This window comes from Pipistrellus kuhlii, unplaced genomic scaffold (assembly GCF_014108245.1).
Source record: "Pipistrellus kuhlii isolate mPipKuh1 unplaced genomic scaffold, mPipKuh1.p scaffold_m20_p_4, whole genome shotgun sequence".
NCBI classification, from domain to species: Eukaryota; Metazoa; Chordata; class Mammalia; order Chiroptera; family Vespertilionidae; genus Pipistrellus; species Pipistrellus kuhlii.
This window is the reverse complement of record NW_023425540.1, coordinates 60,235,246-60,354,019: the sequence shown is the minus strand read 5'-3', so window position 1 is coordinate 60,354,019 and position 118,774 is coordinate 60,235,246. Positions and strand designations below refer to the sequence as shown.

The 118,774-nt window shown below is 38.6% G+C and overlaps 2 protein-coding genes and 1 long non-coding RNA gene across 12 annotated transcripts; all 3 read left to right on the top strand.

Annotated features, from left to right (window-relative positions):
• Positions 1-1,478: 1,478 nt before the first annotated feature.
• Positions 1,479-54,278, top strand: PGGT1B (protein geranylgeranyltransferase type I subunit beta). 4 transcript variants are annotated; one of them, XM_036409465.2, is made up of 9 exons: positions 1,479-1,725; positions 10,394-10,512; positions 14,878-14,945; positions 17,223-17,374; positions 20,775-20,907; positions 23,474-23,519; positions 34,253-34,437; positions 37,098-37,206; positions 53,926-54,278. In XM_036409465.2, the coding sequence occupies exons 1-9, from the start codon at positions 1,586-1,588 to the stop codon at positions 54,198-54,200; spliced, it is 1,227 nt and encodes a 408-aa protein (XP_036265358.1). In that variant the 5' UTR covers positions 1,479-1,585; the 3' UTR covers positions 54,201-54,278. The 4 variants fall into 4 exon arrangements, with proteins under 4 accessions (XP_036265358.1, XP_045427808.1, XP_045427807.1 ...); XM_045571852.1 differs by lacking the exons at positions 23,474-23,519; positions 53,926-54,278 and adding exons at positions 23,597-23,693; positions 48,599-53,078; XM_045571851.1 differs by lacking the exons at positions 23,474-23,519; positions 53,926-54,278 and adding exons at positions 23,597-23,693; positions 41,528-43,044 and having other exon boundaries at positions 1,501-1,725.
• A 4,773-nt stretch (positions 54,279-59,051) lies between these two features.
• On the top strand, positions 59,052-61,976 carry LOC123651237. The gene is made up of 2 exons (XR_006739804.1): positions 59,052-59,670; positions 61,939-61,976. It is a non-coding gene; the product is annotated as an uncharacterized LOC123651237 (long non-coding RNA).
• Positions 61,977-70,754: 8,778 nt separating this feature from the next.
• On the top strand, positions 70,755-109,223 carry TRIM36 (tripartite motif containing 36). Of its 7 annotated transcripts, none has more exons than XM_036409954.2 (12): positions 70,755-70,890; positions 81,863-82,097; positions 86,452-86,481; positions 89,847-89,867; positions 90,650-90,975; positions 93,100-93,246; positions 94,359-94,454; positions 97,127-97,380; positions 98,099-98,223; positions 102,459-102,749; positions 105,729-106,026; positions 107,861-109,223. In XM_036409954.2, exons 1-12 carry the CDS (start codon positions 70,828-70,830, stop codon positions 108,210-108,212), a joined length of 2,238 nt encoding a protein of 745 aa, XP_036265847.1. In that variant the 5' UTR covers positions 70,755-70,827; the 3' UTR covers positions 108,213-109,223. The 7 variants fall into 7 exon arrangements, with proteins under 7 accessions (XP_036265847.1, XP_036265849.1, XP_045427806.1 ...); XM_036409958.2 differs by lacking the exon at positions 70,755-70,890 and adding an exon at positions 79,366-79,657; XM_036409956.2 differs by lacking the exon at positions 86,452-86,481.
• Positions 109,224-118,774: the final 9,551 nt, after the last annotated feature.

Genomic DNA, 118,774 nt, shown 5'->3' with positions numbered 1-118,774 from the left:
ATACTTTGAAGACTTGAGCTATTTATACTTCTTTAATTTTCTAACAAAGCTATAAATTAAAATTATACCCAAACTTCTATTAGCTCAATTGATTATAAGACAAAACAAAACATAGCTAATAAAGTTGAGTGGCATTCTATGTGGGGGTTATATTCTGTCATGGATATGTCAGAAACCTTATATGATCAAAATCACTCATGAAAAGCCTTTTGTTTACCTAGAAGTATATAATATTACTTCTCACTGAGCCCATCCTAGAAATATTTCCTCCTGATTTGGATCAGATTGCTGAGAATCAGATGAAATATTTGGCTTCCTTTTAAGGGCCAGTTTGAAGAGGATTATCTTTCAGAGCATATATAGAGTATGCATAGTTGATTCTGGTAAGTTAAATGTATTTTATATGACTACACTTTGAACATCTTCAGATATTGTGTGTGTGTGTGTGTGTGTGTGTGTGTGTGTGTGTAATAATGTAGTGAAAACTCTCTAGATAGGGCATACCTGAAGGGCAAGGATTATGGACTCCATAATTGTAGAGAAGCACCAAGGACAGCCCTCTGCTTATACCCAGCCATTTGTTACTGCTGTATTTGCTGACATTCAGCAAATCTGTAAATAGTAGGCACTTTGGGTTGGTGAATAAGTATGAGATAACTCCAGCCCACATGATACACATTTTAAGAAATAAATTTTCTAACAAAGCTAATAAAAATTATACCCAAACTTCTATTAGCTCAATTGATTATAAAACAAAACAATCTAGTTTCAAGCCTGACCCTAGGGTGGGTTTCTTTTTCTTTCAGTATTTCATTATGAAATTTTAAAGAGAAATGCTGAAGCAACTTAAATCCCTTTTTTGGGGGGGGGGGCGGGGGGAGCATGTGATTTCACTTTTAGTATATGGGTAGTTGGAGAATAGATGGAGCTTACTTGCTGTTGCAAATTGATAAAACAGTGATGCTGAAGTCAAAACATTGATTCAAGCAGAGATTAAAACCTTAAAACTTGTAAAAGAAAAATGCAAGCAGTCATATGTGTGAGTATATGTTGTGCATGCATATTGCATTTAGATATATTTAAACGTGATTTCTGATATTCTCGAGAACTGGGAACGACTCAACTTTTGTAGTGTCAGTAATCACTTAAACATTTGTTTATATCCATAGATTGAACTGTAGGTTTAGTTAACATATCCATTCAGCTTAAAACTGTGGCCTCCCCCGCAAAATGAATCTGTTGGAAAATTTATACCGAGCCATTGCTGTTTTCATATATTCCATCCCCATGACCTTTGGGGCCTGATTTCCTCAAAGCACACTTGGACCTACTGACATTGCGCTTCAAAGTACTAGTTTGTGGGCCGCACTTTACAAGGCTTGCGAGGTGTTTCCGAAGCTTTGGGGTTTGGGCTAGGAAAGCTTGAGTGGTGCTCTACCTAGGAAGGAACCCGGCGATAAAACGCGGGGCCCGACTTCCCAGTGACTGTGTCTTCAGCAAACGCACCCGGTCCAGCTCCTCGGGATCCCTTCGCGCCGCCCGCCAACTGCTTCCGGGTCACGGCGGGCGTCGCTTCCGCAGCAGCATGGCGGCCGCGGAGGACGGGCAGCCGGCGGGGGACTGCGAAGGAGAGCGGCTGGATTTCCTGCGGGACCGGCACGTGCGGTTCTTCCAGCGCTGCCTCCAGGTTCTGCCGGAGCGCTATTCTTCGCTGGAGACCAGCAGGTAACTGGCGGCCACCGCCGGCAGGGCCGGCCCGGGGTCCGGGGTCCGGGGTCCGGGGTCCGAGCCCCGGCGGAACGGCTCCGGAGGGGCTGCGCCGCCGCCCACCTGGCCCTGCCCCGCGCCTCCTCTCCCCTCTCCGCTGGCCGGGGGTCACTCTCTTTCCCCCGAGCTACGGGGGAGGGTTTGGGGGAGCTGGACGTCCAGGGCTTTGGCAATCTCCAGTTTCCGCCCATTTTCACTTCCCGGCCATTCACCCCGTCAACTCTGAGCTTTTTCACTCCGTCCTCCCGGCCTCGTTACTTTTCGGGTATAAAAGGAAAAAGGAAAAGCGTTTGTCATTATATTTTAGGTAAACAGCATCTCCTGTGGTTCCCTTTCCTAATTCATTGGCTCTTTTTTTTTCTTCTTTTTTTTTCTTTTTTTTTTAACCGAGGTGGCATTGGTTAATGACATTCTACACATTTCAGGTGTTTAGGTTAGGATTATAATTCGATATCTGTAAATGCTGTTGGGTGTCCATCACGAAAAGTCTGTTTCCATCGTTTACCACGTATGGGACTCATTAACTCATAACTGAGTGACCGTCTTGTGTTTGGTGTACAGGAGCAGCAGAGAGCCTCTAAGGTGTGAATGGAAATTCACTTTCCAGGAACTGCGAATCCAATGACAGGAGGAGATTGGCGAAGGAGGTGCAGTGTTGCTTGAAGCAGCCTGGAGAAGCGTGTTTGCAATGAGAGTGTGATCTGGCAGAGGCTGAGAAACTCTGAATTAGTCATTCAGAGTAAAAGTCTGGGGATGAGAAGAACGGAAGGCGGAGGCAGTCTTTGCTCTCATCGCCGTTTTGAAGTGAGGCTCCAAAGCTGCCTGAGACTGGGTGGGAAGAGCAGGTTGTTTTGCTCTGGTCTCTCTCCACACTTTCTGAACTCTGAGTCTTTACTGTATTTTGAACACTGCCTGACTGGGTCAGTTTTGGAAGTTTTATAGATTACTTCTGCATACTGCTCAGGAAACATTTATGTTGGTTGCTGGAATACTGCTGACTAAGATAAACTAGCAGTTTATCAATAGAGTTCTGTGCAATCCGTGTAGGTAGGATTCATGGGAGCTAATTGAAAGGGCAGGTCCCCAATCCAGATTTCTTTAGAGATGCCTTCTCTAAACACCCTTTCCAAAAGGCACCACTTCCAATCACCACCCAAAATTATATATTTATTGGCTTATTTGCTTAATATATTTTTCATACTGGATTGTAAACTTCATGAAGGCAGGGTCTTTGTCTATCTTGTTTATTTCTTTAAAACTAGCGTTACCCTGTCCAGTATGGTGGTGGCCATTAGCCACATTTGACTATTTAAATTTGAATTAATTAAAATTAAATTAAATTTAAAATTCAATTCTGTTTACAGTAGCCACTGTAGTTCAAATGCACAGTCACCACATTGGCAATGGCTTTTGCTCCTATTCCAGTAGTTCTGTCATCTCAGAAAATCTTATTGGATAGCATTGTACTGGGACATTGAGCAGTTTTGGGCACATGAGAAGCATTAAATGTTTATTGAATAATGTGAGCTGAGCTCTGAAAGATGAACAGATTCTTGTTCAAAAAGAGTAAAGCGTTATTTATATTCCTTTCTCTATCCATCAGTATGGATTGACTAGCAGAGCCCATGCCTAGACTTAATTATATCACTTATATAATATCATTAACCAATGTTACTTCAATAAGTTTAATTTTTTTTATAAGAGTTCCAAAATTGTATGGTATAGGATGTTAAATACATATTTTTAAAAGTATATTTCTTTATTGATTTCAAAGAGGAAGGGAGAGGGAGAGACAGGAACATCAATGATGAGAGAGAATCATTGATCGGCTGCCTCCTAAACGCCCCCTACTGGGGATCAAACCCTCAACCTGGGCATGTGCCCCAGCCCGGAATTAAACCTGGGACCCTTCAGTCCACAGACTGCCGCTCTATCCACTAAACCAGTGTTTTTCAACCTTTTTTGGGCAAAGGCACACTTGTTTCATGAAAAAAATCACGAGGCACACCACCATTAGAAAATGTTAAAAAATTTAACTCTGTGCCTATATTGACTATATATAAAGTAATTCTCTTGAATAGGAATCAAATAAACACAAAGAAAGTATTTTATAATTACTTTATTATGAAATATTAAGTAAACAAAATAGTGAAAAATTATAAAATTCTTGTCTTGTCTGCACCTACGGCACACCAGGCAACATCTCGCGGCACACTAGTGTGCTGCGGAACAGCGGTTGAAAAATGCTGCACTAAACCAAACCTGCCAGGGCTTAAGAAATATTTTGATAAGCACATTTATGTCTTATTGGGATTAATTTTATGTGAATTCATAGCAATTGGATAAAAAAAAAATCTTCCATCCTATTTTGACTGTTGAACTTTGTAGCTATTATTATAGGTCTGTGGTTGATTTTTAAAATGAAGGTGCGTTTGATTGGTTTACCCTTTAAAATTTCAGCATGGACAAAACCACATAGACTAATGCATATTGACAGTAAATTGTGTAATCTTGGTCACAATATAAGTAAAACAGTAAAAAATGTTTAATACTGATTTAATAATTTAGAATCTACACCAGGCATTACATATTAGATAATAGATATATAATATCATGGTACATTACATTAGTTAAGAGATATTAATTATATATATTTATGCCTTGTGTTTGTCACTTGAGTAGAATTTTTAAAAATAATTTTTGGTTTATGATGCCTCAATTAATAATACATTTCAGATAATCTGTACAACCCTGGCAGGTGTGGCTCAGTTGATTGGGTGTCCCCGTGCACTGAAACGTTGCTGGTTTTAGGCAGCCGATGTTTCTCTCTCCCTCCCTTTCTCTAAAACTCAATAAAAATATATTTTTTTAAAACATAATCTGTACATATCAGTTTTTGTAGTGATTTTTAAAAAAAGTTTTCAGTTTTTCTGTTTCCTGATTTATAGTCTTAGTTTAGCATTAAGTCCTTTTGTGGTGTATGTGATTCATGTTGACTGTAAGATACCTGTGAAGCCCTGACTGGTTTGGCTCAGTGGATAGAGTGTTGGCCTGTGAACTGAAGGGTCCCAGGTTCGATTCCAGTCAAGGGCATGTACCTTGGTTTCGGGCACATCCCCAGTAGGGGGTGTGCAGGAGGCAGCTGATCGATGTTTCTCTCTAACCTTTTTTCTTCCTCTCTGTAAAAAATCAATAAAATATATATATATTTTTAAAAAGATACTTGTGAAGAAGCTCCAATCTTTTAAGCAAAGGTGATTGGTCACAAAATTTCTACTGATACTAGAGTTTTAAGATAAAACTGTGTGGTGACAAAGATGTTATTCTTATCCAGTATTGCAGTTCAATTCCACAGACATTTATTGAGTGCCTGTGTTTGCATAGGTATGGGTATATGGTAGTAAACCCATGATTCAGGTGTTCCTGTGTTCATTACTTTTTACTGATAGATATGAAATAGTTTACTCTAAAGAAGGCTAATATTGGACCTAGACATTTAGATTCTTATTTTCTGACCCACCATTTTGTCAGAATTGTTTCATTTCCCTGTTTCCTTTGGTCTAACATATAAGACTAAATAATTTTTACTTTTCCAATAACAATTGCTCTATGAAAATTCAAATGTATAGTGTTTGTTGTTTCACCTGAGGTTTTTCTTATATTAGCTTCTGAAAAGTACAATAGTTACTAGTCAACTCAAATGGATATTAAATCTTGGATTGTGAGCTTTGTTCTTAAGCTTGTAAATTTTGAGATCTTTTGGAGACATCATTTATGCTCCACTGGTTAAGCGATTTAATGTAATGACAAAAAAATGCTACTTTTTCATTCATGTAAGATATACCTTTTATATGTATTGTTCAGTGTAGAAGAGGCAGAAAGACTTGGCTTGTTTTGGTTTTTCAGACTACATACTCAGTTCAATTTTAGGGGAAAGAATGAATAGAGAAAAGTCCTCCAGAGAAATAATAAAATAAAAATAACCTCATTGGCCCGATTTTAGGTACTCACATGACAAGATTACCTCTCTGTATACCTGCAACAAGGCAAGTTGCACAGCAATCTAGTATATTCCAAGTAGCAGTCATCTGGTCAACATAAAATCCTGCATTATTTCTCCCAGAGGCCCACAGCCTAAAATTCCTTTCTATTTCCTGTGGCCTGTTTAATTTTCTTCCTCAGAGTTTTAGGACTACTTGAGAACTCTGGCATGGTCAGAAAAGGAATACTTTCCTAATCTATCTTCGGGCAAGGCCCAGATGACTTCTTGGTCCTGTCTGCCAGCCACTGCTGAGCACTTCATTTTACAAACATAAGCTTTGCTCTGTAGCTGTTAATTTTATAAACCATAGTCTCAACTGCTATGAATTGAAAATGCTGGACATTTAGAAGCCTTTAATGATTAAGTATGCAAAATTTTAAAATAGGGTAGCACCGGATGACTGATTTCTGGTATTTGTCTTCATATCTGGGAGCAAGTAAAATGAAAAACAGATCATTCAGGTAACACTTATAAACAGATAACAGTATGACTTTAAATCAGGGTTTCTCAACCTCAGCATGTTGACTTTTTTGACCAAATACTTACTTACTTACTTACTTATTTTTAATCCTCATGTGAGGACATGCTCATTGATTTTTAAAGAGAGGGGAAAGGGAAGGAGAGGGGAGGGGAGACAGACAGACAGACATGGGTGTGAAAGAGAAATATTCCTAAAGGTGCCTGACTGAGGACTAGGGACCAAACCTGCAATCTAGGTTTGTGCTCTGATCAGGAATGGATCCCGAGGCCCAAGACCTTTCAGTGTACTGTATGACACTCCTATCAAACTGAGCCACACCAGCCAGGGCTCCACCAGCCGCCTTTTTCTTTTTCTTTTTTCTTTTTAATTTTAAGAAATAGTTCTATATTTATTGACTTCAGAAAGGAAGGCAGAGATAAAAGCAACAATGATGAGAGAGAGTCCTTGACTGGCTGCCTCTTGCACACCCCTCAGTGGGGTTTGAGCCGGCAACTCGTGAATGTACCCTGACCTGGAATTGACTCATGACCATCTGGTTCATAGGTCAAAGCTCAATGACTGAGGCGTGCCAGGCGGGCAATTTTATTAATTTTTGAAGAGAGAAGGGTGAGGGAGAAAAACACAATGCAAGAGTGCAACATAGAACACCTATTTCCTGCACACCCTATTCTGGGAAGCTAGCCCACAACCCAGGGACACGCCAAGCAATTCGACTGGCAACCCTTCTGTACATGGGACCACACCCAAACAACTGAACCACAACATCCATGGTGGTGTATTCACTTTAGACCACAATGTGCTAATCTTTGTAAATTTAAACATTCAAATACTCAGTGAGTCAGATTATGCACTCACTTTTTGACAAAAGTAAATAAAACCTATCTATATAAAAATTATACAGGAATGTTGACACCAACTTTATTAGAAATAACCAAATATTTATAAAAATGGATAAGCTATTGGTGATATATTCAAAGGTAAGAATATTAGGAAAAACAGATGAGTTACTAATATATCTTTAATGAAACTCCAAGTATTTATGAAACACCAGATATTTCTTTATTTAATGAGGTTGACCAGTAAACCATATGACATTTAGCAGAATCCTTGGCCTTTACCTACCGGATGCCAGTAGCATCTCCCCTATTTGTGAGAACCAAAAATCTTCGGAATGTCCCCTGGGGGGTAATATTGCTGCCAGTGGAGAACCTCAGCTATTGGGAAGCCTGGCTGCACATTAGACTCCCCTGGGAAGGTGTTTTGTTTTGTTTTAAATACCAAGTTCCCAATTTTCTCCCAGAATTTCCTTTTTTTTTTTTAATTAATATATTTTATTGATTTTTCAGAGAGGAAGAGAGAGGGATAGAGAGTTAGAAACATCGATGAGAATCATCGATCAGCTGCCTCTTGCACACCCCCTACTGGGGATGCGCCCGCAACCAAGGCACATGCCCTTGACCGCAATCGAACCTGGGACCTTTCAGTCTTCAGGCCGACACTCTATCTACTGAGCCAAACCGGTCCCGGCTCTCCCAGATTTCTAATTTTACTGTCATAGAGTAGGGCCCAGGCCTCTCTAGGTTTGTTTGTGGTGTTTTCGTTGCTTGTTTTTAAACTGATAGTAATATACAGACAGATTTGAGAAACACCCCCGTGGAGGACACCACACTGTCGTCAGTTTTAATCGGTTATATAGCATTGAAATCTTAAGCAAGTTACTTTAATTCTTTGAACTTCATTATCTTGTGCTAGAAATTTTAAGAGATAGACTGTATTATTTCTCAGTTTCTTAACTGAGTAAAGAATACCAGCATATTTTAATAGCTCTTTCGATATGTTTTCTTCGTATGTAATTTTTACTAATTGGGAGATATTTATTCAGTCTCAACAGGTTATCAACAATCTCATGTTGTTCTCCATTTTTATTTCTGTCTTTTGCTTTTTTCTATAATAATGCTTTAATAAGCTAAATTATTAGATGCTTAATTTTATCTGATTGTGATCATTTACTTTCTGGATTGTAGTAAAACTGAAAACCTTGTAAGAGCTCTCCAGGAGGGCTAGAAGTAGTATTGCAGGTCTTTCATTTGTTAGTTAATTCAATAGATATTTGAGTTCATATCAGGAATGAGGCAGAACTTACCTCATGAAATATACTTATTACCAAGAGCAGTGATTTTCAAACTTGACTACTGCTAGGTAGAAGTTTTCCTTAAGTCCATAGTACCATTTTGTTTTAGAGAAGAGCTGTTCCCTTTGGGAGAAAGGTTGCCAACCCAAATCTGGAGAAAAGACCTATAACAGGAAACAGGAAAATGATTGTAGTCATTGATACTCCTATACCTTTGAAACAGAAAATACCAATAATAGTATCTTCCATTTATTGAGTGCTTGCTTATGGTAAGCACAGTAACTATGTGAGGTGTAACAATAATTTACAGATAAGGACTTAGAAAGATTTAGAAAAGGTTAGGTAACCTGCCCAGGTTATACATGGCTATAAATTGGCAAACCTAGAATTTGAAGCTACGAAATCTGAGCTATAAATTACAGCTTTCCATATGAAGGTGTTCCATTTCCCTCTAAATAGATTAAATATCCTGATCTTAACCAGATAAATCACCTTCCTAATTAAGGTGAATCTGAGTGGGTTGTTAGAATTAAATTCAGATAGTGTATGAGAAATTTCTAGCTCAGTGTCTAATATGCAATAATCTCAATAATGTAAGTTCCCCAAAATTTATTGTTCTTAAGTGTACCAATATCTTTTTAGTGTTAGTTTTTGCACTTAAGCTTTTATTGGGATTAAGTTCATCTTTGGTTTATCCCCCCCATTATATAATAGATGCCAGCTTTTTCAACCAAGGATCAGAGAGAACATTACAATCTAAAAAAAAAAGTGATTATTTTCTCGTTTCTTCTCAAGTTGGTAATACCATTCTAGATAATACCATTCTAGAGACATAGGAAAGAAGTATATATACAATAGGTTCCTTAGGCATTAAGGCTTAATTCTCTTTTAGAATCTCTGTTAACAAGGTTACAGAATGACTCAAGTGGCTCTGTTATAAGATTTTAGACCAGATAGATAATTTGGAGTACTAATTTATCCATATTAGTCATAGGAATTACTAGAATATGGGAATGGCCATACTCAATCAAACAGCATTGTAGAATGCATCTCAGCGTGAAAGGAATTATATATGACAAGCTCTTTATGTGAAAAGCAATCACTAAGATAGTGTTTTTATATGAAAGCATAAGGTTTAGGTTTCTGATTTTTTTTTTAAATATATTTTATTGATTTTTTACAGAGAGGAGGAGAGAGGGATAGAGAGCTAGAAACGTCGATGGGTGAGAAACATCGACCAGCTGCCCCCACCGGGGATGTGCCCGCAACCAATGCACATGCCCTTGATCGGAATCGAACCCGGGACCCTTCAGTCCGCAGACGGACGCTCCACCACTGAGCAAAACCGGTTTTGGCAGGTTTCTGATTTAGTACACAATCTTGGAATGAGTGCTGTCTTATAGTTTTTCATTCCATCAAAGAATGATCTCTTTTGGAGAATGAATTTGAAATGCATTTGTATTTTTTAAAGTGTTCTTTCCAAAATTCATTATAAGTTTTTTCTAAGAGGTCCCATTATTTGTAAACAAATTTGAATAAAAATTGACTTATTTTAATATTTTTTAAGATTTAAGCAGCAGCGATAAGCATACATAATTACTTTTGGCAAATTAGTGAAAATTGAGATTTTTTTATCTTTTTCCAGGCTTTTGACTTTATTTGTATTGAACAAGTGTGGGAAATTCTTTTTTTAAGTCTACTTTTAGCCTTCAGGTTACTAATATACTAGCTTCAATAAATTCAGATGAATGGGATTAGTTTTTAACCCCAAAATGTCTTTTTTTTAAATTGAAGCAAAGGTTTGATTGATATTACTAAATTATGAGAATATATTGAGTTTATTTTTACTTTTGCAAGATGGGAGTTTTGTTTAAATTATTGGAAAATTAGAATGAATTTATTATGTGTTTGAATCAGAAAGACTTCAGTGGTTCCCTAGTAAAGATGGAATCTTACATTTTTTTTCTTTTAGGTTGACAATTGCATTTTTTGCACTCTCTGGGCTGGATATGTTGGATTCCTTAGATGTGGTGAACAAAGATGAAATAATAGAGTGGATTTACTCCCTGCAGGTCCTTCCCACAGAAGACAGTGAGTGAGTTTTTAGCATTTTATTTTTAATGTGTCTAGTTGTACCTGGCATTACATGTGTTGTTGGATTAGCATATTGTCATATTTATTCATAAACTATTAATATATTTTATTCATCTATGTTTTTATTGTAATGCAACACTCTATTCTGTTCAAGTATAACACTTAACAAGTCTAATATTTACTCTTTTGGGGAATAATTTAAAGTTGTCTGGGGTTAATAGATTCCACATTCATGACTGTTTGTTGATTATTTGTATTTGATATTGGCAAAAATAATGCTGTCCATTATTTAATATTTTATAATTTTTGAAAGAATTGTCAAATACTTTATTAAATTTGATCTGCCTGTCCCAAAGTGGAAAATGAGAGGCGAGTGATTAACCAGTTAATTGCCACGATATTTTGAATTTAATTTTAAAAGGTCCACTGCTTTCGTCTATAGATGCTTATGGTGTACAAATGGTTGAGAGACCTGCCCAGAGGCCACATGCATCTTAAGTAGTAGAGCCAGCATGAAATCCAGGCTTCTGACTCAGAGTCCCAATGCTGCTTTGAATTGTATGTATAAATATATATTCCGCCATGTATGGCACTCAAGTACATTGTGAATAATTAATCAGAATTAACCCTGACCTTCCACTTAACTCCAGAGATGTAGTGGTATCCTAGTAATTTGTGTGTGGTCAGACCATTGGAGCCTTGGGACCCTTCTTGTTAACCTGTACAAGTATTTAGGAAACACAAGGGATCAGGCTGGGAATTGTGTGCTTTTTCTGATCAGGGGCACAACAAGAGAATTTTAAGCTAGTATAGAGCAAGGGATATTATAGTCAATCGTTTTACAAATGAGGATATTAAGCTCCAGAGAGATTAGTCATTTGTCCACAATGTATATAATGATTCTTTACCCAAGGAGTTAAGGCTAGAGACAAAATTACAATACAGTTTTCTGTTTTCTAGTCCTTTGTTATTTTTATTATTGATATATGTCCATTAATAGATCTCATAAAATATTATGATTAAGTGTTTGGGAATGTAGATAAGGTGGTTTAATATTAAAAGGTAAATTGCTTAATGATTTTTTTTTTTAGTACCCTGTTTCCCCAAAAATAAGACAGTGTCTTATATTAATTTTTTTCTCCCAAAATTGCACTAGGTCTTATTTTCAGGGGATGTCTTATCTTTCCATGCACTAGGTCTTATTTTCGGAGGATGTCTTATTTTCGGGGAAACACGTTAGGTTTTTCAGTCAGATTGTTGTCTTTTATTTTTTTTAATCCTCACCCAAGGATATTTTCCCATTGATTTTTTAAAGAGAATGGAAGGGCGGGTAAAGGCAAAGAGAGAGAAACATCGATGTGAGAAATACACTTCAGTTGATTGCCTTTCGGACGTAATTGAGCCTGCAACTGAGATATGTGCCCTAGACTGGAATCCAACATAGGACCCTTCAGTCTGAGGGCTGATGCTCTATCCACTGAGCCAAAATGGCCAGAACAGATTGTTGCCTTTTAAAAATAATATGCTTAAAATGTAAATATAATTTCCTGTGGCTAACTCGAGTATGTTGCAAGTTTAAAAAATTGTAGAGCACCTTTTTGGAAGCACTGTGATTAAGGGTTTGTTGCAAAGATCCCACAGAGGTTGGTTTATCGTCCCAATTGTCCCTAATCATAACGTCTGATGGGCCAAACCACAAATCTTCTCATGGTCCAACTGTAATTCTAAATTCTCAATTTACTATTTTGTGGATGAAACACTGTTAAATCTCTAATTTCTATGAAAGAAAGTATTTAATTGGTTTAGGTCCAATTCTAAAACTAATCTGTGAAATTTAGAAAATAGATATTTACAAGAACATTTTTAAGCTATTGAATATTACATTTGCCTTGTCCGTGTCTCTCTTGACATCCTGAAAAAGATTATATAAGGCAGTGGTTCTCAACCTTTTTAATGCCGCGACCCTTTAATACAGTTCCTCACGTTGTGGTGACCCCCAACCATAAAATTATTTTTTTTAATATATTTTATTGATTTTTTACAGAGAGGAAGAGAGAGGGACAGAGAGTTAGAAACATCAATGAGAGAGAATCATCGATCAGCTGCCTCCTGTATAGGAATCTCTTTCATGGCCCGCATGGAAAGAGTTTCAACTCAGGGTTCAGGTTCTGGAGAAGGGCCGCACACAAATGAAGAGACTTGAGACTTGAAGAAATTCAACTTGGTGATATGAGGGGCCAGGCGGTAGTCCAACTCTAGTGGGAGAACTACTACCTGCTCTGGCCCTGCCATCCCCTTTTATTAAGGGTTTGGGGAAAACGTAAACAGAAATTTACATGTAGCCATTAGGCAGGAAATAACAGAAGCTCTCACGGGACAAACAAGGTGGAGGCTGCTTCAGCTAACAATATCTCAACTAAAGGTTAGAGCAATTACTAAGGTTGTTGACTAGCCTTCCTGGCTTCCTGTCAACATCTCTTTTAGTTAAACTGATTTGTTTTCCAGCACTCCTGCACACCCCCTACTGGGGATGTGCCCGCAACCAAGGCACATGCTCCCGACCGGAATTGAACCTGGGACCTTTCAGTCCTCAGGCCAACGCTCTATCCACTGAGCCAAACCGGTTTCGGCCATAAAATTATTTTTGTTGCTACTTCATAACTGTAATTTTGCTACTGTTAATGAATCTTAATATAAATATCTGTGTTTACAGCAGCAATTCTCAACAGGTTGAGAACCGCTAGCAGGGTTGCCTAAGACCATCGGAAAATATAGATATTTACATTACAATTAACAGTAGAAAAATTACAGTTATGAAGTAGCAACAAAAATAATTTTATGGTTGGAGGTCACCACAACGTGAGGAGCTGTATTAAAGGGTCATGGCATTAGAAAGGTTGAGAATCACTGGTATAAGGTGTGTCCTTTTACTAGGAAACTTCATGTTTCTTAAGACCTATGAAGAATTATTTCTATAGTCATAAAATATGTGTCAAATTTTACATAAAAATTGCCATACTCTTCACTTGAATTCTCTTTGCTTAGTGCAAAAACCTAACTTTTAAAATAAGGATTAGAAAGTTAGAAAAATGTCCAAATCACTTTTGAATTATATTTAAGTGGCATGACCACCATTAATAGTATCATGGGATTGTTTTTTTCTTTTTTTATATGATTGTCCAGGCCCAATTCTCAGAGCTTTGATGTGGGCTTGGGTTTGGACCTAAGAAGCATCTATTTTTTTAAAACTATACAATTGATTCTTTTAGGCAGCCAGACAGACCTTTCATTTTGCTTTGCTACTACCAAAGAGGAACACTAGGTGGTGCCATTTAGTCTCCAAAAAATTTTAAACTATGCCCTATGCATTCAGTTGTAAATTTGGAATAAATGGGAAGTTTATACTTAACATTTTCTTAGTAACAAAAAAGGACCTAGTATCCTAACTTGCCATCATCCAGTGTCTATATTGTTTATTCTCTTCTGGGCTTTGCTGATAAATATCATTGGTTTGATTATAAGCATAATGCACATAGTTTTATATTTTCTCTTGGCATTATACATTTCTCCATGTTGCTACATAGTTATCCCTAATTATTACTTTAATAGGAGTATAGTATTCCTTTGAGTATTTACAGTCTGCTATCTTTGACCTGTCCAACAATCCCTGTGTGATGCACAGTAAGAATGGAGAACCACTGATTTGGTGATCCTACATTATGGTAGAACCATAAAGTCAAATTAGTTTATTTTGTTACATGGAATATATCATAAAAATCCAGATTACTTCAGAAAGTGAAATTGGGTAGATGGAAAGAAGCAGCAGCAAGAATGGAATGTGTACATGAATGTAATGTGTATATGTGAGCTTATGTGTGAGTATGTAGAGAGATGTGTTATTATAGATGTATTAATAGAGAATATAAGTGTCTAGCTATCGACTGTAAGGAAAAACAATCCCTGTATTTGTGTGCCTGCACCTGAAAGACAATTATGCTACAAAACCAGCTCCTGCCTGATGATTGGGAAAAACGTAAAGTTTTGCTATTAAACTCCATAATAAATGCCAACAGTACGTCAAGCATTGTAAAGACACTACATTTGGAGTCTTTAAAAAAAACAAAAAGTTATAAACCAGTAAAATGTAAAACTTTTGAGTGTATTTATTCTAAATTTTCCCCCTTATAATACTGCAGCAAGTGTTTCTGTGCACAAGATGTATCATTACTGGATTGAAGGAGGTGTGAGTATTTTATGGGTCCTTATATAATGGCAAGCCTTTCTTTGTTGTTTTTTGAACTGGTTTAGCATCTGTACAAAATTAAAGAATACTTCAAATAAGCCTAAGTTTTTATTTTCTAGGGTCAAATCTAAATCGCTGTGGTTTCCGAGGCTCTTCATACTTGGGTATTCCATTCAATCCATCAAAGGTCAGTTCTGTTTGGGGAGATTTTAGTGAGAAAGAATACTAAGCCAGGATACAGAAAGAACCAAGCTTCCCAGTTTCAATATGGCTGAAAACTATCTAATCCTAAATAATAGAAGGGCAAATTGACCCGAACAGTGGAACAACAAGAATGACCGCTCAACCAGTCACTATGAGGCATACTGACCACCTCTTTGTGCCTCCCCTTTTCCCCACCCCGGGCCGGCAGGCTTCCATCACCCGGTGGCAATTGGGGAACTGAGGGTGTGTGGCAAGGAACATGTGCGGTGCCAGGCCAAGGCCCCCACCCCACCAGTTGACCCACGAACAGAGGGCAACTCGTGGCAGGGGTGGGGCTGGCGACTGCTGACCTCTTGGTCTCTCCCCCCCAGCTGGCAGGCTCCAATCTGCCCCTGGCAAACGGGGAACTGGGAGTGGAAGGTAGGGGGCGGGCCGGCTGCTGGGGAAGATGGCCCTAGTCACAGGCCAGGCCTAGGGACTGTACCTGAACACGAATTTTGTGGGCTGGTCCTCTAGTCCTATATGATAAAAGGCTAATATGCAGATCGACTGAAAAGTGAAACAACCAGTCGCTATGACATGCACTGACCAACAGGGGGCAGATGCTCAATGCAGGAGCTGCTCCTGGTGGTTAGTGTGCTCCCACAGGAGAAACAGGCATAAGCCGTCAGTCAAGACATCCCCCGAGGGCTCCCAGACTACAAGAGGGTACTGGCCATGCTGAGGGACTCCCCTCCCCCAAGTGCACAAATTTCGTGCACTGGGCCTCTAGTAATGTATATTATGAACTGAACTCTTTTTCTTTTTAAAATATATTTTATTGAGCCCTAACCAGTTTGGCTCAGTGGATAGAGCATTGGCCTGTGGACTGAAGGGTCCCAGGTTTGATTCTGGTCAAGGGCATGTACCTTGGTTGTGAACACATCCCCAGTAGGGGGTGTGAAGGAGGCAGCTGATCGATGTTTCTCTCTCATCGATGTTTCTTACTCTCTATCCCTCTCCCTTCCTCTCTGTAAAAAATTAATAAAATTTATTTTTTTAAAATAAATATATTTTATTGATTTCAGAGAGGATGGGAGAGGGAGATAGAGATAGAGACATCAGTGATGAGAGAGAATCATTGATCTGCCTCCTGCACGTTCCACACTGTGGATCGAACCCACAACCCAGGCATGTGCCCTGGACCAGAATTGAACCTAGGACTTTTCAGTCCACAGGCTGACACTCTATCCATTAAGCAAACCAACGAGGGCATGAATTGAATTCTTTAAGGGAAAACTATGCCCACCGTATTTACTGGAAGAATGTACAATACATAAACACTGAGATTCCTGTTGTCAGAAAAATTTTGTGTCTCTTACTATTTTGTGTCTGTGTTAATTATTGATTCCCTGGAGAAAATGAAAATAAAGCACTCAAGTGCTGGATACTTGCTCATGAACTTGTATCTGTAGAGAATGATTTTATATTTAGTTCTCATTTTTTAGTAATAAAAGAAAAACTCTTACTAAGGCAGTAATTAAAGACCTAAGTTGTGATGAATTTGTTGACCTTTATGGCAATAGGCAAAATATCTTCAACATTATACCCATAGGCTTTGGTACCAGCACATGCAGGTGTAGAAAGCAGTGAGTCCTAACAAAGTGAGAAACTTTTTTTTCTTCAAAGAAGCAGAACCAGCACAAGCTTTATAGATGTTTCATCTGTGCACAAAATACCAATATTTTTCTACAGTAGGAAACATAGCAAACATAATTTTGTCAAAAGAGGTTTCACAAAATAGAAACTGTTTTCTTGTTTATATAACGATTACAAGCTAATATCTGGCTACACTGAGTATTCTAAGGTTTATAACCAGTTGCAATCTGAAGGTAAATGGCATGCTACTAGTTTTGCTATCATCTGCTTCAAAATTTTTTTGAGGAAATAGCAGTGATTTTGGAGAAGATGACATGATTTGATAAGAAACACTACTTCAACTTTTTTTCTCTGCATTTGGCCTTACACCAGCTTGCCTATGTCACAGTGATGAATTTGCCAAGGTGTCTCCAACCATGTGTGCCCATTGCTTTTAGCAGGGAATCTAAAAACAAAAGGATTCATAAACTGAACATATATAAAATTGATGTTTGCTTTTCTCAGTCAGATGTCTACACAACTTAGTATAGACAACATTTTAATTTTACCTGTTTACTGAAATTGTTTAATAAAATAAGTTTTTATTTCATTTTACTAATTAACATATTCATTTTTAATTCAGAATCCTGGAATAGCTCATCCTTATGACAGTGGCCACATAGCAATGACATACACTGGACTTTCATGCTTAGTTATTCTTGGAGACAATCTAAGCCGAGTAAATAAAGAAGCTTGCTTAGCAGGCTTGAGAGCTCTTCAGCTGGAAGATGGAAGGTATGGGTCATTCTTACCTTTTTTTTTTTTTTTTTTTTTAAGAAAAGTATTTTGAAACTAAAAATGAATGTAATACTATACTAGAACTTTATAGTTTATCACAAATTATTATTAGTCTGAACTTTTATTCCTTAAGACATAGTGATAGGAGGAGAAAGGGATAAGCATTGGATATTCTAGTGTAGGTAGTTTTCTTGACATTTTTAAAGGATAGGAAAAGAAGTTAATGAGTTCATTAATATTTGTTGGTTCGTGTGGTGTATCTAACTAAAGAAGAATTTTCCTAGAGTTTTATGGTGAAATTTTTTTAACCCCAGGAAGTGATAAAGCAGTGGCTATACTATCTAAAGAAAAGACTTTGCAAACAATTTCTTTTTTTTTTTTTTCCAGTGCAAAAGCTTATTAACATTTTTTTTTTTAATCTTTATTGTTCAGATTATTACAAATGTGATCCTCTTCCCCCCCTCAATTGCTCCCCTTCACCAGGTTCCCACCCCACCCTCTGTCCTTTCCCCATCCCCCATTGTCCTCATCCATAGGTGCACAGTTTTTGTTCAGTCTCTTCCCGCACCCCCACTCCCCTTTTCCCTGAGAATCGTCAGTCCACTCCCCTTCCATACCTCTGATTCTATTATATTCACCAGTTAATATTGTTCATCAGATTTTTAAATTCCCTTGGTTTTTAGATTCACTTGTTGATAGCTACGTATTTGTTGATCATAATTTTTTATCTTTATCTTCTTCCTCTTCCTAAATAACCTCCTTCAGCAATTCATATAATTCTGGTTTGGTGGTGATGAACTCTTTTAGCTTTTTTTTATTTGTGAAGCTCTTTATGTGTCCTTTGATTCTGAGTGATAGCTTTGCTGGGTAGATTATTTTTGGCTGTAGATTCTTATTATTCATCACCTTGAATATTTCTTGCCATTCCCATCTGGCCTGCATGGTTTCTGTTGAGAAATCAGCTGACAGTCTTATGGGTGCTCCTTTATAGGTCACTACCTGCTTTTCTCTTGCTGCTTTTAATATTCTCTCTTTGTCTTTTGCTCTTGGAATTTTAATTATGATATGTCTTGGTGTGGTCCTCCTTGGATTCCTTTTGTTTGGAGTTCTGCGGGCTTCCTGGACTTGTAAGTCTATTTCTTTCCCCAGGTGGGGGAAGTTTTCTGTCACTATTTCTTCTAGTACTCTTTCGGTATCTTGCTCTCTCTCTTCTGGAATCCCCATAATTCTGATGTTGGTTCGCTTGAAATTGTCCCAGAGGTTTCTTACACTATCTTCAACTTTCTGGATTCTCTTATCTTCTCCCTTCTGCAGAGGAGTGTCCTCTGGCTCTTTGTATTCTAAATCTTTGTCTTGATTCTTGCGATCTTCCAGTCTGTTTTTAGGACTTTGTATAATATTTTTTATTTCAGACAATGTTTTCTTCATTTCTTGTTGATCCCTTATTATTTCTAGTTGCTCCCTTTTCATATCCTCATAGGTCTCATTTATTTTATCGGCCTTTTTTAGGATATTGTTGAATAACCTTATAACTGTAGTTTTGAACTCAATGTCCAATCTTTTCTTTTCCTCCATCTCCTTCCTTTGTGTCCTTCTTCTTGTCTGCATTTTAGTTCTTTCCCTGATTTGATGGAATAGCTTTGTGTGCTAGGTGTTCTGGTAGAGCCCAGTAGCACAGCCTTCCCAGTTACCTGCAGTGGACAGTCTTGGTGTAGCCCTTTGTGGGCTGTGTGTGCAGTCTTGTTGTTAAGCCTTGCTATTGTTGGTATCACTGGGAAGCGTTGATCTCCAAGCCAATTGGCTGTGAGGATCAGCAGTGTCTCAGCTAGGAGGGTTTCCGTACTCTGCTTGAATAGGGCGGGGTCTCGGGGTGGCGCAGACAATCTTTGGTTCCCTGTCAGTCTCGCCTTAGAAAAGTCCTGAATCTCTCCCAGAGGCTGGCTTTCTCTAAGGAGGGACTTGCAGGAATCCAAAGCTTGTCTGCGCCTTTACCAAAGAGGTGCGCGCACGCCTGCAACCAATCTTCCAAAACTCTCCGCAAACAATTTCTGCTATGTTGTTATTTCTCTGTCCCTTCTACTATTATCCCTATTTTCCTGTCAGTATTTTTAAAATGCTGTTCTTGATGAGGGGAAAATTAATGTCAACATATAACAAATTTACATTAGTTGGAAATACTATAATACTAAACATGTATCTCATTAGGTACATGTGGCTAATTTCTCAATACTTTTGCATAGTCTGTTTACTGCTACCTTATCCTTATCTATCTATCTATCTATCTATCTATCTATACACACACACACACGCACACACACACACACACCATATTTTCCGGCGTATAAGACGACTTTTGAAACAAAAAAAAGTCAACCGAAAATTGGGGGCAAAAGACCAAATTTGCACAAAAATTACCTGCAGATCTTGACGGCAAAGTAAGTCTTTTCTTTGAAGTGGGGGGTAGCCTTATACAGCGAATATAGGCCTAAACCTATGTTTTAACTGCAAAATTAGGGGGGCGTCTTATATGCCGGAAAATGCGGTATATAAAAGCCTAAGCAACAGTTCGACCATCCGACAGGTAGTTATGATGTGCAATGACCACCAGGGGGCAGACACTCAGTGCAGGAGCTGCCAAGCTGTGTTGACTTGGCAGCTGTGGTTCTCACGAACCAGAGAGGAGGGAGCCTGATTCCGGAGTGCATCACCTGAGAACCGCCCTCTCGCAATCCAGGACTCCTCGGGGAATGTTGGAGAGCTGGTTTCAGCCCTGTCTTCACAAGCCAGGCTAAGGGACCCCACTGGTGCACAAATCCATGCACTGGGCCTCTAATTTATAAATAAAGGAAGAGATAAGAGACAGGCGACTACCTCTTTAAAACTAATTAAGTAGGTTAAAATGCCATAATCAACAAACTAATTACTGATTATATATAGTAGTATATATACCGTAGTTAGAAGAAATTCTGCATGGTAAAACTTGGGTTTGAGAATTTCTTACTACCCAATAATTTCCATGTTTTACCTGCTACTTTCCCTCCCCCTCCCACCCCCATCCCCCCATTAATTCTCTACCATAGTGTGCCATAGCTGTTTCTGCCTGAGAGCAACTTACTCTGACTGGTGGCATCTGGGAGGAGTAACTGTGGTAGTATGTAAAACTACCCAGAAATCAGAACTTTGGAGTAATGATTTAGAGATAGATCTATATTCAAGTTAATAGACCTATAATTTATTGAACAATGCAAGTAGTATGTGGTTTTTAAATCTGTTTTTAGATTTTTAAATCCTATTTGTGTTAGATTTTTCTGTGAAAAAAAGATGTGAAGTAGGTGCAAATAAATAAATAGAATTATTGTACAATGTTAATAGTAAATCATATTGTTACTATTTCCAGTTTTTGTGCAGTACCTGAAGGCAGTGAAAATGACATGCGATTTATATACTGTGCTTCCTGTATTTGCTATATGCTCAACAATTGGTCTGGCATGGATATGAAAAAAGCCATCAACTATATTAGAAGAAGTATGGTGAGTTATGTGACTAAATTTACTTTTTAAAATATGTTTTCATTAATTAGAGAGAGAAGGAAGATAGAAAGAGAAATATTGATGAGAGAGAAACATCAGTTGGCTGCCTCCTGCACACCTCCTACTGGTGATTGAACCCACAACACAGGTATGTGCCTGACTGAGTATCAAACTGTGGACCTCTTGGTGCATGGGATGACACTCAACCAACTGAACCAGTAAGAATTTGGAAATAAGAGTAATAAGATTGGTTTTTGGGTATGTCAACAAGCAATAATGGTTATGCTAAGAGGCAAATGAGTCAGTCTGTAGTGAGTTTCTTTCTGGGCCAATAGTTCTTTTGAGTCCCAATTTCAATGTCAAACAGTTCCTTATGTGTACATGTCAGCAATAATATTTCAGTTCTGGATGGTGGACAAATAGTGGTAATGCAGGTCCAACCCTCTCTGGTTTGGTCCTGGGCAACCTGCAGTGACGCACAGCTGCTAACTGCTAGTATGGCAAGGCGTCATCAGCGTCTCCCATCTCTGGACTATTTCTCTTCTGTCTTATGGCTGAAGCAGTTCTGTCAATTCCTCTCTGTTGCAGGAATCCACATGGTCTTGGAGTTGTTTTCTGAAAATATACAAACATATTCTAGACCAAAAATTAATAAAGGAATCTTTTCTATAAATTTAACTTGTGATCCTTTTTCATTTTTTGCCCTAACAATTTTCCTTTGGCTTGTTTTGACACCATGTGTGTTTTTCATGGGTGTCTTGCTGTTAGCATTACGAGAATGGAAGGAAAAGGGAGAGAAAGAGAGAAACATCCATGTGAGAGAGATACATGGATTGATTGACTCCTGAATGCACCCTAACTGGGGCCAGAGATCAAACCTGCCCTTGACTGGTATCGAACCTGTTACCCTTCAGTCCCTAGGCTAACGTTCTAACCACTGAGCAACAGGCCACGATAATACTGAGTGGTCTTAATAATTTTGGGGGGAAATTACAATTGTTCTGTGACCTTTGCAATTTTTTTCAAAACATTAAAAACACTCCTGTCAGTTATAGATGTATAGAGAATTTTTTAATGGTAAAGCCAATATTTATTTAGTACAATGAAATTTAAAATATTAGCAAGATTGAGAATTAAAGTGTTTTCTTGGTAAAAAAAAATTTATCAAGAATAGCTTGGACAGTGCTTTGCTTCTTATATAAGTTACAGTGTAGAGCAAGCATCTTTTCTGTCTTGGTAAATAATCATACTTCTTTATAAGTTTGCATCAACTTCCAACATTTTATCTCTTGCATTTTCATTATATGCAATGAATCTCTGTGTACCTCTCAGAGTTCCTTCTATGTGAAGTTTCTTGCCAGCATCACTTTTCTAGAATATCTTCATTCTTTTCAACCCAACTGCTTTGTTCATCCTTGTAGATATTTTGCCTTTACTTAGTTCTGACTGTAGCACTGTCAGCATTTCCAAGATCAGCTGTTCCTTCTATAACTCTATGTTTGATCTCAGTTTCACTTCCAGTGTTTATGCTTTTCATTTCTTTACTGCACTTGCATCTTTGGTGGACACTATCATACCTCTTTTTATAAATTGTCATGTGGGTTTATCACTAAGAGACATTTGCTGTATCTGCATGAACTAAATAACATGTGCAATGGCAAATTACTGACAGATTTTGAAAAGGGTAATATGATTGGTCACTTGTCATGCATATCTATTACTTATGTAGTGATTTGTGGATTGAGGAACTAGCAGCAAGTTTGTATTTTATGCAATTGATCGTACTTAATGTATAAGTGGTTACTGGAATTTTAGTCATATTGTGTTATTTAAGCCATGAAATCTTGAGTTTGTGCATATTGGAACTGTGCAAAGCAAGGACTGCCTGTATTTTGCACTTAGGTAGACTCTCTTTCAGGTAGTGAGTTTAGATCAGTCTCAGACTTGCCACTATCTCCCCTCCTCTCACTTCCTCACTGTTTTTCAGATTGCCCTTGCTCTCTGCAAAGGTGTCAGGAGTGGGAGAGATGACTTGGTAGGATTTGAGGTTCCTTTTTCTATAGATACGTAATTTGAAGCTTGAACATGTCTTCAAAACAGAAACTTAGCTTTGCTAATGTTTTATTTTTATATAGTTGTATTGTTTTGATTTTGTGGGATATAGGGAGATTAAATTTTAGGCAGGCACCATTATCCTAAGCTATCTAAAAGCCTCAAAATAGTTTCATTTTGTGTTTATAATGATTTTTTAGTATAAAATCTAAATTTTTCTTAAACTCATGTATTCTTGCAAGTGGGAGAGGAATAAGAGTTGGGTGTTTTTATTGAGTAGAAATTGTATATGTGGGTGCCATCTTTGAATAATCTATTTTCAGAATGTGCCTAATGTATGCATTTAGTAATTTGGTGTTGTTAGTAAGACAAAAGCAGGCACTTGAAAATGCCTACATCTATTCTATGTGGGAAAGAATGCATATTTTGGAAGATATAAAGGAGAGAAAAAATAGCATGACAACTTATTTATTATTATTTCCCTATTAAACCAAATAATGTTTTTCTTTTTCAGTCCTATGACAATGGGTTGGCACAGGGAGCTGGACTTGAATCTCATGGTAAGGCATCTTAAAATAAATGAACATGTATTTTCTTTTGTTTCTTCAAATAACATCATGGTATCTTCAACATGGAGGACCTCAGAAGTTTGTCTCAGCCCTTGGTGCAGCCTGACCGTCTTCCTTCCTCCTTCTTTCTTTTGACACTGTTGTGCCAGTTTGAACCTCTTCTAGGTCAGTAATCATTTATAAATTACTCAGACCAGAATTTTCCTGAAAATATTTTGGGGTGATTTTTTAAGATACTGTTTTAAAAAATAGCAAGTTTTCTTCTTTGGCATAACACTAGAAGAGTAGATGCAGGCTATTAAACATGAATCAGTAAATTTGTGAAGAAATGAAAGATTTTTATTTATACTTTCTTTAATATAATTATCTTAAGTCATAGTCATAAAATATTTTGCTTCATAACACATGTTCAATATTTACACTATAAAATTTCTCCTTCCACATTTTTTCCTACTTTTGGCAGAACCAGAATAGAGTGATAATAGTCACTTAGTTTGTCAGCACATCAGTAGTCAACTTTTTCAGATTGAGTATTTCCACGTAGAAGTAAACAAGTTTCCATGGTCCTTTTTAAAAAAGAAAGAGGCTAAATCAAGCAGACTCCTTGCTTCCTCTTCATCACGGCAGTTATTTTTGTATTCACCTGTTGTGTCCGTCCTCTACCAGCGGTATCCCTGACCCCAGCCATATGATCTTGGCTCCTCAATTAGTACCTTTGAGGGCTTCCTCATCAACAAAGTAGAGATAATTGTCTTTTTATTTTGTTATTAAGACTATAGGCGGTAAAGTGGGTTGTAAACTATAAAATATGTATAAAATATTTTTTTTAAATATATTCCTCGATCCCATATCCTTGTACTTTCCCTGGAACCTTGTTCTATCAGGTATCTTTTCACTCTCTCACATCTTTACTCTCTCTTTTGATGTTGGCATTTGTAGTGTGTGTCACTAGAACTATATAGAAGATTGTCTTGGATTTTCCTCTGAGGCCACATTGTAGTTAGGACACCATAATTCTTGTGTGTGCCTGAGTCTATATGAGATTGGCAGTGGGGCCAGCTGGCAGTAGCAATTATGTCACTGGTCATCACTATTTAGTAAGGAAGGATGTACTTGTAGCCCAAATAGGAAATCTGGCATTTATAAGAAATTCCTAAAAAGATACGGCCTGGTAACGATTATTATAAAGGTTGTTAATGGGCACTCCAGCTGAGGAGACACCTTACCAGTATAGGAGACCGGTGGGACAGACACTGGTCCCAAGAAATTGGGATTATGTTCTGTGGGATGTGAAACAGAGAGGGGTTCTGTCAGGAAAAAAATCTTGCTGAGTCACACAAGTAGTGATTTTGAGTCAGTATGATTTGCCTAGGATTGTACCCAGCAAGATCATCAGTGATGGACTGTGACTCATGCCAAAAAGTTTACATTCTTCTTCTAGCTCTAATTTCACCATGGTAGGTTTGAGGCCTAAAGCCCTCGAGGAGCGCTTCCTAATCAGAGTGCTGCAGCACCACAAGTGGGTTCTTGGTGTGCCACGTTATTGCTCTGTTAGCCTTTGTGGCAGCCAAGAAGAGCTGGGTGTCTAGAGCCCCTGGTAAGATGGCCTTTGGCCAGGAGCACACTCCTCAGGACACCTCAGGATGTCCTACAAATAGCAGATACTCTTGTTCCTTTTGTGCTCTGAAGTTAGATAGGATGAAAAGTACTATTCTAGAGGTCTGTGGTATAAGATGAGAAGTATTAATCTTCCCGGTCTCATTTTATCACTATCTACAGAGGTAAGTAAAACCTCTTCCTAAATAGTAGTCCTGCAATTTGGTCTCCCTGCAGTCATTGTATACTCTCTTTTTCTCCATTCTATTGTGTGTGTTTTTTTTGTTTTGTTTTTTCCAAATTATAAGGGAAAGTTTATTTAGAAAAAGACAGGTGTAGAAGTGAGACAGCTGGGCTTCGTAGGCTCAGGAAACAAGTTACAGAGGTAGAAGACAAGCCCTCGGCGCTTAGAGAGAAAGGCGAAGGTAACGCCTGGGGAAAGGAGGGGAAACAGAAAGGTGTGGGTGTGCTCCGGAGAGGGAGAGGGAGCTCTCTCTGTTGTTAATCTTTTTAGAATGGTGGTCCAAATAACTATTTGCCTTTCTACAAAAATGGCTTGTTCTTCAATTTTCTGTATGAGACTTCAGCAACTTAGGAAGTTTCTCTTTTAGTTATGAGTGGTCTTTATTTCAGATCTAGTGTCTCTCATTCCTTATCTTTATTGAAGCATTTGAAGCTATTAACCTCTCCCCCTTCTTTCTTGAAATATCACATTCTTTTTGTCCCACTTCCTGACAAGTTGTTTCTGGCTCCTTCACCATTTTGTTTCTTCTGATCTCTTTACCTTAGCCCCACTTTCTTCTTGCTGAATCTCAGGGTTCTTGTACATGCTGTGTTTTTTACAGATTTCTCCAACCCCAGCCTTAGCATTCACCGGGTTTTGTTTCACATCCTTTAGGTTTGTGTTTATATGATATTTTTGGATAAGCCCCCTGTTTACGGTAAAATTGCAAACTACCAACATACCGCCTATTTAGAATCACATACCAACCCCATATTCATACCCTATGCCTTTTTCTGGCTTTTTCTGCATGTCACTTTTTTATATTTTAGCTATTTATTCACTGTCTTCTCATATAATGTAAGTCTTATGAGAACAGAGATTTGGGCCTGTACTATTCACTATTGTATCCTCACACCTATAACATGTGTGGCACACAGTTGAATGAACCAACAGATGGTTGTTTATCAATCATCCCTGTGTTGATGGCATCCAAACTATTTTTCAAAACATATGCTATTGCTTCTGAGCTGCATACCCCCGTTCTGTCTCTTCAGCATCCCAAACTGCACATGTTTAAACTAACATTCCTCTCCTCTTCTTCCTCCCAAGCCTGTCCTTGTTATTCGGGAATGTGGAAATGCTACTACTAGAGAAGCCAGAAATCCAGAATGTTGAGTGTGTAATCTGTTCTGTCATTATTTTTTTGTAATTTGCTAGTCATACCAGTTGTCCCACATAAGTTACCAGAGTTACTAGTTTATGATCTTTGGCCTATAAACTAAAAGGAAAATAATTTTTTTAAAATATATTTTATTGGCCGAAACCGGTTTGGCTCAGTGGTAGAGCATCTGTCTGTGGACTGCAGGGTCCCAGGTTCGATTCTGGTCAAGGGCGTGTACCTTGGTTGTGGGCACATCCCCGGTGGGGGGGGGTGCAAGAGGCAGCTGGTCAATGATTCTCTCTCATCAACGTTTCTAGCTCTCTATCCCTCTCCCTTCCTCTCTGTAAAAAAATCAATATATACATATATATATATATATATATTTTTTTTTTTTTTTTATTTTTTTTTTTTTTACAGAGAGGAAGGGAGAGGGATAGAGATAGAAGGGTCCCAGGTTCGATTCCGGTCAAGGGCATGTACCTTGGTTGCGGGCATATCCCCAGTAGGGGGTGTGCAAGAGGCAGCTGATCGATGATTCTCTCTCATTGATGTTTCTAACTCTCCATCCCTCTCCCTTCCTCTCTGTACAAAATCAATAAAATATATTTAAAAAAGAAAAAAGAAAAAGAAAAAGAAACATCCATGAGAGAGAAACATCGATCGGCTGCCTCCTGCACACTCCCCACTAGAAATGTGCCTACAACCAATGTACACGCCCTTGACCAGAATTGAACCTGGGACCCTTGAGTCCTCAGGCCGACATTCTGTCTGCTGAACCAAACCGATTTCGACAGGAAAATAATTTTTTGTTGTTGTTGTTAACTGTACACTATGCCAGCTACCATTTAGTATAATTTAATCCTGACACCAGCCCTCTGAGAGTAGTCATCTTTGTATTAGATTCAGAAAAGCAAAACCCTATGGATATGAAAGAATAAGGTTTTATTATAAGAATAATATTTTCCATCACTGTAGAAGAAGACTGAGTATTAAGGTCCTAAAAGGAGTAGTTGATGGATTGGAGAAAAGTCACTGACAAGCCCTCCTGAAGCACTGGCACAGGTGTGCAAGCAAGACCTTGCAGGGGAATCTGGGAAGCCAGGCACATCCAGCTGCAGAGTGTGACTGTGGGGAGGGAGTCTGTGGAGGGCTGTTGCTCCTGCATCTGTTTATGTGCCTGGTATCACAAGGACAAGAAGTAAGAAAAACTTGGATTCCTAGTATATAGAGAATAAGGGTCAAGCAGGAATCTGCCAGCACTTCTCTGCTTTTGTCTCCTTCCGCCCCTAAACAACCAGGGCACAGGCTGCTGCTTCACTTCCATCTTACAAATCTTACAGATTTTCTCTAACTTCAAGCCATACAGGAAGTCCTAGCGCAGCTAAGTTATTACAGTACAAAACCACCACAATAATTATTGCCATTTTACTCAGAGAATTTATTATAGGCTGTAAAGAGAATGTATTCTCCAGTGCTCCTTCATGCCTCTTCACCTCTGGACTTTGCTAGTACTCTTATTTATTTATTTGTTTGTTTGTTTATGCCCGAAATGCTTCCCTTCCACCTGCTCTTTCTTAATTCCCTTCAGAGTTTACCCATCTTTCTATGCCCGATTCCAGTGTCACATTTTCTGAAAACCTTTCATCATCTGGTGTCATTCATCCACCTCCATCCCCCAATCCCTGAGCAGTTTCTCCCTTATCTATATTTCTATAATACTTGGTTCATACCATTTTCATGGTACTTACCTCAGTTTATTTTATCTTCTCTGCTAAATTGTAAGCTGACCATGTCTTATTCATGTCTTACTCCATATGTGCTTGTATATCGTAGTTGTTAAGTAAGTACTTAATGAATAGCTTACCCAGTATTTCACTCTGCATCTTAAAGCAAAAAAGGCTGAATTTGTGCTATGTACTTAATAATCAAGTTTCTTCATGGACTTTTCTTCCTAATTCTGCAATCTAAATGTTATTTAATACACTGTTGTTTTGTTTTATTAATTCATCTGCTCTTCTCCAATTACTGCTTAGCCTGGAGCCCATTTGTCATGAAAGCTAAACAGGCACGTTATATATACCCTTCTAGACCATGATCATGTAATGATTCTATTTACCTTAGTGATTCTCTTATAATAGCTCAGTGCTGGTGTTTGGAACGAATTGGATTTACATGATTTGCTAGGATTAAAACTATTTTTTTCTCTCTCAGGATGAATAATATAAACGTAAAAGTTCAGACAAATTAATTTGATTCCATGATTTTTAAAAAATATCTCTACTCTTAATCCAGAAGAGAAGTAGTAAACTCTCTTTGGCTTAATTTCATCTAAGCACTCAACTTCTTTGAATTTACCTCACTGAACCCTTTTCATGTGATATTGAAGTGTAAAATGGTGTACTTCTTTATGCAACTATTAAGCTTTCAACTTAAATTATACACTTCAGAGTACATAGATTCTTTCAGATAATTTGGTATATACAAATAGATACTAAGTGAATGTTTAAGATTGAGCTGTAAAACCTTATGGGAACAATAAGTTAACTTATAACTGTGTTACACTTTTAAAATATTGGTAAATCATAGCGTAAAAACTAGAGTCAGGAACACCTTTAGCCTGCACCTGGAAGAACTTAAGAGAAGGTTGTTATTAGGTCTAGTAATAATTAATGTCGTTTTCTAATACTTTTTTAAATCGAATTTATTTAAATAATACAACAAAATTTAATCAACAATATAGTTGCCGTTGTTTTCTACTACCTGTGCCCAACGCTCAGGAAGCATTTTAATCCCTCTGTTGTAAAATTCTTGTGATTTTGATGCAAAAAATTTGGTCAATGCATTTTTGAGGCATTCTTCATTATTAAATTTTTTTCCAAGAAGAAAGTTTTGCAAAGAACGAAACAAATGGTAATCAGAAGGGGCAATATCAGGAGAATATGCAGGTTGAGGGAGAACTTCCCATTCCAACTGGCGCAGTTTTTCAACAGTGATTCTTGCAGTATGCGGTCATGCGTTATCGTGGTGAAGAATTACGCCCTTCCGATTAATCAGCGCGGGTTCTTTTTCTCTTAAAGCTTGGGCTAACCTTTCCAATTGGGCACTATACACTGCACTTGTAATGGTTTGGTTAGATGGTAAAAGTTCATAATGAAGAATTCCTTTAAAATTCCACCAAACACACAACATCACTTTTTTCGCCTGCAAGTCAGGTTTTGGCGTGGGCTGCGGAGCCTCATTTTTGTCCAACCATTGAGGCCGCCTTTTCGAATTAACATACAGCACCCATTCTTCATCTCCGGTAACAATTTGCTTTAAAAACAGCAAACGGTTTTGACGAGAGAGGAGCGAACTGCAAATTGTGACTCTTTGATTACGGTTGTTGTCGGTCAACTCATGAGGAACCCATTTTCCAAACTTTTGGACTTTGCCAAGTGCACGCAATTGATTGGAAATTGTTTTTTGTGAACAATTTAAAGTTGTCGCAAGCTCTTGTTGGGTAATTTGAGGATTTTGCACCAAAAGAGCTTGAAGAGCTTCTTGATCAAAATTGGACACACGGCCTCGACCACTCTTGTCATCTAACGAAAAATTTCCCTCGCGAAATTTCTCAAACCAACGCTGGCATTTTCTGGCGCTAACTGCATCTTGACCAAGAGCACTACAGATGTTTTTTGCAGCCTCACTTGCTTTTCTTCCTAATTGGAACTCGTAAAGCATGCAGTGCCAAATATGCTCTTCATCCGCCATCTTCTTAGCCCTAGTTTTGCAACAAAAACCAAACCAAACACAAACTTTTTCAAGCAAAACTTGTTAATTGCACTTCACACGTTCTGTAGATACCACATGTTTGAAGGTTATGGCAATACAAGTCAACGCCAAGCAAGATTTTAAACGAATGTTTAAAACGACATTAATTATTTAAAACGACATTAATTATTACTAGACCCGATTAAAGAGAATCTCTACGGTCCCTTCTTGTGATTTTTTTATGATTGAGATATTGTGCATTCATTAATTATTTATACAACTGAAACATATCGCTTAGGTGGCAAACTTTCAGCAATTTCAGGTGGGAATATTTCTCTTATTTGTGTGTGCCTCAATATTTTTACTTTTATAGCCTCTGATAAGGAAGGTTATTTACATACCTTCTTCAACCAAGGCATAATAAACATAATTTAACCTTTTCTTGAGAAATTCAGATCATTACCATGAGAAGCATTCCTTGTATTGTACTTTAATATAATAATATAAAGTAATATTACATTATTAGCAGAAGAACATAGCACTGATTCAGTCATTTTTGGGTTTCCTTTTTTTAAGCTAGTGGGGATCATTGATCTAATCTACGGTAATCCTATTTAACCCTCAGAAGATAATTCTATTTGAGTTCTGTACCTGCTATTTTATAATATTTCTTAATTTACTTATTGTCAAGTTGTTATTGTGTTTCTTTTTGTTTTTATGTCTAACATAAGGCTCTAAATCCATGTTTTTAGAACTATTTTTTTTTTTTTTTGGAATTTTGTGAAACAAGAATCTCTTAGGGGTAAATTTTGGTAAATGAATTTTAGCTTAAAGTATGAACTTTGTAATTACTGTTTTTCACTACTCAAAACCCAAACTTCAGACATTAATATTTTCAAAATCTGGTGATTTGAACAAAGTAAAGATTATTTTCACTTTGAATTGTGCTGTTTTGCTTTAAGAGTCCTAACAGAGTAATTTGTATAGTAGCAGTTAAATTTTTCATTTTATCTTTCCATAGTTTTAAGGACAATGTGCTATTAGTATGTTTAGTCTATATAAATATATATATATATATATAAATGGCTAATATGCTATGTGTCTCTCCGCCCGTCCAACTGGTCACTGACACGCACTGACCACCAGGGGGGCAGACACTCAACCCAGGAGCTGCTGTGGCACACGCTGGCCATTTACAGAGAAACAACACAGTCCTGAGCAACACTTGGCTTCCCCAAGTGGGACACAGGTCCCACCACCACCTCAGAGCAACAGCCCACCAAATTGCAACCAACTCTGCCATGACCCCAGGCGCAAAATGTGGCCCACAGCCCAGCCCAACCCAGAAACTGTCACTGGGGGTGCCGGGTAATGACATCATGTAGCAACACCTGGCTAGTCTCCCTACCGACTAGCCTCCTTGGAGTTTCTTCAGTCCAGGAATATGACTTGCTTTATAGCCAGGTGCAAGTATTTTACACTTTAACCAAATGTCTGTAAAGAGTTTTTCCGTGCCTCCTCTCATTTGATCCTCACGAGTCCTGAAGTAAGTAGATAGGAGACTTGGTAGAATCCTATTTCCTTTTCATTAGCTGGAAAACAGAGATTTAGAAAGTTTAGAAACTTGACCCGACTGAAAAAAAGTAAGTAATGGTGGACCTTGAAAATCATTTCAGGCTTTCTCACTGCGCAAAATATAGTCCAACACTGTTGCAGTTAAATATTTTACCCTTTGATCTCCCTGCATGATCTACAATAACAATCTACTTCGTGTTGATATTTACTGCTGTGTTGCTGACAATTACCTGAAAGAGAAGTTGGTGTGCTTCACTGGGATGGAAAATGTTTAGCTATGTCAGAAAGCAGTTCTAATTAAGCAAGTTTATTCTATATCTATAAAAGGCTAAGTTGACTTTCACATGTGTGATACATCTAAAGCTCTCACTGGCGTCAGTCACACGCACATGTTTTGATATGTCATTGTCCATCGTGAATTTGGTTGACATTTGTATTATAGAGAAAGGGTGAGTAGCAGTATTAAAATATTCTAATTAATTTCCTTTCAATGTGCATGAATCCATGCACTAGGTGGCTTCATTTTATGTGGCTAAAATCAAGATGTCACCAGGGCTAGTTACTTCTGGAGGCTCCAGGGAAGAACCTGTTCTTACATCTCCCAGCTTCTGGTAGTGCTATTATAATACCCAAAGTCATTGCCAGATTTTTATGAAAGAAAAATTGAAAGTAGTGGGTTATTGAAGAGGAAATAAGATTGAGAGTTGCTTCCTAGAAATTATTCTAAAAGATTATGATGATTTTCACTTTTCTGTTTTAATTCACTTAGGACTAACATAGATCACCCAGCTAATTGGGGAAAATTCTAAAGATTAAATACTTTTTACTTACAGTAATCCATTTGATGCGATAGATGCCTTAAGTTTTCTACAGGGAATGCTCACTTTCCCAGAGAACACATCCAAGATTTATAACACCAAAAGGGAAATTACAGGATGAGGAATATTAGGAACTATTATCTATTTAAATAGCTGAAATAAAAATTACTAACTGAAGTTGTAATAAATTGGAAATACAAGGATTTTTAAATTGTTTGGAGTTGATAAATAGTGCCCATGGAAAGTATTGTTTCTTCATGAAATAATACTGATTTTTCATTTTCTTTTTTCTTTTTCTTTTTAAATATATTTTATTGATTTTTTACAGAGAGGAAGGGAGAGATATAGAGAGCTAGAAATGTCGATGAGAGAGAAACATCGACCAGCTGCCTCCTGCACATCCCCTACTGGGGATGTGCCCATAGCCCAGGTACATGCCCTTGACCGGAATCGAACCTGGGACCTTTCAGTTTGCAGACCAACGCTCTACCACTGAGCCAAACCGGTTTTGGCTGATTTTTCATTTTCTGAAAAATCTTTATGAGCATACTTGTTTCCTATTGCAGCTGTAACATTTTACTGCAAACTTAGGGGGGATGGGAGACAACAAAAATGTATTCTCTTACAGTTCTGGAAGCCAGAAGTCTGAACTTCATTTTATGTGGCTAAAATCAAGATGTCACCAGGGCTAGTTACTTCTGGAGGCTCCAGGGAAGAACCTGTTCTTACATCTCCCAGCTTCTGGTGGCTGCCAACATTCCTTGATTTATTGCTACATCTCTCCAGGCTCTGCTTCCACAGTCACATTGCCTCCTCTTTCTGGAGTTTAATCTCCCTCTGCTCTTGAATGGGTATATTTAGAGCCCAACTAGAAGACCCAGAATAGTCTCCCCATATCAAAATCCTGAACTTAATCACATTTGCAAAGTCCTTTTTGCCATATAAAGTAACATGCACACGTTGCAGGGATTAGGACCTGGATATCATTGAGGGGCACTATTCAGTCTACTGTAGTGAGTATGGATACTCATTGTGATCTACTTCCAGCTACAGCTTTCTTCTCCCCTGCCCATACACACACTCCCTTGCTCAAACTTTCTTCCTTAAATTTCTTTAGCCGACTAGGTATTACATCTGCATACCAGCTTCTAGCTTGTTTATATTATATCTTAAAATTAGATGTAGCTTGAGGCAGATAAAACCTCAATTCATAAGTAATACACTGTCTTTAAGGGAATTAAAATAAGACTCAACTGGTAGAATCCTAGATAGGGAATAGTAGTCTGTCCTATATTTTAGTTTCAGCTCTGCCATTAACCATGTAACTTTGAACAGGTTTTTTAGTCTCCCTAAGACTTACTTGTTTTCATAAGTAAAATATTTCTTACAGCTTTAAATTATTTTAAATTTTATTTCATCAAATAATATTGAAGGCTTCAGTGTTTAATGGCTATTTAAAATTATAATTGTCTTGAATTTTAATGACTTTTATTTCACTATTTTCTAGAATTATTTAACCACTTTTTCCTCCGGCCATTTTATATTATTTTCCTAGGCATCTGTTTTGAAGTATAAAGAACTATGTGGTTTTGATTAACAGGAGGCTCAACTTTTTGTGGCATTGCATCACTGTGTCTCATGGGTAAACTAGAAGAAGTTTTTTCAGAAAAAGAATTGAACAGGATAAAGAGATGGTGTATAATGAGGCAACAAAATGGTTATCATGGAAGACCGAATAAGCCTGTAGACACCTGTTATTCTTTTTGGGTGGGAGCAACTCTAAAGGTAAGAGAAACAGTAAAAATGAGAAACCTATACTCTCTGTTAATATTAGCTGTGTTTAGAGGGTTTGGTCTTTGTGCTATTCATTAAATATTGTTAGGTTTAGGCTACTGAGTGTTTTCTGTTTCTCTGGCAAAGCCGGTGTCTATATTTCTTTTTTATAGAATTCAGTTATCTGTTGTACTACTTGAAAATTTCCATTTTTACAAAATTCAAGTGGCCCAGGTAAAAAAGTAAGTATAAAAAAACTTATTACTGGAACTGATCGGTAGTCCATCTAAGGCATGGATCTGTCTAAACACACCAGTAAAGAATTTATAGGAAGATATTAATCCTAAAAGATAAACCAGGGTCATTTCTTTAAAAATTATTTAAGGTTTTCTATTTTTGTTTATTTATGTAAACCATCTGCAGTGTATTGATTGGTATGTTTCCCCCCATCTGTACAACATTTTGATACACCTAATTCCATAAGGTAATTAGCTACTACCTATAGGTTTTCTCTTTTTTAAATTCACCTAGTTATGATATTCTAGAATCTAACAAAAGTCTATATTCATCTTCTACATAGTTTCCTAATTTTTTTCTCTTAGACAAAAATGTATACATATGGTTGAAGTATAATAAATTCAAAAAACAGAATGATTTAAAATGAAGGCAAGAGCCCCCTACCTCTCTCCTGTACCATTTTTAATTTTTTTTTTAATTATAGAAAATTTCAACATATTCAAAAGTAGAGGGAATAATTTGACAGAAATGTTTCCAGCATCAGGATCCTAAACAGTTTTTCCTTATATTCTACTAGAGGCCCGGTTCATGAAATTCATGTGTGTGGTGTGGGGGAGTCCCTCAGCCCAGCCTGCACCCTCTCCATTCTGGGACCCCTCAGGGGATGTACCTCTCACAATCCAGGACTGTTGGCTCCCAACCATTCGCCTGCCTAATTGCCCCTAACTGCTTCTGCCTGCCAGCCTAATCACCCCTTAACCACTCCCCTGCCAGCCTGATTGATGCCTAACTGCTCCCCTGCCGACAGATTACTCCCAACTGCTCTCCCCTGCTGGCCTGGTCCCCCCAACTGCCCTCTCCTGCTGGCCTGGTCACCCCTATCTGCCCTTCCCTGCAGGCTTGGTTGCCCCCAACTGCCCTTCCCCGCAGTCCTGGTCCCCCCCAACTGCCCTCCCTTCCCTACAGGCCTGGTCACCCCCAACTGCCCTTCCCTGAAGGCCTGATTGCCCCCACCTGCCCTCCCCTGCAGGTTTTGTCATCCACAACTGCTCTCCCCTGCTGGCCTGATCACACACAAGTGCCCTCCCCTGCAAACCATCCTGTGATAGCCATCTTGTGACCACATGGAGGTGGCCATCTTGTATGAGGGTGTATTGGTCAATTTGCATATTACCTCTATTATATAAAGATTAAATCAAAATGAATAAGTTTTTTATTTTTAAGAAATAATGTCTTTTTATTGATCACTTAGACCCCTCATGCCCCTCGTGAGTCATTAATATACTTTCAGTTGCTTTGTGTCTTTCAGAAATGTTTTAAACTCTCTTGCCTATTGCTTACCATTGCTTCTCATTGCACTTTGATTTATCCTTTTTTTAAAAAAATATATTTTATTGATTTTTTTACAGAGAGGAAGAGAAGGATAGAGAGTTAGAAACATTGATGAGAGAGAAACATCGATCAGCTGCCCCCCCGCACACCCCTCACCGGGGATGTGCTGCAACCAAGGCACATGCCCCTGACTGGAATTGAACCTGGGACCCGTCAGTCCACAGACCGATGCTCTGTTCACTGAGCCAAATCGGTTTCGGCTGATTTATCTTTTCTACTTAATGACAACTTAAGAGAGAGAATAAATAATACATGTTATAAATCTTTAAACTACATAATTTTTAGGCAAAAATTATATTTGTCTCAATTATATTTTATTTTTCCTAATTAAAGATCTATAATATTTTTACTATTCTCAAAACTGTCTCTAGCATTTGGTTAATAAAGTTTTGTTACTCTTTTATGAAATATTTTTAGTTCTAGTTACTACCATTTGTAACTTAATAGTAGCTTTAAAGCTTATCATAAGAGTTAAAATATGGCCGAAACCGGTTTGGCTCAGTGGATAGAGCATCGGCCTGCAGACTGAAGAGTCCCGGGTTCGATTCCGGTCAAGGGCATGTACATTGGTTGCGGGCACATCCCCGGTGGAGGGTGTGCAGGATGCAGCTGGTCGATGTTTCTCTCTCATCGACGTTTCTAGCTCTCTATCACTCTCCCTTCTTCTCTGTGGAAAATCAATAAAATATATTTTTTTTAAAAAGTTAAAATATGGTAGATAAAATTGTACTTTTTTAAATGACTAAAGAAGTTGAACAGAATTGTACTTTTTTAAATGACTAAAGAAGTTGAACCATGCCCACTTAACCAAGAGGTTAAGTGGGCATGGTTCAAAAGAAGGAAACATTGAATGGGTCAAGAAATCAGGAGAGTACATTTGGTACGATAATATAAAAGATAATGTGGTTGACTGCTTTTAAGTGCTCAAGCCCCACAGAGGTTTGCTCTGAGAGCCTTAGCTTGAGAAAAGCGTATTTAAATTATATAGATCTGAAAATGGTCAATATGAAAGTTTTAAATTTATATTTGTCTTGTCGTTGCAGCTTCTGAAAATTTTTCAATATACTAACTTTGAGAAAAATAGAAATTACATCTTATCAACTCAAGATCGCCTTGTAGGGGGATTTGCCAAGTGGCCAGATAGTCATCCAGGTAATTTATTTTTTTGTATGAATCCAGAACTTTCCTTTTGTTTATTTCTTAACTAAACCTTCAAGCATCTTCGTCAGAAAGGACATATAGGAAATTTAGCCTTAGTTGTAAACTTACATTAAATAATATGTTTTTTAAAAGGTAAGGAAATTGTTTTAAGTTTAGGGATGATTTAGGATCTTGGGGGTATAAAGGAAGGGTTTGATTATCAAGATATATTGGTATAGTTTACATTATTTTCTAAATATTTTACTTAGCAATGTTTTATTTCATTTGAGGCAGTAAGGCAGGTAGTCTAAATAAGCCCTGTCCAAATTACAGAATCATTTGTAATCTTTAGGTTATTAGCTATCAATTGAGCTACATAGAATAAATTATTCTTAATCTAAAAGGAGGAACCCATTCAAAAATTATTTAATCAGAAGTCTCAAATCCTGAATACAGGTTCCCTCACTGACCAGACTTTTCTTACCTGAATTTTGGCAGATTAAGTTTCTTCTTTAGATGAATACTTTGCTGTGTTAACTCTTACTATCTAAAACTCAGGTCCTACCCAGTTTGGCTCAGTGGATAGAGTGTCAGCCTGGGAACTGAAAGGTCCCAGGTTTGATTCCAGTCAAGGGCATGTACCTTGGTTGCAGGCACATCCCCAGTGGGAGGTGTGCAGGAGGCAGCTAATGGATATTTCTCTCTCATGGATGTTTCTAACTCTCTCTCTCTCTCCCTTCCTCACTATAAAAAAAAATCAATAAGATATATTTAAAACTAAGAAGCCAATAAATTCAGAGAGTATGATAATCTATGTGCTTTCCAAACTCAGGAATGTTATAGATGTGAAGAGTAAAAGATTCTTGAATTTTATAAGTACTTTTAAGTGGGTTTTTTCAAAATATTAAAAACTGTATTAATATTTCTTCAGAATATGTTGATATTTCCGATATTTTCCAAACCTTATTATACGCTGTGTACTCTTACTATGAAACTGCTTGCTCAGCCCTAACTGGTTTGGCTCAGTGGTTAGTGCGTCAGCCTTCAGACTAAAGGGTCTCAGTTTCAATTCTGGTCAAGGTCATGTACCAATGTACCAATTGGTTTTGGGTGCATCCCCTGTAGGGGGTGTGCAGGAGGCAGCTGCTCGGTGTTTCTTTCTCATTGATGTTTCTAACTCTCTATCCCTCTCCCTTCCTGTCTGTAAAAAATCAATAAAGCCTCTAGCCTTGTCCCCCTCATATTGACACCTTGTGTGTATGTACGTGTGTTTAAAGAAGAGGAGAGGGGGCCAAAGCTTTTTTCAGTCTCTCAAAAGGATCTCTGATGTAAAAAAAAAAAAAGTTGAAAACCTCTACTCTAAACTCTTCTATTAAATCTATTTTTAAAATTCAAAGACTTTCTTAGCACTCATTCAGTTCTTTGGCATGGCACACAGGCCCTCCTGGGATTTGGCTCCTCTTCCACCTCTAGCGTCATTCTTCAGGCTACTGCCTGCTCCCCCGCCCCCCTCCCCCCCACTTATGTTATTACCTCCAGCAAAATGAACCTATTCACAGCTTCAAAAAAAAAATCACTTTGAGAATTCGTTAAAAATAATTCAGAACACTGACATTTATAATAAGCAAGTTGAAAAATTATTAGCTATAAATATATGAAACTAGATTCAAGAAATGATTGTTTTGCAGCATTGTAATAGAATTATGGTTTTTATTGTTAGCCTAGAGCCTCTTCAGTTCATTTATTATTGCACTGCTATTGTCTAACATGTACTTGAATCAAAATATAAATGGGGGCTCATAAAATTATATTTTTGTACCTGAAATGAGCAGGAATATATCCTTGACATCCATACTTGTATTTTCATGCAAAATATTCTCCTTTAGAAAAAAATGTACAATGCTTTTAATTTCTAAAGCAAAATGACATTTTTAAAGTTTTGGTATTATAACACATAGCTATAGATATGTTAGAAAAGGGACTCAAGAAAACAATTATTTTGGTCTTGATGCCATTTTTTTCAGCTAGTGCATGGTACTATTTTAACAAAATGGAAATAGGGAAATGATAATCTCTTAGAAAGCATTTCTTGTATAAGCATACTTTGAATACATTTGAGTATTTATAATAGCTTTTTAAAGAGAAAATACTTGAAGCTTTTTTCTTGCAAGATCAATTTCTGCAACATTTGTGTGAATACTTCAATGTAATACCTTTTACGGATATGTGACATTATCTTCAGAGCCTGTACACTACAGAGCATAGAAAGTCTTCATATGATAAATTGGACTTATGTGGATAGACCTGAGACTTTTTCTAGAGCTTTTATAAAAATTATTTTAACAGGTCTTTAAAATTATCTTATTATTGGTTCTGATAAATCTAATAACCAATTTGACAAGGAGATTTTATGTACATTTATAGTGGAAACGAGAAAGTAATGTATTTATAATGTATTCTAAATGCTTGAATACTAAGATTTTTTTTTTACTATTTGAGGTTTGAAACAATTAACTGCTGGTTCACTGGATTTTACAAGAATACTTTTGAAGAAAAAAAAACGTGTTTGTACATTAACTGTGAAGTATAAGGCCCAATTTTAGGTTATTCTTTTTTTATTTTTTTTTAATATATTTTATTGATTTTGTACAGAGAAGAAGGGAGAGAGATAGAGAGCTAGAAACATCGATGAGAGAGAGTCATCGATCAGCTGCCTCTTGCACACCCCCTACTGGGGATGTGCCCGCAACCAAGGTACATGCCCTTGACCGGAATCGAACCCAGGTCCCCTCAGTCCCCAAGCCATCTCTCTATCCATTGAGCCAAACCGGTCTCGGCAAGGTTATTCTGGATGTATTTTATTTCTCTTTCTATTGCATTCTTTTCTGGGAAAATTTTCTATTATCTAGATCACATGTGTCAAACACAAGGCCCGCGGGCCAAATCCGTCCCGCCAGGCCTTGCAATGTGGCCCGAACCGCGCTGTCAATCACTGCACTCCGCTGCGTTTCCATCACAATGACAGTTTATGACTGTTCAGTAAACCATTCGGCCTGCGATTTAGGCTGGATTTTAGATTTTGGCCCCTTCTCTGATTGAGTTCGACACCCCTAATCTAGATAGTAAAAGTTAATGTTGCTCTGTGTCTTTAGTAATTTTAGAATAACTTCAAAGTACATTCTAACATATAATAGTACAGGGAATATACAAAAATAAAATTTATGGTTTGAAAATTAGAGGGAAATGATCCAGAAGAAACCTAAGCATTCTGTAAAATGACAAAGAAGGGCATTAACATGTGCCTCCATTAGTGAAATAACTTTTTCACAAATAAGATTGAGTAAGCACAACTATTTACCATTCTTATCTAAGTAAAACTTATTCTTTAATTCTTTGACAAAGTTTGACTTGGTAAGATGTTTTGAACTTTAATAGCTCTTGAGGTCTTAAATGATGGCCAAATCAAAAATAGAAAGGAAAAAAAAAATAGAAAGAAAAAAGAATACTGCTACAAAATCTATTTTTTGTAGTGTTCCCATAACTGCAGAGCTCTGAGCTCTTTAGAAGTCCCTATAAGGCTCTCAGGCAGGCAACAGCCATGTGACTTCAGTGGCCACTTTAATAGAAGAGGGTTGCTGACCCCTGAAAGATGGAAACTAGTGAGAACAGTGTAGAAGAATTGTTATGGTATGAAATCTCACATTATTATAGCCAAATAGAATGTAAGCTTGCTTTTATTTTCAGGTCAGATATTTTTAGAATGACTGACAGTACCCTATTTTGGAAAATTAAATATGGTACAACATTCCAGAATGGGTTATTTTGCTTAAGTGCCTTTCTTTTAACACACCGTTAGGATAATATGTAGCTTGGGTGCCATCAGAAATAAAACTTAGAGGGGAGGGGTGCTACTACCTAGGTTCAGGGATTTGTTTATTTTCATTTTTAAGAAAATATTTTCCTGTTATGATAATAGAGTTAAAGCCTCTTGTTTCCATATTCTAGAGTAAGTAAAGGGGATACCCCACTACAGTAGAAGACTTTTACTAGTATATTACTGCTACTTTTCCTTTTTGTCCTTTAGTCACTTCTTCAGCTAGGAACTATTTTCCTTTGTTAATATTATTGTCTTGAATAAAATATCAGATTTTGATCATCTGGGTTTTTAAACATTGGTGTCTGAGACTTTGTGAAAGCAAATACAAAACTATAGAATTTTTTTGTTTCGAAAACTATAGAATTTTAATGTAGTGATGGGCTGATATGTAGCTAAAGTATTTTGTAGCATGTACAAATTAGAATGCCTATTGTGACAAAAATGCCTCATTTTCAGATGCTTTGCATGCATACTTTGGAATTTGTGGCCTGTCTCTAATGGAGGAAAGTGGAATTTGTACAGTTCATCCTGCCCTGAATGTAAGCACACGGACTTCTGAACGCCTTCGAGATCTCCATCAGAGCTGGGAAACCAAGGACTCTAAGCCGTGCTCAGAGAATGTACACATCTCCACATGACTGACTTTCAACTGGGAGGGTGGGGGGATTTGTAGCATAACTGTAGCTCAAGGTTAAAAGCCATGTATAACCAAGTGTGCTCTTTTTTTAAGAAGTAGAATCTTACAATCAAATCTTGTGCTGGTGTCACTTTGGAATATGGTCTTGAGCCACTATTTGTAATGGGTTTCAAGAAAATCTTTGAAGTTTGAACCACAATGGACTCTGTTATGGTTCTTAAATGTTTATATTGTATTTCTAAGAACTTCTTTGAGGAAAATTAACTGTGTGTATGTAGGTTATCTTTTTTAAAACTCTTCAGTACAAATTATATATCATATAAAATAGAAATCTACAAGTTTACTGTTCACATAGCATTGATAATCTTTGGATGAACACTTAGTGATCATTTTAAAAGCTTGACTGCTGATGGTAGAAAATTGCTTTAAGAATTAAGTATCTGGGATTATTCTTTGAAAACAATCGATCCCATAATTTTTAAAAAGAAGAATGATTTATTTTGTCTCATTCATAAGTGTGTGCCAATTAAACTTGTGTGGGCTATACCAGTATATAAGTGAAATTAACCTCATAGCAAGAATGAATAGGCTTAACTAATACAATAATTTTTGTAAAGGGAGATTGTTTTAAGAAGACTATTATGTACCTGAGGGAAAATTAGTTTAACTATGTGATAGTGAATGGAAAGTTTTGTGCTGTGCAGATCATTTATCCAGAAGTTTTTGGGGTGAATTAACAGTTATGTTTTACTTTAATCTCAAATTATTAGTTCCTGTTTTTTTTCTTTATGGTTAGAAAACAGTATTATCTGGAAGAAAAGACATTTAGTAGTTTTGCTTCTTTTTCTGAGATATGTGATATAATTTATCCTAGTACTTTTATAACAGTTATTTTTAGCCACTGGATTTTATTTTTAGTTTATTGTCCTATGCTTTAGCTTTTTAATTTCAAAGTGATAATTTTCTAATTTTTTTCAAATTTAATTAAAAAATAGGACTGATCAAGTAAATTAAATGGTTTAGCTCCATATGTGGCCATTTATGTTTTCATATTTTCAGGTAAGTTGGAGGGAAATGTACTATTTAGGGGTTAAAGACGGGGGGTTGGCTTTGTTCTCTTTGTTTTGTTTATTTTGTGAACTTGCTAATTGTAAAGGAGGTAGTATAAAAATTCATCTGGTCAATAATAAGTTACTCAGTAAATCACATCAATCACTATTGCTTGATGACTTTCAAAGATATGAAACTAGTACTGAAATGGAAAAGGAAAACACTTCACTTAAGGGCTGGATTTAAGTTAAAATCGTGGTGATAATAAATGTTGAATTATTTGTTCTCCAAGTATCAGTATAAAAACTAAATTACTAGTATCACTATTTAGGTATTGTAACATTTAACATTTTATTTTATTTCCTAAATTGGAGGGGAAATAGCCTTAAATAATGGTTTTTCTCAAATAAAGGGGAAGCTAGTATATACTTGAAAAAAATAATCATGTGTTATTGATATGGACAGTTTGTTGTTTTTGTTTTTTTTTTAAAATATATTTTGTTGATTTTTTACAGAGAGGAATAGAGAGTTAGAAACACGAAGAGAGAGAAACATTGACCAGCTGCCTCCTGCACACCCCTTACTGGGGATGTGCCCATAGCCAGTGTGCATGTCCTTGACCGGAATTGAACCTGGGACCCTTCACTCTGCAGACCGACGCTCTAGCTGCTGAGCTGGCTTCGGCTGATATGGATAGTTTTAAACTATAGTTTGCCAGAGTAAATTTTTTTTTACATTAGAAATAAAATCAATTTTCTGATGATGTGAAAAACATAAGTTTAACTACAGATGTCATTCTTCCTTGAATTCCTTCTGATTAAATTCAGGCATTTTAAGATATTCACTTCTCAAACTACATCATCATTTAGCCATCGGAGTTAAAATAACATATGTAATGGCTTTAGAACTATATGCAAAGCCCAAACTGTTTTTCCTGAATCATCATTAGTCGTTGGAAGGTGGGAAAGTTAGTAACAGTAAGTGTATTCATAAATGAAAGAGAATGCCAAGGTAAAATATTTCATAAAAGTTTTGTGAAATATTTTCTGACGCCTTATACAATTTAATACCATAAAATTATAGAATATAATAAGATTCTAATTTATACTTGCGAGGGGCCTTCTTGTAAAAATCTATGGCCTGGCTGGTGTGGCTCAGTGGGTGAGCGTCAACCCATGCCCCTGGAAGTTGCTGGTTCTATTGCTAGTCAGATCACATGGCCCATTGTAGGCTCGATCCCCAGCAGGGGGTGTGCAGGAGGCAGCCCATTGATTTCCCTCTTCCCTCAGTCTCTAAAATCAATAAAAACATCTTTTTTAAAAAAGTTATCTATAAAAATGGAAAAGAACTATGAACCAGTGATTGTCATGTTCCACAGCAGCATACTGCCCAAAAAATACTAGACTAGTGTGAATTGTGGAGAAACTAATCCTAACTTTCTCTAAATAGTTATTTACAAGAAAAGTATTTATTAGATAAATTATAAGTAATATTTTACATATATACTTTGTTTTTTAGCAATGGTGATAGAATGAGAAGAGAAATATGAGCTCCAAAGCCTCAACTATTCCTAATGCTGCATCCCCACCTCTAATCTCTAATATGGTATATTCTCTCTCTCTCTCTCTCTCTCTCTCTCTCTCGCTCTCGCTCTCGCTCTCGCTCTCGCTCTCGCTCTCGCTCTCGCTCTCTTTCTCTCTCTCTCTCTCTCTCTCTTTCACTCTCTCTCTTTTAATATGGTTTTTTTTTTTTTTTTGGAGATAATAGAAGCTTTGTTTTGAGCATCTCTTAAAAACAAGATTAATCAGGTCATACAATACAGTTCAACCTATTTATCATCTAGTGTTTTAGATTTGATCTGTAATTTGTGTACATTTTCATTAGATGTTTAAACAGTTACTTGTAAATATTTAAATTCAAATAGAAGTTCTGCTGGCAGTGGTGCATAGTTTGAAAACACTAGACTTGATAGAATGAGTCAGTTTGGTAAAGAGGTCCTCTGGAGTCAGATGATGGGCTTACATCCCAGATCTGCCAGTGCAGCAGTGAGGTTAGACCCTAACTTCCCCACTGATAAAATTGGGGAGGGGGCGATAGCTAACTCATACGGTTGTTTGAAGATGAAATGAGATCATGCATATAAAGTACTTAGCATAGTAACTGAAATACAGAATATCCCCTATTACAATTTCTGTTATAACTACCATAAAATTATTAAAACCTCTTTTCTGCAATAGAGCTCTCAGTTTAAACTCAGAGAAAATGATGGCAGCAGTATAATATTTTAATCTCCCATATGAATACATTATAACTAGGATAGCCACAGACCCTATTCTACAAAACTAAAGGATAAAGTTTCCCCATGAATGTGAATATCCAAGTAAGTGAGAACAATCACTGCCCAACATGGTCTCAATATCTGTGTGAATGGAAGGCAGGCAGCTGGTTTCTGACAGTCTTTTTTTTTTTTTTTTTTTAATTTATTGATTTTGTACAGAGAGGAAGGGAGAGAGGGAGTTAGAAACATCGATGAGAGTCATCGATCAGCTGCCTCTTGCACACCCCCTACTGGGGATATGCCCGCAACCAACGTACATGCCTTTGACCGGAATCGAACCCGGGACCCTTCAGTCCCCAAGCCGACGCTCTATCCATTGAGCCAAACCGGTCTTGGCTGGTTTCTGACAGTCTTAAGAACAGAACTATAACATTGCCCACAGTTTCTCACTAGAAGGTGCAGTGGGCCAATCCGAGAACAGAAGCTGAAACTAGGAGGGGTTCTACAAGTCCCCAATTTCAGCAATGCAGTAAGATGTAATGATTGTGCTAGAACGGTCTGGAGCCTATCCTATGTAGCACTTAAAAATAATGAGACAGCCCTAACCGGTTTGGCTCAGTGGATAGAGCATTGGCCTGCGGACTAAGGGTCCCAGGTTCAATTCTGGTCAAGGGAATGGACCTTGGTTGTGGGCATATCCCCAGTTTGGGGGTGTGCAGGAGGCAGCTGATCGATGTTTCTCTCTCATCAATGTTTCTTAACTCTATCCCTCTCCCTTTCTGTAAAAAAATCAATAAAATATATTTTTTTAAAAAGTAGTGAGACAGCATCAATTGTTTGCCTCCCATATTCACCCCTAGGGATCTAGCACTGAGGAAAAACAACTAGAATTAGAACCCAAATTGGACAGAATAAGGACAATAGGACAAAGGGAAGAGATTCTAGTCTAGGTAAATATTGGGAAGAAAGGCCTATATAGACCCATATAATCTTTTAAATCACTTTGTAAAAATGAAAAGGGAATGTTAGGACCATGGATCTAAAAAAAAACAAAAAACATTACCCTCCCTTCTAAAAGTTCAGAAAAACTTTTTTTTTCTAAATGAGCAGCCAAAAAGGATTACAATCAAACCCCATTGAGAGTTATAAGAAGCAGACCAATATCTCCATAGACCCAGTGGTCGGCAAACTACGGCTCTTGTTGATCCACATGCGGCTCTTTGGCCCCTTGAGTGTGGCTCTTCCATACGGTCTGGGCAAGTCTAGTTTTAAAAAGTGGCGTTAGACCTGGGCATATGCTCTGACTGGGAATCAAACTGTGACCTGGTTTATAGGCAAATGCTCAACCACTGAGCTATGCTGGCTGGGTGATTTATATTTTTCTAATAATTTCCTAGGATAAATTCCTAGAAGTAGAATTTCTGGGTCATAGACTATGTCCATTTTGAAGGATTAGTGGTACAATTTAGCAAAGTGCCCTTTACAATAATGGTAGCAAGTATTCTCCCACTAATCCTGTAGGATGGCTCATTTTCCCACGTTCTCGCTGTCACTGGATATGATTGTTATATATGTTTAACAGTCTGTTGGCTGAGAAATTGTAGGTCTTTTTAAAAATTGTCTTATCTGATATATATAATAAGGATGTATTTTCTTCTTTTTTTAATTGAACAACTATAGAAATGTAAATTCTTCATCATAGTATTTTAAATGTTGCTATTGTACTTTTTCAACATAAAAGACATATTTTCCTTTTAAAAAAAAAAAGTGGCGTTAGAAAAAGTTTAACAAATTTGGCTCTCAAAAGAAATTTCAATCGTACTGTTAATATTTGGCTCTTTTGGCTGAGTTTTGCAGACCACTGCCATAGACAATTGAAGGCACACCAGAAAGACATCACCATGAGACTGATGAAAACTTAATATTTCTTATTTAAATGTTTTTAAGTTTTTTATTTCTTAATTCTTACCCAAGGATATGATTTTTTTTTTTTTTTTTTTTTTTTTTTTTTTTTTTTTTAGCAAGAGATGGGTAGGGAGAGAGAGAGAGAGCAGGAGAAACATTGATGTAAGGGAGAAGCATCAATTATTTCCCTCCCATATTTGCCCCAACCAGGGATTAAACACAAAACTTAGGCATGTACCCTGACTGGGAATCGTACCTGCCACCTTTTGGTGTTTAGAACAATTCTCCATCTGAGCAATACCAGCCAGGGTAAACCTAATATATTTTTAAAGCAATTATAACAGGAAATATGTAGCATTTAGAACTATATCAATAAAAATTGGGAAAGCTGAAAATTAAGCTACCAAGTCTTAAAAAATGAGGAAAAAGGCCAAAAGAAAGTGGAAGGAAATAATTAGTAAAAAGTGGAGAAAAGGGGAGAGAGAGTAACAAAGACAAACCACCAGCTACCCTACTTAAAGAAAAAAGGGGGGAAACAAAAATTAAAATGACATAGAGATAACCATAAATGGAAAATTTCAAAATTATAAGACCACTTTGAATAATTGCATATAATAAATTAGGAGAAAAAAAACTTTTTTTAGAAAAATGCAAATTGCCAAAATTTACCCTAGTAAGATACAAAAATTCAGAACAAACTATTACCATAGAAGAAACATAGTTAAAGGATTCCTTACCAAAAAAGCATCAGTCCCAGATTGTTTTAAGATTTCTACCAAATTTGTAAGATACTCAATGTTTAAATAATTCCAGAAACTGGAAAAAGAATGTTGAACCTCAAAATGCCAAAAAAAAAAAACAACAAAAAACAAAAAAACTTCCAAATTCATTTTATAAAGTGAATGTAATGGCATTTTCTCTAAAGCCTGACAAAGAGAAAATTATAGATTCTCAGGAATATTGCAAAATTTTAATCTATTTGCAAACAATCCACTAGCACTTTCAAAAAGTAATAAATCATGACTACGTTGAGTTTATTACAGTAATGCCAGGAAAATTCAATATTAGACAATCCATTAATATTTCTATTTAAAAAGTTAATGAGAATAATCCAGGAAGGGTATTTGAGTACTCATTCATGTTAAATATAGTTAGGTAGAAACTGATGGTAATTCATTAACATTGTACCTCTGCCCAAAAACCAGCATCTTAATGTTGAAACAAAAGAGGCTTTCCAACTCAAGTCAGGAACAAGGCCCACTATCTCCTCTACTACTTAACATTGGGTTGGAGTTTTAGCTAATGAAGTTTGGGAAGGAAGAGGTGAAACTATTTGCAGATATGATTTTCTATCTGGGAAACCTGAGGAATTTGTAGAAACACTCTGAGAACTTAGTAAAGTATCAGTTTATTAACAGAAATATCAGTAGCCTTCACAAGACAAAAAAAGAGTACAAACCCTGATTCCATTTAAGTGAAGTTCAAAATAGGAAAAACTTACCTATGGTGTCAGAAATCAGCGCCCACTTGCAGTCACTACCTCCCTCCCCAAAGGTAAGCACTACCCTGAGGTAATCGCCAATTAGTTTTATCTGGTTTTGAACTTGATATAAAAGGATTCATAACATATACATTTTTTTTCAACTGTCCTCTTTAGCTCAACAAGGACTGGAAGAGTACAAGGAAGCTTCTCTGGTGCTGGTAATATTCAATTTATGATCCAGGTGCTGGTTCCTAGGTGCATTCACTTTATGAATATGAAGCTGTCCACTTATGATTTATGCGCTTTTCCATATGTATAATCATAGTTCTGTAAAATGTTTACTAAGAAGAATAAAGGACTACACACACACACACACACACAAACCTAAATTAGTTAGGAAATATATTTGTAGAGAATTTACCTTTTATGATTTCAAAAAAGAAATGTGTAAACTTAAGACATGTCCAAAACCTATGAGGAAAGCATAAAAATAAAACACTTAAAAATTGTCTTGAACAAAATGAAAAGATTAAACCATGTTTTTAGGGAAGACTCAACATCAAAACATGTTTTCCCCTTAGGTTAATTTATAAATTTAAGCTATCTCAATGAAAATTACCATAGTTTTTTTGTTGTTGTTTGTTTGGGTTTTATTTAGAGAACATATGAGAGTAACTATGAAAGTGGAAAAAAATAAAGGGAACTAGCCCTACCAGACATTAAAACATACTCTTAAATCCTCCCAATATTACATACATACATAACCAAATACACACATATATGAGATATGCTAGATATCTTGTACTATAACTTTACATTCATCAATATATTATGAATGTCTTTCACTATCCATACTGTGCTTTAAATGGTTGCATAATATCTCATTGCATAAATGTACCAATTGGTGCTTTGTTTTACCCAATTATAAAAATATTGCTATAAGATCTTTGAAAGTATATTGCTGCCTACATGTAATTATTTAAGCTACATTTATAGCTGTGGAGTTGCTGAGGCAAATAATACACACGTTATAAATTTTTGATAGCTTTTGCCACACTGCTTTCTAAGGTTGTACTGGTAGTACTTTGATACAGATTTTAAATGTGATCAGAAAGTCTTAAAATTCACTGGAAGAAGTATGAGTTTAGGCTCAAAGCCAATTTCCCTCATTTAATCTTAGATGAGCAAGTCAAGGGGTTGGTAGAGCTATAAAAAGTCTCTAAGAAATGAAGGAAAATAATCATTTTGACAAAGTATATATAAGTAGCTTGCTCTAGAATGTTAATGGACTTTTACCTTGCCATCTGAATTTAAGCAGTTGAGTACCATGCTAGAATTCGGTGCTACAAAATGTTTTTTTCTGCTGTAGGGTATACTATAGAAAATGATTCAGTGGTTAAATTATAGAAATATGCATGTAAGAATAATTGTTTAGGCAATACCTTTTTTTTCTTTTATAACTGATACTTATTTTAAAAATAAGGCTCAGTGGATAGAGCGTCAGCCTGGGGACTAAAGGGTCCCAGGTTCAACTCTGGTCAAGGCATGGCATGTACCTTGGTTGTGAGCACATCCCCAGTAGGAGGCATGCTATATTTCTCATCTTAAGGCTACTTCCAACTTACAAATGTTGCTGTGAAGATCATATGTTTTTCTGTGGCTTTCCTAAAAAGAAATTTCTGGATTAAATAATGTATACTTTAAAAGTATTGGTAATAACTGTTAAATTGCCACCCAAAACCAGTATAGCTTTTCAGAAACTCATCAATAGGATTTCCTCAGAAAGAGGAATGGAGAGGGAGAGAGAGAGAAAATCAGTAATGAAAGAGAGTCATTGATCTGCTGCCTCCTGCAAGATCTCTGCTGGGGACCAATCCCACAGCCCAGTTATGTGCCCTAACTGGGAATCGAACTGTGATCTGGTCCCTGGGTATATGCTCAACCACTGAGCCACACCTGCCAAACCAACAGGATATTAAAGTACCTCATATCTCCTGCAACACTGGATTTTAACAATCTTAAAATTGTTCCCTTCTGCATGAAAAGAAGAAAAGTATTCATTTGTTGATAAACAGCATTTGTAGAAAACAAATCTAAGTGTTGGGGGAGTTTTATTTTTTATGTGTTACATCAATGAATGCTAATTGGGCTGTGTCTGAGATAGTGAAATCAAAATAATGTTTTTATTTTTATATATATATATATTTTTACTAATTTCAGAGAGGAAGGGAGAGAGAAGGAGAGATAGGAATATCAGTGGTGAGAAAAGCATTGATCTGCTGCCTCCTGCACAACCCACACTGGGGATCGAGCTGGCAAGTGGGCATGTGCCCTGACCTGGAATGGAACTGTGATCTGGTTCGTAGGTCAAGGCTCAAGCACAGAGCCATGCCAGCCAGACAAAATCATGTCTTTATTAATATAGAATTAGCACAATAGTTTTCAAAGTGTGGCCTGCAGACAGGAGCAGTGGCATCACCTGGAAACTTTCAGAAATGCAAACTCTCAGGTCTCACCTTGGACCTACTGAATGAGAGACTCTGGGGCAGGGGCCAGCTATCTGTTTATTAAGCCCTCCAAGTGGCTTTGGTACACACTCAAAATCTGAGGACCAATCACTGATTTAGAAAAAGCAGCTTGGGCAGGAGAGACCAGAGAGAACCCCATAAATGTTAAATGGGGGTGTTAGTTAACAGTAAGCTCAGTATGATTCAACGATGTGATCTTTACTCCTGCCCAAAATAACTAATATGATATCAGTCTATGGTAATAAATGCTCAAATATGCAAAGAGAATATTAAATTTATTTTCTCTGATGGACCCAATCTTCATTTGCCTGTATTTTTTACTGTCAAGGGGCAGAGCTGGGAGTGGCGGCATTTACATTGGTCAACTAACAATTTCAGTCTTTTAATATCAGTATTTTGTTTTTTCCTCCTGCTCCTTGTGTTCTGGGTATTGGTGGAAGCCTCTGTTGCAGGTTACTGCTCCAGTTTGATTCCGGGGCTGGTAACTATGGAGGTGTCTGCTGCTGGTCTACTTGGGCCTTTTGAGGTGTGCTACCTGCCGTTGGCCTCTGGTTGCACAGTCCCAGTACTATGGCCTCTGCCCTGATGTTAGGCCTCCAGCAATCTACCTGACCTTAGCAACTCCATGTCTACACCCCTCAGCCCCCTGAACCCACACACTTCCTTGGCATATAGAGAAACCCCTAGCTGTTAATGTCTAAGGCACTGTCTCCATTTCATAAACCTCCACTCCAATGCTGCTGAGCCTCCCTGGATGTAGAAGACAAGCTGACACGCCCAGGACTGCTGCCCTTCTAAGCAATGCCTGGAGAAGCAGGTCACAAGGACCATCTCACCACGTGTCTACATGTTTGAGAGCTACAAATCAAACCAGAAAATTATGTTCTATTGTCATAGGTTGGCAAATATACCAAATAGCAGATCATACCAAATCATTGTGAATAGCACAGCCCGTAATTAACTTCACGTTCCAGCCCCGGCCATGAGTTGGCAGTGACCACTGCTGGGCAGGAGGGAAGTGGACAAAGGGAAAAGATTTCTTGCTGGCTTGCCCTTCTGGCTCCCTGCAATCACTGGGAATATCCACGGAATAAACATCCCCTTTCCCTTGGAGGGAGAGAGGAAGGGGGTGGTCCTTTCATCCCCACTAGATCTCTCTCTACCCACCTGTACCCCATCCCTCTGATCACAAGATTTCTCTTTATTCCACACAGTCTGAGTCAGGTGATCTTTGCTCACAACACATGCTCAGCCTCCACATCCAACATCACTCAAGCACCTCAAAGGAGCCTGAGGTTCAAAGGCCAGGTTCAAACTTAGAAATCTTGTCCTCCTTAGAGCTCCCCGCCCAAGGCCAGGCTCTTTCCCACCCTAGGCACTGTCACACACTGTGAGGAACTCCCTCTAACTCCCACAAACAGCTGTTGGATCTTCACACCTTGTACGGTCCAAAGGGGAGCCAGGGGAGAGCCCCACGCAGGCTCTGGAAGTGGGTTCAGGTAAGACTGCCATGGTCTTTGGTGTGTGAGGCATGCTCTCCAAGGGGCCCCACCAACTCCGCATCTCCTGGGGAGCACTGGAATGGGGTCCTCTAGAGTTCTGGCAGGCCACCAGCCCCTCTGCTCTTAGGTTTTTCATGCCAGTCTGGACTTTGATACTCAGCAATTTTACTATGGATTAGAAATTAAATAATTATTTTAAATTTCGTGATAATGGTTTGTGTTGTATAAAAATATTTTAGAGATGCATTCAGAATTTGGATCGTCAAATTCAGAGCTTTGCTTTAAAAACATTATAGTGAAACTCACCTCCAAAACTTTCTATTCAGAAGATAGGAATCTTGTTGTTTTAGGCTCCATGGGAATTTCTGACGAAAAGCCAGGTTTGGGGATCACTTTTTTAAAAAACTCAAAAGGTCCCTTCTTACATGAGAGAACATGATCTTAAGGTGACTTCAGGCTGGTTAATGAATTTCTCATAAAAATAGTAGGTGAGAGCCACATCTTTAGGAGGCAATTAAGTTTCTAGCAAAAAAAAAATATATATATATATATTTTATTTTATTTTTAATTTTTTTTTTCCGGGGTGGTTCATCAGTAATTGGAAGCCTGGGGATTTGAGAGAGAGAGAGAAAATAAAAGTTGGCTCCATGTTAATTGACTTCTTAGCATATTGAAAATATTTCTATTTTATCTCAGCATCCCTCATAGATGAAATCTAAAAGTGTAGGAAGAATTACTAAATTTAAAGCCTCTTAATATCTAAGTAGACAAACGAGTTTCAGGAAGCACTGCTTCTAAGTTTTTTCAATGTTTTACTGCCTACTAGGAGGGGAGGAACACAGATTACAGAATGTAGAGCTCCAAAATTGTCCCAGCTTTCGCCTCTATAATAGGCATGTACTAACATTACTTTAATGTCTAAATGAGCTCATAGCGCTTACTCCACCTTTTTAAAATGAGGTTTTACCTAAGTCATAGGAGATTGCAAACTATTGTAGCTAATAACTGTTGAATGTTTAATACTCTATGTATTTATGGGAGGCACCATAACTTCTGTGCTTATAAATATGTAATAATATAATGGAAGTTACCCATTAAAATTTTAATATTGAATAAAGGGTATATCTGTAATGTGCTTGCCCCCAGAGTTCTATGATGGTATATTTGGGGAGGAGAGAGAAGTTGGTGGGAGGGTTATCAGTGAAGATGCTTGACTATTAAAATGAAATGCTTTTCCCTCCATTTCCCTTTTATTTTGCAATGTTACATCTCATTTCAGTTATGTTTCACTGTTGTCTGAGAAGAGGGCAGATTTGTCAACTGAGAACACAGCTACAAAATATTCTGATTTATGGGGAACTCTTCTATTTCAAAGATTTATTTCCTTATTAACTGAGTCTGGGTAACTTAGCAACCTGGCTTTAAACACAGGAGACCTAATGATTTTCATTTTTTCCCCTTAAATACACAGTTCAAGAAGAATTTCAGACTAGATGCCCTATGTGGAAAGTGATTGTCACTACCCAAACAAGTGCCTCAAGTACCACACTTTTAAACCATATTCTGTTAAACAGGATAAAAGAAGGTCTCCCTGTCACACCCAACCCCTCATTCCCTAGTCCTCTGCAGGAGCAACAAGTGTGGGCAGTTTGTTTCCTAAAAATGGACTTGAAGATACAACTCCATATGTGTGAGTATGTTTATAACCATACACTTACATATAATAGTGACCCAAAGACCAACTGACTCTGCAAAAATTCAATTTTCATTCTTTTGACATAGCCTGGCATTTTTCTATTTCAGATATCTAGTACCAATTATTAGGAAAAATTGCAAATTTAATCATCTTCATTATATTTGAGAAAGGGCTGAGGGAGCTAATAAAATAATTTATAGAACCATAGAAATAATTAAACAATAATAACTAGAAGGTCACAGAACAAGATTCTTATTTTTTAATTCCACCATTCCTCAGTTGCCACTGCATTGCAAGTCTCATGGGGACCATTAGAGTTTAGGAGAAAGACAGCAAAGATAACATGCCTGAGGAAGGAAGTGGGGAAAGGTTCAGGGGTACTCAAGAGAGAACATGCAGAGGGTCCTTTATCTTTAGGATTTTTATCTGTTTTCTAAAAGTGGGAATTTTATGGGAGATCTCAGGAATATCTTAGTAGCATATTCATCAGCTTTCCCCAGTGTGTGTCCTTTAATATGCTGATTCATCAAAATGAGCATGTAGCTGGTTAGGGTCATTTTCTGGTAAGTTTTACCTTCAAAGAATGTCATCAAAGAGGGACCGGGACCAAGGTGAGTCTGTCTCCATAGGGTCCAAATGTATAAACTATTTGCTCCTAAGTAAGACCTTGCAATTTATTACCTGGCTGTGCATTGCTCTGCTGACTTATTCTCTGGCTGTAAATTGCTTGTCTGTTTAACTATTTGTCTCCATTCTACTCACCAAGGAACTTTCCTAGCTTCTTACTATCCTACCTCAGTGCTGGGAAAGGTGAGCAAACAGGGCTCCCCACCTAGCTAAGTCCCATTCTGATGATTTCTAGCAAGCCATTCCCTCAGCCAGATCCCATTACTGTATGACACAGGAATCATAAAATGTGCCGCCTGGGTCAGTAGAAATAGTAACAACTGATGTGTTCCTATCTCTAAGATGCCCGGAGCTCTTCAGAAGAGAGGACGGGCTGTTTGGTTTGGTTCAGAGTTTGTATAACTGAGAGGACATATATCAGCCAGCCCAGTAGAATCTCGCAAATATGAAAGGACTTGGCTACATTGCCCATGTTTTTATAACCAACTTTATTTTACAGATTTACAGAATAATTGCAAAGATAGGACAGAGAGTTCCCAAATGCTCAGCATCCAGTTTCCCCTATTAACACCTTGCATTAGTATTGTACATATGTTATAATTAATTAATATTAATGCATGATTAACTATATTCAGATTTCCTTAGGTTTTACCTGGTGTCCTTTTTCTGCTCCAGGACCCCATCCAGGGACCACACCACCTTCGTCATCATGTCTCCTCTTGGCTGTGACAGTCTCTCCAACTTTCCTTCTTGATGACGGACAGTTTTGAGGGGTACTGGCCAGGTGTTTTGTAGAACATCTCTCAAATGGGGTTTGTCTGATATGTTACTCATTATTAGAATGGGATTATGGGTTTTGGCAAGGAAGATAAAAGTAGAGTGCATTTTTATACCTTTCTACGTTTTAAAAATTCCATGTCAGTTTCTCTCTATCTCCTCCAATCTCCAAACTCATTTTTATACTGATAGTGCCTGTTAGGATGAAGAAAATGGAGCTTCATTCTGGTACGTATTACCGGAAGTCATTCTTTTTATTTTATTTTATTTCTTATTGATTAAGGTATTACATATGTGTCTATATCCCCCTAATTGGATATCACTAGTGGGAATGGACTCCTCAGAGAGAATTTCCCGGGATGAGTTACTTAGAGCCACAGACTTGATAGCGAGTGAATTGGTAAGAGAGCCCAAGCAGAGGCAACAAGTCTGGCATAGAAAATAGAACCATCCTGGCAGCTGACCTAGAAGAAGACACTGCCTGTGGGGTTTTCTTTTTTTTTCTCCCTATTCTGGTTTTTTTTTTTTTTCCTTTATTTATTGATTAAATTATTACTTATGTGTCCTTATCCCTCCATTGCCTCCCATAATATCCCCCTCTTATGCCCTCACACCCCTCGTGTCTGTGTCCGTTAGTTATGCTTACCTGGTATATGCATGCATGCAAGTCCTCTGGTTGATCTCCTGAAGGATTTTCTAATCCTTTGTGAGTAATGAAAGACTGGAATGTGGAATAACAAGTGATAATAATATGGCCACAATCAAAGGCACCTGATCAAAGAAACACCCACGCCTTGTCAGTGGAGTAAAGGCAGGAAGTGAAGAGTTTATGAATATGTCAGGTATCAGATGGTGACTAAGATTGAAATGGAGCTAATCCTGGATGTATCCTGAAGTTAAATCCTAAGGCTCAGAAGGCTTCTAAATAAGCTAACTGACAAAACAAGTGTTCTGGGAAAAATCAGGAAATCTTAAACAAACAAACAAACAAAGCCTTTCTTGCCATCCGTATGCACCTGCTGGCAGATGGAGAAGGCAGATGCTTAGAGTTTCTCAGGAGCGTGTCTGAGTTATACTTCCTCGTGTCTTCTCCCATACAGTTTAAACTTGGAATCATGTTCAGAGAGCAATTAGCCAGGGCCATGAAATGGAACCATGCCCACTGGCCCTTAATGGAACAGTGAACTTGGACTCTGGCCACTCAGCCAGTCAGCTACTGACCTGTCAACACAAATAAGCTTCAACATTCACCTTCATTTTAGAGCTCTGGTAAGGACTAGAGGAATTTTGTTATCTGAACACTATTGGTAATCTGTAAAGTGCTTTTCATTGAGAAGTATTGTCACTGTTCTGTTAAGCTCTTTGCCCAGGTCTCTGTTTCTGAAAAATGTGACAGCCCTAGCTGGTTTGGCTCAGTGGATAGAGCATCTGCCTGTGGACTGAAGGTCCTGGGTTGGATTCCAGTCAAGGACACATGCCTAGATTTTGGGCTTGATCCCCAGTAGGGGTCATGCAAGAGGCAGCCGATCAATGATTCTCTCTCATCATTGATGTTTCTCTCTCTCTCTCTCCCTCTCCCTTCTTTTCTGAAATCAATAAAAATATATTTTAAAAAATAAAAAGAATGTGACAAAAAAGGATGTGGTGATTTCTCTTCATTTACCCTTTTCTCTTACATTTATACTCCAGGCATTATAGTATAGATGGTGCAAGTGAAGAATAATAACAACAGAGACTTTATTGAGCCGTCAGTATGCTGGTTATAATTCTAAGCTCTTTATGGGTATTAATTCATTTAATCCTATGACAACTCTGTTATTATGCTCATTATTACTGATGAGTAAACTGAGATAGAGTAGTTAAATGAATTGCTAAAGGTCAAATAGCTCTAATATGGCTATATCAGCTGGAACTCGTTTTTGTTGTATAATTAATAACTCAAATGACATGCTTTAAACAAATTAGAGTTTAATTTTATCTTGAGTAAAAGAAGATGGGAGGTAGGTAGTCAGAGGCTGGAATGGCAGTCTCACTATTCTTAGGAACTCAGGCTCATCTTTCTCCTTTCTCTAGATGCCTTAGCACATGGCTGTCCTCGGGTTCTCCTCAATAGTCCAAGATGGGATTGGAATGCCAGGTGTCAAAACTGATTTAGTTAGAGAGAAGGAAGGAGAGGGCCAAAGGGCTTTCCCAGAAGCCCCACCCAACAACTTCCACAGGCATTTCACTGGTTACCCATAGCTGCAAAGAAAGCTGGGAACTGTTTTTCTTTTTCCCCTTCCTTCCTTCCTTCCTTCCTTCCTTCCTTCCTTCCTTCCTTCCTTCCTTTCTTCCTTTCTTTCTTTCTTTCTTTCTTTCTTTCTTTCTTTCTTTCTTTCTTTCCTTCTTTCCTTCTTTCTTTCTTTTATTTCTTTTTTTCTCTTTTTAAGTTGGACACATTTCTGAAGGTTCTGTAAAAGAAAAAAAGATACAATAAATTTTAGACTCATATACCATAGAATACAGTTTCTCAGAATAGAATTGTGGCTTTTTTTTACAGGTGAAAATAAGGCTGTATTACCATTTTTATTTCCCACTCGCAGTAGTCATTTGAAAATGCAAACAAGGTAATGTATACAACTTTTTTAAAGTTAGAACTTTGCTTAGATTTCTAGTTTTCCCTTATCCACAATTTAGTTATAGTTGATGAAACTCTGTAACTTCATAGTATTCAAGTGAATATTGTAGACTCTTACAATGAAGAATAAAAGAAAGACAGAAGTGGTTTTAGAAGAAATACTTTTCTTATTTTTATTCTGAAATTTTTATCTGGCGGTTTTTGGGATTTTTTTCTGCAAGATATTACTCTCAGATTTCCCTTTCAAAGAGCAAATGTCCAATATTAAAGTTTTCATTTGTCTTTTAAGGAAAGAAAGGAAAATAATATTTGAGTTGATATTGAGACAATTACTTAATTGGGTTATACTGTACTTGATTATGGCTAAAACCTTTCTTTTAATATGTTTCTCCAGTTATAAAGTTTAGTCATTCATTTATCCATCCACTAAATACCTCTGGGTTTAAAAGGTTTTGGATACTTTATATATGATAATCATTTCTGTCCCATTGTTAACAAAATAATTGGGTAATGTGAAACAAATTTTTAAAGTTTGTACTTCAACAAGTACTTTTACAATTAAACAGAAAGTATTTATACAGATAAACCAAATTTTGTGTATTGAAAAGAAACCGAAAACTTTTGGAATCATGAGATAAGAATATTTCAACTAGCCTAAACCGGTTTGGCTCAGTGGATAGAGCGTCGGTCTACGGACTGAAAGGTCCCAGGTTCAATTCTGGTCAAGGGCATGTACATTGGTTGCGGGCACAGCCCCGGTAGGAGGTGAGCAGGAGGCAGCTGATCGATGTTTCTCTCTCATCGATGTTTCTAACACTCTATCCCTCTCCCTTCCATTCTGTAAAAAAATCAATAAAATATATATATTTTTAAAAAGAATATTTCAACTATGTACACATTTCACATTGAAAAACATATTATGAATTTTTACATATAAGGATACTAAAAGGTAAGTACTGACAATTTTCCTTCTTAAGAGTAAACAATATGTTGTGAAATGCCTCTGTGACATACTGTGCTCTCCCCTAGAGCTGATACAACTCTAAAATAGACATATTTGCAGAAAATATTCTCATTTATATTAATGTAGCCATATTGCTTCTCTAAGGAAATATTTATAAACATTGCTACTGTGTTCCAGAAATGTTTTAAGAAGAAAATCATTGTATATGAATCCTCTACAATGGAAAATATTATAATAACGTTTCCCCTGATAGAATTCAAAATTGTGCATGTCACAGTAAACAAAGTGATATGAGTTCTGCATCAGAGCCTAGGGCTATGGCTGGGGTGTCATGATTCATTTTCAGTTCGTTATTAGCACTTATTGCCTGTCTGACACCAGACAAGCTATTCAAACTACTGGATTCTTCCTATTTTATTTATTTTATTTTATTTTATAATATTTATTGCCAGAGTTCACAGCCAGCATTGGCTGTGGCAGGAAACTCAGAGCACCCAGAAGCTTCAGTACACCAGTTGGAGACCTGTCTAAATGAGTGAGTATTGGGGAACAGAAAACACAGAACCTTCCACTTTGATTATGGATTCACATAAGAAGCAAATGAACTCAAAGAGAAACCCCATACCACTGGCACTCCATCCCATTCCTCCCTCCTCTGAAGCTCTGGCAACCACTAATCTATGTTTGTGCTCTATGAATTTTCCAATTATCACATTTTGAATAAATGGAATTATACAATAGAAAGAAGAAGAAGAAGAAGAAGAAGAAGAAGAAGAAGAAGAAGAAGAAGAAGAAGAAGAAGAAGAAGGAGGAGGAGGAGGAGGAGGAGGAGGAGGAGGAGGAGGAGGAGGAGGAGGAGGAGGAGGAGGAGGAGGAGGAGGAGGAGGAGGAGGAGAAGGAGGAGGAGGAGGAGAAGAAGAAGAAAATGAAGCCAAAACCGGTTTGGCTCAGTGGATAGAGCATTGGCCTGCGGACTGAAAGGTCCCAGGTTCAATTCTGGTCAAGGGCATGTACCTTGGTTAAGGGTACATCCCCAGTAGGGAGTGTGCAAGAGGCAGCTGATCAGTGATTCTCTCTCATCAATGTTTCTAACTATTTTTTTAATAGACTATACTATGCATCCATAGAGCAAATGTTGCATAGTTATATCTACATCTTTTTAGAAAATATATATTTTATTGATATTTTACAGAGAGGAGGAAGGGAGAGAGATAGAGAGCTAGAAACATCGATGAGAGAGAAACATTGACCAGCTGCCTCTTGCACACCCCCTACTGGAGATGTGCCCGCAACCAATGTACATGCCCTTGACCGGAATCGAGCCTGGGACTTTTCAGTCCACAGACCAACTCTCTACCACTGAGCCAAACTGGTTTCGGCAATGTTTCTAACTCTTTATCCCTCTCTCTTCCTCTCTGTAAAAAATCAACTATATATATATATATATATATATATATATATATATATATATATATGGAGCAAATGAGGTAAAGCAGAGTCAATGGGCAGAAAGGAAAGCAGCCAGAATAGTAAGACTTTGAAGGAGTGTTCTGTGCAAAGATAGTAAGTATGGCCATTACAAAAAGCTGAAAATAGTTAATAAATAAATTCTCAGCATGCTTTTCCCATTGTGCCCTTGATCGTATTTAGAATAAGATGATTTAAAAATTTTAAACATGCACCATAGCTTTATTGTATGCCTTGGCTGGCTAGTTCAGGGACAGGTGGTAAGATGCCTCCCTCTTGGCCAAAAGCTTGTCCTTCCTGCTCCTCAAAGTCAATGTTATTTTTATAGTATGATGCTTATAGAGTCCCTTTCTTAGCATTTTTTCCTACTCTGCAAATTTCTTCTAGATACTTCTCTCCTCTATAATAGAACAACAGTGCTAAGTCCTTGCAAATACTTAATAAATCAGTAGCCTGGATTGGTGTTAACATTCTTAATTTAAATTCACGGAGATTTCAGCTGTGTTGTTTGTTGAGGAACACTGACATAATAAGAAAGAGATTTAAAAGTATGTCTTGGTGGCAAAATAGATCAATAGACATATTTTATCATTTTTGCCAGAGCCAATCATCTCCTTGTTTGATAATCACATAGCAGCCAATCTTCCACTAAGTGCTACCTCTTGCACACCCTATTCTTCTCACTCACTGCTGTGAAAAGCCATACTAAATCTGACTCCGAGACCCTGTAAATTCTTTCTCTTTCCTCCTCATATCTTCCCTCTCCCAACTCTCACCTATGAAATAACCTAAAATAAATAAGGATCAGCAGGAAGATGGCTCTTAGAGTAAGCCCATTTGTTTTATTACCAGCACTCATAAGTAACTCCCTTCCTCTCTGGCTTATAACATCTCACAGTAACAATGTGTTCAAGATCCTTCAGGATGGTAAAGCAATGGATGCTTAGCTCTAAGGCAGGAGGAATGCTACAAGATGATGACTAAGTACTGAGGGGAGGTTCTTCAGCCTCACAAAGAGCAATCTTTTGTGGCAGAAACACAGCCAGGCTCGAAGAGAGAAGCAGACCAAAGAAACTAAAAGCAGAGAATGTGATTAAATTATTTATAATGATGCTGCAGCTGTATTGATCAGAGGGAGTTTTCTCTCTTAACCCTACCTTCCCCAAACCTTAAGAAGCTGTATGTCCTCCCTCAAAGAATTATGCCCCAATGTGAAAGGGTGTGGGGTGGGTTACTGGTGAGTATCTTAGTTAAGAAAAGACTGGTTATCCAATATAGTTCTACCATATCTAATGACAAGCAAACTGATGATCTCTTTGCATATCTCATTTCCTAGGAAAGAAATGGTATATCATTTCACAGTGTACCCTGAAGCAAAAAGGTTCTGCCCTCCCTACCAGCATCATATTACCTCAGCATTGAAAAACCTAATACAAAATTGAAGCTTTCAAAGCTTAGCATGGTATTAAAAGAGCATTTATATATATATATTTTTAAGAGCATTTTTTAAAATATATTTTATTTATTTTGTACAGAGAGGAAGGGAGAGAGATAGAGAGTTAGAAACATCGATGAGAGAGAGTCATCAATCAGCTGCCTCCTGCACACCCCCCACTGGGGATATGCCCGCAACCAAGGTACATGCCCTTGACCGGAATCGAACCCGGGTCCCCTCAGTCCCCAAGCCGACGCTCTATCCACTGAGCCAAACCGGTTTTGGCTAAGAGCATTTATATTTTAAGAATCATGTATACTGTTGAATCTGCCCTGCCAGAACACTACCAGGCCCATAGCAGGTGGTCGGTCACATTGAATACATGAATGAATGTTCTTAACATATTTGGATTCAGTGGATGGATTTGGGATTCAGCCACTAAAGGCCATGAGCTCAGCAGTGTGTTGGGGGGCGAGGGCGGGGGGGAGATACTGGCTTCTGTGCCTAAGTATCTAAGTACTAGTCTAAGTTGGCCATTCTAGCTTCCTCCTGGGTAGGGTCTTGCTTGCTAGAGAAATAACATGTTCTGGGGGATTAAGGGTTAATTAGAATATGTGCACACAGCTCCAACTTTGCCACTGGGAAACTCTAAGAATCCATTCTTTGCCCTTAAATAAGCCCAAAGCAGTTTGCCACCCTCTTTAGGCCAAAGATTGTGTGTGATAAGCTTTGGAGGAAAATAAACTGTTAGGAGATACAGTGTCCTTTTCACCTCAGGAGAGAGGGGACTTGAAAAGAAAATGCTGATTACTGGTACTAACCTCACCAGCACTTCATTTGAAAAAAACAAAATCCTGTTCTGATGTGGCTCATTCCAAGAAGAAATTCTAGGCATTTGTTTTAAATGGGTGTTGAAAAGCCATCTGGGACAGGTATAATCTACATTACAGACGACTTTGGCTAATGTGCCACCTTCCTAATAGTTAACGTTTTATGGAATTCAACCAAAAAGCACATTATTAGAAAAGGAGGAGACATTAGGTAGATGTGCCTCATTTTATATTATTTTGGTTTGTTTTGTTTGGTGATATTTCATCAGATCAGAGAGTACTAGAAATAATCAGGTTTCAGCAGGGGCCTAAAAATGGCATCAGTCTTGGATTTGGGATGAGAAGGAAGCTGGAGACCCTGCAAAGGTTCCTGTCCCTCCATCCCAAATTCCTATGACAGATCATATGCTTTTTTCTTTTCTTTTTTTTTTTTAATTAATAGCAGTATTTGAATAAAGAAATAGATACTGTGTGAGCCAGAAATCATTATAAAGAATCCTGAAATATGCAAAGCAGATGGAATAATGTTAACAGAGATAAGCTACTACCTAAAACTGGGAACAACTTCCAGTGTGCTACAGGCTCAGAAAGGGCAGATTCAGGGAACAGAAAGAGCCCTAGGCCACCAGGAAGTACTGAGATGGGACAAAATGTAGGCAGTAGATAAAAAATGCTGGAGAACATGTTATTCCATCAGATTCAGTAATGTATTAATAGGATTATATGTCATAACCAAGCAGGATTTATGCCAGAGATGTTCAAAATTGGGAAAAAAATATTAATGTTATTTGCTCTGTTACTAGATTAAATATGAAAACCATGCACTCATGCAAATAGATGTTTCAGAAATGCATTTGACAAAATTCAAAAGGTATATCTAATTTAAAACTTTTTTAGCATAATAGGAATAGAAAGAACCTTCTTAACCCACATGAAGGATATTATTAATCTGAAGCCCTTATTCTCCAAAATCCTCAGGTACAAAGGTGAACTATTAGGAAGGTTTCCATTAAAGTCAGAAATAAGACAAGAATGACTGTCACTTCTGATATCCAACATTATACTGGATATTCTAACAAATAAAAATAAGACAAGAACAAAATAATCTGTAAATATTATCAAAGTAGGGGAAATAGTCTATATATTCAGATATTTGTCCTTTTTAAAATCTCAGGAGCATCGGCTAACAAACTATTACAAATAATAATAAAATCCAACAAGGCAATCAGAAACAAGATCAACAGACAAAAACTATAGCATTCAAACTTACTAGCAAATATACACGTGAAGGATATTACTATAGACTGTGTGTATCTCCTCAAAAACTCATATATTTGTGAAGACATGACCCCTATGACATGTATTTTGAATCCTAACCACAGTGGTGTCAGGAAGTGGGTGGGCCTTTGAGAGGTTATTAGGTCATGTCCATGGGGCCCTCAAGAATGAGATTAGTGCATCTGTAAGGAGACCCTGGAGAGCTCTCCCACCTCTCATGCTGAGGGAGGGAACAGTGGGAAGACACTGCCACTTGCTTGTGTTTAGGTGTGAACTTCTTTGTATTTAACTTTCTATGGGTTTATTGAGTTCTTGGATCTGTAGATTGTTTTCCATCAGATTTGGGAAGTTTTACCTATTATTTCTCCAAATATTTTCTGTGCCTTCCTCTGTTTCTCCTCTTTCTCAACACACACACACACACACACACATTTTGTATTCTTATATGGAGTAGAAAATATGGATACAACATAAATTATTCAAGCATTTCTTAATTTGTGAAAATTAAATTGCTTCCAATTTTTTAACAGTATAAACAATGTTACAATTAACATTATGTATATATCTCCTTGAAGGATGCTTCTTCAAACAGATCCGGAAAAGTGAAGTTGCTGAGTCATTTAACATTTTAGACACTGTTGCCAAATTGCCCTCCAAAATAACTATATCAATACTCAAAACCAAAAGTTCTTAAAGCTACACACATTTCCTTACACTCTTAAAAATTTGTATTATCACCCTAGCTGGTTTGGTTCAATGGATAGAACATTGGTCTGTGGACTGAAGAGTCCAGGTTTTGATTCTGATTAAGGGTAGATATCTCCTTTGCAAGCTAGGTCATGTATAGGAGGTAACCAATCAACATTGATGTTTCTCCCTTTCTCCCCCTTTCTTCCACTCTCTCTAAAAATCAATGGAAAAAATATCCTCAGGTGAGGATTAACAACATCAACAAAATTTCTACTATCAATTTATTTTAATTGCTGATAACCTAATGAATGAATGATGGGGTCTCATTGTTTTCATTTCTATTTCCTTTGTTACTATTATGGTTGCACATTTCATGCTTATTGGTCATTTTTCCCCCCCATTTTAAAATATTTTGTTTTTATCCCTTATTTATTTTTCTATTAGGTGTTTTTTTTTCTTATTGATTTATAAGAGGTTCTTTATATATTCTTAAATGTATTCTTTATCTGTTATATATGTTGCAAATGCATTTCTTTTAACATTGTTATCTTTTGATGTACAGAAGTTTTCTCAACACCATTTGACGTATGCTCTCATCACTAATTGAAAATGTCACTGTTATTATTTAGTAGGTGAATATAAATCATGTAAATTCTAATTGTGAGTTTTTTTCTAGATTTTCTGTTTTAATGATTTATTTGTCCATTCTTATACCAATTTTTCTAATTATTATGGCTTCATTTTTCTATTTGCTAGGACATTGTTCTTTTATAAATTGCTTTGGGCATTTGTGTGCATTTCTTTTTTGAATTTTATTTATTTATTTATTTTTTAATAGAATTTATTGGGGTGATATTGGTTCACAAAACAATATAGGTTTCAATTGTATAACTCAACCAAATACCATCTGGACACTGCATTCATCATCCCAAGCAAAGTCTCTTTCCGTTCCCATGTCCCCATTACCCACCCCCCTCCCCTTTGCCCACATCCACCTAGCTCTCTTTCCCTCTGGCTATCACCCTACTGTTGTCAGTGACTGTGTGTTATAAATATACTAGAGACCCGGTGCATGGATTCATACTCCGGTGGGGTTCCCTCGGCCTGGCCTGTGGGGATTGGGCCAAAACCAGCTCTCTGACATCCCTCTCAGATTTCCAGAGGGCACAGGGAAGGGACCGCAGGGCTAGGGAGGGACCATGTGAGGGCTCCAGGGCATATTCCGCATGTCTCACCCATCCCGATAGGCCAGATCCCAGTAGCAAGCTAACCTACAAATCAGAGCATCTGCCTTTGGTCTAGTGGTCTAATGAACAGTAGGACATTTACCATATTAGGCTTTTGTTATATAGGATATATAGTGTTTTATTTTTGCTTAATCCCTCTATTTGAGAGTTTTTATGCAATTGTCTTGAATTTACAGATTAATTAAAAGATTGAAGAAATTCATTGTTAACAGATTGTCTTACAAGAGATACTAAAGGAAATCTTCAGCATGAAAGGAAATGATTATAGATAATAAGATGATGAGCACCAGAACTGATCAATTTATGAGTAAATAAATACTATACATATATTTTTCTTAATTTATTTTTAAAAAATGCAGTTTTGTTAGATTGTGTAAAGCAATAATTATAACACTGGATTGTTGCATTTATAACATATGTAGAAGTAATATGCATGACAATGAGGGAGGAGTACTGGAACTACTACATTTTGGCAGATTAAATCAATATAAATCTAAAGTAGATTGGGATCAGTTGAGTTATATTTTAGTCCCTAGAGTAACTATTTAAAAATAATAATTTTGTTAAAAGTCAACAAAAGAATGAAATAGATATACTAATAAATATTTCACACACAAAAGACAATAAAGGAGGAACAGAAGAACAAAGACATAAGACATGGAAAAACAACTCTAGCTACTGGTATTCATGGAACACTCCATCCAACAGCAGAATACATATTCTTTTTAAGCACACAGGGAGTATTACCTCCAAACAGATGATATAATAGGCCAAGGTGAGCAAACTACAGCCCAAGCGCCAGCTACCTAATTTATTTTTAATCTTCATCTGAGGATGTGTGGTTTCTTTTAAAATATATTTTTATTGCTTTCAGAGAGGAAGAGGGAGAGAGAGATAGAAACATCAATGATGAGAGAGAATAATTAATCAGCTGCCTCCTGCATATCTCACACTGGGGATCAAAACTGCATCCTGGCATGGGCACTGATTGGGTATTGAACTGTGACCTCCTGATTCATACATAGGTCAACACTCAATCACTGAACTATGCCGGCCCGGCTAAGGATATATTTTATTGACTCTAGAGAAAGAGGAAGGGATATCTATGGATTGCCTCCATATGCCCCAGGCCAGGGATTTAACCCAAAACCTTGGTGTATGCCCTGACAGGGAATCAAACCCACAATCTTTTTTATGTATAGGTCTACACTCCAACCAACTAAAACAAGCCACTTGTCTGGTTCCCAGCCACCTAATTTTTAAAAAAACCTTTTAAACCATTTTTAAGTGTGCAATGCAGTGGCATTTATTACATAATATTGTGCAGTGGTTGAGCATTGACCTATGAACCAGGAGGTCACAGTTTAATTCCCAATCAGGGCACATGCCTGGGTTGTTTGGGCTCAGTTCCCAGTGTGGGACATGCAGAGGCAGCCGATCAATGATTCTTTCTCAATGATGTTTCTATCTTTCTCCTCTATCTTCCTCTCTGAAATCAATTAAAATGTATTTTTTTAAAATATATATTGCTAGTCTTCTCATTGTGAAAAATTCACAAATGACATAATCTCCCTATTAACAATCTTTCTTTTTGGTGAGGAAGTCTTTCATGAAGCAGATGTGTTATGTTAATTTCATGATTCTTGAGAAATACGAATTAATCTTCTAAAAATGTTGTTTCCTTTGTGGATTGAAGTTTGACATTAATCCGTACGGTATCAATCTTATTTTGTTCTTTGAAGTAAGAGAAATAATGAAGCAACTTTTGTTTGTCACCTACTAACTGTCTTACCCGTGTCTTTGAATTCCATGCGTAGGATTTCAGGGGAAATTGTAATGTGGTCTTCATTTTATATGCCTGTCATCTTTGAAAGGCCTTTACTGCTCCTCAGTGCTCTTTGCACACTGACAACAATGAAGAGTGGTAAATGCCACCAGGCACCTGAGGAAATAAATGCTCAGGACCCTCTCTGGGTTCTAACTTCTGGACATGGATCTGGGCTCCGGCAGTTCTACTTCCTGCTCTGCAGCAGCTGATTCTAAGAGCGATTCCAATCCCCCCGACTTCGTCTTGGGTAGAAATCTAAGCAATTGATAAGGATAATTTTGCCTGGAGTATCTCCTAGTACTGTGGTCGGCAAACCGAGGCTCAAGAGCCACATGCGGCTCTTTGGCCCCTTGAGTGTGGCTCTGCGTTAGAACCACTTCTTCAAAATAGACTCACCCAGGCCGAAAACTGACTTTTGCGAAGTTTCAATTGCACTGTACAAGTGCGCCTACACATGGTATTTTGTGGAAGAGCCACACTCAAGGAGCTAAAGAGCCATATGTGGCTCGCGAGTCTTGGTTTGCCAACCACTGTCCTAGTAGAATGTGATCAAGTGGACAGAAAAGAGTGGCAGCTAGTGTTGCCCTATGGTAAAGGGGATCCTAGAGCATTAAGAGGAGGAAGGGTAAGCCCTAGTTGGTTTGGCTCAGTGGATAGAGAGTTGGCCTGAGGACTGAAGGGTCCTAGGTTCACCTCCGGTCAAGGACACCTGCCCAGGTTGCAGGCTTGGTCCCCAGTGGATGGCAGTGGATTCTCTCTCATCATTGATGTTTCTGTCTCCCTCTCACATCCTCTCTGAAATCAATTAAAAAATATATTTTTAAAAAAGAGTAGGAAGCATAGTAAAAAGAGTAGGTTTCATTGAAACCTAGTCATTTCACGAAGATACAATTATCAGTTACCTACCTGATATCTCCCTTTCCTTATATAATAATAAACCCTTGATTTTGTTTAGAGTAGCAATCAATGTTCCCAGAGTAAAATAATCACCTTCTAGCCTTCCTTACAGCTAAGGGTGGACATGCGACCCATTTCTCCGAGGGAGATGTAAGTGGAGGTCATCAAATGCAGTTTGGGGGAAGTTTTTAGGGAAAACATCTGGCTTGTATGCTTCTTTGTCTCTACTAGTTGTTCGACTCCAACACTGTGATTTTTATCATGTCCAAGAGCCAATGAAAAATTTCACTTTAGAGCAATCTGTCAAGTATTGCTAATATTAAAGAGGAATCCATTTAGCTACAGATCTCACTTGGATTCTATTAGTTTTCTTTATGGAAGCAAAGAGCATGCACAAGGTTCTACAGAACTTGAGGAGAAGCAGCTTCAAAACAAAAAGCATTATGATTGTGTCTGACTTCCTAATGACCCCCCAATCCCAAATGAACACTCAGCACGTTAATTTTTGCTGCTTGTTCTAACAGGCTATCTGAGCCAACACAGAAGGAAAGCAACACATGGAACAAAGTTCTGGTAGAACAGCCAAGGAGTGATTATTGGACATATAAAAAGAGGTGTGCAAGAAAAAAAAATTATATATATATATATATACTTTTAGACTTCTGGGCCAAAGAGAAAAAAATTGTAAATGACCAGAAGAAGAGGCAAATAAGGAAAACCCCTGACTCATCAAGCCTGCAAAATCCTACGCTCCCGTAAATTAGGTCATTTCCACACTGCACCCTGCCACCGATGTTGAGCCCAGTGCAAACTCTGCCAACCTGCTGAAGGAAATCGCTTCGCCCCTGTAGTAAATCTTATGTGTGTCTAATCTCATTATGGTTCAAAGAGATATATATTTAGTAGGAAACCTCAGCCCTTATCCCTCTCCACCTTTTCAAGAAAGGTAAGACTGCCTAGAGTGAAGTAATGGGCCAGAACTGACTTTGTTGGGCCAAGTTTTCTTTTCAAGAGAAGCAGCGGTTGTCAGGTGTGAATGAAGCAGGGAGAAGGCTGAAAGGCCATTTGCTGCTGCAGCCTCCTAGGGGAGCTGCTAGTTTAAAAAGAAGTGAGAACGTGAGAAACTTGCGCTGAATGCTGAACTCTGTCAATGAGATGAATGACTGGGAAGTGAGTTAGTCGCCTAAGTAAGGGTGACAGTGTTTGTCCAGGAACCTTGCTGGCAGGAATGCTTTTTTTTTTTTTTTTTTTTTTTTTAATTTAATTAAGGGAAGGTTGAGTATCAAGAGGATATAGAGATACAATCGACTTTACACACTTGGCGTGTTTAAAATACAATCCTGGTGTTTGTTCTCATCTCAGAAGCGCTGCGTTTGGTCTTTGTTACCTATTGGATTTCAGGAAGGCTGACTTGAGATGCCGCGGCGTTGCCATTTCCTGGGCCCTCACTATTTTTTTTCTTTTTTCTTTTCTGTTTTTCCGGCGCTGGCAGCCAGATCCTTTGTTGTGCCTCCTCTGCATTCATTCTCTCTGCCCTCGCACCTCCAGACAGTGTGATGGGTTGTTTTTTTTTCCTGGTCCTCCAGCGGGGAGCTCCGGACGGACGGCCACCCTCCCGGGCATCGGATAAAGCACCACTCATCACCCAGTGGGTATCGGGCTGGGTCCCTCTTTTGTGCGGGTGTTTGTCTCCGCCGCGCCGGACCCGGCGGGAGGCGCGGGCCACGACCCCCGGGAGGCGGGGCCTGGCGCGGGCTCCGCCCGGTGTGGGTCGCACCGCGGCCGCCTTGTTTGTTCCGTTACCTCGCCCTGCACCGTCCGTCTCTCCGTCTCTCTAGGAGCCCGGCACGGGGCTGCCTTCTCCCCACCCAGTCCCCCCTTTGCTGGTCCCGCTCCCCCATTTCCCCTCCTTCACAGCCCACCGGCGGGGCGCTCGGCAAAACAGACGGAAAAGCGGGGAAACAAGCACACATTGGATGCACCTGCCTGGGTCTCCCGGAGTTTGTGAAGGGTCCTGGCCATGTCTGACTCGGGGGAGATGAGTGAATTTGGCTACATCATGGACCTGCTGGCCAGGGGCAAGGTAAGTGGCGGGGCGCGCGGGGCGGAGCCACCTGGCCGCTCGCCGGGGGCGCCCCGCTCCCTCCCGGGGAGGGGCTGGGAGCCCGCGTCCCGGTCCTCAGCCCGGCGTCCCCGCCGCTGCTGGAGGCAGAGGAGCTGCCTTCTCTTTATCTCTGAAATGTGCCAACGGGGAGTTCCCGGCGTGTGTGGGGCTCGCGGGGCGGCGGGAGAGGCTCCCCGGGACCTAGAGGAGCGAGCGCTCAGCCCGCGTAGGTGGGGGTCGGGGTTGGGGGTAGAGTTGGGGGCGGGGAAGGGCCGGGCATTGGCCAAGGGGGCGCTCCTGGAGGCACCCAGGGCTGCCCAGGCGCCGAGCGCGGAGGGAGGGTATGCGCAGTGAACGAGTCGGGAGGGCGGGGGAGGCTGGAGCCTGAAGTCCCACCGGTGGCTGGTCAACAGGGCAGGACCCTGGATCGCCCCGCCTAGGCGCTTCCAGCCTTCTTGTAAGTCCTTTGCGGCTCCCGGACCGGAATCTCTCGAGCCTCTTTCCTTTGGGTGGGGGGTGGCGGGGGGTGATGAGCTGGAGTTCAGCCCGGCACCTGTCCCGGGCCGTTTCCAAAGGCAGGGAGCGCAGTCGGCGGCGCCTGGCGGCCACGCCCTCGGCCGGCCGGGTGGCGCCGCGCCGGGGCAGACAGCCTTTCGGGGAGCCTGGCCCCCGCGCTGCCCGCGAGAAGGTGCCCAGAGGGGCTCCTGAGCGGTGTCCCCGGGGGAGGTGTCGGGAAATGCAAAGGCCGCCCTGGGCGCGGCCCCCCGGGGTTTGCCTGCTGGAACCCGGTCTGCGTTGTGCGCTCTGCGCCTGGAGTTTGGGGGGGAGGTGATGGCACGGAGGAGAGGGGACTGACTCCCTGCGCCCACTCATGAGAAAGGAGAAGGATGGCTCTACAAGCCTGGTGTGAACACCTGGAGCTGCAGCCTCAGACCTCACTTCAGCTCCGCGGACATAGAGCAGGGGATGTCGTTAGCGTCTGGCAGACGGTCCCGGGGCTGGTTGAATGCACTTCCAGACTAAGGCGTCCGGTCCCTGGCGAACCGCGCTCTTCCCTGAACTCCCTCCTGCTCTGCATACAGGAATCCACTCATCCAAGATAGAATACTTATTGACATGGGAAGGTGGGATCGCCCCTAGCAATTACAGCCCTAGACCAGAAGTGCAAATGTCACACTGTTCTTACCCTGGGCTCCAGTCTGCTCCTCCAGGGGCCTCCCCCTCATGCCAGCACGTCCAATAGCCCCCTATTGCTCTCCCCCCACTACCCCCCACAACAGGGTGCATACCATAGTCCGCTCCAGGGGAAAAAGTCCCCAAGGAAGGTTCTGAGCAAGGAGGCTCGCACACAGAGGGCCAGAACCAGGCCCTCAAAAGCACAGGGCAGGACCCTGGTGCACAGGAACCCTGGAGGGTGGGGCTGGGAGGGGGGCGGAGGGAAGAGGATGCCACTTAGTGATTACAAAAGAAAGAGACCACTCTCACCTGAGATAAGAGTTTAGGCCTGTGGTGCTCAGACATTCTTCAAGGTAAGCCAGAATTGTATTAATGCTTGCCTTCAGCAGGCAAAATTGTAAGTTCTGGGAGAATAGTTTAGGGGTGGCACCCAGGGATCCCCATGTTGGCACCCCAGGTGATCATAGAACATATGGGTAAACCTCCCATCCTGGGGAAGGAAGACAGAACCCTTAAAACTCAATAAAGTCAGGTAAACAAAAACAAACCTCTCAGAATTAGCAATGTGTTCACCACAATATGCCCATTGTAATGGAAAAATAATAAAAACAAAATAACCTTTGGTTTCAACCACTGAACTCTGCCTCACTCTCTCCTAGGCTTCAGCAATGGGCCTGCAGCAAACATAGAGCACGCTCAGCTGACTTCCCAAGTTAGAGGCCGGGCTCCCCTGTGAAATCTGAGCTGGGGAGCAGGCTCTCCCAGTGAGAACGTGGGACAGTTCCTCCTTATGACTTTTTTTCTTCTTTGGTGGTGGTGGTGGTGGTGGTGGTGGTGGTGGTGGTGGTGGTAGTGTATGTGTGTGTGTGTGTGTGTGTGTATGTGTGTGTCAGGAGTAGCCTCCTAACCAAGCTTACTCCACTCTCCTGACCTCCTCCCTTGTCCCCAACTCCATTTAAAACCCTCAGTGTGTGTGATTACACAGGATTTGAACACTGAATACCTACCTCTCTGAGCATTAGCCAAAGAAAAGCAGAGCTGCGAGATTTACTTGCTTTTTTCCCCTCTGAGGAGTTAGGTTCCGCTTAGCGGTCCAGGTGTGTGATGTAAAGAATGATGTGAAGCTGGTCTCATTACACCCAGTTGGCTGAGTGTGTGGGGAGCAGAGGCCAGTTACCCTCTGGCTCCTTTCCTCTCTTCCTTTCCTTCAAAGGTGAGACCAGTGAGTTGGCAATTACTAAAATTTCTTTCACTTTCCTCTGATGGCTTTAGAATCTAAAAAACTAACATATGCTTACAAAACTTTCCAGTAAGTTTTACGGGATGAAAAGTGGGACTTCCCTCTCCGGTCCCCAGTGGCAGCAGTTTGCTGTGTGTCTGTTTCAAATGAAATTAGTTTATTGTGTGTTCCTTGAATGTGGGAGGTGAGCCTTTCATCTCGGGGTAACCCAAAACCCACCCGACCAACCTGATCAGCTTATTTCACTCTATTGTGATGATGACTTTAATATTTAACGCCCAGAGTGATCTCCACCAGTGTGGTCTTTCTGCTGGGCAAACAATACACTCCCAAAGTATAGCTAATATTCTAAGTAATTCTCAAGAGGCTTACCAAATCAATGTAAATGGAATTCCTTATATTTCACGATCAGAGGAACTTATATTTCTGGAAGCTGCTTTTTGTATAATTTTTAACTTGTCTCTTTGATCTAAAAGGGAGCTTTACAAATCTGTGTTCAATATTGGTCTCTAGAATGGTTTGCCTTGCTAAATTTTTTTTTAAAGCAAGTTCATACACCTCCTGCCTTCACATTATTATACACTCTTCTGGAATCATATGACAAAGATTTGATGGCAAAGAACATTGAATGATTTAAATCTAGTGTACCTCTTTATATTTAGAGTAATTTACATAATTATATTTATGTATAAATAGCCAGAAAATGCTTCTTGTTTCTTATAGTTCAGTAGTTACTGTTTAGGCACTTCCAAAGAGCACCTGAATGGTTTGTCCAATGGTTTGAACTAAATAAAACAAGCTTTGGAATGTTACATTTCATTTTGATAGAGAAACAGGCAATGATTCCAATACTCAGTGAATTGTTACTTTTAATTCTGAACATCTTTTAGATACAAAAATATTCACAAACTTTTATAAATCTAAATTTTACTTTAAAACAAGAAGGTACTTGTACACTGAAAGAATTCGGTTTAGAAAATCCTCAAATCTAGACTAATATAAAACCTTAAACTTCTCGTGGGCCCAAAACTAAAATAATACTAAATGGTCTATTTCAGAAGGTTCAAAAGACAGTTTCATATACAATTGAAATCTAAACTGGGTGATAATGCTAAGGTTGTGGTCACTGCAGTATATATACTGAGATTGGGTAAAACGTGTGTATTATGAGGGGTACTGAAGGCAAACAGAAGATTTAGACTGAAGAAAATTTATTTGAAAGCAACTAGTTTCACAAATAACAATTTCTCTCGGATGTTTTTACTACACAGTTCAAAAGATAATTTGGAAAACATGTACCTCAAACTACTTCGTGAAAGAATGTGTAAATGAGATCTTTTATGAAATTATAAATTTCATGTCTCATACTTAACCTGTGGGCAATACAGTAGGGATGCTGGAGTGAGACCCACATCTGAATCTGGCTCTTTGGTATTTAATCATGTGACCTTGAGGGAACTGCATAGTCTCTGGCTGGAGGAAGGGAGGAGTTGTGGTTGTTACCCCTTCCCTTTGAAGGGAATTATACCTATTTCACAGGGTTTTTGCAAGGCTTCTGTGAATATTTTATGCAAAGCTCCTGGTATTGTTATTGGCACATTAAGTATGCTCTCAGTAAATGACAGCTATTATATCTAGCTACTATGACAACAGGGTTGGGGCTTGAGACACCCTATATCCAAACTGGAATCATTAGCAAGTAGAGATAAAATTGCCAGATAAAAACAGGAATTAGACTTAATTTTTAATTTCTGATCAACAACATGTAATTTTTTTTTTTTTAGTATAGGTATGTCCCATTCACTATCTGGGACATAATTATACTAAAAATTTTCCTGTATGTATCTGAAAATCAAATTTAACAGGGTGTCTATCCTGTGTTTATTTGCCACTCTAAGTGCAGAAGTAATAAGATACAGTCAAAAGGGACCTGTTGACAATCTCTGAATATTACCAGTGTTGTTCACCTCAAGGTGGCTGAGAGACCCTTTTGCTTACCAGCCATGCAGCCAGTACACTCCTGCCATTACTGTCTGCCAGAGCGGCACTGTGTTCCTCTTATCAAATTTCAAATTGTTGTTCATTTATCTACCATTTTAGTAGATAAATGCCTACTAGATTTCCTCTTAAAACAAACAAAAGCTTAGCCCTGGCCAAGTAGCTCAGTTGGTTGGAGCATTGACCCAATATGCCACAGTTTGAGGTTCATTTAAGAGTCAACCAATAAATGCATAAATAAATGGAACAACAGGTCAATGTCTTTCTCTAAAAATTAATAAAAAAATGTAAAAATACTTGGTAGATTTAACATAAAAAAACAAAAAACAAAAGCTTAAAGGGATGGGAAGATAAGGCTTATAAAACATCAAACATTAGTGTACAAAATGAGAGCATTTAAACTGAGTGGTAAGAGTCTAAGTGCTAAAGGAGTTCAGAGTAAGGGGAGCTCATCAATGAGAACTCTTACTAATGCGGAAGGAGGCTCTAGAGCTGCAGCTTGAAAGATAATAGGGTTTGGCGAGGCAATGGAAATCTGAACTTCCTGGCTCACTGGACTCCCTCCCCTGAGGTTGCTCCCATAGAAACACTTTATGACAGGTGAGCTCGACCTGTCAGAGGCTTGAGTCAATAACTGATAAATGCCACTTGTTGTCCCTTCACCTATAACCTTCTGATACCCAGGGGCACAGACAGTGTGTGTGCCAGTCACTGTGAAGCCCTGTGATTTACTGCATTGCCAACTTCCTTCTTTCCCCTAAGTCCGGGCAGAACTCTTAACATTGTACCAGGTTGCTCACAGCAGGGGCCAATGTGTGGGAGTATGTGGCCATGTCACCTGTTACTTCTCCTTTAGGCCATACTAACAGTATGAGGCCCTGGCTGTTTGATTTCAGACCAGATTCAGAGCCAGTGGTGCCTAAAGCACTTACTGAAATATGCACCATGGTCATTAGGACTTGACTCTGCCAGTAATTTAATCTCTTGTTGGGTATTAGGAGTCGGTATGGAAAGAGAGCCGGTCAGTTTACTGAGTAGGGGATATTCTAAACGGTAACAGGTTTATATTTTAATGTCAGGTAACAATGACTGAATCTGCATTGCATACCTGTGTGTGTGTGTGTGTGTGTGTGTGTGTGTGTGTGTGTGTATGTGTTTGGGGAGTGGCCGTTTTTGGCAGGTGAGGTATGAGACAACTGATGACATCATTCCTTGACCTTTTGGACTTAATGAAGTGGATAGATTCGAGACAGCTCATGCCTCTATGACAGATGAGCAATTAAGTTACATCAATAAGCACAAGATATCACAATGTAGGCAAGAGTACTGAAGATCTGTGGACTGAGTGGAGGGTGTTAGGCGTGGCATAACAGGCTTCCTTGGTTAAATTTTGACCCATATTTTAAAAGAAAGCATTGGAAAAGGAGATGCTAGGATATTCCAAACTAGAAAGGGGTGGGCAGGCACTAAGGGATGGCATATGAAATGCAAATTAGAGTGATAATGATTTAAAAAACAAAATAATACAGATCTTTAATGTCATTCTCACTTAAAAGCCTTTAAAAGCTTTCCAGCATCCATGGAAAAGAAGCACTTTATTCCAGGCCCTCCATACTACAGTAGACGCATTTTGTGTTATTACAAGTTTACCTCTCTGTCCTGCCCTGCCCTCAAAATTCTAATATGTTCATAGGCACTGAAGAGAAAGGATTTTTAAAATATAGTGATTTTGCCCTGGCTGTTTTGGCTCAGTGGATAGTGTGTCGACCTGGGGACTGAAAGGTCCCAGGTTCAATTCTGGTCAGGGCACATGCCCAAGTTGTGGGCTTGGTCCCAAGTTGGGGATGTGCAGGAGGCAGCCAACCGGTGATTCTCTCTCTTCATTGATGTTTCTCTCTCTCTTCCTCTCTAAAATAAATAAATATATATATATATATATATATATATATATATATATATATATATATGATTTTTAAAAGTACAAAACCATTTTTTAAATATATTTTTTATTGATTTTTCACAGAGAGGAAGAGAGAGGGATAGAGAGAAACATCGATGAAGAGAATCATCGATCAGCTGCCTCTTGCACAGCCCCCTCTGGGGACGTGCCCACAACCAAGGTACATGCCCTTGCCCGGAATCGAACCTGGGACCTTTCAGTCCGCAGGCCGACGCTCTATCCACTGAGCCAAACCGGTCCCGGCCAAAACCATATTTGTAGAAATACAAAATCCACCATATGGTTTTGTACTTTTAAAAAATCACTTATTTTTTAGAAATCCTTTCTCATTAGTACATTCATCTTATCTGCTGCCTAATATTTCATGGTATGGATGTACATTGTTGATGATAGAAATTTAGTTTCTATAAATAAGGTCCCAATTAAGATAATTGTATTGATGTGAAATTACAGCCAGAGGGGAATTATTTGAGCCAGACCAACAATGAAAACAGAAACTGATTTATAAATGCTTTTTAATGGTTGAGCTTTAACATAAAATATATGGAAGCATGGTGTAGTAGTGCTTGTTACATGTAACTAAATTCCACAGGCAATCCATGTTTCCCTCCTGATGAGGGTGCTTCAGAACCCGTAGGGGGAAAGCAGCCTCAATTTCCAGCAGGTGGGGGGCATACAACAGCCTTTCAGCGGGTCAGAAAAGCCCAGTCATTGCTCGGCAGGGCGTTCATCCTCTCTGCACCTCATCTGTAAATGGAGGGTTTCCATTGAGGACAAGAGCCGGGTCCCTTGGCAGTTCTTCATTCTAACTGCTGCACCGGTCTGTAATTGCCAACCGGATTAGAGGCCACCACCGCTGCCAGTGCTGTGGGAAGACCGCACATCTTTCCGCAGCGAGAGGGCTCTTCCAAACACGGAATAAAGTGGGGAGCATTTCAACACCTGAAGGGCATGCTGCGCCCCGCGCTGTGGTCCCTTCACCCAGCAGTGAGAGCGCCTGTTGGCTCGGTCTGTGCCTACAGATGGAGTTACTAAGTCGCCGGGAGGGCGGTGGCTGATCGAATGCGGCTACCCACAATCCCAGGTTAATTTGTTTTCCGTTTGCTTTGAAAACGAGACGGAAGGGGCGCGCCTGAGCGTGGCAGGTGAAGTTTACAATCAATCCTGGTGCCGGATCTGTGCGAGCCGCGCCTCACTCCTCCGCTGGCACCCAGCACGTGGGTCCCCGGGCGCCGCCGCTGCTCCGGGCAGCTGTCCCGAGGCCCCGCGCCGTGTCCCCGGGGCCGGGGCCGGGTGGGGCGGGGAGCCGCGGAGCTGCTGGGGGGCCCGGCAGGGCTGCCTGGAGGCGGGCGGGCCGGCCTCCCCGGCTGCAGCCTCTCGGATCCCATTCCCGCCCGGCCCCTGGGAGGGGGACCCCGCTGTGCGGTCTGTGCGCACCCCTCGGCCGGAGCGAGTTGTGCGCGTGGAAAAGCAGAAGCAAAAAGCGGAATAGGAATGGCTGGTGCTCCTTCGGGACTGTGAGGCTCATCCAGTGAACGCGCCGGAAGAGGAGGAGGAGGAGGAGAGCGGGGCGGGGACCGGGACCCACTACTTAGGGGAACCCCCGGCCGGCGCGGGGATCGGATGGGCAGGGTCTCGCCCTGGTCGCCGCCGCAGCGCGGGGTTCTGCGGACTTGGGGCGAGAGTACTGATCCGACTGGAGTCAGGCGATGGGACTTGGGGATGCTGGGTGCCACGCTAAACCCCAGACCCGGCAGAGCAAAAGGAAGTGCGGGGGAGCCCCCCCCCCCCGCCCCCAGGCCAGAGGCCAGGCTGCAGGGGGCCGCCCCGCAACGCGCCCCGCGCTGCCCTCCGCCTCGCCAAGCCCTCCCTTCCGCCCTCCCACTCCAGCAGGGGGCGACCCGGGCGGCCGGGGTAGGAGTGGGGGCGATCGCCACCCCCAAACCCCCAGCCCGGCCCCAGCCCTGTCTCTCCGCCCCCCGCTGCCCCCGCCGCCCTCGCCCCGCCCCCTTTGTGCGGTGGGCGCTGTTGCCCAGGTGACGCCCCGCCCCGCCCCGCCCCCGGAGCCCCGGTCCCCGCGCGGCCGCCTGCCCGCCGCAGTCCGCTGGAGCCGCCGCCGCAGCCGGTCCCGGGGCGCTGCCGGGAGCCACGCGCCTCTCCGCGCCCGCGCGTCCGCCCGCCCTGGCCTCTGCCCCCGCCGCTCCGGTCGGTCCGGCAGACCAGCCCGCCCTCCGGCTCGCAGCCCGGGCGCCCGGCCGCCGCCGCAGGGCCCGCCCAGCACTGCCTGCCGGGCGCCCCTCGGCCCCCGCGCCCCCCGCGGTTGATGACACCTGGCGGAGGCGAGCATGGAGGGGGACGGCTCCGACGCGCCGGTGAGCGGGCGCCGGGGCCCCGGGGCTGGCTGTCCCCCTCGGCGCTCCGGGGCGGGAGCCGCGGCGGCCTCGCTTCCTCTTCGCCGTCCCGGCCCCGGCCGGTTCCGCACCCCGGGGCGCCCCCTTTCTTTCTACTCCTCCGAGGGCCGGGCTCCGGGGTGGCCCAGGCCCGAGAGAGGGCGCCCTCGGGTGCGGCGGTCGCCCATCCGAGCACCTGGGGGACTCGGGCGGGGCGCTCCGAGGAGTTCAGGTTGTGGGGTGTGTGCGCTTTGCGGAGTCGGGGCTCGGGGCGCGCGCCCCGCCGCCCTTTGTCTGCGAGCGCGGGGCCGGCGCCCGGGGTCCAGGCCCGCGGCTCGGCCCCGCCGGCCGCTGTCGGGGCACCGGCGGTTCCGTGTGAAGGGGTCGGATAGGCAGTTCTTAGGAACTTGTTAATTTCCTGTCAAACCTCATTTATTTTGAACCCGCTTAATTGTAGGCACTGCCACGTCCCATTTCTCTTAATCAGATTGTTTTCTCCTCCATGGATGTAAAATGAACATTAATTTATCTTCTGGGTAAAAACTGTTTGTGCTTAAAAAGCTTATGGAGTGCTTTCTGTACAAGAAAGATGGAAATGGATTTAGACCTAACAGTGGGAAGAAAACCCCCCATAAAATGGGGCGTGAGAACCTCCTTTGGACATTCTGAACAATATTTTCTCTTGAATTGTCCATTTTCTTGGAAAATGAAATAGGGTGTAAATACTCTCTATTCTTTGATGTGAAGGGTGAGGTTGTGGCTGTCTTCCCAATTGGCTCAAATTATGACATAATGTGGGCTTTTGTTAAGCAAAAGTAGGTTTACTAGTTGTGAGTACATAAGACAGATATTCTTGTGTCATTACTTTTTAACTGTATTATTTTCCATACGAACAACCAACCTGTGCCCCGCCCTGTGTTTATTGAGTGAGTGATGCAGCAAGAAAGGCTACAAAGACCCATTGAGCCAGGGGCTGTCGAGCTATTATTGTCAGGGATTAAAGCACTTTTGTCACTTTAGAGGGAATAGAATAGCATTCATTTATTTATTTTTATTTTTTTATTGAGTTTTTACAGAGAGGAAGGGAGAGAGATAGAGAGCTAGAAACGTCGATGAGAGAGAAACACTGACCAGCTGCCTCCTGCACACCCCCTACCGGGGATGTGCCCGCAACCAAGGTACATGCCCTTGACGGGAATCAAACCCGGGACCTTTCAGTCCGCAGACTGAGGCTCTACCACTGAGCCAAACCGGTTTCGGCTGCATTCATTTTTATTTAATTAAAAAAAGTGGCTCAATTCAGTTGTAACTGTGCATTTGCAGCAGTTGAGATGATTGTACAAGGTTATGAGTACTTTAATGTTGGACTATCACTAAAATTGCAGGCATCCATAGCCCCTGAAGTTTGGTACGTGGGGGGGGGGGGGGGGGGGACTGCCTAGGGAAAGGATGGGAAAACTGGTATGAGGTTATCAAACCTTTTTAGTTGTGATAAGATTCTAAATGTTCCCCACGGGAAATAATGCAAGCTTGTACTATTGAAAGCACTTACAACGTTGCCTTCTAAGCCTAGGCTACACCCTTTCAATATTATTCACGTGCTTTTAAGATAACTGCTTTCATATAGTAGCATAAGAGCCTCAAGCATTTTACCTCCATTACAGTTTGCAGCTGTAACGTGCATGACATTGGTCACATTTAATGCAGGGAATTGCTGATAATTCACTTTGTCCATAGATTTTAAGGAGGGTTCCATGAACGTATTGGCTAACCTTGTTTTGACCAGCTCTTGTTATTTGCTACTCACAAAGTTAATGTGCTATTTTCTTAATTTTTATTGAAGGTATCTGCTTTTAAGATTTCACTGAAATCTTAAAGTAAATTAGTGATGGTTCGAATACTTGATAATTGATGAAATATTATGATTTCCTAATATTTTCCTGCTAATTTTTCTCATACTTCAGTTTTTACCATGTCATGCCACTTCAGCTCTAGGCTATTGGGTGTTGAGAAGGAGTTAATGGTACAATATTTCATAGCCAAAAAGGAACTTCAGATTTAAAAATATATCTGTTTCTTAATTATTTTTTTTGGAAAGGTAAGCACATGTACTTCTACAAGAGGTATAAGCATGTTCCTATATTTACCCACTAAGAGTCTTTGATTCTGATTTCTTTTCAATTTCAGGTTACCATTAAGAATATCGAGAGAGAGCTCATTTGCCCAGCGTGCAAGGAGCTGTTCACCCACCCGTTGATTCTCCCTTGTCAACATAATATTTGTCACAAGTGTGTGAAAGAACTCTTACTGACACTTGATGATTCATTCAATGATGTGGGATCAGACAACTCCAATCAGAGCAGTCCTCGGCTTTGGGTCACCTCCCCTAGCTTGGATAAAATTGACAGAATTAACAGACCAGGTATGTGGTAGAGCATTGGGGTCGGGGAATTCCATTGACTACTGTAAAGGAAATTATTTTTGTCGTTTTCAGGGTTAGTCTTTCCAGGCGAATAAATTAAAACCGTAGTTAAAGGAACTCTTTTTTTCTTCCCTTGTTAATCCTCAAAACATTTGTCATTATTTAAATAGTAGTGGAATTTTGTAACAATGAAAGGAGTAGATCTAACGAGACGTATAGCATATATACTGTACCTTTATTATTACCCAATGTTTAAATTGTTTCCTGTTGGGATAGTTATTTTCTTCTGGACATCCATAGTAAGATTAATGCAGATGTAAATTAAATTGAAATCACTGGGAACAAGGCCACTAAAACATGAAGGGCAAAGTTAGCAGTGAGTAACGAGGGAAGGCCTGGGTTGGGTAGAAACACCAGAGCATCATATCATGTTAGGCATGTTTTTTGTATGGAGAATGCTTGAGTGGCCATAGCATCAGACTTCAGGGCTTCAACTCTGACTCATTTGGGCTTTGAGGTTTTAAGTTTATTCCTTCCCTCCTCTCTGTTCATTTCTTCCTCTTATAGTATAGAAGTAACTTTCTTAATCTTGTAAGAAAATTTTTATCAGAAGAGCATATCTCTCTTTATTGACATTTTAAGGAACATCATCTATTTTGGTCTAAGCTGTGATATGGAGTCTCCTTGGGTGACATTTTTGTCTTTGTGCTCCATCAGAGAGTGTATTTGTTGTAAGACTAGTATTATGCTATTTAAAAAATAGTGCTTCTTTAAGTGGTAAGCACTAAGATACTTTGGACATATAAAAATTATACATACATAGTCATGTGCTGCCTAATGACGGGGATACATCCTCGTATCCCCATCATTAGATGGCACATGACTGCATAGGTGTAATTAGGCGTTTTAGTGCTTGTGTGAACATCATAGAGTGCTCTTACACAAGCCTGCTACACATTATGATAGAGCCCATTGCTTCTAGGCTACAGTGCTGTACATCATCTTACTGTACAAAACAACATGAGATTAAATCAAGTACAAGAGATGGTGATGCCATCAAGAGACACAGAAAACAAAAGATGTATGAGGCTATTGCTGGTATAATATGGCATACTGTTCTACAGGAAACTTTTTTAATAAGTAGAAAGAGTACACTCTGAGAAAAAGTATAGTATAATAAATATATAATGTGTAACATAATCATTTATTATCATTATCAAGTATTATGTCCTCTACATAATGTATGTGCTATACTTTTACATGACTGGAAGTAGATTTGGTTACACCAGCATCACCACAAACACGTAATGTGTTGTGCTATGTGCTAGGATGACTCTGATGCTGCTAGGTGATCGAGATTTTTCAGGGCCGTTATAACCTTATGGGACCACTGTCTATGTCCCGGAACAAACTGTCATTATGTTGCATGACCGTATACAAACAAGGAGCATTAGGTGGCTGGGAGTGCAGGAGGTATGAGGTCCGAGAGGGTTATGCTCATTGTGAAGTCATCGCTTTGTTTCTATCCCTGCTAGGAAGCTGGTGCACTGAGGAGGGGAAGAAGGACAGTAACAGCCTGATAGTCTAGATCCTTATTGACTAATCAGGGACCCTGCTTGACTGACCAAGGAAAATTTACTTTTTGTTTGTTAATATTTAGCACAGACCATTAAAAGGAATTTTAGTTGTGTACTAGTATTCCTGTTTATAATTCGATTGTGCTTACATATGTATTTTTTGAAATCCTGTATTTTATGTAGGCTTCTAATCTTAAGACTTGTTTAGTTTTTTATATTGTGATTAACATGAAGTAGGAATGAGATAAAGGTGAAATACAGTGAACCACTTCTGTTTTCAGGAACTTACCACAATATTTGATAACTGTTCAATAAATATGTATTGAGTGGATGGTAAATGACAAACCTCTGCTTCAAGTTTTGTTCAAAGCATGCCATAGGACTTATATGCAATAGTGGCGTGTTTTTTTTTTGTTTTTTTTTTCCAGAAGAGATGTGTTCCACCATACTTGACTCTGTCTAGATCGAACAGAATTGCTGAGATGTTCCTCCCCCTTCTTTAGGAAGGACTCTGTTAAGTTGGATTATGCCGTGAAGGGAGGAAATTAGAAAAGTTTTCTGTGAATAGTTATAGGAAATAAAGACATTTAACTTGGAGAAGGGACAGAATATAATGGCTGTCTTGTGGAAGAGAGCAGTACAGTGGGCATCTTCCTGGCAAAGGAACCAATGAAATAGGCAGATTTCAAGTTAACATGAGAGAAAACAAACACTTAAGGTGTCCAAAAATGAAATGGGCTGCCTAAATTTGTCAGATCACTGTCACTAGAAGTGTTTAAATTAGGGTCAAATTTGTGATTTTTCATAGAGGTCAAATTTAGATGCCCTATCACAGGGGACAAACAGGTACATTAATGAAGCAGGCCCCAGAAAAATAAATACAGGACCTCTGTCACTTTAATTCTTTGATATAGGCATAGAGACAATAAATATTTCATTTTCTCATTAATTCAATTACTATAAGAAAGCCAGCAGCCCAGATGTCAGCAGCCAGCTGACTCTTGGCCAATCCTGTTGAAGGTAGTGGGTGTGGTTTACGACTCTCCTGGATTGGGTGCCTTGTCTTATGGAGCAGTAGCCATTTGGCACTAGTGAATTATCATATGAGTTTGGGAATTCCAGATGGTTGGATTTACGTTTTTTTCCTCCCTAACAAAAACCTGATAGTGGTTTTGAGGTAAAGTCTGTTTTCTAAATGTTGGCAGTCAATTCAAATTATTTTAAAACACTCTGCAAGCTCAACATAGGGTCGAGGCAGCCAAAACACGTCTTTGACCCTGACCCATCCAGCTTTTGGGCCCTCAGTGTTTGGAGTTTTGTTTTAAACAATGGGTGGGTGACCATCACTAGCAGGTATTGTAGAGGGGATTTCTACCTGGGGTGGTAAGTCAGGCCAGTTTTGTTATATCATCTTCCATGTATTCTCCAACCCTGAAGTGCTGTGCCTTTGTGTGTACCAGTTGCTTTCATTCATTTGCCAAATATTTAAGTTACCTGCTAGTTATGATACATGGCTAAATGAGAGATGCAATAATCAAGCATGTAAAACATAAGTTAACAGATACAGATAGAGCACTCAGAGGGTGAAAAGGCTCCAAGTGTAGTCAGTCCGGGAGGTTTTTAGCAAATGAATGCAAATTTTAAGATTTCCTATCTATCTCACAGTCACCAGTTTTAAAATAGTTCCCTTCCATCTGAGGGGCATTTGCCTATAACTTTTCTCTGGATAGATCCAAACCTAAATTCATGGGTAAGTAACTTTTCCCTTTTTTCTGGCCATCAAACCCCCCCCCCCCTCCCCCCATCATTTAGATATGTTTGAGAAAGAAACCAGAGACCCTATTCTGAGTAATTGATATGGGAGGAATAGAATTCCAAAAATTAGTTTGCCATTGGTTTATTAAGGGGTTAATTAATTAGGCGGGGACTGTCCAGTACAGTAGCCACTAGCCACGTGTGGCTGTTGAGCACTGAAATGTGTTGATGTGAAGTAAGATGTGCTGTAAGTGTAAAATACACACTGCATTTTGAACACCTAAAATGAAAAAAAAAAGAATATAAAATAATCTTATAATTTTATCTTGGTTACATTTTGAATTGCTAGTATTTTGGATATATTGAGTTATATAACATTATTAAAATGAATTTCATCTGTTTCTTTTTTATCTGGTTACTGGGAAATTTAAAATATGTGGCTTACACTTTAGGTTCACATGATCCCTTGACTAGTACTGCATTGGACATTTGACAGATTTTAAAAGTTAAAGTGCCTTTAAAGGAGAGTTAGATTTATGTATATAAAAAACATATATTAGATTATGTAAAAATAAAAGAACATTTTTTAACCATATATATGTAGACTTTCCTCCTATTTTGTATTTCCTTTTGTCAGGAAGATATAGTTGGTTTTAGTAATGTTTATTTAGTGTTATTTACATCAGTAAAAAAAAAATTAAACAAAAAATGCTTGATTTTACTTTGTATTTTCAATGGTTACCAGAAATATTATTTAAAAATACAAATTTGTAAGATAAAGTGTAGGTCTTTCAAGTGCTGTAACAGTACTGATTAATTCTGAACTCTAAGATAAGCTTGATAAATGTTTTACAGTTATAGCTTATAAATACTATGTGTACCAGGAAAAGCACTTTTTTTTACTGTTAACTCAATCATTGTGTTATATGTAGAACAAATACTGCTTTATCTTTTGTTAACAAGTTGTGAAACTTCTCTTTTAAATTAAATTCTAAATCCAGCTTTCTGTTCATTGTTCATAGCATCACAACGGAGATCTTTGGGGTGGAGAGGTAGAAAATGCTTTATCGCTTGTGTGGCTGCAGGCAGTATAGTATTAGATTTAAATTAAACGACCCTATGTAGATGAGGTTTTAAACATCAGTGGTCAAGTCTTCAAAATTTATAGAAAGTGAACAAATTGGGCTAAAAAGGTCAACAGGACTAAATTTCTGAGCAAGTTCATTAAAGGGAGCACTGATTACTAGTGCTTGCATTTTGTCAATATGCATGACAAGATATGTTTTAAAGAAAATATCTGTTAGTTTTTATTTTTTTGAGGTTTATATTTAATTTTTATTTTTTACTGACATTATTACAGATGACCCCCCCCCCCCCGCCCCCTTTTTTTTAAAATCCTTTACATTTATTTAGTAGTGGAAGAAAGCTGTGTTAACAGCCATATTGCTACCTTGGGTAGGTTTAAATAAGCCAGTACTTTCTTCTGTAATTAATGATTTGCACAAAGATGATGATAATTTTTGTAGTTAAAAACATAGTCTTTGTTTTATGCATACGATGTCTTTTATTTGTTAATGTTTTAAAGTATTTGAGTTGTAACATAGGGATCTTACCCGTTTGGGTAAATAGTGTACACTGCTTTTTTAGGCTTTCTAAAGTATTTGATTCCATATGAAAACTGGGCTGACCTATCTTATTTTTAAAAAGTTCTATACTCCAGTTGACCTTTATAGTAAAATTGGCCAGTATTTTTGTGAAATCCTGGTGATACCTTATATCTTATTAGAGAAAATGAACATCTGAAATGTTATCCCTTTTCTGTCTTCCTTACCTTCCTCTACACGTCTTGATTTTAAAATCTTACAGGCAGTTCTAGAAGTCACACGTAATTTTTTCTCTGAGCAGCAGGCTTTAGTGAGTCCCTGAGAATTTTAAATATTGAAATTCAGCAATTAAGGAGGGGAGGTAGGAGCAATTTGCTTTTTAAAAGCTCATTGCTTATTGCCTATTTTTTTTTTATTTTTTTATTAAGGCAATAGTTGAGAAAAAGGTTTTGCAAGTTGAAAATACGAATAATACAAAAATTTAAATATAATGGCAGGAATCAGATGGCCAGAATGTACGAAAAGAAACAATCTTTTTCTGACAATATCATGCACCAGTCCATCGCCAAACATCAGGAAGCACAACATGAATGTCAGTGTGTGCAGAGGTAGCCACAGACTGCCAGGTGGTAACGGGGGGAAATTGTTTCTAGCCAGGATGTGGGAGAGGAGGCAGCTGGCAGAGTTTTTGAACCTGTCATGAATTGACTCTCTTAGTTTTGGAATACTTTGGTATTTAAATGGTAAAACATATGATTGAAAGCTGATTTTTGGGGGAATTTGGTATAAACCAATTAGAAGAACTTTTTTTGTGGTCTTTGTTTTTAAATTGTATTGATTTATACTTGATTAATTTGTTTTTTGACTAAAGGTATATGAGGAAAAGAATTGATTATGCATGGTGACAGTATTTAAGTCATTTGGGTGTATTATTGGCCCCACAAATACATTTTGACATAAAATTGCATTCCTTGGCCTACATTGTTTCCTTACCTTTCTAAGTCATTTTTATTGTTGTTATATCATGTTATTGAGCAGTTTTTTTGTTTTTGTTTTTAATCCTCACCTGAGGATATTTGGAAGAAAGAGGGAAAGACAGAGAAACATCTATGAAAGAGAAGCACATTGATTGATTGCCTCCTGGCCCTGGCCGGGAGGGGGTGAGGGGCAGGGAGGAGCTTGCAACCGAAGTGCATTAAGTTCAATGGCCACATTTGGCTAATGGTTGCTGACTATATTAGCATAGCTATAAAGAGTAAAAGTTGACACATTTTAGTCTTAGTTCCATTTCTTGAATTTTTTCATTAGAATTACTTCCCAGAATATCCTTAGATGTTCTCCTTATTGCCTTGAACATATATTCTGTTGTTTTGTTTTTATGCAAACAATGGTCAAAGTATAAGACAGGTGAAATAAAATGTATTGATTTTTTAGCATTTATAAAAAAATGTGAGAGCTTTTAAAATCTGTTTAGAAAAATAGATAGGATATTTTGTCTGATTTAAGAAGTTTAGTATGATGCTTTACCCTTTATTTTTTTTATTATAAAAATAAGTCAAAAGCGGTTTACAGAAAAGGGATGAAACTTTTTTGGAAATTGCCCAAATCATGATATCACCAGTGTACATCTTAAAGCATGATTTTGTTATCATGACTTAATTTTGCTTTATCCCATTACTTAATTGATCATAACTTTCATTCATAAAACCAATAACCCATTAAAAATTTGATTGTTAGTATTGGTTAACCATTTTAAGTTTTATCATCTAGTTTATATGTGGAAGCATGCAATGAAGTGTGAATTTCCATTTGTTTAAACTTGACCACTGCACTGTATCACTTCCAGAATTATTTGGCTTGTTTTTTTCACTAAATGAAATTTTCATTGGCATGTGTTTTAAAAACAGCTTTGCTGCTTATTTCACTATATGCCTGCTGTGCTGTGAAACATCTTGAACTGTAGTGCATGTTTTAGAATTAGTACAAGAATATATTTTATGTAGCATTTTCAGATTTTTATTGGGTAACTTCTTTATTTATTTATTTATTTATTTATTTATTTATTTGGGTGTGTTTAAAAATATAAAGGCGAAAATATCTTTAAATGGAGATATTAAAAACATTCTGCGTATTTTTACATAAGCTTTCGGGGCTCAGTGCCATCTAACATGTTGTAAAGTCACTTTAAATGAATAATATTGTGAACTGATTGCCAATTTTTTAAAAAATGTATCTTTATTGTTGAAAGCATTACAGATGTTCCCTTCCCCCCACTGACCCTCCTTCTCCCCTCTCCCGCCCCCGATTGCCAAATTTTACCTTTACATCTATCATGACAGACATTTTTTTAAAGATAGTCTTTTCAGTGATTGTAGCAATGTGCCAAGGCAATATTAATATAGCTGTTTAAAGACCTTGTCTAAGTGTGGCATACTAAGTTGAACCATTCATTTTTGGTACTGGATACATGGCAGTATGAAAGAAAGCTGTAGTTTAAGAAGTTGTGTTTATTTTTAGGAAGTTATTTTATGGGCAACCAAGATGACCTACTCTAACACTAGATTTATAAATAGAGGTAGGGCTATGGTATGCATGCTCTGATGTTAAATGGACAACTCTTGATTCTTGTGAACCTGTGGATAAGGACTGTTATGCCTTGGTTTTCTTGATTTGTTAAAATCAGGACAATATGAACTAAAATGTGATGTTATGGTCATTGTATTGTGTATATATTGTAAAATAATTATTTGTAATACTTCTTGGGTAACTTTTGGCTTACTGAATTAAGTAACCTTAATGATTCTTTTTTTCAGGTCATAAGAAGATACTAAATGGTTGGTCCTTCTTAAAGTCACTAGATTTTAGGTCTATGAATGAGCTTTTCACTCTTTTATAGATTGTACTCAATTAACTAATGATTTTGCCTACTGAATTACCTCAAATAAAGCAATACTACAATGGGAAACCCTCTATTGCAGTAGCTCTTAACAAATTGAGACTAATAAAAGCTGAGGATTACTTAAAGAAAATATGCATAAACATAGATGCAAAATTTGCATATAATTGCAAATAGTTTGCAAAACTATTTGGATCACTTTGGAGCCTATTTATGGAGCCCCAATTTAAGGACTCCTGCTTTTTTATGTATGAATCATTATTTTTACCACACAGCCTATGCTGTGTTTATTTAAATAGAAGTGAAATTCTTTTGGATATATAAAAATGCTTTGATATATAAAATTATTTATGATATACAAAAATAACTATAAATGTTAATCATATAATTTCAAAAGATCCTGACCTTGTGTAGTATTGTATTATGTACTTTGTCCATATGTCTGTTTGATTTAAAATGATTATTATATGGGATTTGCTATAGAATATTTTCCTTTCCTCTTTAATTTTAATAACTTTAATAACTTGTGTCTGTCTTTTATTTACCAAGTGAAAATATTTTTAAATGCAATTTTAGAATATAATTGATTCAGAATATGAATTATTATAGTTCTGGAATATATTTGTAGATATATGTCTTTATTAAACATCATTCCTTTTTTTCTTCATTCTATTCATTTCCCTACCAATGTAACTAAACAAGGACTTACTAATTACACAGGCTGGAAGCGCAATTCATTGACCCCTAAGACAACTACTTTCCCTTGTCCTGGCTGTGAGCATGATGTGGATCTTGGAGAGCGAGGAATCAACGGTTTATTTAGAAATTTCACTTTGGAAACCATTGTTGAAAGATATCGGCAGGCAGCCAGGGCAGCCACAGCCATTATGTGTGATCTTTGTAAACCACCACCTCAAGAATCCACAAAAAGTTGCATGGACTGTAGTGCAAGCTACTGCAATGAATGCTTCAAAATTTATCATCCTTGGGGTACTATAAAAGCCCAGCATGAGTATGTGGGCCCAACCACTAATTTTAGACCCAAGGTAAGTGAAGTTTTTATTGTTAGAATGTTAAACTTAATCTTAAAAAAGGATTTATTGCAAGTCTAGAAATTTAACAGTCAGAAAGAAAAGAACTTTAAAGCTGGTATAAGAAATTAAGGCCTAGTAGTTTGAGTTACTTATTATGCTGTTAAACCTCCTCATAGGTTAGATGGCAGTGTTATGGTTCACTTTGTTATAGTACAGTGTAATGAAAGATAGTACATGAATGTTCACAATGATAACTCCAAGTAGTAAAAGGAAGATGATCTGGGATGTGCTCTTTAAGATTAAAAGGTTAGGTTCTTCCAGTCCTAACTAGGGATCTAAGTTGGCAAGCAGCATAGGGTGAATGCAGTACTCCCCTGCTCCCACAACCACATCAAAATTACAACTAAACTACGTAAACATCATTTAGAACCACCTGAAATTTGGCTGAATGGAAGTCGTACAACTAGGGTTTTAAAGAAGAAGCCACACTGAGACTGTAGGGGGGCAGAGATAAGAAAAGGAGTGGTCCCACATGTGTTGCAGATGATACTGTCAGCTGATTTCTCAACAGAAACTTTGCAGGCCACAAAGGATTTCCAAGAAATATTCAAAGTGATGGAAAGCAAGGGAATCCAAGAACAGATAAAGAGTTTCCTAGAAAAGAAAAAGCTAGTTCTGCCGAAACCGGTTTGGCTCAGTGGTAGAGCGCCGGTCTGCGGACTGAAAGGTCCCAGGTTCAATTCCGGTCAAGGGCATGTACATTGGTTGCGGGCACATCCCCATTAGGGGGTGTGCAAGAGGCAGCTGGTCGATGTTTCTCTCTCATCGACATTTCTAGCTCTCTATCCCTCTCTCCTCCTCTCTGTAAAAAATCAATAAAATATATTTAAAAAAAGAAAAATAAAAAGCTAGTTCATCATCACGAAACCAGTATTATATGAAATGGTAAAGGGTCTTCTTTAAGAAGGAAAAATAAAAATAAAAAATTGCAATAAATATTTATCAACAATTGAATCTAAAAGACAAAATGAACAAGCAGAACAGAAACAGATTCATAGATACAGAGATCATTTTAATGGTTTCCAGATGGGAAGGGAGGTTGGAGAGATGGGTGAAAAAGGTGAAGGGATTAAGAAGTACAATTTGGTTGGTACAGAATAGTCATGGGGATGTAAAGTATATCATAGGAAATATAGTCAATAATATTCTGATAACTAAAGTATCAGATGGGTTTGAGATTTATTGGAATGATCACTTAGTTATGTAAATGTCTAATCACGGGGGTTACACCTGCAACTAAGATAATCATATCAACTGTAATTGTGGGGGGGGGGGGTGGAAGAAGAGAAAAATGTTCAAAATGATTAAAGCTGATAGGCTTTTGTGCTTTAATATGATAAACCCATAATTATCTAAAAGATTTGATTAGGAAACATTTCCTGACCTCCTTAGTTAGCTAAACTTGTACTTAGAGTAAGTAAGTATAATTACAGCCTAATATTCTGAAGCTGGTAATATGTACTAAATAGGATCTGAAGTAGAATTTGCATTTCTTAAATACTCAGCAATTTCTGTAATAATGCTCAAAAGAACTTTGTTTTGCTTGCCTTGCTCTGTGACTGTGAAGCAGAATGATTTTTGTTATCTTCACTTATACTACTTTCTGTTTTATATAGATTAAAAAAATTATAATTTGTTCTCTTAAAGTTTTATTCCTTACAACTTAGTTACTATGTGAGTATGTTTCTCGCTCTATCCATCTCCCTTCCTCTCTATAAAAAATCAATAAAATATATATACTAAGAAAAGTTGCCTCGTCAGTGTGGTCAGAGCCTTTCTAAGTTGGTTAAAACATTCTACTTAAGTCTGATAGGAATGAAATTTTCACCATCTTATCACCAAGTTTAGGGTAAATAATATATACATGTTTAATTGACCATTTGAAATTGAACAATAGTAATTCTAATATAGAGACTTTTCATATAATATACCAAATACTTTTATTTATTTTTATACTGTTATCTTTTATATGGCTTTATTTAGTGATTTTCTAAAGCAGGTCTTTGTATTTTGGGACTTTGAGTGCCCACAAGCTATGATGGCTCTAAATTATAATTTTATTCTTTTACTCGATAGATTTTAATGTGCCCAGAACATGAAACGGAGAGAATAAACATGTACTGCGAATTATGTAGGAGGCCAGTTTGTCATCTCTGTAAGCTGGGTGGTAATCACTCCAATCACCGTGTAACCACTATGAGCAGTGCCTACAAAACCTTAAAGGTAGGACTTGTGTTTATTTTTGGAACTAATTTTGTTCTTTATCTTTATTTTGCTTTATGCCTTTAATTTTTGCTTTATAAAATCATGAACTTATATGCTCTGTTTCACTAGTGCTTATGCTTTTTGGAGACCTGTGAATAACTGGACACTGTTTTTTGGTTAAAACTAAGACTACATAATCACAGACTACCTGTGTCTGAGGACAGAGAAAACTGGAGTTATTAACCAGAGACTTTGTCTAAGCGTTACAGCTATCTGGGAGTGACCCCTGGTGCTCTTAGACCTTAAACCATATTTCTGAATTATGTCATCTATTCTTCTCTAGCGCAGTGGTCGGCAAACTGCCGCTCGCGAGCCACATGCGGCTCTTTGGCCCCGTGAGTGTGGCTCTTCCACAAAATATAGTGCGATTGAAACTTCGTGGCTCTTGTGCAGAAGTCGGTTTTCGGCTCTCAAAAAAAATTTCAATCCTTGTACTCTTGATATTTGGCTTTGTTGACTAATGAGTTTGCCGACCTCTGCTCTAGCCTATCTTGTATTTCTAATTTAAGCTGTTTTAGAAGCAAGCCCTACTTCAATTTAAATGGCCAAATTCTTCTCCTTGCTACTGTAGCTAAAAAGAGTACCACCTCCTGTACCCCAAACCTCAGGTCCTCGCCTGGGCCTGACAGGGACATGTTGGAGGAAGCGCTGAGGAAGTGCTCTCAGCTTGGGGAAGGTGGTTAGTGTACTGTGCCCTGAGGGGGTTCCAGCTCAGCTGCCCACTGTGATGTTCAAACTCAGGGAGCTTTGGTTTCCTCATCTGTAAAATGCTGGGTTAAGACACAGATATTCCATCTCTTTCTATCTTTGACATCCCACAGTTTCTTTCTTGGTCCCATCTTGCCTTTAGTCCTCAGAAACCTTGTTCCTTTTCCTGAGGGGTTGGTTCTTCCTCTCTCTCTCCGGTGAGTCATCAAAAAAAACTCACTGTGTCTGATTGGTGAGTGTTCCAAAGAATTAAAGATGGATCTTTTAATTGATGGCACTGTGTAGAAAAAAAAAATAGATTCTGCAATACCTGCATTAAACTTCTATCTCTGCTTATTTGTGTTACCAATATATTCCAACAGGAAAAACTTTCAAAGGATATTGATTATCTTATTGGCAAGGAAAGCCAGGTGAAGAGTCAAATTTCTGAACTAAACTTGTTAATGAAAGAAACAGAGGTGAGTGATAAACTGGTTTACATATTCATCTAGATAACTACTTTTTTATTTATAAAATTTTGAGGGTAGTATATGAGCTGAGAGTACAAACTAGTGTTAGATTTTACTTCTGCTTTTCCGGGACTAGGGAAACAAAATATAAATTATAACGCTATGTAATCAGTGTTGTGATAGAGGTAAGTGATTAAATAATATTTGAGCACAGAGGAAAGAATGACTAACTCTTATGTGGCAGTTAAGGTCTCAAAAGTAATAACATAAGGGAAATGATAGCTTTTGCAGTTATTTGTATTTTACAAAATTAACATCACATTTGAAAAATGTACTGTATATGGATATAACCAAGTTTATATAAAATTCCAGATATTCTTAATTATATACTTAGTATATGTTCACCAAAAGACAAGTATTAGAATGTTCATATTTGTATTATTTATAATATCCATAAAGTGGAAACTATCCAAATGTTCATCAATACTGGAATATAAATAGCAATAAGAATGCATATCTGCAACTTTGTGCAACAATATAGGTAACTCTTGCAATAATAATGGAAAAATGCCAGATATAAAGGAGTCTATACTGTGTGACTCTTCATAAAAATTCCCCAAAAAGGTGAAACTGGACTTTATTGTGAGAATTCAGAATAGGAATTGTTGAGGTCGGGAGGATTAGCCTTGGAAGTTATAAAGGTGGCTTCTGGGATACTGGTAATGGTCTTTTATTTAAACTGGATGCTGGTGACATAGGTGTGTTTGCAAATATTCTTTGATCTCTATACTTCTGTATATTTTTCGGTTTCTATATTATATTTCAACACAAATTTAGAAAAATAAAAGAGGACAGGATTGGTTTATTTTAAAATTCCACATATTCTTTACTAACTTAATGCCTGTTTCTTTTTTTTCTTTGAAATAAATTGAAGAATCATTACTCTTGATCATTTTGAAAGTTATAATGAAATATAAAAAATATTCTGACTAGTATGAGACTGTTACTTCTTGAAAATTTTTTTCAAAGATGGTTAAAATTATTGAGAAATTATGCAAATTAATCCTGTATTACCGGTATTGCTTTTGTTTTTAATATTCCTTTTTTGATATTTACTAATTGCATTTACCACCCTAAGTAGATTGTTTTTTCCCCCATGTAGTTTAAAAGTGGAATTTTGTTTTTATATTTTTGTCTGGTTAGTGTAATCCCCCAACACACAAGTTGTCACCTAGCTTATTATTATAGTTGCTTGAGGGATTGTGTCCGTGGTCAGTTTGTTGGTTTTACTCCACTGTTTCTCAGTCAGGCTGCCCTTCAGAAATAAGAACACCCAGTACATGTTTTGGATTTTTCATTCAGTAGGGTGGAAATTGAGGGACTCAGGCATCAGGTATTCATGTAGACACTGATTACTTAGGATCCGGGAAAAATTATTTAGTCTGTACTTTGAACCTAAGCAGAATTTGTGTTCTTATCAGTAATACTTTTATACAATAGATAATTTATCCGTATTCTTGGCTTTTACTCAGTGATGATTGTGATACTGCCTTTTTATCTATAACGTATTTAGCTGGGGGGGGGGGGGCGGGGGGTCAATTTTTTACCTACATATAATGATATTTCTGAGTTTAATGTTTTGATAGGTTCTTGACATACTACCCAAATGTCACCACCCTCTACTTCTCCTGACCTACCCATTTAAAAAACTTTTGGCTGCTGGGTTAGGGAAACAGAGAAGGGAATCTGGAAAAAATATTCTTTCATCATAAATATTGGCCAGAAGTCACTGGAAAATGCACAGTGCTCTTCTATAATATATTGTCAGCTCTTATTGGAGTCGTTTTTTTTCTGTTAGCTGCTACTTAGGCTCTGGTATAATGAGTGGCTCTAATGGTCTTATTTTCAAAATCAAGTTTATCTCTACATTATTGATATTATAATGTTTTTAAGCACTACAGACAGGATTATTTCTTGACAAAGTAGAGGAATACTCATGTTGTTCAGTGAAAATAATGTTTCTTGAGAATATGTGACATTGTGGCAGGCATTTTATGTAAATTATCTTTATCTTAAAAAAAAACCCTCCCAAAACCTAAATGGTTTCTCTGATGCACAATTTTCAGAAGAGAAAAACTCAAGCATAAAGAATTTAAGTAATTTGCATAAAGTCACATAGGATTTATGTAATTATGTTATTTGAACAGCCCCATTTTTATATCTTAGTAAAGGATGCCATCTTACGTTTCGTGACGATGGTTTATTTAAAAAAAAAATTGGAATAAGGTGGAAATGGTAAAAAATTTTCCTTAATTAAATTAGAAATGAATTAAAAACTCCAGAATTGTATTTTCTCTTATCTTTGGTTAAATTAGTTAATTTTGCCTCAATTTCCTTTGTATACAAATTGAAGGCTATTTATTTAATTAAATACATTGTTTATTGTTGGATTTAGGGGATTAAAAGTGTAAGGACGATATAGTATTATGAAATTACAAAGTGAGCCTAAATAAAAGTTGCTGATCATACCTCGCTGATCATTTCTTGATGTCAAATTTCATAGACAGAACTTATTTTCTTTATAATGTTTGGGTTTGTTTTATTGGATTTTCATTATTTTTTTCTGAAAAGACTGAGATTTAGCAGATTAGTAATGTAATGCTTTGCTTGTTTTATAATAGTGTAATGGAGAGAGGGCTAAAGAAGATGCAATTACACATTTTGAAAAGCTCTTTGAAATTCTAGAAGAGAGGAAATCATGTGTTTTGAAAGCAATCGATGCGTCAAAGAAACTCAGATTAGACAAATTTCAGACTCAAATGGAAGAATATCAAGGGCTTCTAGAGAACAATGGACTTGTGGGATATGCTCAAGAAGTGCTTAAGGAGACAGACCAGTCTTGCTTCGTACAGACAGCCAAACAACTCCACCTCAGGTATTTTACTTTAACCTAGAATCTCCTTAGCAATTTATTAAATGCTGCTGTATGTTCCACGTTAGCTCATATTGTTGTTACGTGAATACCTCTTGCTTCACTCTTTTTTTTTTTTTTTTTTTTTTTTTTTGACTCACAAAGAGGACAGCTTGCTCTCCTTATCCTTGACTTCATTTTAGTCAGGCCTTCTGGGTACAGAAATGCCTATATTCTCCATTATCCATGCACCAGACTTGTTTTCTGAGTTTTTAAAGAAATAATTATTTATTGTTGAAAGTATTACATGTGTCCCTTTTTTCCCTCCCCATTGACCCTCTCTGGCCCCCTCCCTATACCCCACCCCCAGGCCTTCAGTGTCTATGGGTTATGCATATATGCATACAAGGTATTTGGTTGGTTACCTCCCTTCCGTCCACCTTCCCCCACTTTCCCTCTGATATTCCACTCCGTTACATGTCTCTGGATCCACTCCGTTCATCAGTTTATTTTGTTACTTAGATTCCACATATGAGTGTGATCATGTGATACTTGTCTTTCCCTGACTGACTTATTTCATTTAGTATGATACTCTCCAGGTCCCTCCATGCTGTCTCAAAGCTTGCTTCACTTTTAACTTGAATGTTGAGTGAGGTTTTCTCTCATCACATTTCCGATTCTTAGTCTGATTTGTCTTTTTTAACAAGTCATTTTTACATAAAAGATATCTGTCTAAAAACAGAATACAGAAAGCTACGGAATCTTTGAAGAGCTTTAGACCTGCGGCCCAGACTTCTTTTGAAGACTATGTTATTAATACATCTAAACAAACAGAACTTCTTGGAGAATTGTCCTTTTTCTCTAACGGTAAGTTTTACTAATGGCAAAAACATAGTCTTTTAGTCTGTATTTGCATTGTGTAGGAAAAACACAAGTTCTCTTCAGAGAGGTGTTATTAAGCAGTACTTCAGTTGCCCAGAACCATCTTATTTTAAAATCATGTTGCATTTATCTTTTTACGCACAAAACTATATTCTAGCCGAAACCGGTTTGGCTCAGTGGATAGAGCATCGGTCTGTGGACTGAAAGGTCCCAGGTTCGATTCTGGTCAAGGGCATGTACATTGGTTGTGGGCACATCCCTGGCAGGGGGTGTGCAGGAGGCAGCTGGTTGATGTTTCTCTCTCATCGACGTTTCTGGCTCTCTATCCCTCTTCCTTCCTCTCTCTGGAAAATTAATAAAATACATTTTTAAAAAAACCAACTATATTCTATTGGTTTGTGTTTTAAACATTATGTTAATGGCATTAAATTGTATGTCTCCTTTTTGTAAATTGCTTTTTAAAAATATTAAGTTTAAGATAAATATTTGTTAATACACAAAGTTCTGGCTTAGAGCTATATTTTAACTGTTTATAGTATTTCATTATGTAAGTCATTTCCCTACTGAGAGAAAATTGTGTCTTATTTTTTATAAACTGTATTAAACATCTTTATTAGTGGTTGTTGAGTACATGTATGTGAGTTTCTCTAGGGTAGAAATCTGATATCCCCAGGCTAAATGACGAACATGATTGTATTTACCTTGCTATATTACTTTGATAGGGCTGCCAAAATAAAATATCTGGAGTTGGGTGCCTTAAACAACAGAAATTTATTTTCTTACGATTCTGGAGGCTAGAAGTCTGAGAGCAAGGTGTCAGCAGGATTGATTTTTTTCAGAGGCTTCTCTTGTTAGGCTTGCAGATAGATGGTCATCTTCTTGTGTCCTCCCTCTTATACATATCTGTGTCCAACTTTCTTATCAGGACATCAGTTATATTAGTCATATTGGATTAGTGCCCACTCTAATGACCTCATTTAAACTTAATTACCTTTTTAAGGACCCTATCTCCCTCCAATAAAATCACATTCTGAGGTGCTAGAGATTAGAACTTCACATGAATTTTGGGGAGACACAGTTCAGCCCATAAGACTTGCTTATGTTTGTGTTTTGCTGCTCCCCAGAAGAGAGTTCTTCCTTTTATTTTTCTTTTTTTTTTTTTAATCACCTTTTCACCCTCCTCAGATTTTTCTTTTAGTGAAGTGAACAATTACAATTCTTAGAAAGGTATATTTAATTTTAAAACATAAAGAGGCCATTAAGAGTGCTAATGTTGCAAAAAAAAACCAGTGATCACAGGCAATTGAAGAGGCAGAAAAACTGTTGATTTAGATCACATGTGTCAAACACAAGGCCAGCGGGCCAAATCCGTCCCGCCAGGCCTTGCAATGTGGCTCGCACAGCGCTGTCATCACTGCACTCCACTGCGTTTCCATCACAATGACAGTTTAGGACTGTTCAGTAAACCATTCGGCCCGCGATTTAGGCTGGATTTTAGATTTTGGCCCCTTCTCTGATTGAGTTCGACACCCCTAATTTAGATAAATGAAATACAGTGACAGCATTTCAGATACATCTACACTAATAAAAGAGAAAGATGCAAATTGACTGTGCCTTCGCAACACCCACCAGCCAATCAGGAGTGAGTATGCAAATTAACCCAACAAAGATGGCAGGTCAATTTATTTACATCCACAGGTGCTGAGTGGCCAGGAAGGGGGTGGGAAGCAGGTGTTCAGCACTGCCCCAGCTACTCCGGGCCTCTGGGCAGCGTAAGAATGTGGAAAGGTGGCTCTGGCTGAGCGAAGGTGGTGCTGGCAGCCAGGGGAAGGAAGGCCCATTCTTGCATGAATATTCATGCTTCAGGCCTCTAGTAGATATATAAACAAGCAAAGATTTGCATGCAGACCTGAAAGACAACCCCTGGAACAAATTCTGAGAGTGATTCCTTAAGGTTGGTAGGAGGTGGTTTAATAAATTAAAAAACAAGAAGTGTTTATAGATTAAGCAGCACATTAGACACCTATGTATAAGAAAGGTTAAAATGGAACCATTTGGGGGTCTGGAACAGATTGATTCCATTTTCATTATTTCATATGGGGAAAAAGGACTCAGTTTTCAAACAAATGGCTTTTGAACAGCTTTCTGGAACAAATTAAGTTTGAGAACCAAGGTTCCACTGTATATATTTGTTACTCTTTGAAATGCTGATTCTACTTCATATACTAGATTCCCCCAGGGTATACTTTTTCATAAATGCTAATTTACTTAGAGATACAACGTCCTCCTTCCCTGGTGATCCCCCAGCGGTCTTGGGAAAGATGAGGTTGGAGGTGGGTAATCTTGGGTAATACCAGTGTATAACAGTGTACAACAGTGGGAAGTGGTCATCCAATTTCTGGTTGGTAGATTATGGTCTCCTCATTTTTTCCTGTGCACATTTTTTTTTTTTTTTTTTTAGTAAGCTATTTTTCAAACAAAGGGATGTCGGGTTGGGCCATACTAGTCATGTTATTTGTACCTAGTGTTGTTTTTTTTTTTTACTTTAAAATGTATTTTGGATGACTTTCTAGATCTCATTATGGTTGCATAAATGCACCATTCCCAGACATGCTAATACATTGCTACATATAACGGGGGGATTAGGAGAAGAGGGAGACTTCTACTTCCCATTTCATATACTTCTCTGTGATTTGATAAATAGGTTTGCTTGTGTGTGTGTGTGTGTGTACACATGTAGTAACTAATAGTTTATTCTTAACCATATAATTCAGATAGTTTAACTTATTAGAATTTATCCTATGAAAAGGATTATGGATATGCACAGTGATTTAGTGGTAATATTTTAACCATTGTATTTTTAGTGAAAAATTAGAAGCATATAAATAGTTAAAAGTTGATACATCCCATACAGTGGAATACCACTGGGAGAAAAATGCTGGCAGGATCTACACAAATTAATTGTAGTGATTATCTTATTAGAAGCTACTTAAAACATATTTTTGCATGTTTTATGTAGCTTCTAATTATCTTATGAAAATCATGTTTACTCTAAGAAAATATTATTTAACTTGCTTTACAACTTCTTTAAAAAAATGAAAATTGTATAATGTTTCATTGAAGTTTTTTGCTATGTTCACCAAACTTAGATTTTAAAATATTTATTAAAGAATTGTTTAGCTGGGGCTGGTTTGGCTCAATGGATAGAGCGCCGGCTTGGGGACTGAAAGGTCCCGGGTTTGATTCCGGTCAAGGGCATGTACCTTGGTTGCGGGCATATCCCCAGTGGGGGGTGTGCAAGAGGCAGCTGGTCGATGACTCTCTCTCATTGATGTTTCTAACTCTGTATCTCTCTCCCTTCCTCTCTGTACAAAATCAATAAAATATATATATATATATTTTTAAAAAGAATTGTTTATAGGCAGATACAATTTAATATTTTAAAGTTGAGGGTTATTATTCAGTAGGTGAAAATTGAAGGCATACGGTTAAACTTTTTATTTTATAGTGTTTGCAGAATTAATATAAAGCTAAAACCAAGTCTTTCAATTTTTGGTCTCATTTTTCATTCTTTTCCTTTTAAATTATAAACACAAATGTACCTCTTTAAATCTCTAACTGTTTTTTTTTTAATTTTTGTGATGAGAACACAAAAATTTGATTTTTGACTGATATCAAATAAAGAAAAATTGAAAGGCAGAATTTGAGGGAGCAGGGCTTTTAATTTGGGATTAAAATGGCATAAATGCTGTCGTATATCTGCTTAAGTATCTGCTTAAGTGTGCATTACACTAGTTGACTAGGTCCAGTGTACTGTGGATCTTTAGGTTGTTCATCTTGCTTAAGTGGGACTTTATGCCTGTGGCTAATAGCTGCCCATTTCCCCTTCTCCCAGTTCCTGGTAACCTCCATTCCAGTCTTTGATTTTATGAATTGGACTGTTTCAGATACCTCTATCATGCAGTCAGTTCAAACACTGGCAGCATCTACACAAAAATTGTCTTTCTGTTCCTGGCTTATTTCACTTAGTATGTCTGCAGTGTCTGTCTATGATGTCGCATGCATAGGAATTATTCTTTTTCTCATAAATAGACTTACAGATTTAGAAAATTGAACAGTACAGAAATCATTTAAGTGTTGCCAATGCATTTTTTATTGAGGAAAAATATAGATTCTTTAATAAAAAATTTTTAACATTTTCTTTTTCATAATTTTTTCAGGCATAGATGTGCCAGAGATCAATGAGGAACAGAGCAAAGTTTATAACAATGCTTTGATAAATTGGCACCATCCAGAAAAGGATACAGCTGATAGCTATGTCCTCGAATATCGGAAGATTAATAGAGATGAGGAAATGTTGTCTTGGAATGAGATAGAAGTTTGTGGCACAAGTAAAGTTATTTCAGAACTTGAAAGTAACTGTAACTACGCTTTCAGAGTAAGAGCCTACAAGGGTTCAATCTGCAGTCCTTGCAGCAGAGAATTGGTTCTTCGTACTCCTCCCGCTCCAGGTATTGTAACCATTGGGAATTAAAAAGCAAAGCATGGGAAGAGACCCTGATAAACGTAAACTAACCAATGTCTCTGTGTAGACCTACAATAAAAGCAGCTCTCATTTGTAAAAGTTTATAGAAACCATACCCAGCTAGGTTTTAGAAATGGACTGATTATATTAATTTCACCATGCTAGCTGAGGAGAGAATTTGATTTTTGACTGATATCAAATAAAGAAAAATGGAAAGGAAGAATTTGAGGGAGCAGGGCTATTAATTTGGGATTAAATGGCATAAATGCTACTGTACAAGTTTTAAATAGTATAATTCTGTATTTTTTTAGTTTATCGAAATCTCTAGAACATAGGACCTAGATAGATAGTTTAAAAATGTATTGGTATAATATGAAATAGAATTTTGATTAACCAAATTTAGGACTTGTCTGGATTTTCTAACACGGTGATTTCTAACTCATCGGGTTATATCAGAACCACGTGGATAGCTTTCTCCCCAGCCATGGTCCCTCCCCTTTTCAAGTTAAAACCCACTGATACTGCTTATAGATGTCTTTAGATTTTTATAGAATGGGGATGAGTTACAGGTTAGTTGATGTTCACTGTAATGTCTGCATGGACAAGGGACACTTAGACCAGGAAAACCTTTTGCCCTGTTGGTCACTTCCTTAGAGGCCTGTCAGTTGGCTTCCAGACCCAGTGGCTCCTGCTGCCCATTTGTAACAGCTTACATTTCCATATTTTGTGCAGTCTGTCCTTCCTTCCCTGTTTATTCAAAGTGTATTTATTCACTGTTGGTTTTTCATGCACGTTGTGGCTAATTTTTAAATGAGGGTACAGATAAATAGTGTTGGTTAAAATGATTTTTCTTTGATCTCAATAAAATCCAATAGAGAGTTTTAGGATGGATTTGCAGTTATTGTGTAAATATTTCATAGTTTATGCAGTCTTCACTTTCCTTTCTAGTCTCTGACTGGAAGTGGAAGAAAAAAAGAAACCTGAAAGTAGCTGCTGTTTTTAGTAACATAGTGGAGGGGGAAGGAGGAAAGGAAGTGTTAAATGTTGTCTTCCTTTTCTCTGAGAGAAGCATATGAATAGGGTGACCATTTAAATTCAGTATGCAAACTGGGAGACATTTGAGATCAAAAGGAAGCATGCATGACTTACCATATTGACACTATAGGCATTACCAGGAAGAATGAATGTTGGCCACACATGGAGGTTTTAACTTGCTAGTAGACAATTTTGAAAATTGTGGTATTAATATAGTTAAAATTTATCATTTTAAAGTGTACAGGTCAGTAGCATTAAATACACTAACAATGTTGTACAACCACTACAATTCACATCTGTAGAATTTTTTCACCTTTTCCAAACTGAAACTCTATGCCCATTAAATAGTGACTCCCCATTCTCCCTCCCCGCAGAGCCTGGTAACCACCATTCTTCTTTCTGCCTCTATGAGTTTGCCTGTTCTAGGTTCCTCATATAAGTAGATTCACAGAATCCTTTGGTGATGGGCAGGTTTCAAGGTTCATCCATGTTGTAGCATGTCAGAATTTTCTTCTTTTTTAGGTTGACTAATATACTAGGTGCCCACTGCATGAATTTGTGCACATTGAAAGGAACTGGGGGCCATGAGGCTGCTGTGGGCACAGGGGTGGGTCTTGGCCCATCTTCTATGTCCCTGCCCAGCTCCTCCTGCAGCAGTCCCAGATCCCATCTGCCAGCAGCCCCATTCCCGCCACTGCTGCTCCCACACTCTGACAGCACTGGCCCTGCTCACACCCACTGACAGCGAGGAGTGATTGGGGCTTGTGCCAGCAGTGAGTGCGAGCAGGGCCAGCCCCATTAGTGAGTGCAAGCAATGGCTGCTGCTCTGATCGCCCCTTAGGAGCAGGGGGAGGTGGAGTAGCCCTGAGGGATGATGGGGCTGGCAGCCACCGCTGGCACCTGCGCGCACGTGCCAAGCAATTGGGCTGGTGCCAGCAGCAGGTTTAAGCACTGGGCGGGACTTCGGCGCATAGGAGCAAAGAATTTTCAGTAACCACCAGAGGCCCGCCTAGATGACAGCAACTGGCACCCTGTCTTGGTCTGACGCCCCTGCTCACCGCCTCCATCATCCTGCCATAGCCAATGCCCGCCATGTTGCATGCACTCCCCTTGGTGGTCAGCGCATGTCATAGCGATTGGTTGTTCGATTGTTCCACTGTTTGGTCTTTTTGCATATTAGCCTTTTATTATATAGGACATTACATTTTCTTTGTTCGTTCATCTATTGGACATTTGGATTGTCCCCTGTTTTTGGACTAGCAGCCACTGTTAAGCTTAATGGATTTGATAGTCTTAGAAGTAATCTTATACCCATTCTCTAGTTGAGGAAATTACATTTTAGGTTAAATTGCAGTTAAATGCTTGAGCAGGATTCAAACCCATGTCTCTCTGAACAAAAAACCTATGCTTTCTTTTTTTTACGCTGTACACTGTTCCCATATTGCCATGTTGATGAATAAGAAAAAGATGTTATTAAAATTGCTGTTATTTTTCAAATTTATAAAATTTGGAGTAAATATTTAAGAAAACATAGATATTTATGAAAATGTACAACCCTTTATTTTAGGGGTAAAACACAGACCTAATAGTGTGGAATACTTAGGATAGATTTGTTATATCAATTCCAAGCAACCACATACTTAAAATGTATTTTAAGTATGTGGTTGCTTGGAATTGATATAACAATTTTTCTCATACTTATACATTCTTCTGCCTTTGAGGTTTCTGAACATTTTCAGGTATAGAGAGTTTGCTGGAAGTTATTTCTAAGTTAGGGTCTTGGTTTGTCATAGTTTGGTCTAGGGTGGTAAGATATTGTATATCCTGTCTCTTTTCAGTAGTTTCTATTTGCAAAACCTATCATATTTAACAGTAAATTGTAGAAATGCTAGTAAATATTTCTCAGACTAATTGTAAGCTTTATTTACAGTTTTCAATTTCCTCTTTGATGAAAAATGTGGTTATAATAATGAACACCTCTTGTTGAACTTGAAGAGAGACCGTGTAGAGAGCAGAGCTGGATTTAACCTTCTGCTTGCTGCAGAACGCATCCAAGTGGGGTACTACACAAGCTTAGACTACATCATCGGCGACGTTGGGATTACCAAAGGGAAGCACTTCTGGGCCTTCCGGGTGGAGCCCTATTCGTACCTGGTCAAAGCAGGAGTTGCTTCCAGTGATAAACTGCAAGAATGGCTTCGTTCTCCCCGGGATGCAGGGAGTCCAAGGTACATTCTTTACATTGATCTGCAACTTGATACTTTTTAAAAAGTAAACATGCTTGTTTTGTAAGATAAGCTTCTACATAGATTTGAATTTACTTATTACAATTCCAGCATGCTTAGATTCAGCAGTTTTGACTGTGCTTATGTGGTTGCCTAAATAAAGGAGTTAGGTTTCTTTATTCGCCCAGAAAATAATGAGATTTAGCAATTAATTTATGATGCTACAAGTAAATAAGTCTGTTTTGTATACCTCTTGATAATGAGATAGCTTTGCAGTTTTAAATTTTGAAAATCACATCAGTTTCCTTATGTGATAAAAATCATCCACATATATAGTGAAATACCTCTAGTTGCCATACTTCATACTTGATATTAACTTGTTCTTTTGTCTTTAAATGTCCCATAAATACTTTACAGAATTGAGTCATGGTAAGCATGTTTCCACAGCAAATAATTTCAATGTCTTAAGACATTGACTATTTAATGGAGATTATTCAGTTTAACTTTTTTAGATGGTTTATAGTGAACTAGCCCAGACAACTTTGTAATAAGTATATATTTTTATTGATTTCAGAGAGGAAGGGAAAGGGAGAGAGATAGAAACATCAGTGATGAGAGAGAATCATTGATCGATAGGCTGCCTCCTGCACACCCCCCACTGGGGATCAAGCTGGAAACCCTGGCATGTCTCTTGACCAGAAATAGAACCAGTGACCTCCTGATTCATAGATCAACGCTCAAGCACTCAGTCAAACTGGCTGGGCCAAACATAACTTTTAACCACTTACATAAACAGAATCTCAGGTTAACAATCTGAGCGAAAGGAAAAAATTTTGCACCAAGATGAGAAATTAACGTAACAGTGAAAATTGTATTAGAGAAATATTTAAACAGTGGCATGTCCACTTGATAGAATATTAGTATTAATCATATTTTAGGAATGTTAGAAGTAAAAAAAAACCACACCATTAAAATGGTTGATGTTGCCGGGACCAGTTTGGCTCAATGGATAGAGCATCGGCTTGGGGATTGAAGGGTCCCGGGTTCGATTCCGGTCAAGGGCATGTACCTTGGTTGTGGGCATATCCCCAGTAGGGGGTGTGCAAAAGGCAGCTGATCGATGACTCTCTCTCATCGATGTTTCTAACTCTCTATCTCTCTCCCTTCCTCTCTGTATAAAATCAATAAAATATATTTTAAAAAATAAAAATAAAAAAATAAAATGGTTGATGTTATATGGTCATCTAAAAAGCAAAGTATGCATAGGAAAAAAATGGAAGGAACTTGGTATCAAAATGTTCTATAAGCTGCTATTTTCTATACAACAGCGGAAACAAGCCTTCAGAATACTTGCTACATCACAGATCTATGCAGAAATCCCTATTGGAAAGTAGAGTTTTGTGGAGGAGAATGAAACATGCCTTTTTCTCCTGCATTATTATGCAGTGCCTATTTATTTCGTTTGTAATTCCTTGGATTAAGGCACACATCTTGGTTTGGTATTTTCTTGTGTATGATTGTGTGCTATAAATATTTAATCCTTGACAAGCCTTTTAGTCCCTGTCCCCCTCATTTATTTTTGAAAGGCACAAGTTATTTTTTAGCTTCTCATCTGTATATTATCCAGTTAAGAGTGGATGATGTTTTAAGATGGAATTTGGGGTGTATTTGTATAATTCTGAATGGTAATGTGTAATCTTATGTTTTTGTTTTAATGGAAGGTTTTTGATATATAATTTATTTTAATGTTAAGTCATTGTATATTGTCTTGTAAAATGTTTCACAGATGCATAGGTAATGATACAGATAAGATTCTACTTTGTGTGTTGTGTTTTAGATATGAGCAAGACAGTGGACATGACAGCGGAAGTGAGGATGCCTGTTTTGATTCTTCACAACGCTTTACTTTAGTTACTATAGGCATGAAGAAGTTCTTTATACCCAAGTCACCTACTTTTAATGAAGCTGAGAATAGAGTTCTCCCCATGCCAACAAGTATAGGAGTTTTCCTCGACTATGATAAAGGCAGAGTGAGCTTCTATGACATGGATCACATGAAATGCCTTTATGAGCGCCAGGTGGACTGTTCGAGCACCATGTATCCAGCGTTTGCCTTAATGGGCAGTGGAGGAATTCAACTGGAAGAACCCATCACCTCAAAATATCTAGAATACCACGAGGACGTGTAGTTTAAGCATCTGATGTGACTTAGAAGGAAAAGTGTAGGCAAAACAATGCCTGGGTGTTTGCCTTCGTAACTAATTACATATCATCTAAGTATTCTGTCGCCACACTTGTTTTTTGTGTGTTTCTTAAAACACTGAAAACTTAAACAGCCTTGCCTTTTCCATGTCACTCTTCTGCCTTTCACAAATAACAGGAAAAAGACACACTGAAATGGTTAACTGGATTGTCTTACTTTTATGAACATGAAATTTATTTATTTATGTTAGCTGGTGGTGCTGATACTTACATTCCTTTTGGGGGGAAGGCATACAAATGTATTTATTATGTTGCTTTTTATGTTTGGTTTTTTCAATTTTATATCATGTTTGTGTCCTAAGAGAAGATGTTTTTAAAATGCCTAATGGATAGAAGTTAGTACTAATCATTGTGTCTTGGATTTGTTTTTAAAAGAAAAACAAAGATAGATGGGGGAAAGGCCACAGAAATGGTAATATATTTAAATGGAAAATTATGTATTTTGAGATGTGAAAAGAATATTAACAGTATATTTGCCTGGAAAATGAATACTGTTGTGTTTGTTTTTTTTTAAAGATGATAAACTATTCTTAAGGACATGTAAAAGTGTTTTCTTAGCTGTAACGCTCATATGTGCATGTGTAGAAAACAGTTTCTTGCAGGAAACACAAAGTTAGTGGTTAACACATGTAGCTCTTCATTTTAAACACTCTTTCCCCCCCTAGATAAACTTGTCTGGGGAAACTTGTATTTCATAAAACATGCTTTATGAAAATATTTGCACCTATGTTAAGTAATTATTTTTTGTAAAAATTAGTGAAGATATATTGATATTGGTCATTTTTTGTGTGTTTTTTTTATCCCCTCTTACTGTGTCTTATGATTTTCATTTTTAGGCACAAATATGACATATCAGATTGTCCTGGTTTATGTTTACATTTTAAAAGAGTTCATGATCTATTTTTAGTGTTATTAAATGTAATATGTGGAATAACTAACTGGTCAGTTATTTGCATTTCCTGTGGCTCATTGGTAATGAGCATTGGTAATAATAAGTAAAAATACAAATTTAATTGTTTAGGAGTAATAACTAAAATCATAATGACTGTATTCTTTTAAAAGTTCTCTTCATTTGAAGAATTACTTTATCTAAATTTTATATTCATTTTTGAAACATCTTTTTCTTAGGTTGTTTTTTATTTGAAGTTAAAATGTTAGAAACTAGACTGTTTTGCATTAGCACTTACAATTTTGGAATGCTTGTGACGTATTTTCATAGACTAACAAAAACCTTAGGCCTTTTTTTAAACTACATATTTTTAAATGGAAATCTGTTATTCAGGCTGATAGCACAAAATTAGTTCCCTCTCACAACCCAAATAGAAAATACACTGGAGAATTTCGTTGTTTAGTAGGCTGTGTTCCTTTCCCACCAAGGACTGGCACTTTATGATAGAGGCTGAACTAAACAAGGATGCAGTATTGTGTGGATCATTGTGCAATAAAACTGCTGATGTCGCTGGGTGGTCAGATTTGATAGTCTCAAACTTGTGTAAGCACATATCATGTAAACATTAAAAAAAATATAAAGCTTTAAATAGGAATAGAAAGCTATTTCAAATATTGTATAGTTGTACATAAATTGTTTCATTTTTAATAAAAATTAAAGGTCAAGTGGAATTATTGAAATTGTTCTAAGAATTCTCAGTGTTTATATGGGAAATGGAAGCAAATTATGAAAAGATGTTTAGCTGAATATATTAACTTAGGGTAAAGTTTTATATAAAGTTATTTTGGGCATTTAATTATTAGCTTTAATTGTGGAAATGATCATTAGAGAAGCTCAACATGAAACTAATTTTCTTCAGTTCATCGGTTTGTCTAATTTTTCTGATTCATAATGGATCACATTTTGATCAGACTGAGTGGTCCTTTAGGCTCACCGTTATACTCTGGGTTATGGGGCTCTGGTAGTTGTGGTTCATTGTTGATCGCAGTGGGCTGTCCCTATGATACTGTGTAATAACTTCTCATATTTATAGTTCCTTTTTTTTTAAATGTGTTTTTATTAATTTCAGAGAGGAAGGGAGAGAGAGAAACATCAATGATCAAAGTATGCTCTACCAGATAAATTTGCATTTATTTTACTACTAAAGGTGTTTATGGTGTTAACATACTGAGACTTGGGCATCTTCTTTTGCTTTAAAAGTAAACCTGAAGGAATTAAAGTTTTTAAAATTTGACTTGGGACTACTTCATTTCACAAAAAAACTTGTTAACCTCTGCTATTTATGAGACACTGTTCTGTGAATTGGGTATAAAGTGAGCCAGACAGTGGTGTGGCTTGGGTGCCTGCTTTTAAGAGCTTACTTTCTACGAAGGAGAGAGAATAAAAATGGGACTTCAGAGCATATGAGGTGGGAGCTAATACTAGATTTGGTGATCAGGGAATCCCCTCAGAGGAGGTGAGACAAGTTTGATAGCTGATGAGCTCCCTGGGTAGATGGAGCACACGAATGCACAACGGCTTTGAGAGAGTGAATTAGATTTCTGGAAGGAAAGATAGTTCACCCTGGATGGTTCAACTATTATAAAAAGAAGTGAGTGAAAGGATTGCTTAGAGGGAAGGGCAACCTTAAAGGACGAAGCAAGCAGTGGTGAGCCTGGGGAAAGACTAGCCACAGCCTGAAGAGCATGGGGGACAAAGAGAAAGGGTGACTAGATAGATCTGAGAACAGGAAGGGTTGGTTGGTGGAAGCTTGAGTTACCATGGGAGGCAGCTGTTTCTAGAAATGTGCCAGGATGGAGGGAGCGAGAAAGAAATAGCCTCCACCTGTTCTGAGCCGCAGCCTTTGACCAAACCCTGCTGGAAGCCAGCCAGCAAGGGCTTTCTAGAGATGCAGGCAGCAGGGGTCATCTTCCCGGGGCAGAGAGGGCAAAGCAGGGCCCTGGTGGTTGGGGGGCAGGGGCACAAATGGAGAATAACTGGCACAAGCGGGGTGGGCTTGGTGAATCAGAGGGAGATGGGAGGCTGTGGCCACTGTGCTGACTGCTTAGATAAGGGTATTTATGCTGTTCTGAAATGTTAAAAACAGAAGGCTTAGGAAGCCTGCACCTTTCCCCTTCCAGCTGTCTGGTTTTCTCTTCCTGGTTGGTTCTTTTATGCTGCCAATCTGAGGCTAGTGAAGCTGCTGTTTTCCTGAGTTTGCCTCCTCTTGTCTGAAATCTCTTCGGAATAGGGAAGAACCAGTGCTGTGGTTAAGAAAACAGTATCCTTAAAGTGCTGACCAGAAAATAAGTTGGCATGTGCTGAGCGTGAGTCTGCCTGCCTGTGGGTAATTGAAAAATACTTAAAAATCCATTTCCCCCTTGATTTCTCTGTGTAACTTACCCGAACTCAATGGTCTATTTCTTAAATGCCAGCACCGCTTGCTTTTAGAAATCCTAGAAAAAGTTGCATGGTGGTTATGTTGGCACCTGTTTCAAATGCAGGTTGAGTCCAGGTTACATGGCTGCCTCTGGAGGTCTGTTTTCTGTTCTTGTAAGGCTTGGTCTCCTAAGGCACCAGTCCTCTAAGGGCAGAGCTGCTCTCCTGTGGAACAGTATACCTGTCCTGTAATCTTAAGACTTGGAGCAACCTGATTTTCTAATTTCCTTTTCTAGATTGGGTGGTAAGGACTATTAGCTTCTATAAAGGTATTTTACATCTTTTCAAAATGATATATATCTGTATATTTTCAAAAATGCCTCCTTAATTTGTTTTCCCTGTTTGGATTCCTTTTACCTTAGAAGGCCCCACCAATTCCTCTAACTTTGACATGCAAGCATTTGAATTCCTTCTTGGAGCATATCTAATATGCCTTAAAGTTTTTTAGTAATAGGGAATTCCAAAAACATTTTTTTAAAAAGTGTAATGGTTGGTACGTTGTAGTACTTGTCGAAAGGTGACCTAATTGGCTTATAGGTTTGGAGCAAAGCAGAGGGCTCCATGAGCAAATAGGTGCGTGATGCTGTTCAGCAAAGCCAGGCATGTGATTTTTGCAGTTCTCAGCATTTAGGGTCCACTTAACTCTGAATCACAGGGTTAAGTGGGCACACAGGAACCTACTAGTTATGGTTAGGGTGGATTTTGGTTTGGATTTATGTCTGAGGTTTGTCACTAACTAAATGTGTGATCTTAGATAAGTTGTTAACCTGTGAGCTTCATCCATCTGCAAACTAGTTGTGGTGTGAATGAGAGAATATAGACAAAGGATGTAACCGTGTCTGGTGTGTTAAGCCACTCTATGGGAGCTACACATATAGATTATGAGCAGTTCTGAAACTCAGATTTAACTTCCCGAGAGATCTTTTACAAATGGGGAGAATATATTTGAAAACAGAATTTCCCCAGAAAAATTATAAGTCATGTAATTCAACTGCGGTCATTTACTATAATCCCCAAAATCAAACTCGAGAGGCATATGAGTCATTAATTTGAGGTATAATTCAGCCAGTTAGATAAAAATTAAATCCAATTTTCTGTGAAATCAAGTTTATATAGTTCAGATGTATTTCTTATTATGTAACAGTGAACAAGAGCTTAGAAAATATGCAAGAAAATCACTTCTGTGGCCTGTGTCAAGTGTCAGAGTCTCAGGTAAAGTTGTTTCTTGATAAAAGAGTCCTCCTTGGCTCCTGGAACCTGCAGCTGGTCTGTGAGTTAGGAAGCAGCAGGCACTGTGGAGCAGTGCTTCTAAGTGTTAATGTTCATGTGAGTCACCTGGGGAGGGCTGGAGAGTGCGTTTCTAACCGGCTCCAGGTGAAGCCAATGCTGCTGATCCCCGGCCAGGGGAGCCACTGGGCTTCAGAGAATCAGAGGATTCCTCCCTGCGTGTGGCCAGGGAATGGAGAGGAGTTATCAGAACATAAATTATTTTTTCGCGAAAATGTATCAGGCTCAACTGGAATGGGATCTGTGATTGGAAGTAGGCCCCAGGATATGTACAGGTAAGGCCAAAATTACTTCTTAAGGAAGCTTTGAATTAGAGTGGATTCTTGGGCAAACTTTCAGTTGAAGCTCTCCAGAATGCTGTCATACAGTAAGGCATACCTCAGAGGTTGCAGTTTTGATTCCAGACTACCGCAATAAAGCAAGTATTGCAATAAAGTAAGTCTTGGCTGTTGGCAGGGTGTTTATTTCAGTTTTTAAAAAAACCTATCTGTAAAGCACAGTAAAGTGGAGTGCAATGAAACAAGGTCTGCCTGCCTAAGAGAGAGTTTGGACTTCCCAAATTCAGTGCAGGGGTCATAGATTTGATTTACATCTCAGCATGTATCTTCCAGACTGTGTCTTGAGTAGAATTTGCTTAATCCTGAGCCTTAGTCCTTGAAAATACTACAATGAGTTAATTGTAAAATATAGCCACAATTAGCTAAAAGGTTTGTTCGATAGGATTTGTCATTTCAAAAGTTTACCATTTGTTGATTGCTATATTCCAGGAACTATGCTAATTCTTTATGCCAATCTTATTATAATTCTCATAACACATTGAAGAGGATTTTGCTCATTTTGCAGGAGAGGAAACTGAGCATCAACAAGATTTCATAACCTGCATGGATCTCAAAGCTTATCTGTGGCAGGACTGGGATTTGAATTCAAAACTTATCCCAAAATGTAAATGTTGAGCTATTAATCAACTTTCCTATGAAGGTTTAACCCATTTAAATATAGAGCACTGTTTGCCAAATAAAGTGATGGCAATAATTGAAATATTGTTTCTATCATTTCTTTAAAACGTTTTTAATGACTACATAGAATTTCATTGTTGGACAGTTAGAATTTCTAACGATCTCTTATAAATAATGCTTCAAAGACTGTCCTTGGTAAGGACTTTAAAAGTGGCCACTCAGGAAGAATGTGTCTGTATATGTTTTGTTTTCTCACCTGAAAATGAGAAAAATACCTGTCCTGTAAAAAAGCAAGAAAACTTGAACGCTGGTCTTTGGGTGGGGCATGCATTCTGCCATCTCCGTCTTTTCATGTTGTCATAACTTGCCTGTCCCTGAAAGCCTTCAACGCTCACACAGAGCTTTGAACAGATCTATAGTGAATTGGGAAGATGAGAAATTCCCAGTCTTTTCAATATAGTTACTGAATCAACTTTTCAATATTTTCAAAGGCAACTAAAACTGTGAAGTTGGCAACTCAAATGGTTTGACAAGGAATCTGGCGGTATATTTGCAGGCAGTTTTCAGATTCAGATCTATTCTAAAATGGGTGGAATTACAGATTCCAGTGAGGGACAATCCCATTATCTACAAAGTGCACCTTGTGTAGTCATCGGTAGAGATCTGTGTACTTTGGTGACAGTGCCCCAAATCTGACCTTGTTCATAGTCCATAGGAATCTTCACTTTGTTCCTTTACCCCAAAATATGTTGTTTCAGAAAAGATGTTAATTTAATGTGTGAACAGTCTCATTTGAGTCTCATTTGAGATAATTTCCCTAATTCCCCCAAATAGTTTTTTGCTTCAACAGTTTTAATTCAACCAGGATAACCTTGCTTGTCTTTCAACCTGTGTCCAAATAGTTTTTTGCTTCAACAGTTTTAATTCAACCAGGATAACCTTGCTTGTCTTTCAACCTGTCTACACATCATTTATAATTAGTTTGAGAACTGAAATTACTTTATACTTGAAAAAGCTATTTATGAAACTGAAAAGGTTATGTTAGCCTATGTTAGCCTTCTCTCCATATCTGTTATATACTGGTATAGTTTGAGTTAGGGGTAATAGAAATGAAAAGAGATCCAGAGACCTAGAAGCATAGAACAGACTATTGAGCCTCAGAGGGCTTGCTTTTTAATCCCGTTTGGGGATTGTGGTGCAATGTCAAGAACGTTTGAGTGGGTAGACTTGCATTCACGTCGCAGAGCTGCTCCCTATGAAGGAGTAACCTTGGCAAAGGTAATTACCTCCCATCTTCACACACGGGGAACAAACTTCACGAAGTCCCAGTTTCCCTAGAAGCCCTTGGGTTTCTTTACCATTCTCCCACCCAATGGAATGTACTTGTTGGTTCCTTTCAATTACTTGAGCCTCTCTTGTGATCATGTTAGACTGAGGAAATGAGATTTTTCTTTACTTTTGTGGTGTTGTTTTTTCCTGGGAATTTAACAATTTTATTTTTTGAGCTAGACCAATATCTTGGATTAGATGTAAAAAGTTGCCTTTACATTGTTGTATTGCTTATAGTAGTTAACAGTTATCTTGGAATTAAACTTTGGAGGTAAGTTAGCTCTGTAGCTTGCTTGGCATAAAGTGTCTGGTGTATAGTAGGTGCTCAGCAAATTCCAGACCTGATCAGCTTTGTCATAATGCCAACATGAACTTCTAAAGTATAATGACTCTTTAAACTGTACACTGGGAGTCTTTAGAAGTATCATACATATATTCAGGATCAGGTTTGCTCATGTGCTTCTACTGTTACCTCCAACTCTGCTGTCAGTGAACAAAAATCTTGAAACCAGCACATCACAAAAGAGGAAATCTAAAAGACCAAACCATGTTTGGAGATATGTAAAATAAGATCACATTGAGATTTTGCTAACACATCAAATTAGCAAATATTTTAAAGTCTAACAATACCAAGCATTTGTAAGCCTATGGACCAATAGGAACTCATACAAAGCTTGAGGGAGGGTAGATTGGTACAACCATGTTAAGATAATAGTTTATTATCTGAAAAATTTAAAGGTTCGCATACCAAATGACCTCGCAATTCTGCTCATAGATGTATGCTTTAGAGATTTCATGGTCATACCTGTCTGGATCATGTACAAAAAGCTCATAATCCCAACTTGGAAACAACTCAGATGTCCATCAGTAATAGAATGAAGAAATAAATTATAAAACATTTATACAATGGGCTGCTATAGAGAGCAGTGAAAATAAATTTCAACTACATATAACAAAGTGAATGAATCTCACAGTGTGCAGAATAAATGCTGTGCTCTATGTCTGTGATAGTATATTAAGTTGAAAAACAGACACAAATTTGCTAGAACATAAGCCCCATAAGAAGAAGCATCTTTATTATTTCAAGTGCCTAGAACAGAGCCTGGCACATGTTAGATGCTTGACAAATAGTTACTGAGTGACCTTAACCATATCATTTAGGGATGATATATGTGGGTATCTATATTAATAAAAGAGTAATATGCTAATTAGACCGGGAGACCTTCCAGAGACCTTCCGGACGTCCTTCTGGACAAATCTGGGGGCTTGGTCAGCCTGCCAACTGCCCTCAGCCCCTCGCCCAGGCTAGCCCTGCCCCCTAAGGGGACCCCAACCTGATCTGGGACCGCCTTCAGGGCAGACCAGCCAGCCCCCACCCATGCATCAGGCCTCTATCTATACTAGTGAAATGGTAATATGCTATTGTAATTAGACTGGGAGACCTTCCAGGATACCTTCTTGGATGTCCCTTCGGACAAAGCCATGGTGGTGGGGCCGAGGCAGAGGCAGTTAGGGGCGATTAGGCCAGAAGGGAAGGGCAGTTGGGGGCAATAAGGTTGGCAGGGGGGCAATTAGGGGCAAATAGGCCAGCAGGGGGTTAGTTAGGGGCAATCAGGCTGGCAAGGGGGGTGAGAAGGCCAGCGCTGGGGGGGGGGGGGCAGTTGAGGGCAAGAAGGCTGGCAGGCAGAGTGGTTAAAGCCAATCAGGCAGGCAGGCAGGCAAGTGGTTAGGAGCCAGCAGTCATGGATTGCAAGAGGATGTCCCGAGGGGTCCCAGATTGGAGAAGGTGCTGGCCAAGCTGAGGGACACCCTCCCCCTCCCCCCTGCACAAATTTTGTGCACTGGACCACTGGTGAAAATATAAAGACAAACCATTATAAAAGGAAAGTGTTACCTCTAGGGCTGAGGGAAGAAGGTATAACTGAGAAGGAGCTGAGGAGAGGTGAGTTCCAAGTGCTAGTAATTTCTTGACTTGGGAGGTGATCACAGGAGTGGAATCACTTTAATTTATTCCTTAAACTTTACATTTTCATATGTTCTATGTAATATTGCACAATGAAATAGCTAATGCTGTTTTATGTCCTCATTTTGGGATGTAGCTGGAGAGGCAGGCACATTTAGAGACTTTGGGAGGACCATACCCAGTTGTTCTCACTGGGACTGTATGTGGCTGTGGTGGGGCTGGACTGACACTGGTGACCACAGAGCTTTTGTTTGTTTGCACCTGGACATCTTGGGCGCCATGGGATAGGCACTAGAGTCCTGAGTTAGATTCCCGCTTTACCACTGACTGCCTGTGTAAACTGGGAAAGTGAGAAGAAGGCAGTTTTCTCAGCTGTAAAATGGTCACGACAGGCACCGCCTCATAGGGTCCTAGTGATTAGATGAGGATGAAACCCGATAAACTATGTGAGGCATTTTCACCACCAGGGCCTCAGCCAGCCCATGTGGTGCTTTTGTGTGAATTGGAAAATGCACGCTCCTCCTCGCAGACACTGCTTGGTGGGCGGTGCACAGCTTGGTGAGCAGATGACACCATTGTGTGAGTGAGACAAAGGCAGCCCTTCTGGGCAGAGGCAGTGGCTCCCCTCCCAGCCCCCCCTCCCCTGTGCTGAGTACTGCCGTTCAGTAAATATACTGCAGAACTCCAGGCAGCAGCCTTAGTGCTTGGCATGTAGTTAATGTTTAATGTAACTGTCATGCTATCGATGCAAATTGCTCTCCACTCCAAAGATGAGCTGTGTGCGAGGCGTCAGCTGTGTTTTCATGGACACAGAGCCTCAGTTCTTCCTGTTGAAGTTTTTTTTTTTTTTTTTTTTAATACCGCCTGGGAGGGATCATTTTCTGTTCATTCTCTTGTGCTGTTAAACACAATTTCACTGGAAAAAGCACCATGTTTTAGGAATGTCAAGAGCCCTGTCTCTGATGTCAGAGTAGGAGCTTCAAGATCTGAATTGTAACTAAGATTCAGTTTCCTCCTCTTCAAACTGGGAGTTGGACAGAACTTTGGTTCCTGGACCTGGCTTGGTGGAAAGAAGGCTGCTTCCGGATTAGCAGAACAAGGTCCGGTGAGGGCAGGGCCGTGCTGCCTTGGTCAGGCCGGAAGTCCCCTTCCTCACCCTCCCAACTGAAGCCGTCAGCTGTCCAATATTTTTTAAAAATTTGAAATTCAGCCGAAACCTGTTTGGCTCAGTGGATAGAGTGTCGGCCTGTGGACTGAAGGGTCCCGGGTTCGATTCCGGTCAAGGGCATGTACCTTGGTTGTGGGCACGTCCCCAGTAGGAGGTGTGCAAGAGGCAGCTGATTGATGTATCGCTCTCATCGATGTTTCTAAATCTATCTCTCTTTCTTCTTCTCTGTAAAACAATAAAATATATTTTTTAAAAATTGAAATTCTGCTTAATTTAAGACACAGTTTCACTGAACTGGATGATCCTTTAAAGCCCCTCTTCCTGGAACATTTTCTGACTCGTAAGACTCAGAATGGCAGTAGGATAGGCAACTATTGAGAGGTTTGGTGTCAGACTCTGCTCCACTCTTCTGAAACTGG

Coding starts and splice junctions, on each gene's coding strand:
- TRIM36 (XM_036409954.2), top strand. CDS start 70,828: ATGTCTGACTCGGGGGAGATGAGTGAATTTGGCTACATCATGGACCTG. Junction 70,891..81,862: donor ACCTGCTGGCCAGGGGCAAG/GTAAGTGGCGGG, acceptor TTTCAATTTCAG/GTTACCATTAAGAATATCGA. Junction 106,027..107,860: donor CGGGATGCAGGGAGTCCAAG/GTACATTCTTTA, acceptor GTTGTGTTTTAG/ATATGAGCAAGACAGTGGAC.
- PGGT1B (XM_036409465.2), top strand. CDS start 1,586: ATGGCGGCCGCGGAGGACGGGCAGCCGGCGGGGGACTGCGAAGGAGAG. Junction 14,946..17,222: donor TTCCATTCAATCCATCAAAG/GTCAGTTCTGTT, acceptor TTTTTAATTCAG/AATCCTGGAATAGCTCATCC. Junction 23,520..34,252: donor AGCTGGACTTGAATCTCATG/GTAAGGCATCTT, acceptor TTTGATTAACAG/GAGGCTCAACTTTTTGTGGC.